Genomic DNA, 144,179 nt, shown 5'->3' with positions numbered 1-144,179 from the left:
GGCACAGGACCTTAGCGTATCCTCTAGGGTTTGAATCGCTCTCTGTTTGGCCATCAATTTGAGAGTGATAAGTGGTACTAAGAGTAATTTTCATTTTCAAGACTTCTTGAAAGCTTTTCCAAAAACGTGACACAAATTTTGGATCTCTATCTGACAAGATGCTTCGTGGAACTTAATGTAGCAGCAAAATGTTATACATGTTTAGAGTATCCATTTTTTCAAGATCGAAATTAATGTGGACGGGTGACAAGTGCGCATATTTTGGGAGTCTATTTATGATTATCCATCCCTTCGTGACTCTGTTTTGACTTTGGCAAACTTATTATGAAATCCATTATATTCTCATTTCCATATGGGATTTCTAGAGGTTGAAATAATCTTCTCGGTCATTGGTACTCAGATTTCACCTGTTGGCATACCTGGAATTTAGAGACAAACTCACTGAAATTTTCTTTCATTCCGCTACACCATAAACTTTCTTTCAAATCCTTATACATGCTTGTACAGCTAGGATGGTCTGTCCAGATTTCACAGTTCGCACCATAGAGTTAGTGTCTATAAATTTCCAAAGCAAAGACCATTGCTGCTAACTCGAGATCGTGAGTAGGGCATTTTTGCTCATGCAACTTCAGATATCTTGATGTGTGATAGGCTCGTAATAGTTAGTATTTTTATTTTCATATTTCCCATTATTCCAACCTCCGATATGTTTAATTGATACATCTTTTTTGTGTAATTTTATTGTAGGAGGAACTTTTACGGTCTTGGAGCAAATTTGAGTTAAAAAGGTGATGTTTATCACATTTGAAGTTTCAAGATAGAGTTTTGAAAGAGAATGATCAAACCAGAAGAGGTCCTGGAACAAGGCGTGTCCACGCTTTGTGACTATTCTTCAGCTGCCGGCATAACTAAATATGAAGTCCGAAAACTGCAAAGACAATATCATATTTAAGACTCCTAATTATGGTATTTGATTTGTGAAAAATAATTGAAGAGATATCTATTCTTATTGAGAGAAATAAAGATAAGATAGAGTTTTATTCCAAAAAAACTCTATCATATCTTTGATATGATTTTTAAGGGTTATTATTTGTATTAATGGGCTCCTCTCCTTGGCCCAATAACTACACAATATACACGTTCTACATAAGGCGGCACAATCAATTTCTCCCCAATCACCACAACTCACGTGAAGAACAAGGAGAAAAGAGGTCAAGGATTTTCTCTCCGATTTTCTCCACAACTCTAGGCTAAGTTTTATTTTTTATTCAAGGGATATTTTTACTGTTTAATTTATCACTGTGAGGTATTCGTTCTTAGATTTAATATGCTTGTTATTCCAAGTATTTGTCGATTTATAATTTAATTCTATGAAAGTTGTATCTCAATTAATCTGACAATTTAATTCGATATATAATTTTCTACTGCTATCCATGAATTCAATGATCCGTAATTATCATGAACGATTGGTATATGAGTAGCGATAGATTAGGTGTGTTGTACTATCATAGAATGTTTAATCTAAATAAATTAACAAAACTGGATTTTTGTCAATTGCAGCTATCTCGGTTGTAAGATTTCAGTATTAACTGTTTTCACAAATCTAAAAGCTATCTTTAATTAATATGGAACACTATTGTGGGGACCCGGACGCTAATCATCTTCTTAATCATCGTTGGGAATAAATAATCAAGTATAATAAACAGGGTCTAAATTTTTTTTTTTTTTTTTAAATTACACAGCGGAAACATAATGTAATTAAATTCAAATTACATGTTAAACATAACATACAATTATTGTATGATCTAAAATAATCCGACTAGGTTCAACTATAAGTCAGTGCTGAACCCTAAGTTGCTTCAAAGTTCGAATCTCCACGCTATCTAGTCCAGCCTCGTTCTCTTCTTGACCCTGATCCTAGCCCACCTGTTGCCATGCACACATACAAACAAGACAACAGCCGGATAACTCCGGTGAGATATAAATATCCCAGTATAAATCATGTATACATGCAATCATATAAATCATATAAGAGCATATAACAAAAATCATATCCTATATCAACATCATGATATAAATCAATATAAATCAATTACAAGAATAAATCATATTCTAAACATGTACCCTAATCAGGAACATAATTCAATATCAAGAATAAATCCTATTCTAGGCATGTACCAATATCAGGAACATAAATCAATATCAAGAATAATTCCTATTCTAAACCTGTACCAATATCAGGAACATAATCAATCTCAAGAATAACTTCTATTCTAAACATGGACCAACATCTGGAACATGATCAGTATCAAGAATAATTTCTATTCTAAATATGTACCAATATCAGGAACATAAAAGGACAGGAACCATATTCAGGAACATAAATCCGTATTAATCAATACCATAAGATATAACTGTCACTCAATCCCGTGACTCTACTTTTTAGACTAGACTCAATCCTAGTCTAGGGATCCCGTTTTCCAGATGTGGTATTCCTATATCGAATTTCGTAAAGGATGGAACCATAATCTCTATTGCTCGATATAACCAGTGCCCTGGTATTCCTATATCGAATTCCGTAATAGAAGAATTCCAATACCCTTTACTCGATATAACCAAATATGGTGTTCCTATATCGAATTCCGTAATAGATTCCATTACTCGATATAACCAAACATCCAGTGTCCTGACCTAACCGTCAAGGACTGTAGCTCTATCGCTAATATCCTATCTTGAGACATCGTGCCATGTGCCATGGCGATACCACCATGATCGAGCCAAACTTGTACAGTGAATAGTCCCGAAATTTGTTTTATAAATGAAAGCTCGATTTAAAATATCGCAAGTGCACGATAGTCAAGTTATAATAAACGTACGTGAATACGAGTATCGATCCACAAGGACTGCGTTACACTATTCTTATTTTCACTTAAATTTCTCTAGCAACGATAGATGGAGTTGGTGATTAAACTAAAGTGAATTTAATACTAAAATGATTAAAATGCAAGAACAAATAATCAAGAAATCAATGATTAAATTGGATGAAAATCAAATGAGAAACGAATTTGTTGGGAATTATCAGTTCACCTACCACTCGTGTTCAGATAATTAGACTCGACTTTTACTCGTGCATTCGACGGAATTCCCTAGACTAATCAATATACTCTGTCGAGCTATATTAATACTAATCATAAACATGCAGTAATCAAGTGTCCTCAATTATTTAACAGTTCACGATTGCATTACGTTCTATGGAATCCACTAGCTTTCATCCGGGTGAACTATTACTATCGACACGTACCCAATTCCGTATGTCTACTAAAATTGTAAGTCCGTGGTTTATACTATGCGATCCTATTGTTAATTAGTCTGTCGAAATCGTTAACAACATGCAATAATCAAAGGAAGATAGCTAGGCTTCGCTTGAAACAAGAAATAACAATAGCATAAACAAATCACTTGTAAAAATGTCAAGAAATAATGTTAAACAACGAGTATGGGTAGGATCCCCTCAAATCCCAACAAATTTAGAGTTTAGCCAACCAAATTCATACTAAAAATCAACAATCTATGCAAGAGAATAAAATACTGAATAATAAAATACTAAATATGACGATGGAAGATGGCTGCGACGCTTGGAATTCTCGAGTTCTTCGAAAGTCTTCCTTACTCCTAGCCTTCTCTCCCAGAAAAAATGATGAAAATATGATGTGTCAGTCTGAAAAACGGCGCCCAATCTCGTGTATTAGGTTAGTGGTCTTGGATAGAGTCCATGAAAATAGAAACAAATCTCGCAGAATCTTGCTGGATCGCGTAACTCGCTAGGGCGGTAGGTTTTGACCGCTGGGGCGAGTGACTCTCGAATAAAAACTTTGAGCCTTCTCTCTAGTCTCGCTGGGGCGGCCACTTTTGACCGCCCGAGCGAGAGATCTTCTGTTAAATTCTCTGGTCCAGGCTAGCAGTCTCGCTGGGGCGGTCAGTTTTAACCGCCCTAGCGAGAGGTCTTCTGTTCGATATCCTCGGTAAGACTAGAATGCTCGCTGGGGCGGTCAGTTTTGACCGCCCTAGCGAGGCTTCTTCGTTGTTGTGCCCATTTTCTGCTATATTTGGTTCCATTCCTACAAAATACCACAAAACACACGAAATCAGTCATATGCTAAATAATGCAAACAAAATGCAAGAATAAACTAGAACAAGCTAATATGATGTATGAATGCGACTCGAAACCAACACTAAAAACACGTAAAAACGAGTTCTATCAACCCCCTCATACTAACCTTTTGCTCGCCCTCGAGTAAAATAGGTTAAAGCACGAGATTCTAAACAGACAAAATAAATAAAAAAAACGAAATAACCAACACCAGAAAAAGTTAATGGTGAGTTAACAATTTTATGTTCGTGCCTCAGTAAATTTTTTCACATCATAATCAAGTCATTTCACAAATAAATACTCTTTTTCATCTACAAATAAGTCTTGGCACTAATTCGAACGTGTGTGTGTCATGGTGGGTCTAGTCATTCGTACGTCAAATAGATCAATCGTCAAGTTATGCAAGTCACTCAATTAACACTTCAATACAAATCTCACTAGCATGCATCCCCGTGTCCATTCATCACTAACCATCATTTTGAACTTTAGTCAATTTTTAAGTGCATAGAAGGGTGTCGAAAGGAAAGAAAATAAGCTCAAGTGGCGAAAAGTTGGGAGTACATCGATCATTTTCATTGTGCAATTGTCAAGACTGTGTGTCAGACTTCCTCGACTCCTTACATCTCCAACTTTTAGCCTAGGAATAGAATTTCATTCCTTTTATTTTCGGCTCCCCCTCACCTTACATCTCCTTTTTTCACAAAGTTCTTTTTACAAGAACTTTGTTATTTCAACATTTTGATGCACAATTTTCACACATGTACTCCCTAGGCTAAGAATATATCTTTTTGGATTACAGCTGGTTAGGAGTACTGTATTTGAATTCAGGATATTGACAAGGGGGCATATGTACGGTTCAAGGTCAGTCAAATGCTATCATGCACGATCTCAATTAGTGACTTATTTCCACGGGTTTTCATGCTAAATCAATTCATACGTGATGTCTTTCAAGTTAACCAACAAGAATTTCAAATTTCACCATTATTCCTACAAAATTCTAGGCCCCACACATATGTGCTCAAAAAGTTCAAAATTTGCACCAAAACTCATGTTTCAACAATCCAGAGTATCATTCATGCATTGACCCAATCAATATTTCTCAAAGCAACATCATCATCGGCTCATAAATCATGTCAACTCACCATAAACGACTCACAATCTAACAACGAAAATACACCGATTTAAAAACCCAACTAACAAACTAAATAACTGAACAAACAAACAAAACAAACTACCCGACCCCCTCATACTAGAGTTGTGCAATGCCCTCATCGCACAAAACGAAACAGACACGAAAAACAATAACAACTTATGAATTCAAATGCAACAATAGAAAATGCAAAAGAAAAAGAAAGGGGAAACAGTGAACTCCCCTGATCAAAACTCCTCCTCCTCATCATGCTCAGGTGGTGGACTGCCCTCGTCAGCTGCAGGCGGCATAGGATACGTGTACTGGAAGTGGAAAGGTGGCGGGTATGCTGGAACAGGCGGCCGGCCGGAAGTGTCTAAGCCCAAGTGAGTCGAGATGCCCTGCACCAAGTACTCGATGTTCAGAGTGTGGGCTTGGTCGATGGCCTGATAATGAGTCTGGTAGGTGGCCCAAGCGCCCAACTCGTCGACTCGGTCTCGAATGGCACGGCGGCGTGGCTGCGGTGGTGGTGGATGTCCGACGACCGGCGGTGGTGGAGCGGCTTGCACGTGACCGTAAAATACATCAGCGGGCAGCTCATCCCGTCTCTTCGCGTACTTGGAGGTATGCAGAGCCTCATCGATGGATCTCAGTGGCGGTAGCCACTCATCATCGTGCGCGAAAATCACACCCGCGCGGGCACATAGCTCAGTCACGATAGTGGGGAAATAAAAGGCTAAATTGTTGCAATTGATACAGATAGTCAGCTGCCCGAATATGAGTTTGCCCACATCAATAGGCATCCCGGTATAGATCGCATAAAGAACCACCGCCCTATCCCGCTGTACATCACTCGTATGCCCTACCGGCATCAATCTCTTCGATAGAAAGGCATACCAAAGTGCCGCCTCCACCTTCAAAAATTTCTCAAGAAACACCGTATACGTTCCCGGCTGCTTCCACGTAGTGCCCGAATAACACAATGTGTGAATGATCAGATCGTAATCCGGATTCAGCACCCAAGCCTGGAATACCGAATCATCCACTGCCGGTAAACCCAACAAATCATTTATCGTTTTAGGATCATATGGGACTTGACGTCCCCTCACCCTAGCCTTATTTTCAGTCCCTTCCGGGGCGTTAGCGTAAAACTCACGTACAACCGGCACCACAGCCGCATTCGGTTGTGCTAAAAAATTCGTCCACCCTCGTCCTTCGAGCGTTTGGAAGCCATGGTAAGAGTAGAGTGCACAAGTAATATGAAGTCGCCGGAAAATTTGGAAGCTCGCCGGAACGTGAAGAGGCGGCGGCGTGGGTGGTGGTCGGAGAGTGTAGATTTGGCCGGGAAAATCGCGTCTTGGGCTTTGCAACAATGGAGATTCACAAATATACCTGTAAATTGGCAAGAAACCACGTCAATCGCTTCAGATCTGGAGTGGAGGGGCGAAAATTTGAGAGAAAAGTGTAGGTTTTGCGAGTGGGAGAAGAGAGAAGGGAGGGCGCAGCTTTTAAACATTCGCGACTCGCTAGGGCGGTCAAAAGTGTCCGCCCTAGCGAGAGTCTGTCTGCCCGAAAATTACGAGTGCTCGCTGGGGCGGACAAAAGTGTCCGCCCTAGCGGGAGAACCTCGGTTTTAAAAATTTTAAAAAGACGCGAGTGTTCGTTAGGGCGGTCAGTTTAGACCGCCCGAGCGAGACATCCTCGACTAAAATAATTTTGAAAAGTTGTAACACTCGCGGGGGCGGTCAAGTTTGACCGCCCTAGCGAGGGATTTTCGGGAAAAAATGTTTTTGAAAATTTCGATTCCTCGCTGGGGCGGACAAAAGTGTCCGCCCTAGCGATGCATGCTCGGCCAAAAATCCATTACAAATTACAACCTCTCGCTGGGGCGGTTAAAATGAACCGCCCTAGTGAGGTATTTTCGAAATCATTTTGAAAAAAAAAATTTTAATGCAAATGCCATGCAATTATCTAAATGCAAATGATGCAATTAATTAACTAACGAAAAGAATAAAATAAGGAGTAGAAGTAGTTCTCAATTTATCGTCTAGAGCTCGACTTTTCACCCATGTCCTTAACGACTGTCTTGGAGCCGAGTGACTCCAATTTGTGGCTCAATCGTGCCACCAATATAGTGCTTTAATCTTTGGGCGTTCACAGTAAACGTCCCTTCCTTGCCGTCATGCAACACCACTGCACCTGATGGGAACACCTCGGCTATAACGAATGGTCCTGACCATCTTGACTTCAGCTTGCCCGGAAAGAGTCGTAAGCGAGAGTTGTATAACAACACCGCTTCACCCACTTTGAATTCTCTTCTTACAATGTGTTTATCATGGGCTCTTTTGGTGCGTTCCTTGTAAGATAGGGCAAGATCATACGCTGTACCTCGGAACTCATCCAACTGACTCAACTGCAACAGTCGTTTTTCACCTGCAAGAGCAAAATCAAAGTTCAGTGCCTTGGTCGCCCAATATGCTCTATGCTCTAATTCTACGGGTAGATGACATGCTTTACCAAAAAGTAACCTATATGGTGTAGTGCCTATAGGTGTTTTGAACGCAGTACGATAAGCCCACAAAGCATCATCTAACCGAATGGACCAGTCCTTTCGATTCACATTAACCGTCTTTTCTAAAATCCTCTTAATCTCTCGATTGGACACTTCAACTTGTCCACTAGTCTGAGGGTGGTATGGAGTGGAAACTTTGTGGGTGACACCATATTTGCCCATCAGTTTATCAAAAATTTTGTTGCAAAAATGGGTGCCACCATCACTTATGATTGCACGTGGTGTACCGAATCGATTAAAAATGTGTTTTTTCAAAAATTTTAACACCACTTGTGCATCATTCGTGGCACAAGCCTCCGCCTCCACCCATTTAGATACATACTCTACTGCCACCAAAATAAATTTCTTTGTAAAAGACGCAGGAAAAGGACCCATAAAATCAATCCCCCACACATCAAATATTTCACACTCAATAATGTTATTCAAAGGCATCTCATGACGGTTAGAAATATTACCTGTGCGTTGGCATCTATCACAATTGAGAACATACAAACGAGCATCCTTAAAAAGAGTTGGCCAATAGAAGCCACATTCGAGTACCTTAGATGCCGTCCGTATGGGTCCAAAGTGACCACCTACCTCACGGTCATGGCAGTGGTTCAGAATTTGACTGGTTTCCTCCTCCGCTACACATCTCCTTATCATGGCATCTGCACAGATTTTAAACAAAAACGGTTCCTCCCAAAAATAATATTTCACGTCAGAAAAGAATTTCTTTCTTTGGTGAAACGATAAATTTGGGGGAGGTGTGCCAGTGACAAGAAAATTTGCGAAATTGGCATACCAAGGGCACGCATTTACCTCAAACAATTGCTCATCAGGGAACCAGTCATCTATATCAGTGTTAAAGCCATTAATTCTAACATCCTCAAGCCTAGACAGATGATCAGCAACCACATTTTCTACACCTTTTTATCTCGAATCTCGAGATCAAATTCTTGCAATAGTAAAATCCACCTAATTAACCTAGGTTTCGCATCTTTCTTAGCAAGCAAGTATTTTAGGGCAGAATGATCTGTATACACAATCACTTTAGACAGAACAAGGTATGAATGAAATTTCTCAAAAGCAAATACTATAGCAAGTAGTTCCTTTTCAGTAGTAGCATAATTCAATTGAGCATCATTTAAGGTCTTACTTGCATAGTAGATGGTATGAAATACCTTGTTCTTCCTTTGACCCAGCACCGCACCAACAGCTGTATCACTAGCATCGCACATTACCTCAAACGGTAACTCCCAATCAGGGGCAGTCAGCACAGGTGCTGTCACCAAGCTCTTCTTGAGTACTTCGAATGCCTGCAGACAAGTAGAATCAAAATTAAACTCAACATCTTTCATCAACAAAGAGGATAAAGGTTTAGCAATTTTAGAAAAATCCTTAATAAAACGCCTATAAAAACCCGCATGGCCTAGGAAACTTCGAACTCCCTTTATCGATGAAGGTGGTGGTAGATTTTTGATCACTTCCACCTTGGCCTTGTCGACCTCGATTCCATTCTCCGATACTTTGTGTCCTAACACAATCCCCTCTTGCACCATGAAGTGACATTTCTCCCAATTTAACACCAAATTGCTCTCTTCACATCTAATGAGCACCAAATTCAAATTTTTTAAACATTCATCAAATGAAGAGCCAAAAATAGAGAAATCATCCATAAAAACTTCAAGAAAATTCTCAATCATGTCATGAAAAATAGCGGTCATGCATCTTTGAAATGTAGCAGGTGCATTGCATAGACCAAAGGGCATACGCCTAAACGCAAAAGTACCATAAGGGCAAGTGAAAGTAGTTTTCTCTTGGTCCTCGGGGGCAATTGTGATTTGGTTGTATCCCGAATATCCATCCAAAAAACAGTAAAATTCATGACCGGCTAATCGTTCAATCATTTGATCAATAAATGGCAAGGGGAAGTGATCTTTACGGGTTGCATCATTTAATTTCCTATAATCCATGCACACACGCCAACCCGTAACGATTCTAGTGGGAATCAACTCATTTTTTTCATTGGTAATAACAGTAATCCCACCCTTTTTAGGCACACATTGTACAGGACTTACCCACGCACTATCAGAGATAGGATAGATAATACCTGCGTCCAGAAGTTTGATCGTTTCAGCTTTTACTACCTCTTGCATCTTTGGATTGAGTCTCCTTTGTGGTTGTGCTAGAGGTGAGTACTTATCTTCCATTAGGATTTTGTGCATGCAGATCGAAGGACTTATCCCCTTGATGTCCGAAACTTTCCAAGCGAATGCTCCTCTATGCTCCTTAAGGACTCCCAAGAGCTTACTCTCCATATCGTCTGTCAAAGAAGAGGAAATAATAACAGGCAGTTTATTATTTTCTCCTAAATATACGTACTTGAGATGTGGAGGTAGTGGTTTGAGCTCCAAAGTGGGTGGCTCCTCTAGGCTTGACTTTTGAGGCACTAAATCTTTTCTATCCCCCAATTCCTCTAGTCGAAGCCTCACTTGCTTTCTCCAAGGTGGAATGGCATTCAAATGAGCTACCATCTCCATCCTTTCCTTGTCCAGCTCGTCCTCCTGTTTTTCAGTAGTGAGAGTAGCCTCCAATGGCTCTTGCAATCCATCCTGCACAAAATCACAAACAAGAGAATCTAAGACATCAACGCGAAAACAACTATCATCGTGCATTGTGTGCTTGAGAGTATTAAAGACATCAAAAATAATTTCTTCTTCTCCAACTCTCAGTCTCAATTTTCCCTCGTCAACATCGATCAGTGCTTTCCCTGTAGCCAGAAATGGTCTCCCTAGGATTAAAGGCATCTCCAAATCTTCCTCCATATCAAGTACTACAAAATCTGCAGGAAAAATAAACTTATCCACTTTCACCAAGACATCTTCGATAATCCCACGTGGATACTTGACAGATCTGTCAGCCAGCTGCAATGACATCCTAGTTGGCTTGGGTTCACCCAATCCCAGTCTCCTAAACACAGAATACGGCATCAAATTAATACTCGCACCAAGATCACATAGAGCTTTATGAAAATTAATATCACCAATAATGCAAGGTATAGAGAAACTCCCTGGATCTTTTTGCTTAGGAGGCATCCTGTTTTGAACTAAAGCGGAGCAATTTTCAGTCAAGTTCACAGTCATATGATCTTCTAGCTTCCGCTTGTTTGCTAAGATATCTTTCAAGAATTTTGCATAACTTGGCATATTCAGTAAAGCATCAGCAAAAGGAATGTTAATATGCAGTTTTTTGAATATCTCAAGAAATTTACCAAATTGTGCATCTAACTTAGCTTTTTTCAGTGCTGCAGGAAAAGGTGGGGGGATAACAATTTTACTCGGTGCAATAGGTGTAAAAGTAGAGTTAGAAGACTTACCTCCTTGCTGTTCCACCTCATCCTCACCTTGCTTGTTCTTTTCCTCCTTAGACTCAAGTGCCTTTCCACTGCGCAATTCCACAGCTTTCACATGCTCTCTCGGGTTAGTCTCCGTGTTGCTTGGCAAAGTTCCTTGCTCCCTATTAGCAATTAACTTAGCCAATTGTCCAATTTGATTCTCTAACCCTTTTATGGATGCATCCTGATTCTGAAATCTCGTCTCGGTTGCAGAAATAAATTTAGTCATCATTTGCTCTAAATTTGACTTCTCCTCCCTAGGCGGTTCTGGCTTGAATCCTTGGTGCATCCCATGTGGTGGCCCTCTTTGTTGGCGGTTTTGGTTGTTTTGACCTCCCCACGAAAAGTTTGGGTGATTCCTCCATCCCGGATTATAGGAGTTTGAATAAGGGTCATTTCTAGGACGGTTCTGGAATCCCACGTGTTTTGCTCCCTCAGGCACATAGAATGGATTGCCATCTTGGCAATCCTGCACGTCATGCTCACCTCCACACTTATCACAGAAAATCTCTTGCAGACGCATAACCGATCCACTCGCACTCATCCCATCAATCTTTCTGTTCAAAGCCTCCAACTGTGCTGACACCGCAGACAAATCAGTAACTTGATTAACCCCCGCACCTCGTTTCTGCCTATCAGAATGAGGATGATAGCTGCTAGCAGCCATCTCCTCCAATAATTCATATCCTTCCTCAGCCGTTTTTCTCAGCAAGTTACCACAGGCAGCAGCATCTATCATGGTACGGTTAGAAGTAAGCAGACCGTAGTAAAAAGTTTGAACAACTAACCCAAGAGGTAGCTCATGGTGTGGACATCTCCTCAATAAATCCTTGTATCGCTCCCACGCCTCGTAAAGTGACTCAAGCTCATATTGAGCAAAAGTAGTAATGTCGGCTCTCAGCTTCATAGTCTTCGACGGAGGAAAGTACTTGGTCAGGAATGCCTTCGCCATATCCTCCCATGTAGTGATAGACCCTACAGGCAAACAGTTTAACCACGCCTTAGCTTTATCTCTTAGTGAAAATGGAAATAAACGCAAACGAACAGCATCATCAGACACAGCATTAAACTTAAAAGTATCGCAAATTTCAAGAAAATCAGCTATATGAGAATTAGGGTCGTCAAGTGCACTTCCCCCAAATTGAACAGTGTTTTGAATCATCTGAATGATAGCTGGCTTGATCTCAAACTGGTTAGCTCGGATGACTGGTCTCACGATGCTTGGACGTGCTCCCTCAAGAGACGGTTGTGCATAATCCATCATCGGAATGCGACGTGGTATCTCAACTTGTCTATTGTCACGCTGTTCCTCTCCACGTTCTTGCTCGTGTCTTTCCATCTGTTCTTTGAGTCTTTGTTGCTGTCTTCGTCTGCGGAAAGTTCTTTCGATTTCAGGGTCAAATTCAAGCTCCACGTCGAGTGATCTTCGCATGCACGACAAGAAAAATCTGCAACAGAATAGGAGTATCAACTAACAATAAAATAAATAATACTAAAGAATTTAAATGAAAAATAAAAAATTGTGAATCAACAGTCCCCGGCAACGGCGCCAAAAACTTGATCGAGCCAAACTTGCACAGTGAATAGTCCCGAAATTTGTTTTATAAATGAAAGCTCGATTTAAAATATCGCAAGTGCACGATAGTCAAGTTATAATAAACGTACGTGAATACGAGTATCGATCCACAAGGACTGCGTTACACTATTCTTATTTTCACTTAAATTTCTCTAGCAACGATAGATGGAGTTGGTGATTAAACTAAAGTGAATTTAATACTAAAATGATTAAAATGCAAGAACAAATAATCAAGAAATCAATGATTAAATTGGATGAAAATCAAATGAGAAACGAATTTGTTGGGAATTATCAGTTCACCTACCACTCGTGTTCAGATAATTAGACTCGACTTTTACTCGTGCATTCGACGGAATTCCCTAGACTAATCAATATACTCTGTCGAGCTATATTAATACTAATCATAAACATGCAGTAATCAAGTGTCCTCAATTATTTAACAGTTCACGATTGCATTACGTTCTATGGAATCCACTAGCTTTCATCCGGGTGAACTATTACTATCGACACGTACCCAATTCCGTATGTCTACTAAAATTGTAAGTCCGTGGTTTATACTATGCGATCCTATTGTTAATTAGTCTGTCGAAATCGTTAACAACATGCAATAATCAAAGGAAGATAGCTAGGCTTCGCTTGAAACAAGAAATAACAATAGCATAAACAAATCACTTGTAAAAATGTCAAGAAATAATGTTAAACAACGAGTATGGGTAGGATCCCCTCAAATCCCAACAAATTTAGAGTTTAGCCAACCAAATTCATACTAAAAATCAACAATCTATGCAAGAGAATAAAATACTGAATAATAAAATACTAAATATGACGATGGAAGATGGCTGCGACGCTTGGAATTCTCGAGTTCTTCGAAAGTCTTCCTTACTCCTAGCCTTCTCTCCCAGAAAAAATGATGAAAATATGATGTGTCAGTCTGAAAAACGGCGCCCAATCTCGTGTATTAGGTTAGTGGTCTTGGATAGAGTCCATGAAAATAGAAACAAATCTCGCAGAATCTTGCTGGATCGCGTAACTCGCTAGGGCGGTAGGTTTTGACCGCTGGGGCGAGTGACTCTCGAATAAAAACTTTGAGCCTTCTCTCTAGTCTCGCTGGGGCGGCCACTTTTGACCGCCCGAGCGAGAGATCTTCTGTTAAATTCTCTGGTCCAGGCTAGCAGTCTCGCTGGGGCGGTCAGTTTTAACCGCCCTAGCGAGAGGTCTTCTGTTCGATATCCTCGGTAAGACTAGAATGCTCGCTGGGGCGGTCAGTTTTGACCGCCCTAGCGAGGCTTCTTCGTTGTTGTGCCCATTTTCTGCTATATTTGGTTCCATTCCTACAAAATACCACAAAACACACGAAATCAGTCATATGCTAAATAATGCAAACAAAATGCAAGAATAAACTAGAACAAGCTAATATGATGTATGAATGCGACTCGAAACCAACACTAAAAACACGTAAAAACGAGTTCTATCACACCACTATCCGGCACTTCTGTCACAAGATAACTCGTCTAATACCTGTCATCTAGTATCAAGAGAACAAGTACATCAATCAACTTAATGCAAATATCAATGCAATAAGGTAAAGTATGTGATTTAGGGAAACTCGAGTCAAACCTCACTCGAGTTGTGCAATCCCAACTCAACATTAATTTATACCTTTATCTTCTCGCTCAGAAGAAGAAGAAGTCCCGACTCTGTCTCGGTCCATTCCCAATCTGGTAAGAACAGTTGAATAGGTATAATATCAATACACAATTCAATTCAATACCTGTTCTGATTAATACTCAAATCAAAACACATAATCTGATTAATGTCAATCGACATACGGTATCACAATCCAATCCAAATCAATACCGAATCTGATCAATATCAACCAACTGATGTTTCGACGGCATAACAACACTGTCTCGATAACCCCGTCAGTCCAAACATCACAGATATAATACCAGAACTCATAATCAATATCGATATCAGTCATAATCTCAATAACCATACATATCTGATATGAATTCTCAGTCAAATCGACTCCAAAAATCATAACAATTACATACACAGTCCGTTCTTCAATCTGACTTCGATTCTATGATGTCTAACATGACAAGAACACCATACACGAATTATATCAAATTCCTACAACATCATATTTTCAAATGATACCAGAAATCAATAAAACTTACGTCCTGTAGTAGCTCTTAGCGAGAGGAGTACAGAACTGCGTTTGGATTCAAATTCTGATAATCGGATCGAACAAAATCTCAAATTAAACTCAAATAAAGCTTAAGGGAATTTGAAGGGAATTCTCGCTGATCTTGCTTCTGAATTCGTGAAGAATGAGTTGTATATATATCAAGTTATATGGTGGTGACAAGTGTCCCACTAAATCCAATAATGCACTTTAGCCCCTGAATTCTTCACTATTTACAATTTGGTCCTCAAAACTCTTTTTAATTCCATTTCAATCCTAATTAATCACAAAATTTATGGAATTTAATTCATACTTCCAAAATTCGTAATTAAATAATCTCGGATTAAAATGATATAATCTCGGGCCTTATAATTCTCCCCCTCTTAGATACGATTTCGTCCTCGAAATCACAGGTAATCAAGTCAGATATCAACACTAAACGTATACAAGAGGTAAATCAGAAAACTTATCTCAATGAATCAATTCTGAAATTTCAATCTCATATCAGATTCTGTCTTTCAGATATTCTCATTGACCTACTGACAATCTTACTATGTTTTCAACAACAGGATAATCTTCATTCTGAATTCTCTTACTTCTACTGATTCTGATTCCAATCTGGAATAAGAATTCACTAAGTACAATGTCATAATATTTCTCCAATCCTTCTGACAGAATCAATCTCGTATTACTGGCTATACAACGTCCGTATAACCCAATCTACAGCTCATCACATATCAGGACCATCAGCTATTATCAAATCTGTTTATCTCAATCAAAGACATATACTGTCTTCAGCTTCAAATACCAATCGTCATCATCCGACGTTGGTTTCTTAAATCTGTCCATTCTGAACTGTCTTAATAATTATTGTCATACAGGAATTCATACAGTGACAATAATTCATAACAACTAGTGCTAACATCCAGCACTAAAGCTGTATAGTGCTAATATCCAGCACAAAGCTGTACCAAAATCTTCCAATATTTGGTTAGTACATTCTGAATGTCTGTCAATCTGTAAAACAATCTAAAAGAAGCTCATGATATACTCTATTACAGGTACCAAATCAATCAAAAGTCACAATCTGATATAATCTGCTGTGGCATTCTGATCTTTCTGACCACTTTTCTGACATCGATCTATGTCAGTTGGTCATGTTTGTACGTTATCTGGTACAAACTAATAGATATAGATTGAACAATCTGTCAATCATAATCATATCATATCATATCTGGAAAGTATTGAAGTAATCTCATTATGAAATTCATCGAATTATACTCCCCATTTCTCGTCAGAACTATACAATTTCTGTAATAAATCTTCTGATTTCTATCTTTCTGTCTTCATCAGTCAACGATTTAGACATTTCAATATAAATTCTGACATGACTGATTTCCTCTGTTTATATCAAAACTGTCCATTCGAATTATCACACATTTCCTGTTATCAGAATAATACTGAATCTACTACTGTGCGCATTTGACAATACCTGTCATTCAAATTCGAATATCTGACCCAAACAAATCAGCTAATAATATAAAATAAAACATTACCTACCTGGTATTCGGCTCTGACACACTGTTCTAACTATCAAAATCAAGTTCTGAACAGTCTGATTCAATTTCTGAACTGCTTATCATCTCAACGGTTCATAACAATCGATATCAAACACAGACTTAGAATGATAATAATATCAGATCAGATTCAAAATATCAATACGCAATACTGATCTAATAACTGCAAAAGACGCAATCTCTGACATTTCTGACATCTCTGAAATTCTATCATATTCAATGCCATTCTCAGTCACTGATCCCTGTCTCAACAGTACTATAATTCAGTCAGTATACTATCTTCAGATATCATAGACTCTGAATACAATCTGTCACAATCGAGATTCATATCTGAACAATTCTGTATACCACAATCTCAGTTCCCAGAATATTCAATTCAATCATACGCTGCGAATATATCAAAATGTCATAGATAAAACGAGCATAATGTCTTCAGAATATTACTGAACACAGGATTCATCAACCCATCATTGGAACTGAAGTACTTTCCAGAGAAACATATAATCAAATGTAACTCTAACTTTTAGACAATAATTCTTTCAACTGATTTCTCACTTCTTTCAATTCAATCAGTATCGGTCTATAATAAATTATAAAATGAAACCAATACCTGGAATCAAATCAAAGCTGAAATCACTTTTCCTGATACAGAACCACCTGAAATCTCATCTGAAGGACTATAGCAAACTTCTTGCTATTAGTAAATCAATTCATGATAGGCTCAGCTTCAGTCATCAACTGAATACATAGGGAATTATTCCATTCCTTTCGATAGTCATCGAATCATACATAATACGGATATCAAGGAATTCAAAAATCAAGAATCCTTACCGTATATCATTTATTCCTTGGCCATTTCAGGTCCAAATCTTACCATCTCCTGGCAAGAATCTATCATAGCTCTGTACTTGTTCGATATATCAATATCCATTATGCAGTCATCATCAGACAATACAAGTACAATCTAGTCTAATTCAATCTTATTCTCAACTTACTGCAGTATATGACATATCACAGAATATCACTGATATTAAATTCTTTCCCCAAAAGGTATAAAAGTCAATACTACAGTAACACAGACTCAACAGGTAAAGCGTATATCAGTGCCACCCAATCCAGGATAATCATACTGATTGCATTAGTATATATCAATACATATGCATCATAATCCTAAAGGAACAATACCTGCCACTATATCATCAAGTGTGTCCTGGGTCTGTTCCTTGATCACCATATCCAGATGATCTAGCTCCCTGAAATCCTCGGGAACCTCTCAGTTCTAGTACTCCTTTGGTTGTAATCCACCAACTTCTGACAGCTTCTCGTAACTGAGGGAATACCAGTTTAACTCTCTGTTCATCTGTACAATCGAGTAAATCAAACAGTATTTCTATGTCATCAAACCAGTTTTCATACTCTTCAGACGTCCCGATACCACTCAGAATCGGCGGCTGAAATAACTGAAACTCTTTCAATTTAATTTACATCTAAATTTCTGATACATCTATCTGATCAGACGAAGTACTACCCCTTTCTGAAAATCTTCTACGAGGTATATCTGATGATCACAGGAATCAGTAATCACAAGAGATAATCAATCCCAATCCCTTTCTGATCAGCTTACCTTCTGATCAAGAATTGGTTCTGATTCATTTTCAAATCAGATATATTACCAAATCAATTCAGATATTCAGGTAACATACATTTAAACGCAATAAAACATGCTGGCATGCTAGCATACTCAATGTAAATCAACATGATACTATATCACATGCTAGCAATCAAAAGCAGGAAAGAAAACTCAGTCTACCCCGCTCACTCTTTTCTATCTCAGTGCTAAGGAACCTACAGTTCAAGGACCTACAGCTCTGATACCACCTGTTGTGGGGATCCGGACGCTAATCATCTTCTTAATCATCGTTGGGAATAAATAATCAAGTATAATAAACAGGGTCTACATTTTTTTTTTTTTTTTAAATTACACAGCGGAAACATAATGTAATTAAATTCAAATTACATATTAAACATAACATACAATTATTGTATGATCTACAATAATCCGACTAGGTTCAACTATAAGTCAGTGCTGAACCCTAAGTTGCTTCAAAGTCCGAATCTCCACGCTATCTAGTCCAGCCTCGTTCTCTTCTTGACCCTGATCCTAGCCCACCTGTTGCCATGCACACATACAAACAAGACAACAGCCAGATAACTCCGGTGAGATATAAATATCCCAGTATAAATCATGTATACATGCAATCATATAAATCATATAAGAGCATAATCATATCCTATATCAACATCATGATATAAATCAATATAAATCAATTACAAGAATAAATCATATTCTAAACATGTACCCTAATCAGGAACATAATTCAATATCAAGAATAAATCCTATTCTAGGCATGTACCAATATCAGGAACATAAATCAATATCAAGAATAATTCCTATTCTAAACATGTACCAATATCAGGAACATAATCAATCTCAAGAATAACTCTATTCTAAACATGGACCAACATCTGGAACATGATCAGTATCAAGAATAATTTCTATTCTAAATATGTACCAATATCAGGAACATAAAAGGACAGGAACCATATTCAGGAACATAAATCCGTATTAATCAATACCATAAGATATAACTGTCACTCAATCCCGTGACTCTACTTTTTAGACTAGACTCAATCCTAGTCTAGGGATCCCGGTTTCCAGATGTGGTATTCCTATATCGAATTCCGTAAAGGATGGAACCATAATCTCTATTGCTCGATATAACCAGTGCCCTGGTATTCCTATATCGAATTCCGTAATAGAAGAATTCCAATACCCTTTACTCGATATAACCAAATATGGTGTTCCTATATCGAATTCCGTAATAGATTCCATTACTCGATATAACCAAACATCCAGTGTCCTGACCTAACCGTCAAGGACTGTAGCTCTATCGCTAATATCCTATCTTGAGACATCGTGCAATGTGCCGTGGCGATACCACCACTATCCGGCACTTCTGTCACAAGATAACTTGTCTAATACCTGTCATCTAGTATCAAGAGAACAAGTACATCAATCAACTTAATGCAAATATCAATGCAATAAGGTAAAGTATGTGATTTAGGGAAACTCGAGTCAAACCTCACTCGAGTTGTGCAATCCCAACTCAACATTAATTTTGTAGTGACCCGTTCCAGAATCACCTACTAGGCAAGAACTAAGCATGCAATTAACCTAATTAACAATAATCAGAGATAACAGCGGAAATAGTCAACAAAATAATGGTTATACAACCCAATCGAAGTCTAGAATAACTCAAAATGAAATATCCAATACAACCATATCGAATCAAAACAATACCGATAAACTAAACCAACCAGCTACTCAACGTCCTCCTCCTGCTCCTCCTGAGCTGTCCAACCTGAGGCCTGCCCCGTGGGAATGGGGTGTCCAAGAATAAACAAAACCGAGGACGTGAGCGATAAGAACGCCCAGTACAAAAGTATGAGTATACAGACCTATATGAAATGCACATGCTATGATCATGATACCGGGGTAGTCAAGAAACAGGAGTCACAAAAGGATCTCAACAATGCTCAGTCTAGAGGCGCCAAGTGGATAGTGCCGCGCGGTCCAACCTCTGGGTCACTGCATCCACTACAAGACAGACGTGGACCTAAAATGTCCCGGACCACCGAAGCCCTCCCGACCCGTCGGCCACTGTGTACTCTCGGTGTCCATGCGTCCACAAGACAGGGCTGAGCGGCCCCAAGATATAGCTTATCTCGAAAGAGATACAGCTCAACAGTAAAGGCTATCTCGAAGAAGATACGGCTCAACATGAAATGCAACGTGCAGTAATAAACGTGACATAATAGCATGCATCATATGACATATATCAATGCACCACATAATCATGCAACACATATATGAATGTATACTCAACCAGGATATCTCGGATAGTACTTTCGTACCTCTATCACAGCAAGCCTAGCCTTACGCAACACCGCTAATCAGGTCTAGCACAAGCCTACGCATCAAAAGCACCCAATGAACAATACTACCATGCTAGACTAGCAAAACCAGCACTCCCTAGTACTACCAAAGGTTTAGGGTTTACCTTCGTCCGTCGACAGCCCTTTGATGTCGATTGCCTTGAAACTCAGGCGCCGCTACGCTACTACTCCTGGCAGCTCTTAGCTATCGCTCGACCAACAACTAACCCTAGAAACCTTCCAAACTCTCCAAAATGAGAGAAAACTCAAGAAATTGGCAAGTCAAAAATGAGAAATCCGAGCACTATTTATAGGCCATGTTCGGATCCTCCGAACAACACTTCGGAACGTCCGAACGCTACGTGTCCATTGGCTCTTGACAGCTCATGATCGGATCCTCCGATCATACACTTCGGACCGTCCGAACATGCACGTGTCCAGCTGCTCTTGACACCTCATGATCGGATCCACCGAACCTACACTTCGGAACGTCCGAACTCCCACGTGTCGATCAACTCTTGACACCTAATTATCGGATCCACCGAACTCACTTCGGACCTTACGAACTCTTCGGTGCTTCCGAACCATCTTCGGTCCGTCCGATCATGACTCGGTCAAAATTACACATTAAACCTTCTTAATCACCAATACTCCGTTAATTACCCAATTTGGAATTCAGGCTACTACATTCTCCCCCCCTTAAAAAGATTTCGTCCTCGAAATCTAGGCAAGAGAATAAAACACCATTGTAATACACTGCAAATATTCTTCATTACAACTGTATAACAATTACATCCCAGGCTGATCCTGGTTCAGCGCAAAAACCTGACCTTGGGCACGAGGTCGAAGATTCGAACTACCCACTGCCTGACCCTGTCTCCTCTGCTGAACAGTCGTCTGGGATCCAGAACCAGATCCTGCTCCACCTCGCAGCTGAGGACAATTCTTCTTGAGATGACCCATCTCTCCGCACTGAAAACAAGCTCCTGCTGCTAATCGGCATTGCTCCGATGGATGGTTCTTCCCACAATGCGCACAAGACTCCTTCTTCTCACCAAAGCGAACAACACCGCTAGACCTTGATCCAGATCCAGAAGAAGAAGAACCAGATTTCTTGAAAGACTGAGGTCGAGGGCTCAAAACACTCGGAGGTCTAGAAGAAAGAATAGCCCTACCACGCTGGAGACTGATCTCTGCTTGACGACACCGGTTCACCAACCCATCGTACGAAGTAGGATTATCACAGACAGTGACTCGATCAAAGATCTCCTGGTTAAGGCCCTGAAGGAAATGATCGTACTTGGCTTCAGAACTGCCACTGATATGAGGAGCGAAGGGTAACAACTCAAAGAATTTCTGCTGATACTCATCAACAGACATACTCCCCTGCTTCAGGTTCAAGAGCTCAATCGTCTTGGCCTGGCGAAGGGCTGGAGGAAAGTACAGCTGCATGAACGCTGCACGGAAATCGACCCAAGTCGCTCTACCCTGCGACTGAACTATCGGCGCAGAAGTTGATCGCCACCACCTGCGAGCACGGCCCTCGAGAAGAAAACTAAGGGTCTCCATCTTCTGCTCATCGGTGCACTGGAATGCGCGGAAACAACTCTCCATGCGCTCTAACCAATCCTCCGCATCATCGGGAGTCTCACCGCCAACTAAAGGCTTAGGCCCCATCTGCATGAAACGATGCATATCGAAACGCCTAGGACCATCCCGACGATGACGATGCTCACGATGACGTCTATGATCGTCCTGGTCACCCCATCGACCTACACTCCCCTGACTACTCCCGTCATCAAAATGGTCAGCCATCGCTACAAGATAGAATTGGGAAAACTAGTAAATTGGTCAACGGAATTCCCAAAACAGAAATCTATATCCCAAAATCGTATGCATGCTCTGATACCATAAACGTAGTGACCCGTTCCAGAATCACCTACTAGGCAAGAACTAAGCATGCAATTAACCTAATTAACAATAATCAGAGATAACAGCGGAAATAGTCAACAAAATAATGGTTATACAACCCAATCGAAGTCTAGAATAACTCAAAATGAAATATCCAATACAACCATATCGAATCAAAACAATACCGATAAACTAAACCAACCAGCTACTCAACGTCCTCCTCCTGCTCCTCCTGAGCTGTCCAACCTGAGGCCTGCCCCGTGGGAATGGGGTGTCCAAGAATAAACAAAACCGAGGACGTGAGCGATAAGAACGCCCAGTACAAAAGTATGAGTATACAGACCTATATGAAATGCACATGCTATGATCATGATACCGGGGTAGTCAAGAAACAGGAGTCACAAAAGGATCTCAACAATGCTCAGTCTAGAGGCGCCAAGTGGATAGTGCCGCGCGGTCCAACCTCTGGGTCACTGCATCCACTACAAGACAGACGTGGACCTAAAATGTCCCGGACCACCGAAGCCCTCCCGACCCGTCGGCCACTGTGTACTCTCGGTGTCCATGCGTCCACAAGACAGGGCTGAGCGGCCCCAAGATATAGCTTATCTCGAAAGAGATACAGCTCAACAGTAAAGGCTATCTCGAAGAAGATACGGCTCAACATGAAATGCAACGTGCAGTAATAAACGTGACATAATAGCATGCATCATATGACATATATCAATGCACCACATAATCATGCAACACATATATGAATGTATACTCAACCAGGATATCTCGGATAGTACTTTCGTACCTCTATCACAGCAAGCCTAGCCTTACGCAACACCGCTAATCAGGTCTAGCACAAGCCTACGCATCAAAAGCACCCAATGAACAATACTACCATGCTAGACTAGCAAAACCAGCACTCCCTAGTACTACCAAAGGTTTAGGGTTTACCTTCGTCCGTCGACAGCCCTTTGATGTCGATTGCCTTGAAACTCAGGCGCCGCTACGCTACTACTCCTGGCAGCTCTTAGCTATCGCTCGACCAACAACTAACCCTAGAAACCTTCCAAACTCTCCAAAATGAGAGAAAACTCAAGAAATTGGCAAGTCAAAAATGAGAAATCCGAGCACTATTTATAGGCCATGTTCGGATCCTCCGAACAACACTTCGGAACGTCCGAACGCTACGTGTCCATTGGCTCTTGACAGCTCATGATCGGATCCACCGAACCTACACTTCGGAACGTCCGAACTCCCACGTGTCGATCAACTCTTGACACCTAATTATCGGATCCACCGAACTCACTTCGGACCTTACGAACTCTTCGGTGCTTCCGAACCATCTTCGGTCCGTCCGATCATGACTCGGTCAAAATTACACATTAAACCTTCTTAATCACCAATACTCCGTTAATTACCCAATTTGGAATTCGGGCTACTACAAATTTATACCTTTATCTTCTCGCTCAGAAGAAGAAGAAGTCCCGACTCTGTCTCGGTCCATTCCCAATCTGGTAAGAACAGTTGAATAGGTATAATATCAATACACAATTCAATTCAATACCTGTTCTGATTAATACTCAAATCAAAACACATAATCTGATTAATGTCAATCGACATACGGTATCACAATCCAATCCAAATCAATACCGAATCTGATCAATATCAACCAACTGATGTTTCGACGGCATAACAACACTGTCTCGATAACCCCGTCAGTCCAAACATCACAGATATAATACCAGAACTCATAATCAATATCGATATCAGTCATAATCTCAATAACCATACATATCTGATATGAATTCTCAGTCAAATCGACTCCAAAAATCATAACAATTACATACACAGTCCGTTCTTCAATCTGACTTCGATTCTATGATGTCTAACATGACAAGAACACCATACACGAATTATATCAAATTCCTACAACATCATATTTTCAAATGATACCAGAAATCAATAAAACTTACGTCCTGTAGTAGCTCTTAGCGAGAGGAGTACAGAACTGCGTTTGGATTCAAATTCTGATAATCGGATCGAACAAAATCTCAAATTAAACTCAAATAAAGCTTAAGGGAATTTGAAGGGAATTCTCGCTGATCTTGCTTCTGAATTCGTGAAGAATGAGTTGTATATATATCAAGTTATATGGTGGTGACAAGTGTCCCACTAAATCCAATATTGCACTTTAGCCCCTGAATTCTTCACTATTTACAATTTGGTCCTCAAAACTCTTTTTAATTCCATTTCAATCCTAATTAATCACAAAATTTATGGAATTTAATTCATACTTCCAAAATTCGTAATTAAATAATCTCGGATTAAAATGATATAATCTCGGGCCTTACAACTATCATGCCCATTTAATTATTGATAATTTTTGACTGAATGTTGAGTTTGGTCAATTAAATTAGGAAAACACAAGGATTTTAGCAGCTATCCCTATAATTCTAAGGTTAATTACTTGTAACTGCATGAATAAATAATATGTTAGTCGATGAATAGTGACATAATTGAATAGTGAAAATCTCCTTGAATCAGAGTTTGGTAATTTAATTCTCGTTTAGATTTACTATTTTTTATTGCTTTCTAATTTTAGTTTTAATATTTTATTTTGTTCTTATCAATAAAACCCCCTTGTTATTTATTTTTCCTCGAAAGAAATTATCCTCCGTTCCCTATGGATTCGACCATGCTCACCAATACACTAGTTTTATTTAAAGAGTAAGCATTTAAGTTTGGTGGCACGACGACATCACACTAATGTGTAAGCAATGACTCTTCCTTCTTGTACGAGTAAGCATCTGAGATTTTTCTTTGATGTGTGGTTGTAGATGGTAAAATCCTTGTTCTAAATAGGCAATACCAACATTGATGTATATGCAAGTTTCTTTTTTAATAATTGAAAGCTCTTTTCACATCGATGAACTTTTGGTAATAGCATGCTAATCTAAGAAAGCTGCTAAATTCGGTCACATTCTTAGGTCTCATCCAATCTAGTTAGAATCACTTCTACCTAATTGGATCCACTAATACTCTTAATTCCGAGACAACGTGACATAAGAAAGATACTCCTCAGCCATAATTCGCATTCTGAACTTGGAATAGAGCTCTTACTCCGTTAATGTCCATAAAGCAAGGTGGAGGTGCTCTTCATGGCCTTTCTTGTAATAGATAAAGATGTCATCGATGAACACCACTATAAATGTGTCAAAGAATGACTTGAACACCTTGTTCATTAGAACCATGCAGGATGCTGGCACATTCATCAACCCAAACTGAGGATCTTCATGGAGGATAAAATTTGCTTAACAAGTGTGTATATAATTAATTTACGAAGTAATATTTTACAAAAAATTGCTAAAACATGTCATGGACAAAAAGTTAATTTGCTTGACATCTACCTTAATGTTTGTGTCAGTCTCACATGTCATTAGTTTTTTATATGTTGAAAAGAAATTACGGGATCTTGAACTCTAGATCCCGTCTTCTTAATAGAATGTGTTAGGTTATAAACTCAAGATATTTATCATCCTCAAAGACTTGCGTATTTGGTGGTATAACATCTTAGATTTATGACTTAACCTCTTGGAATTATCAGTCACTCTTTATTAATTTAATATATGTTGTGGGACATTAGTAAGATTGTCGATCTCTTGAGAAGTCGACGTCAGCGGCTATCTGCTCTAGACATCTTTCACTCAATTTTCATTATTAAGTGCATTTATTATGTACTTTAGTCCAATCGTCAATGATCAGATGATAGTCTTTTTCTAGATTGCTCATTTCACTATGTCGACTCTCAAAGATGACACAATGATATGGTGTAAATCTAAAAAAGATATCGTCTCAAAAAACTTATCCTCATATAATATAAACTCTTGGATTTATAAATCTTGATAATATAATATATACATTTACGACAAAATAGTGGTGTTAACGTGCATGGAAAACATCGGCCCCACACGCTAATTCTGCATTAAAAAATACCTCCCTGAAACTTTCACCACGGAGAATTGAGGAACCCAAAGACAATAAAAATAGAGAGTAGAATTAGACTCGCCAGCCAGCAGTGCCAGCAGAATTAATGAAGATCAATACAGACTACTAGGAGGTGGCCGGGTTTTGCGGATCCTGTCCAGTCTCCGAAGCTGGTAGAGTAACTCCAAGTGATACAAATGAGATCCTATGCTTCTTTATTAGTATTTGTTTAAATATTATTATCATCATATTTTTCAGTAAAAAAAAAAATTCAATCACGAGTCAACTTTGCTTGTTTTCGAGATGATCAAGACGCTACAATGAATCCTCATATCGAAAAAAACCATTTAATTAATGAACATGAAAATGAAGTTTCTTGAATTTCATGTCCCCATCGATCTCTCCTTTTCACTAGAGCAAAAACACAGACAAAATACTATATATCATCCTTGGATCTTTGCCAAAATCAATTGTAGCAACCAGATTGAATCAGCTCTAATAATGCAGCAGCAACAAAGTAATATTTCATACAACACAATGATAGTGCTCAAGAAGCCTGTTGGCTTCCCTTAGCCCACTATAGTAAGCCCCATGAGTGGTTGAGTAATGTGTTCTGTGTGTGGCCTCTCCAGCAAATAGGATTTGCAATGGCGGAGATTCAAGATTGGTGATTTGGGGCAATGGCTCAGCCAATGTATCTATGTCATCTATACTGGATCCGACCGCTACATAACTGTATGATCCCAAGAAGAGTGGATTTGTGCCCCATTGAGTTCTTAAAACTTTTGAATAATTGAAATGGTTGGGATTAGGATTCGTGTTCTTTTGGGATTGGGATTTTGTTGGTAAAAAGTTCGAAATGGTTGTGGAGAACCCGTCGAGGATTTGGTCGTCGGTGAGGGATTCGAGTGCGAGAGCCTCTTCTCCGGCAAACCATGACAAAAGGACCTTTGAATTGTTGTAAATTGGAGATATGAAGGATGTTTTTCTGATCCACTGAGGAATCTTGGGGTTCCTTAACTCGGAATCCGGGGGGTGGAACACCATTTCCAAGAAGGGGAATTTTGTTGGATTATTGGTCTCTTGATCATAATTTGAAGAGGGGCTGAGTTCCAAGAACACCTTGTTCACAACTCCATAACCGAGCTTCGAAATGGCTCTAGCCTTTGGACTAGGCAATGGCGGATTAAACAAATCAGAATCTTGACAAATCCCATGTTTAAGAACACCAAGTGAAACTGTGACAATAACATGATCGGCCAGAACGATCGACCCATCGCAAAAATGCAGCTTCACCGGTCTGTTTTCGAGGCCATTTTCCATGCGCAGAAGCTCTTTCTCGCTATGAGCAGATCGCCACTCGATTTTCGTAACTTTGCGGTTCAACTGAATCATTCCAACTGGCAACACGGAAGCTAAAGATTCGAGCACACTAGAGTAACCTTTAGCTATAGTAATCTCGTCCCCTGGAAACATTACATACTCTTTCTCCGCAACATAATCAAGATTGCGCAAATCCCCCGCGGATGTATAAGTTCTCTGTATCCCCTCGTGCATACGAAAAATGGATTCTTCAAGCGATTTTCTGCTCCAATTCCCAACTCCATTAACACCCTTCTGATCCTTCAGAAGCCCCCAGTAATATTCAAGACCATGCCTCAGAAAAGAACCCACACTCAGATTCTCAGACCCAAGTTTACAACGCTTCAACACTTCGCAACAAACCCGAACAGAATCTTCGTCCACGGGTTTCCCCTGAACGAAATCCATCAAATTCTTGAAAAAACCCGAAATGGGCTCGACGAGAGATTTGTTGAGCTCATACCCACCTTCTGCAATAGTGACGGGATCTTCAAGAATCACATCCATGCACTCCCACGGCTCCTGAGAGTGAAGTAAACCTTCTTCTTGCGCGATTTCATAAATCGGGCTGCCTCCAACTCCATGGATCCAGGTAGCCCCTTCCTCAATCCTGTCACCGCAGAAATTCGAAGTGTTGATTCTTCCGCCGATTCTGGCTCCACCCTCCACTACTGAAAGCTCGAAAAGCTGCTTCGAGTTTGCAGTTGTGTAGAACTTGTTAGCAGCTGCTAGGCCTGCCATTCCTGCACCAATTATCACTATTCTAGGCTTTTTGCTCACCATTTTTGTGTTCTTTTTGTATGGTTTGATCACACCGATCACAGTTTCAATAATGAGAGAGATTCTGTGGAGAGTGAACTGAAATTTGTGTGATTTTTTGTGAGGCGATGATGAGTTACTGGAGAGGATATATAAAGCTTTACTTAGGTCAAGTGTTTGCCTAGTTGAGCTTTTTCTTTAATTCCCTTTTCTTTTTCTTTTTCTTTTTTAAATTTTATTTATCTAATAAAGACATGGCACTACTTTTCTTGAACACTTCACTTCACTTACCACTCTTTAATACATAATTTTGTAGGAAAAAGAAAATCCATCCATCTCATTTATCTCGATTTTCGCGTCGTTACAATCTTCACTCTTTTCAACTTACAAGTTTTTCTGTGATAAATATGATAATCAAATCCATAAATCCAAACGCAGATATCATAAAAAAATATTTGTATTCACCGTGTGACAAATTTTACAACATATTTAGAGTAGCAAGAATTCTAATGGCATTCGTGATGTTTAGTTTTATTCATCAAGCGCATTTATGTGTCTCGGTGGAGCAATATTTGAAAATGAGAAGGCAGACACGGAAGATATAATTAGAAAGATTAAAATCACCATATTTCGATGTATTCCTAGTTCGATTGATGCATTAGTATAGATCATTGATTATCTCGGTAACATACGTTGTATTTATTGCCTTGTGCTGATGTTCAGTGTAGTTGTACATGTACCATCTTTTTATCTGATTTAAATGAAGTAATTTTTTTTAAAATGTACTATCTTTTTATCTTATTTTAAATGTAATAATTTTTTTTAAAAAAATATATAAGGTTTGATGAAGCCCTCCACCAACCTCACATGTGAATGAGTGAACGACGGCCCACCAAACTGAACATACTGAATGGTTCTCATTACTCAATCATCCCTCCAATCAATACCAGTTACCCTTCCTAAACACACACACAAGATTTCAACAACTTGATCTATACCAATTGTCTAGTCATGAATGTTATATTCCCTATTTTATATTTTAAACAATTACTTTTCTTTTAAATTCTTATATATTTGAAGACGTGACGGATTTTTCTATCCTACGCATGGAAAAATATTTCTCTGTTACGACATGGTGAAGTATCAGTCATAGAACATCAACACATGATGTCAACTTCCATTAAAATGTAATGATTATGTTATTTGATGGTGTTGAGATATGTTGAGAATTAACCTAACACAACATGCGGTAAAACGTGCCGTTCTTGTATATAAAAAACACAATTAAAAAAAAAAAGGAAAGTAGATCAAGATCTCCATAAATACATTGTGATTGTGAAAATAAGGTGAACCTAGTTTCTTAAATTTAGTCTATGCTTGCCTATCAATGTTTTGAAAAGAAGAAGCAAACATACATAGAACATGGAAAAGAAAATCAATGAGTTCTCTCAACGAGTTATTCTCGACATGAAACAAAAATTGTAATTTTCTTATGAATAAACCAGTTACAAATACCTTTGAAACCGATTAACCAAGAAAATTATATTTGAAAGTTATCTCTTAAGATAAATTTTTTTTTGAGTAGGTCTCTTAGAGACGGTCTCACGAATCTTTATCTGTGAGATGGGTTAATCTAACTGATATTCACAATAAAAAGTAACACTCTTAGTATAAAAAATTTTATTTTTTCATTAATAACTCAAATAAGAGATCCGTCTTATAAAATACGATCCGTGAGATTTTCTCACATAAATTTTATGTTGGAATATTGATAATCAGACATCTTTTCGCAACATTGGAATTAACTTTTAAAATTCTGACTGAATCCATAGCAGTGCAACCTGTCAAACTTTTATAGGGTTTATTTTCAGATTCTCTTCTCCAATAGATTCGTTCAACCTTTTCTTTTGAAGGGTACATCATTACATCTGCCCTACATATGCTTAATTTTATACATAATATTCTTCTTAAATTTTTTTCTTGAAATAATATATAATCTTTTTCCAGTAAATCGACTCGTTCCGATAACATATTACTATGGAACATGAAAAATATAATTTAAACATATATACCAAAACACACAAAAAAAAAAAAAAACTAGTGCTATTTGGTATCTTTATTTTTGAATGAACCGCCGAGAACTCGATGAGTGTTGGTTAACGTGCATGCATTAATCTTGAATTAATATTTAATAACAATAAATTATAATTTAATTAGTAGGTTTTTTGTGTGAGTTTTACGGATGACAGGTCAACTATGTCAATACTTACAATATAAGTAATATTTTTGGTATAAAAAGTAATATAATTTTTAATAGATCACCAAATAGGAGACTTCTCTCACAAAATTGACTCGTGATAATTTAAATACTGATTAAGACTACATGGCACCAATTATTTTGCAAGTCTCCATAGCATATAGGCATATATTTTATCAAGTTCAATCTCTCTCAAATCAGTGTTATTGATTAAATCTTCATTCTTTAATAATAATAATAATAATAATAAGAATAATCAAAAGCTTATCCTTTATGTAAATCTTCATAGAAGGCAGTGAAGATATTTTAAGCATAGTATATTGATTTAAAATGTTTTAAAAGGCATAATTAAATCCTAAAATAACTTGATGCTACGAAAATCTTATCTATTAATGTAATCTTGATAGTCTTTCACCATGGAGCCTACTATTCTTTAAAATTTAGAGTGAGTCTCATGTGAGACTGTCTCACGGATTATAATCTATGAGACGGGTCAACCTTATCCATATTCACAATAAAAAGTAATACTCTTAGCATAAAAAGTAATAATTTTTCATGGGTGACCCAAATAAAAGATCGTCTCACAAATACAACCCGTGAGATCGTCTCATACAAGTTTTTGCCTAAACTTTATGTGGTAAATTCATGCAACACTTTATTCTTTGTATCTTTATTAAACAATGTCACCTGTTGTTATAAGGGTGAAATACTGAATATTTAATAATAAATACATCAAAGTCCCAATTCAAATCATTCACTTTTATACCTAAATTTAATTTTTTTTAAAAAAAAAAACCCATGGGGTTAAAACTTTTGATTAATCCATGTTATTGTTATTGGAGAAATGGACTCAGTGGATATGAAACTTGTCCCCATTGCCAAAGAGGTGATCGATTTTTGAAATATCAAATATATCTTGCAAAATCATAATCTTCTTTTGTGAAGCAACCACTAGATGTTACTAGAAGTCTACACCTCACTCGTTTAAGTATCCGATGATTCTATCTATATGACTCAATCTAGAGTGTGACTCTGGTATCTTTGTTGTGCAATAGAACTCGCATATCACTACAATGATTTGATATTGTACACTTTAGAATTAAGCTTTCATGGATTTGTTTTTAAACTTTACCCAAAATGACTTATACCAATGGAATTATGTTTTATGTTATAAACTCGTGATTTACCTTATATATTTTTCTAATGTGAAATTTTGATTGTTTTTGAATTTATGTTTAAATAGATCTATCGAATTACAACTTAAGTCAGAGTATACACACACACACACATATATATATATATTATATATATATATATATATATATATATATATATATATATATATATATATATATATATATATATATAGATTAACACTTAACTCTGGACAAAAAAAATTCCAATTTGTAGAATTATACATTGATAATTAGAATAAAAAAAGATATTATCTTACTTAATGTATTTAAATAATGCTATATTAAATATCAATTATTAGTTTTGTCTTAAACGACATTGAAACATTTATGTTGTCAAATAATATTGTTGGTAAACTTCAATTTAACTTTATTATTTCAATTACTTATATTTTTTAGTCAAAATATTTCATTTATATTTGGGTATATTTATTTTAAATGTCTTATGTTTTAAATTTCTTAACTATTAAATTTGATTTGAAGTCATAATTAATATCTAATTCTGTAGTTTACATATTTCAACTAAGAAAATGTTAGGAATATCAATATCTCATTTACATGATCTCACAAATGGTATGATTTTTATAATTCAGTGAAGTGTTTTTCTTTTATTTTTGATAACTAATTACATAAAATAATATCTTCTGCATCGTACGAGTGAAATATTAATAAATATACAAACGAGTGTTTAAATGCGGATTGAGCGTGTTACCGTATTAGAGAACAAAATGTTCGAATTGGTGACATCTTAATATGGTTTGAAACAAAAACTAATAGCGTGCAAAACTTGATAGAGTAGGTCTCTTGTATGACGGTCTGACGAATCTTTATCTGTGAGACGGGTCAATCTTATCGATATTCACAATAAAAAGTAATACTCTTAGCATAAAAAGTAATAATTTTTCATGGATGACCCAAATAAGATATCTGTCTCACAAAATACGACCCGTGAGACCGTCTCACACAAATTTTTGATAATGTGATAATGCAATGCACGATAATTTTTGGACATAAAAAATCAATAATAACGTAAAATATTGTTCTTTATTGGAAATATCTATGTCCAGTAAATGAATCCGATAGCTAATTTAGCAAGTGCTAACGAAGGGCTTGAGTAAAGAAAAATCTATTTCACTTAATTAAAATATAATATTGTCTCGACCTAATCGAATATCGATCTCTTCCATGCAATGGTTGGTATTGTTTGTTTTATTCGGAATAAAAAGTTAAGTTCTTTGTAGGTAAAATATAATATCATAAAAAATATATTTTAAATTATATAGATTTTAAATATGTATATAAATAATAAATATTATATATTTATTTAAACATATATATGTAAGATGTAAAATATATAAAAAAAAAAATAGTTATCAAAGTTTAAAACCTAAATAACTATATACCTATACTCAAAATATCAATTATAATTATACATATTTTTTTATAAAAACAATAAATTAAATATAAGTTATATTATTACTAAAATAATAATTTTAACGAAGTTCGAACTTCGAATAATCATGTATATATATAACAAAATTTAAGCGTTAAAAAATTAATTTTTCAAAAAAACTAAAAAAAAAATAATAAAATAGTTTCCACCAATTGAAGCCGTTCATAGCCGAGCTGATCGATTTTGACCTTTAAAACTGTTTTTATGGAGTTTAGGACCGGATCCGTCACCGATTTTCGGTTGAACAGCAGGCCGGTCCGTTTCGGTTATGAAAACACTGATGATAGCATGGCATAAATTATAATAATTTAAATTATTATTAGTGGTTTTGATTCTCCAAAACATCCTGATTAATTTTGCATTAGATATATGACTTAAGTGGATGCATCATTATCAAGACTTGATCAAGAACAAGTCAAATTAATCCTTGATTTCTCCAAATACTTAATATTGATCACAATATTTTTTTTAAAATATTTTAATTCCTTGTATACTGTCCCAAATTTTCTTGAGCACCCAATCTATTTCCCTCTACCTTGATAGCTTCAATTTTTGTGTTTTTACCCACAAAAAATCGTATGGAAGATCGTGATGAATAGTTATCTATGGGATCTCGAGCATTTAACATCTAGGAAAATTATATACATGCTAGATATATTTACTCGAGAGGTAAAAAGGGTTGGAACTTGAGACAATTAATCATATATGATACCTCATGGATAGGCTCACTACTCTTGGCACATTCCTAGCTCAAATGGAAGACAAGTCCATCAAGGTACCAGATATTCTCTTATAAATAACAGGTTTGAATGTTCAGTTAAATATTCACTATATTATTTTTCAATAGCACCTCTAGCTGCTCTTGATTCATATCCTCAGTTTCTAACTTGAGCGTCGGAGAGGTTAAGCCAGGACACCCTCATAACCCTCTTTTAACGGTCTTATTCGTGATTTCAGGCTCAGGACAATTCCAAAACTTGCGTCTGGACTAGTGACACTTGCTGGAATCGGACCTTAAATTTCCATGAGTATCAATATATTTATATATTTTTTATAAAGATGAAAAAAATCATTACAAAAACAAAATTTATAAACAAAATTAGGATTTTATTCTTCCTCAATTAAATCAAGAAATTGTTGTTCGACTTCCAAGATTTGGTTAATAGTTATTTATTAGTAAAAACATGTTACTAAATGTAAAATTGGACTGTATATTTGAGACAACCGAAAAATAAAATACAACTAATATATTTAGGACATAGATACATATCTTTCTTGACTGAAAGGAATACAAATAGGTAGCATTTGCTAATTTTTATTTTGAAATAATTTTAAACTCTACAAAATGAAAAAAAATGGTTCCACCTTACGTTTCAACCTAATTTCCACGTTCACTTAAATTAATTATTATTATTATTTTGAACTCGAATTATTCACCAGCCAAAAATAATTCTATTATTAACATATGATTATATCTATATAGCTCGACCAAGACAGTTGTTGGAAATTTTAATCAACTTTAGAGATCGGATAAAAAATTATGTCTCATGAATGTGGCAGTGTCTTTTGGCTCTCCATATTCTTGAGTTAATTGAAGAGTTTTAGCTCTTCATATTCTTGAGTTAATGGGAAGATTAATTGAATTAATTGAATTTACATGACTCTTAGTGTGCATTTTGAGGCTTATAAATAATGTATTCATTTCCTCATTTCAAACATATGAAAATTTTATCTCTTTCAAGCACTCTCTTGCATTTTATATTATTATATTTTCATTTGGCCTCCGTTAAATCTCGGTGATAAAGTAAAGATACGTTTTCAGTTCGTCGTAGTAGTGTCTCGTGCTAAGTCACTGCTAGTTGTTCTGTTGTATCCTGGGAAACAGACGTCCGCGGAAACCTCAAAGCACATACCGGAGAGGGCGAATCTGTTTTAAGGAAATTGTATACACTACAGGCCTCGGTTTGGTTTTGCTTTCTTTTACACAATAGTCATACTGTAAACATCACACTTGTTTCGGTTATTGCTTTATCTCTACAAGTTCGTTTCTACGCTACTGTTGTTAGCAATTATTCTAACAAACTTAAAAAAGATTACTCATTACGTGGTTTGTTTCAGATATGTCTACTGAAACCAACGTGTAAAGGGAAACTAGTTATGTTGTCTCCACTGTGGCTCAAGTTGTCCCTCATGTTACCTCAAGTGCTGCTGCGGTTGCTGTCCTAGTCAGTCACGGTGAAAAGCCTAAAAAGTTCACTGGTGTGGACTTCAAAAAGTGGCAGCAGAAGATGTTGTTCTACTTGACAATGCTGAACCTGGTCATATTCCTATCTGAGGATGCTCCTTAACTCGAGGAGGGTGGGGGAGATGTTGAATTTGTTAGTGCTGTGGAGGCATGGAATCATTCTGATTTCTTATGCCGAAACTATGTGCTAAACGGATTGGCCGATTCACTCTACAACGTGTTTTGCGAAAAGAAAACGGAGAAAGAGCTATGGGAATCCCTTGACAGAAAGTACAAAACCGAGAATGTCGGAGCCAAGAAGTTTCTTGTTGGACGCTTTCTGGACTTTAAAATGGTGGATTCAAAGCCAATTATCTGCCAAGTTCAAGAGCTCCAAGTGATTCTTCACGAGATTCACGGTGAGAGGATGATTTTGAGCGAATCATTCCAAGTGGCTGCTATTGTTGAGAAACTGCCACCAGCTTGGAAGGATTTCCAAAATTACTTGAAGCACAAGCGCAAGGAGATGAATGTTGAAGAGCTCATTGTTCGACTTCGCATCGAAGAAGAAAACAGGAGTTCGGAAAGACGATTGTTCTCTCCTATTGTTGCTAAGGGAAATGTTGTCGAGTATGGTCAAAGCTCGAAAAAGAGAACTTTTTCCTCCTCCAACAAAAGGTTGAACATTGGACCAAAAGGAGGCATTTCAAAGAAGAAGTTCTCAAGAAAATGCTATAACTGTGATGGCATGGGTCACAAGGCATATGAATGCAAGAAGTCAAAGAGAAACTGAGAGGTGAATGTGGTTGTTAACTTATCTCAAGAGGTTTCTAACATGAATCTTTGTGTTGTAATATCTGAAGTTAATCTGGTGGGTTCAAACCCAAGGGAGTGGTGAATCGACACTGGTGCCACTCGACATGTTTGCCTGGACAAGGATATGTTTGCTACTCTTGAGGAATATGTGAATGGGGAAAAGCTATTCATGGGAAATTCCGCTACTTCTGAGATCAAGGGTCAAGGAAAAGTTGTTCTAAAGATGACATCTGAAAAAGAACTGACTTTGAACAATGTGTTGTATGTACCTGACATCGGCAAGAACTTGGTGTCCGGGTCGCTTCTTAACGAGCATGGTTTCCGCGTTGTCTTTGAGTAAGATAAGGCTGTTTTGTCGAAAATTGGAATGTTTGTTGGCAAAGATTATGTTTGTAATGAGTTATTCGAACTCAATGTAATGTCTATTAAGCTCGTGATGAATAAAGTTAATACTTTTGCTTACTTTCTTGAGTCTTCTTGTTTGTGGCATGGTAGACTTGGACACGTTAATTATGATATAATTCATAGACTAATTAACATGAAAAGTATTCTTACATTCCAAATTGATAAACTACACAAATGTGATACTTGTGTTGGCAAAACTAACGAGATCATCTTTTCGAACAATTGAATGAAATAGTGAACCAATTGATCTAATTCACAGTGATATATGTGATTTAAAAGATGTACAAACTGGTGGTGAAAATAAATACTTCATTACTTTTGTTGACGATAACACGAAATATTGTTATGTGTATCTTCTTAAAATTAAGGATGAAGCTATTGACAAATTTATCCAATATAAGAGTAAAGTTGTAAACCAACTTAGCAAGAAAATTAAGGTGCTAAGAAGTGATCGTGGGTGGAGGTGAATATGAATTACCATTTGCTGAGTTTTGTGCTCAACACGGTATCAAACATGAAAGAACTACACCTTATTCTCCTTTGCAAAATGGTATTGCAGAGAGAAAGAATCGCACCTTGAATGAAATGATGAATGCGCTGTTATTAAGTTCTGATTTATCACAGAACATGTGTGGGGAAGCTGTTCTAACAGCGAACTACCTTTTAAATAAGGTTCCCCGAAAGAAGCAAGATAAAATTCCATAAGAGTTATATAAGGTAGAAGACCTTCCTACCGATAATTGCGAGTGTGGGGGTGTCTTGCGAAGGTTGCAGTACCCACTCCGAAGAAATTAAAGATAGGACCAAAAACTGTTGATTGCATTTTCATTGGATATGCTCAAAACAATAGCGCGTATCATTTTCTTGTACATGAATCTCAAATAGCTTATATTCACAAGAATATGATAATGGAATCAAGAAATGATTCGTTCTTTGAACACATGTTAACATACAAATCTAAGGAAAAACCAAGTTCATCTAAAAGATTATATTAGAAAATTGATAAATAACAAGAGCTTGATCAAGATATTGAACCTAGACGTAGCAAGAGAGTTAGGACTGAGGAATCATTTGGTCTGGATTTCATCACTTTCATGATGAAAAGTGAACCTCAAAACTTCAAGGAAGCAATGAGTTCATCTGAGGGATCTCTATGGAAAGAGGCTATCAATTCAGAAATGGAATCCATTTTACAAAATCATATGTGAGAATTATTAAATCTTCCTCCAGGAAGCAAACCACTAGGCTGTAAATGGGATTTCAAAAGGAAAATGAAATTAGATGTAACCATAGATAAGTATAAAGCCAGATTGATAATCAAAGGTTACCATCAACGTGAAGGGTTTGATTACTTTGACACATATTCTCCTATATCGAGAATAACCTCCATTCGTGTGATACTCGCGATTGTCGTCTTGCGAAATCTTGAAGTACACCAAATGGACGTAACTTTTCTAAATGGAGATTTAGAAGAGGAAATTTACATGGAACAACCTGAAAGATTTTCTATGACTGGGCAAGAAAACAAGGTTTGTAAACTGGTGAAGTCTCGATATGGCTTAAAACAAGCACCAAAGCAATGACAAGAAAAATTTGACAAAGCCATGATAGAAAGTGGATTTAAATTCAGTGAATGTGACAAATATGAATACATAAAAACCACTGAAAATGGAAATGTCATTTATATCTTTACGTAGATGACATACTTATCATTGATAGTAATTGATAAGATGATCAAATCTACCAAGAAGTTATTGAACTCAAGATTTGACATGAAAGATTTGAGCTTAGTCGATGTAATCTTTGGAATTAAAATTAATAGAACATCAAAAGGGCTAGTTCTAAGTCAGTCAGATTATGTTGACAAAATACTTGAGAAATTAAATAGGGATGACTCTGCATTGGCTAGAACCTCGATGGATACCAGTCAACATCTATCAAAGAATCGAGGTGAGAGTATGTCTCAATTAGAATAATCTTGAGACATTGGAAGTCTAATATACTTAATGAGTTGTATAAGACCAGACATAGCTTATGCAGTAAAAAAATTGAGTAGATTCACGAGTAATCCAGGAGTTAAACACTGGAAAGGAATTATCATATTACTAAGATACTTAAGGTTCACTCGTGATCATGGGATGCACTATACTAGATATCCTGCTTTTATTGAAGAATACAGTGATGCAAATTGGATATCTGATATGAAACACTCAAAATCTACAAGTGGATTTGTATTCACTTTAGGATGTGCAACAATTGTGTGGAAATCTTCTAAACAAATTGTAATAGCCATATCCACGATGGAATCTGAGTTTATAGCTCTTGACATGTGTGCTTAAGAGCTGAATGGATGTGTCACTTCTTAGAAGATGTTCCAGGAGGGGAAAAACCATTGCCGACTATATGCATACATTGTGATAGCCAATCTGCAATTGGAAGGACGCAAAATAAAATATATAATGGTAAGTCTATGCATATACTTCGTAGACACAATACAATTAGACAACTACTCTCAACTGAAGTTATCTCTGTTGACTATGTAAAGTCAAAGGATAATATAGCGGATCCGCTAACCAAAAGATTAAACAGAGAGTTAGTTACGAAATAATCAAGAGGAATGGGGCTCAAGCATATAGAATAAATTGGTGCGAAGGAAAACCCAACCTACGCTGACTAGAGATCCTAAGAACTGGGTTTAATGGGACAACCTAATCGCATTAATTTGGTATATCACTGTGGGGGTTATCCCTAGTCCATTCTTTATGAAACAATGAATGTTGAGGATAAGCCTACGACTTTTAATGATTTTGATGAGAAGAATATAGAATCACATATGTGAGAGAGAAACGGGGCCGCTTCGAATGAATTGTAAGGCTCAATTCTAGACCCTCTCGCAGAACCAGGCGTATGTTCATGGCCAAAACGAACACAATCATGAGAACTGAATAGTACCAGGGAGTCTTGTGTGAAGTATATCTTAATTTACATAAACGGCAGAACAGTTCAAGGACATCATGTCTACTGGTCAGCTAGTGAAGCAAATATATATCATGAGGGAAGGTTCAAAGAATAACACCTACCTATCCTATGCAGGATTCAAATATAGAAATTTGTCACCAAGATCTGTATCAATTTTCATTCATGTGGGGGATTGTTGAAAATTTTAATCAAATTTAGAGGTTGAATAAAAATTATCTCATGAATATGGGAGTGTCTTTTGGCTATACACATTATTGAGTTAATTGAATATTTTTTGCTCTTCATATTCTTGAGTTAATGGAAGATTAATTGAGTTAATTAATCTTGCATGACTCTTGGTATGCATTTTAGGTCTTATAAATAATGTGTTCATTTCCTCATTTCAAACATATGAAAATTTTATCTCTTTCAAGCACTCTTGCATTTTATATCATTATATTTTCATTTGGCCTCCGTTAAATCTCGGTGATAAAGTAAAGATACGTTTTCAGTTCGCCGTAGTAGTGTCTCGTGCTAAGTCACTGCTAGTTGTTCTGTTGTATCCTGGGAAACAGACGTCCGCTGAAACCTCAAAGCACATACCGGAGAGGGCGAATCTGTTTTAAGGAAATTGTATACACTACAGGCCTCGGTTTGGTTTTGCTTTCTTTTACACAATAGTCATACTGTAAACATCACACTTGTTTCGGTTATTGCTTTATCTCTACAAGTTCGTTTCTACGCTACTGTTGTTAGCATTTATTCTAACAACAGTTTTTTGGAGTCCAGAGTTAAATTCGACTTAATTATAATAATGAGAATCATACTTTTTTTGTTGTTGTAATTTTATACTCCATCTATCACAAATATAAATTAGACATTATCTTTTTCACATGTCTCAAATATATAATTCAATCTCCATACTTAGTATTAATTTTCTCTATTTTTTTTTTATAAATATACATGTTAGGTTAAGTGTGCATGTGTGAGAGTAGTATTGAGATGAGTGAACTCTTGAGAAATTATCGTGCGTTAATTAGCTGATGTTGAGTCACTTGATTTGGTTGGCTAAGTGAGCCATAAAATAGTGACACTTGATATTAATTTGTAATATTGTCTCTGCTAGGGACATGAACGGAGATAGGAAAATGCAAAAAATTAATAGCTTGACACATTAGCACCCAAATACGTACACTCTGAGCTGCAACAGGTATAATGATATAAAGTTGTGTCTTGACTAACAACCAGAGCTTTTGACCTAATGATAAGCGTTTGATCTTAAAATTATCTCAATCCTTAAATATATTAAACATTTTCAACAATTTTTTTATCATATTAAAACAATCACTAAACACGAGTAAAATAAAAACTTTATTTGTAAAAATTGATGTGTCAATACATTTTCTTAATATATGTGAAAACTGTCATAAATCCAAATATATGAAACGGATAAACTAAATACCTTACATAATATTGAAAACTATATATATTGCATTACATGATATAGACTATGATAGCGTCTGATAATATCTGTGGAAATCGAGCCGAACAAAAACGATTGGATGGGGATAATCTATCCGTTTTCTTTTCTGTATTATTTTATATTTATAATAATTATTTTTTGCCCCTATTTTATTATATTTCTCTTGTAAAATAATAAGTGTCAGAGCTAGAAAATCAATTATAGGGGTGAAAAATGGTTTTTTTTAAAAAATTATAAATAATTATCAGAAATTATATATCTATATATATATATATATATATTATTATTTTAATTATCATAGTTCTATTATTAACATAAAAATTAGAGCAGCCATCTCGAAAAGATCGACTCAACAATGTATACTTTGGATATTCATTATGAGTGAGTCTCATGTGAGACCGTCTCACGGATTATAATCTGTGAGACGGGTCAACCCTACCCATATTCACAATAAAAAGTAATACTCTTAGCATAAAAAGTGATACTTTTTCATGGGTGACCCAAATAAGAGATCCGTCTCACAAATAATACCCGTGAGACCGTCTCATACAAGTTTTTGCCATTCATTATATTCAAACATAAGTGTCATACAAATTTCAGATAAGATGCAGCAAGCCGTAGTTCTCATATACAAATACACTTTCTTGAATTTCCATTATCTGTACTGCTCTCCGGAGAATGGCTCCTTAACTGCACAAATTTCATCCTCCATGTCCATCAAACCGGCTCGTAAAACTTGATCTAGCTCGAAGTAACACGTAAAATTCTGTATTCAACTATTAATCATTTATCCAGTAGGTATTGAGAAAATACACCAACTGATGTTTTCTGCATACTTTTTTTACACCGTTCTTCTAACTAGAGAAACTTTACTGGTGTCGCCTCCCCATTCTTCGAAAACTACCAACAGATTCCCGCTCGACTTCAGCCAAGAACGTGGTATATGATACCTGTTATTTAAACTTAATCAGAAATATATGCAGCATGTTGATTTCTATAGCGTTTTCCGATCAAAATCAGTATAATGTCTCACCATCTTTGAGACGGCTGTCCACAACCACTTTGGCATTTCTTCTCTGTGAATGTGCCTGCATAATTACAGCCACCACAGTTGCCTTTTGCAATGTATCCAGGCCAGTGCCTTCCTAGGCTTACACCGTTTACCCATATCTCGCCTTTTCCCATTCCTAACATGTCTAAAGCCAAAGGGTCGTTCCCTTCTGGTGCGTTAAACGTGGTCTAGAAAGAACAAACCAAAAACATCAGTACATGTAAAGAAATTATGTTTTATCGCTTCTTGGAGTGATCAAATGTTTGCTTACCTTGTACCATGTCAGAGGTTGCTTTTGAACCAAGAGGGATTCCTCGTTCCATTCGACAGAAGAACTTCCACTAATGGTATCGAGGCTGAGTGACTCGCCTTTTAGACCGACCTATTTAAGTAGAATCAACAAACATTACTCCAAGAATCATGCCTAGAATATTTACTACTTAAAGCTTCTGTTTTCCATGATATTGAGTGAAAAGAAAAAGAAATGAACTTAAAAATGGAGAAGTAGCAAGAACAGAACGAACCTTGTACGACCATCTCTGCTTTGTTAAATCTCTTGTCCCTTCGTTTAAACCGTTTAGAATGACCGGACCAAGAACTCCAGTATTCCACGTTTCGTAATGAACACCAACATTCTGAGACGATTAAAAAATAACTGATGTGAAATTTTAATCATGGATTCGAGTATCATTTATGCAAAATAAGAATGGAATAGGAAAACTAACCGGCAGACCAACCGCGACACTAAGTAAAGAGATTTTGTTGATCCCAACTTTTAAATTCACATTCCTGCTGAACGTTAGTTTAGGTTGATCCAGGCTCCCGTACACAGTTCCTATCACCGAACAAGAAATTTTACACAAATTTGTTGGACGCACAAGTAAGAAAATGCATATAGTACCTGATAATTGGCCGTTGATAAAAACGTGCAAGGCGTGGCCTGCTGACATGACCGTGAGAAGAGGCAACCGTCCATTCTTTAAGAAGGCTTCATCAGAAGCTATGTTAACTCTGTATTTATCACCAAGTTTTGCACAAAAACGTAAGAAAAGGAAAAATAGTTATAAATGGTACTATTTCCATAAAAACTTCGAACCAAAGATGCTAGTTATGTATATTGTAGATATACTTACTGAGCCAGGTACCACAGATAATCAGATGAATCTCTAGTGACATTTACTTGCTCCCACAAACCTTCCATAGCGAGAGTGTCACTGTTATCAGCAGAAGGCGTCTCTTCATTGTAAGACTGCCAAGATAGTCCACCATTCACAGGTATCATCTTTGCATCTGAACCTTTGGAGCTTATCTGCAACCACACAATACAATCATTTTCTTTCGAAGAAACGACTGAGTTTTGGAACTACAAAACCAATCAATTGTTGTCACACAAAAAAAGTATAGCTAATGATAACCGTGTTACTTAAATCTTTAAATTGTACAGCTATTTAAATGTTACATTCCATTCATTGTACAACACTGTCTAAGAGAAATAATGTCGATTTCTAGTCGATTGAATTAGAAACGAGGCAAAAGCACAACAAAACACAAGGGCGAAGGAAAATCTCATTACTCTTGCAGTGTTGTAAACAGCAGTTTTGCAGTCCGGAAGAATGCTGATAGACCAAGGTGGCAAATCATATTGGGTATTTCCAAAAGTTAGTTTTGCAGAATATGTAGGGTCGTAGTTGGAAAGAAACGCAGAACAATCCCCGGATTTTGTTCTAAAGACATGAACCTAAAAATGTACCAAGGAGCAACATTAGTATACGGATATAATTTGCCGAATATAGTTTAGTTTCAGCCTCCACTATATATGCGCAGCTGAATCTAAAATAGTGTTCAATTTTACCTCTTGATTTTTACCAGGCCATGACACAGTTGGATATGATGAAACTAAAGCCGGCTCACATTGCTTAATTGCTTTATGTAAATCCCTCAAGTGCCCATATTTTGGCTCGTTGACAAGTCCTAATACATACGGGATAATTTCAAATTATATAGTATCTGTAACCTATGATATTTAAGAGTGACAATAAAATGTGATATATTAGCATAAGATTAGGCATTTTTTGGGTTACCATATTCATCGATTGGAGCATCATAATCATAGCTGGTGGTAACAAAAAGGCCAGCTGCAGTTCGACCAAAGTTCGTCCCTCCATGATACTAAATCATAGAGATAAGATATAAATATGTAAGAAACATAATTCTTACACATTCAAGACTCAAAAAGCTTGTCTTCGCAAAGGACTGGAGGTTAAACTCACCATGTAATAATTGAAGTATGAACCATTGTTTTGGACAAACCTGGCTATCGAAAAAGCCAAGTCCTCAACTGGTCTGTGAGGAACCGCGCCACCATATTGTGCATACCTACAGAAAAATACATTGAAAAATATATATTTCATCAAAATAAGAAAATTTAGGATCAGAGTTTCTCACCAGCCTGTCCAGACTTCAGTCCACATTTTTGGTTTGTAAGGCCTGTTAGGACGGAAGCCTTCGCAATAGAAACCATTGCATGTATCTATCTGCAATACAACAAATTATCATTTTTCTTAACACGAAGTATAACAGCCCAACTATCTATTCCTATCAAAACTTCAAGAAATTGACTGATATTTTTAGGCATGTCTGAGCATATGAAAGGTTCAAAGCCAATAAACATAAAGACACGCGGGTCCCACATAACCGAATTGTGTCATGATCATGGATGTTATTATCAAGAACCAACATCAACTCATAACAGTAGAACAAATGTCCATCAAAAATGGAGAAAAGACGTGAAAGGCTCTCTTACAATGGGATCGGGGGCGGTTTCTTGTTTGCACATTATCCATGGAACACCTGTATTGAGTCCCACGGCCATTTTTGCAGCCCATGCTGTATAAGCTTTACCAGGAGCACCAATCTCCCACTCCACTGGTCCATACTCGTTTTCAATCTATAACATTTCAATATTAAAAAAAAAAATTAATGAAAAGAAATTAAAACACCACGACAAAAATCGAAAGCATCGACAAGCTAAGAGCATGATTGTTTCTACCTGCGACATAATTATTGGTCCTCCCTGAGGCTCAAACAAACTTTCCGACTTCATTAAGCTGACAATTTTTGTAACAAATCCTTGCATTGCCACCTTTATCATATTCAACCAATTAGTAAAACAATAACTGGTTATTTAAACGAATGATAAAAATTATCTTCATCTAAATTATTAAACCTTGAAAGGCTGATTATCCGTTCTGAAACGGATTCCTGGCACATATTTTAGCCAAACAGGAAATCCCCTGCATCAAAACAGGGGATGTAAATAGAGCATATAAAATAAAAAAATAACTCCCCCATCTTATACAAGTTCAACAAATTCAATATCCATTTGCATTGTAATATCCTAGAACCATGTTCAGTTCAAACCGTGAACCGAAACTGGAACCATCTCCTGAAAATCGAGACCAAGCGTCGCACTTTCATCTATAAAGCTTAAGCTCCAGTATGCATCGACAACTAAACTCATATAACAAAAACTTGCTGATAATTTTTTTTTATCTGTACAAATTAACTAAATCCTATTTTTATATTTTACCAAGAAAATGAAAGGATCTGTAGGAATATTTTGTAATATATATATATTTTAAAATATTTCATCTTAATTAGTTTACTAGTTTGATGATATCATACATACACTATTATTTGTCGATAGCTAAAATCTTAACTACGTATATGTAACATGATCAAACCGAAAACGAAACCGAAACCGAAACCGGATGTCTATATCATTTTGGTGAAAGAACATCAAAGCCCGTCGTGGACGGGCCCGACCTACGGGCTATGAGGCAAACCCTTTACTAGGAAGTGATCAAGAATCATATTTTTATCTAAATAATCCCAACATGGAATCATTATTTTCCAAAAAAAATCCAAACATAATTTAATACTAAAATTCTCATGATACCCAAAATTCCATTCTGCACAAACATAAGGTCCAATGCGAAGGTGAACGTATAGGCCGGCCTGCTGCACCAGTTTGATGAACTTGACAAGATCAAACCTCCCCTCGAAATTATACTGGACAAAACACAAAACAACAGATTGATTTACTCCAAGGAAACACTCATTTCTTCATGTAAATATGCTTAAAAAATAGAAGAAATACACAAAAATCAAAAGCATTTTTGGCCTTACATTTCCAGGAGATGGCTCATGCCCATTCCAAAACACGTAAGTCTGTATAACATCTAAACCTCCATCTTTGGCCTTCTGAATAAGATCAGGCCACATCTGTACAAAACAAACCAGCTCAAAATCAACAGCTAAAGACATTAAAGCTACAATTTTAGATGTTATTCAATAAGTTTTGCAATTTTTTTCGAATTTTTCGGTTGAGTTGGGCAATGCGGGTCACTTGGAAATTGGAATCCACCCAAATCAAGAAACTCATATATATAATTACACACACACACATATATTAGAAATGGTACCTCCGCAGTGCTTCTTGGGTAATGAATAGAACCAGAAACGAGAATTCTTCTCTTCCCATTAATAATAAAGGATTTATCATCATAAGAAACAGTGGCTGTTACTGAAGAACAAGCCAAAGAAAGCAAGAAAATATACACATAAATCTTGACTCTCGACATTATCCACATAGAACCCATTTCTCTCATTCAATCACAAAGCATAGTAAAAAAAATGGCCTTCTATTTCGTGTTTTTTTAAATCACCTTTTTGGTTCAAAATTTTCCCTCTTCAAACAGAAGAAACGAAGGAAAATATTAAAACGAAAACTTGCGTATCGTCCACCTCTGCTTTTTTGCTTCTTTCGAGAGTAATGATGCAGTTGTGACAACAACAATAATTTTAAAAAGAAGAGTTTTTTTTTTTTTTTCGAAATCTAAAAAGAAGAGTTATTTGCATGAGAAAATGGGAAACATACAACTGCTTTTATAATCATATAAAGCATTAAAAAAAATCAACTGTTTCTGGGAAGGAGGGTCTGCTGAGCGTTTCTGACAAGGAATTTAGTCTCATCCATAGAGTAATAGGTATATTTTCACTTTCTTCTTCGTGACATAAAAGTTTCGGTGGCATAATGAAAGAAGAGTGAATCTTTTATAAAATTTGAGTTGAATTCTATATCATTTGTAAAGCAGAATGTGTTTAATCTCACCATTGTTATTAGAAATATTCCATTTTCATGGGCGATAGAAATTCTACTAAGAGAACTATAATACATAACACTCAAGCTATATTTAAAATAAATTTATAATAGCTTACGATGGACTTCTAGAGCAACTTGAGTTAATCATTTTCGTAAAGCGAATATGAATACTTATAGTTCTTATAAGGGCCCATTCTGCAGTCACGCAGTCGCAGGCCCGGGCTCGGGGCGTGACAGAATGGTATCAGAGCCGGTCACGGGCATAGAACACCGAGAAATAAGTGTTATACGGGGCAAAGTGTTTCGTGTATGTGAGCCACCTCTTGAACTTGTGGGTCAAAGTTCTATATGACAGGAGCCACCTCTTGAACCTGTAGGAGCCACCTCTAAATTCTCAGCACTGGTGGATCGAGAAGTCAGGGCGTGACGAGGACGTCGCGTTATGAAGAAGGGGTGATTGTGATACCCTTGTCCCATATCTTAATGGCTTAAAATGGACTTCTAATGGCTTACCATTGTTCATGAGTTTATAATGGCTTATAATGGACTTCTATAGCAACTTGGGTTAATCATTTTCGTAAAGCGATGTCGAATACGAACTAGTTGTTATAAGGGCGTATTGTGCAGACACGCAACCGCCGACCCGAGCTCGAGATGTGACACAAGCTGTAGTACTATTTATAAGATTTGAGATACCTGACTATCATTTGTTATAATTTTAGTAAAACGCCAAACATTTGATACTCCAACTTTTAAATCTTACATAATTTTATTATTTGAGTTATTTTACTCTCCAATTTAACTATTTTTTTCTTAATATAATATGTATAAATTCTATAGTTTTACTTTTAAACTTCATCATTTACTACTTTTATTTTGGTATTCAAATAAAATACTACTTCTTCATATCCATTTGATATATTACAATCCATTTGATATATTACAACAATGAAATATTATTTTTCTTCATTCCTTTTTAGCATACACATTTCATTTCTCTAACTTGAACTATTTTTAGTTCCCCTTTTTTCAATTTTTTGAAATAAAAAAATATTTCTACATAAATAACTAAAAGAAAGGCATTTAGTATGTTATATTACATTTATTTTTCTTTTATTGAGAATTCGAATCTTTCTTGCCATCTTGCTTAACTTAAGAATCATTGGATTATTACAACGCATGCCTAACAACGTTCGGTCATACACTTTTGTTGTTTGGATTGGATTTTCTAAATTTAAAATTGTAATATAATAAATAACCCCCATTGACATAAACACAGAAATTTAGACAAAAAAACAAAAGTCCCCCAATTTCTAATTAGAGGTAAGTGGCAAATGGTCAACCAATACAATGAATCGAAAAACAAATTTGATTTAATTTCTTGATGTTCAATATTTTAATAATCGAACTATTATAATTCAACGATTATCCTCTCATCAACCAGAAAACCAGTTTTTAAAGAAATTGTATAGTATTTCATATTTGTGACTATAAAATCCAACTCGATTTGATTTTTAATCAATTTAAACTTAACACACCACAAAAATATTGTAGGACCGAGTGCTTACCGTTTTACCAAAAGCTATAGCTAGTGGTAATGGTGCAACTCAAATCTTTTTTTTAAACCGCACAGCAGCACAAGCATCATGGTTCGATCGCTCTGCCAAGCAAGGACAATTATTGCACCCAACAATCTCCCTCCCAATAATTGCACTCCTTGCAATCAATGGGAACGAACCCATGACCTTTGCTCTGATACCAATTGTAGGACCGAGTGCTTACCGCTTTACCAAAATCTATAGCTAGTGGTAATGGTGCAACTCAAATCTTTTTTTTTTAAACCGCACAGCAGCACAAGTACCATGGTTCGATCGCTCTGCCAAACAAGGACAATTATTGCACCCAACAAATATAGAGTCAAAATGATAATATTTTTTTAAAAAAAATATTATCTTATCCTTATTTAATGAGTATTTTAAATACAAAATATTAATTCTGTTGTTTACCTGGATAATTATTAATTCATAGAGTGGGGATGGTGTAACTAAAGAAAATTTGATTTAAAATTGACAAACAAACTAATAATAAATATGATACTTTGGAAAAAGTGATCATAATGCTTTAATTAGCTGTGGATATGAAATTTAATTGCTGATATTATGGTTTACCTAATTATTCGTTCTATGTTTGTGTCTAAACTCAAAAGAATTCAAGACATATTTAATATATTTACACAATACAATATAAATAAATTTATTTTTAATTCATAAATATACAAATTTATCGTTCCAATATATTTTAAATTTTGAAAAAACACAAATAAATTCTCCAAATGTGAACTCGATTTTTTGGGATATTAGAATTAATAATTAAAATTCTTGTTTAAAAGATTAATTTCTGTTGGCGATCTCATCACTGACTATGATAGGAGAGTTATCGACACAAGACGTTTGAAATATTGTACAGTTTAAAATATTGGAGTTGCATTGTTACCATCAACTATAAATTTCGGCAAAGTGCAAAACGCTCGTTCCTACAATTTCTTGAATTTTTTCTTTTCAAGAATCATATTTTTAATTAAATCATCAGCTCTCGAGAATTTCGATAATGAATTTTCTCGATTTAATGAATTTTCCAAGATGTTCATATATATATATATATATATATATATATATATCCCAAACATTAAAGTTCATTATTAATAACCATTATTTTTAATACAAAATTTGTCGTCGTGCCATCTTATTAGAATTTTTTTCTGCACTAAATTTTATTATTCAGATTATATTTAAATTTTAATAAAAAATTACACTTTTAGGATTAAAATATTTTTATGAACGGATGAATATTTATTTGGCAGGAGGAATCGAGCTAATAAACAAATTAATTAATTAGTTTCTATATTTGAGCTAATTATCAATTATTAATTACAATTTGGGTGAGTGGGCATTTCAAATTGTCATTTTCAGCTATCTAATTTTACTCCTCCAAGGCATTCTTTCAAACAGAAGCAAACACATAATTCAATAATTGATTTGCTTTAATTGTTTATGCATGCGAATGTCTTTCCATGGACCATGCCATCATTTTTAAACCACAATTTTAAATTTATTGCAAATTAAAATTTTAATATTCTCGTTTATGAGTCATAATGTTTTCGAGTTTGTCGCATAGAGTTTGCTTAAAATAATTTATCGGGTTAACATAATTTATGAGTTATTGTGTTAAAGCTCGAAAATTTAACCAATATACATTCGAATTGGAGAGCATGTGTGTGTTCCTATCACCAATATTTAAATTAATATTTTTCATTGTCTCTTGCTTTCTAAATTAATAATTAATTTGACAAAAATATTGTCATATGTGATGGATAGTTGATATTATACAAATGAGTGGGTCTTATGTAAGACCGTCTCACGGATCATAATCTGTGAGACGGGTTAACCCTATCTATAATTCAAAATAAAAAGTAATACTCTTAGCATAAAAAGTGATACTATTTCATGAGTGACCCAAATAAGAGATCCGTCTCACAAATACGACCCGTAAGACCGTCTCATACAAGTTTTTGCCTATACAAATTGTTAGTAATTTTATATTTTGGTCGTCAATTCTATCCTATATTATATATATAAATTAATATGTTTTTATAAATTATATGAATGTTTCGAAATAAATTTTATTTTTTATATTATTTTTAAGAGTAGGTTTCTTGTTAGACGATCTTACGAATCTTTATCTGATAGACGATCAATTCTACCAATATTTACAATAAAAAATAATACTCTTAGCATAAAAAATAATATTTTTCATGGATGACTCAAATACGATATATGTCTCACAAAATACGATCCGTGAGACCGTTTTACACAAGTTTTTACTTATTTTAATTATAGTTCCTTCCCAACACGAAATTATTGCTCCATTAATGGATATATAATGCAAATTACTTTGTTTTCAAACAAAAGTAAATAGTGATAAAAAGTCGTACCTAATCTGTTTAGTTTCAACTTTCAACACATCTTGTTTACGGCTATTTAATGCTCTCATGCAACATCATTATGACATATTTAAAAGAAAATATCTCATAATCATATCATATAATACCGATACGTGTAATAATGTTGATAATAGTGTATTTAATCGAATATTTTTCGTTTTATCAAAATTCATAAATAGTAATAATAGTACAAGAGTATGTGTCTTGTAAGACGGTCTCACGAATCTTTATCTGTGTGACGGGTCAACCATATGGATATTAACAATAAAAAGTAATACTCTTAGCATAAAAAGTGATAATTTTTCATGGATGACCCAAATAAAAGATATGTCTCACAAAATACGACCCATGAGACCGTCTCACACAAGTTTTTGTCATAATACAATTTAAATATATTTTATATAAAGCAATAAGTACTCGGATGATATAATTGGTATCAAAGCCAATTCATTTGTTTGATTTCCAAATTCCAGGAGAGTCATTGGTTTATTTATCACATAGAGATTTTCCATGAGCCATAATTGTTTTTGTTGAAATCTATTGTTTGAACTGTTTTTCGATTTTAAACCTTTGAGTTATATAATTTACATTATATATAATTTTTGATAAAATAACGAATGTAGGATCGCGTTATAAAAAATTAATTAAATAACAGTACAACTTCAATAATTCAAAAATATGTCTTTTGTGAGATGAACTCACTGATATATATATATAGATTGACTCGATTCATATTTGCGATGAAAAATAACATTTTTAACATAAAATAATATTTTTCACGAGATAGGTCGGTTTGAAGATCCATATCACAAAATTGACTTGTAAAACCGTCTCATAAGAGTTTATGTGATCATTCAAACAGTTCAACAACCCAAGTGCAACAATTCAATCATATTAGAGACAATTACTGCATCTCAACATATATGATTTGATTCGATGAAATCCAAATCTATAAATTCGAACAAAGACTGCATAAACTATTTTCTCTATTAAAAAACATCATTAAAAATTATATTTTTGTAAAATTTTTTTTAAATATAAACTCTTTATACATACTTTAATTTTGATATCAGTTTCGAATTCGATTCGAAATTTACAAACAAAATAAGACAAGTCCTATTAGATAATGTTAGTTGTAGGAAATAATGAAGATGCATGCACCTAATTACAATCTAATTAGGATTATACTTGCAAGTCAATTGGTTTGCTTGAGATTTATATTGGTTCAATTATTAAACAAGTATATCTTGAATAGAGAAATACTAGGGATATCATAATAATAATGCTGCCCCTTTTGATTATTATTATTTTTATAAAAAAATAAAAATGTTCGCAAAAATTATGTATTTTTATATGTTTTTGGACCACATGTGACGTCCATTTTCAAACATTTTGGCTAAGGTCAAATTATTTATATTTAAAATAGAAAAATAATATTTTTGATATGAAAATAATATTTTTTAATAGATGAATCGAATAGAATATCTGTCTCAGAAAATTGACCCGTGAGACCGTTAATGAATTTTTGTATTAGGAACAAGTGAAAACTTGTGCGAGTTTTTCAAACTTTTATTGTTTAATATTGACTAGACAATTGAAAATTTATAGAAATAAATGAAAAGTAATTTATTTGTTATTTTAAGGTGAATTTGCTAATTGTTTAATAACCTTTGCAATTATTGGATACAAATTTTTCTTTCAATTATGTAAAGAGTAAAAACATATTAATTGGGAAGTATGGTTTTTCAACTAATTTTGGTTGTAGTTGGTCACCACTTTACCCCTCATCATTGTCAAACAAAAACTATCGTGGGATTGTTTCACGAGTCAATTTTGTGTGACATATTTCAAATCCGATCTAACAAAATGAAAATTATCATTTTTTTTATGTCAAAAATATTACTTTTCACTGGTAGATATGATTCCGGTCGATCGATCTCATAAATATAAACGTGTAAGACAATCTCACAAGAGACTTGTTCTCGTCGTCAAGGATAATAAGCAGGTACACCTAAATGTGTTGTTACATAATGCAAACCGGCCCAGGCTCTTTGTTGGGCTGGATCAATAAAAATGTGATATTCGGGCCAGTTTTTAAAATTGTTTTCCAAAACCCATTGGGCTCAATTCTCAATGCATTGAAATGATAATCTCGAGAATTCCATAAATGGACAATTACCGACGCCTCTTGCCTTTTTGTTCCTACTTTCAAATTTATATCTTCGGTCCAAAATCAGGGGAACAAATACTATGCTGAACCACTGAACTCTTTGTCGATTTATTGAAAAATATAATTGATTACAACGATATAACTTAAATATTTTAAAAATATACAAAACTCAAATATCATATTGGCAAAAACTTATATGAGACGGTCTCACGGGTCGTATTTGTGAGACAAATCTCTTATTTGAGTCATCAATGAAAAATTATTATTTTTTATGCTAAGAGTATTATTTTTTATTGTGAATATGGATAGAGTTGACCCGTCTCACAGATTAAGATCCGTGAGACGGTCTCACATTAGACTCACTCTATCATATTTCGATTTCTTTACTCACCATGAACATTCATTTCACCCGATATATATCAACAGAAAAAAAAAGACATCGATTTTCCGTAGCCGATTTTCCGTAGCGTTATCTAGATATTTTACCATTCTCGAATAATCGAGACACCATTATTAAAATTGTTGACGACAACTCGTGTAATATGGATATTTAGTCATTCGATGGTACGTTTTGTTCCAATCTCCGAAAGACACTGGTTCGGGAAGTTTTTAGAGATCTCTCCATGAAAAAGAGGCAACAAAGATATTTTTGTCGTTAATAAATAATAACTATTTATGGTGAAATTTTTTTTTTTTTTTTAAAATTCCAAAACTATCATCTTTCACCCGTCTAACTCTGATATATAAATATTTAATTCTGTATAATATGCTTGAATTTTCATATTTTATGATTGTCAAAGAAAACATTTTACTAAATCTCGTGTCATATTTAATTTTGCAAAATATTGTAAATAAATCAATTCTGGGACATTTGTTAAGTTTGGAGAAGTTAACAAGTTAATCTTTAACTAGCTTGATGAAGTATTGTATAGAACTTCAACAATTTTTTAAGATGTCACAGTGTTTGGCAAAACTGAATGGTTTATTCTAAAATACTTATTTTACCTATAAGATTTTGTTAATTATCCTAGTAACAGTTGCATAAGTAGAAAAAAGTTTATTGAAGTTGAATTTAATAAACACTTATCTCCGATCAATAATTTCACAAAATAGACTAAATGAGCTAGCTATATTGTTAATTGACAAAGAAATAATCCAAAAATAGATTATACAAATTTGATATATATTTTTCATCTAAAATAGCTAGACAGTTATTATTTATGTAATTAATTTAAATATTTATTGACTTTTTTTATGTAACCTGTTGTTTCTTGTGTATTTATCATTTGCTAGCTGAATTTTAGCATTATTTATAGCAACAAGAGAATTCATTTTTAAATTTTCGCTTCAGGTACATTGAACATAGGTATGACTCTGTATGTATGTGTGTGTGTATATATATAAAAGGTGGTGGACCATATAATATATATATTGATTATTACTACTCATTTACTTTATTTTTGTGTAGAGAATCGTTACAAAAAGGAATTGAAGGAATTTTGGTTTTCTGCGTTTGAGGACAAAGGGGAAAAATTAAATATAAGATTGATGTAATTGACAAGACGAAGACTGTTAAAAGTTTTTTTTATCTTTTCATGAATTTCTTCTCAGCTAACAAATTCAATTATGCAAAAAATAAATAGAACAAAACAAATTCTATGACTAAAACAATTTTTTATGCCTCACGTCTCCGAAAGTTACATTATTATCAATCTCTACGATATGACATTTATTTCTTCTCAACAATTCCAATCCAAAGAATTAAACCGACTATCAACTTATAAAAATGAAACACATGATATCTGTTTGAGCAGGTCTCTTGTGAGACGGTTTCACGAATATTTATCTGTGAGACGGGTCAACACTACCGATATCCACGATAAAAAATAATACTCTTAGCATAAAAAATAGTAATTTTTCATGGATGAACCAAATAAGAGATCCGTCTTACAAAATAAGATCCATGAGACCGTCTCATACAAGTTTTTGCCTATTCGTTTATAGTCAATATACCAAAAATTATTGTCGGTAATAATGAGAAATTCAACTTTTTTTTAATCTCTCCCTCGACATAAAAAAAAAATTTACGGGGTCGGAGGTGATTTACCTGTCACGGGCCACCAATGCGCTTTGGCAATACTAAGGTGACCTGAATACAACGCAGCGCAGTATCATTCAGAAATCAGCAATTTCCATTCCAAATACTAATAGCAATTTCCATTGTATTAAAGAAGAAATGATTTGTGTATGGAACAAGCTAAAATGGTGTATAAATTTTTTATTTTTGAATTGGCCAACATTTGATTTTAGTGTAATAAATTGAATTTATATATATATATATATATATATATATATATAAATTCAATATATATATATATATATATCCGATTTCAAAGAAATGTTGATCATATAAAATCAATATATTAATAATATCTGATGTCATGTATACAAAGATGCCCAAAATCTATATCTTGCGATTGTTACATTAAAAAATATCCAAGATATCGTCTCAAACTTGAGATATTATAATGTCTAATATCGAAATATCTAAATTTTTTTTAAATGATTTGTAACTATTTTCAGATGTCGCATGGCGCAAATGAAGCGGTTTTTTCACGAAACAAATTGAATATATTTAAAATCAAATCAAGGTTGATTGAGGGTCCTTTTGGACAAATATTCTAAAAATATTTTTATGAAAAACTACAAATATGTGTTTGGATAAGATTTTTGTAAACGCTTTAAAAAATACTTTTTAAACAATGTCCTCCAAATATAGTTTTTAAAGAACAACTGACAGATGTTTTTTGATATTTTTAGGAAAAAACACTATTTTTAAATGAGAATTAAAATATTTTAATAGAATAATTATTCAAACATATTCTAGTATGGTCATAATATAGGCAGCAACTTACACTGGGCTCAAGAAAATATTAGAGTAGATGTCCTGCAAACCAATTGTTGGCTAGGGATTTTATTGATTCAGTTGTAATAAACAATATTTATTTTAATATAATTCATTATATCATGGTTTATTGTTTCTTTATCTGTATATCCATGTGGCAAATATAGATAAAGACCTTGATTATACTTTAATACAAATGAATCGTAATTCGATGTTGAAACTTATTTGTAAACACTGTATAATCTAAATTCATTCCTAGTCGATTCAACCACCTAAAACATGGATAAAGGTCGCTTGAGTTTGAGACTAGCATCTGTGATGTTGTGTACTGCGTTTCTTGGTAAGGGCATAGAGATGTCCAAACATGCAGATGGTTATTTATATGATGATTATACCAAACTACCCTCCCTCGAACTTTCTAAGTAGGTATCATTGAGAGGATAAGTCCGTGGTTATGATTGTACACCATTAGTCCTTACCACCCGGGACAACACTGAGGCTCTATATGCTAGGGCTGTAGTTTGACTCGTTTACCGGCTCCATGACAGTCATCAGGTGGCGAGGTTGGATATAGTTGCGACACATATAGGAGCCAGTGCACTGTAGTCGAGGTTCACCGTTGACCTACATGTGTGGATATCCTATGTGATCTGATGTAATTAATAATGCATGAAATCTCTGGCCAGAGTATGAGATGTACGTTGGAGAAGGAGTTATCCAATAGTACATGCGATGCCACTATTATAGTTATCACATAGTTATCGAATTAATATGCAACCCTCGATGAACCAATGGTTGCAGATTCGATCGGGATATATGAGATGAAGGGACCGTACTGTACGTTAATCATAATCGACTGGTTCTTGCAGGCACTATCAGTGATACCTAGGGTATCATGGGGCGATGCTACTAGACGCTCTTACCATGATCCGATGGATGCAATCAGAAATGAGTTCTGACATTCTTGATCAAGGTGTTGATGAAAAGAATGAGGCTAATTAGGGTAAGCCCGAATAAAGGATCAAGTCCTGAATCACAAGGAGTTGTGAACCCACAGCTAGCTGTATCCCTGAACCATTGAAGGTCACACAAGCACTGAATCATTTGTTCCCGTTGAGAGAATAAATTCAAGGAATTAAATTTATATCATGATATAGTAAATTCAAGGAGTTGAATTTATGATAATTAAATTTTGAGAAAATAAATTCAAGGAGTTGAATTTATGAGATAGTAAATTCAAGACGTTGAATTTATGAAATTTGGAGAGAATAAATTCAAGGAGTTGCATTTATAAAATTTGAGGATTTAATTTATTAAATTCAAAAGTTGAGTTTATTAAATATTAAATTTTGGAGGTGATAAATTCAAGGAGTTGAATTTATAATTTAAATATTAAATTCAAATGTTGAATTTATAAGGGATTTAAATTAAATGTAATCGGTATATGTATAATGGGCTTGTAGAACTACAAGACCAAGATACATATTATTATTAAGGTTCTTAATTGGACTTTAAAAGATTAATTAATTATACTAGTTGGACTAGAATTAGTTGGACTAGAATAATTAATTGATTAAGCTCATTAAATATTTAATTTAACTAGGTAAAGACACATGCGACGCACGTGAAAATACATTTCTATTATCAATAATTGTTGTTAAAGAAATGAGATCGGAAGAGATTAATTTACAAAAAAATTATATATTAATGATTTTATGCTATATTAGTCGATAGAAAATGAGTAATGCTAAATGTGCAACCAAATTTGTATAATAATTCTTACAATTCAAAAAAATCAATACAGAAATTTCATTTATAAAAATCTCATGATAAATTAAATATAAAATCACATTAGATAATAACAAAATCTCGCGATATAATTGTTATAAATATCGCATTACGATATATTGATTGTACCTTTAGTATTATCCGTAGGAAATTCAATGTAATATAATTTGTACTACATGTATTATAAAATGAGTGCAAAAATATTTGTTTAAAATTTTATGTGTTATAAATCTAAGATTATTCTTGAATGGATGGATTTCAATAAATTCAAATGTTTTTTTGTTATTTAGAAAAGTAACATCATAAACTTCAAATCCACTCATTTCATGTTTATATAGTAGTAATTCATGTTAATTATGATATTTCTCAAGTCCACCCAATAATAATGTTAATTATTTGAAATTTATTCTACTTTATATAAATAATAATATGTAAATAAGTAATGTGTATATTCAAGATTTGATATATTGTTTCATTGTTAACAAGAAAATTATAATTCTAATCCATAAATTTGAAATCAATTTATCCAAGTGCAATCTAAATAAATTAATAATTGTTGAAAAACATAGTAGTAATAAATATTATAATTTTGTATAAATTAGACATTGGAGAAAATATAATATAAAATTGATATCACAATAGCTATTAAAATTAAATTTGAGAGAAGCAAAAAAGATAATACATATCGTTGACCACTTATTTTACCATGTGTTATCGATTTATGAAAAATAAAAATATAATATAAATAATATATTCTAAACCTTAAATTAAATTATTGCGTCAAATGTTTTCTTATTTCATATTTTCAATTTATATTGCTTTCATGATTTTTTGTTGTCATCAGTTTTTCTTCTCTGTGAAAAACAATATTCTCGCCATCTTCATTAGCAAATCTTATGAGAAGAAATGTATATTCTTCTCTAGTTGATTCCTCTACAAATCTCCCCACAAATTAAGTGTTTTGTAAAAAAAAAAAAGTTTGTTTCATCAAGCAAATAAAACCAAAGAATTTTGTTATTTCAGTATTCTACAAATTATATTTATTTTTTGTAAATATTTTAACTTAATCTACAAGCAAATAAAATCAAGGAATTTTGGTTATTCTATCTTCTAGACAACTGACAAAATACGATTTAATTAATATTTTATTATATTTATAAAAAAATGTTCAACTCTTAATGATATAACATATCTATGCAATATGTTATTTAAATACAAAAATTCAAAATTACGATAACATATATTTTTTTATATTTCATACTATATTATTGGAAGTATTAAATTTGTATATATTAATTTTTTCTAAGAAACTTCTTGCATATATAACTCATTCAAAAGATTATAGATTTACAAAATAAAACAAATCATATTCAATTCAATATTTTGTGAAAAATACATGTTCACTTCATCTACAAGCAAATAAAAACAAATAAATTTGACTTTTCTTATTTTCAGTCATAACTCATAATGAGAAATATTGAGCAATAATGAAGAATTTTTGTAAAGATTTATTCATAATAATTTTAAAAATTTACCTTAAAAGATATGTCATTTCAAATTACATAAATCTATAATTGCTTTACTTATATCCATCCTTCATAAAAATACATCTTCGTCAATTGCAAGATCATCAAATAAGTAATTGTTATAGTTTATGATCTTTACAAAGACGAAAAATAGTTAAAATTAGTAAAACTGTATGTATTCAATCATATATTGTTAAATTTTAATAATAAAATAAGGCTTTGAAAAATATTAGTTGGATTTTTTTAAAGAAAAATAGATAGAATAATTAATACTCACGAAATATTTATAAGGTCATCTTCCTTCTATATCCAATAATGCTTTGTATCATTTTTGTAAAATGTAATTAACCGTCGAACATTCTTCATAACACCAACCCACATGATTTAATTATTTGGCTTCATTATTTTAATTCGTCGTTTTAAATTAATTATTCTCAGTTAATTCAAAATAGAGGATATTTAATATCATGTCCTTACACAAATTATGTTTTTTTGTGGAAAAAATTCACTATATTTACAACCAAATACAACAAAAGAATTTTGGTATTTCAATATTGTACAAACTAATTTTTTTGGGAAAAAAATTATTTTGGCTTCATCTAGAAACAAATAAAACCAATGATTTTTTGTATTTCAATATTCTCAAATTAATATTTTGCGGAAAAAAATATGTTCAATTCATCTACAAGAAAACAAAAACCAAAGAATTTTTGAGTTTCCATCTTCTTGGCAACTTGATCCTTGCCTAGTATACGTAGATTGATAATCTTGACATCATCATAATAATTGATTTTACAAAAACATCCTCACCAAATTAAAGATAAACTTCTTGCATATATAAAATCATTCAAAAGATTATAAATCTACAAAATAAAATAAATCACATTCAAATAAATATTTTTGTGAAAAACATTTGTTCACTTCATCTACAAGTAAATAAAACCAAACAACTTTGACTTTGTCTATGGAGAAGCAGTGAGTATTGCTAATGAATAAATTTTATAGAAAATTTATTTATTATAATTTTAAAAATTTAGATTTGTCAATATATATCTCTTATAAAAATAACATTCGTTAATTGCAAGAATCTCTCATAAAATAATTGTTATAGTTTCTAGCCTTTAAAAAGAGGAAAATATAGTTAAAATTGTAGGACCGAACGCTTACCTCTTTACCAAAAGCTATAGCTAGTAGTAATGGTGGAACTCAAATCTTTTAAACCGCACAGCAGCTCAAGCAGCACGGTTCGATCGATCTACCAAGCAGGGACAATTATTGTACCCAACAATCTCCCTCCCAATAATTGCACTCCTTGCAATCAATGAGAATCGAACTCGTGACCTTGGCTCTGATATCAAATTGTAGGACCGAACGCTTGCCGCTTTACCAAAAGCTATAGCTAGTAGTAATTGTGCAACTCAAATCTTTTAAACCACACAGGAGCTCAAGTATCATGGTTCGATCGCTCTACCAAGTAGGGACAATTGTTGCACCCAACAAAAATTAATACGAATATATTATTCAATCTTATATCGTTGAATTTTCATAATAAACCAATGCTTTGAACAATATTAGTTAACTTTCTTTTTCATAAAGAAATATAGATAAAATAAATATCAATGAAATATTTATTAGGATTATATCTGATAATTCTTGTATAATTTTGTAAATGTAAATAAATATCGAACTTTCTTCATGACACTAACCTTGTTAAAACAAAAAACAAAATTAGTTTAATTATTTGGCTTCATTAATTTAATTCTTCATTTAAAAAAAATTAATCTTAATGAACATAAACTAAAAGATATTTAACATCATATCGTTATACAAATTAAGTTTTTGTGGAAAAAATATTTTCACTTTATTTACGAAAAAATAAAACAAAAGACTTTTGTAATTTTAATCTTCTAAAAAATAACTTTTAGTGAAAAAATTCTTTCACACTTTATCTATAAATAAATAAATAAAACTAATATATTTTTGTATTTCATTCTTTTTAAATTAATATTTTTTTATGAAAAAAGTTTGTTCAACTCATCTATAAGAAAATAAAAATAAAAGAATTTTAAAGTTTCAGCTTTTTTGGCAACTTGATCATTATCTAGCATAAATGTAGTTTGCCAATTTTGTCCTTATCATGATAACTGATTTGACAAAAACATCCTCACTAAATTTTTCCTGTATGTACAAACTAAGGACAAAGTTGACAATACACAATAGAAAACTTTGACCTTGATTCACACTTTTATAATATGTATAGACTTGATCATTATCTAGCATAAATGTAGTTTGCCAATTTTGTCCTTATCATGATAACTGATTTGACAAAAACATCCTCACTAAATTTTTCCTGTGTGTACAAACTAAGGACAAAGTTGACAACACACAATAGAAAACTTTGACCTTGATTCACACTTTTATAATATGTATAGATTAACGAGCCCTAAGCTTATATATATGTGTATTAGGCTTAGGGTTAAATACAATTTATTCACAAATTTGAAAAACCCTAGCCTCCACCACCTTGATTCTTATTTAGAAACTTGCATCCAAGAGTTTCATAATTTGGCATGAAAATATTTGTAGAATCTTTAATTGATTTAATTATCTAATTAATTAAGTAACTTGAAGATTAGACATAATGATAAGGATTTTTTATCCTTGTTTTACGTGAAGGGCATCCAAAAATCTTTTGGCAAGTTTTTAATAAACTTTCAGCTCTTCCAATTTCAAGGGGTGCTCTCTCGAAAATTTTTTCCTTGTTGCAAGAAAAATTCGGATTAAGTCGATTTCTTCTTCGTATTCAATCTCTACGCAAAAGTTCTTCTAAATTTCTAGTGCAATTTAGAAGATGAACAAATCATCTAGTCGTGGACCTTATTAGAAGAATACACAAAGGAGAAAAAAAAAAGTTCGTAGGGAATTCATCAAAAGCTATATCCGCTAATCCCGGAATAGTTGGAGCCTAGTAATCTATGGTATATCGATTTACTTCCTATGAATATTTAATTGTTAAAACCATACAAGTGCCCAAACATATATACATCTTGAATGTCAAGATCTAAAATTTTTAAGACTTCCGCTGCGTTTAGACACGAGAAAACCGAGATCCAACATAAACAACATATGTATATATGCAAAATTATATATATTTTATAATTTTTAGACCTAAATTTTTATCTGCTAATACTACATGTCTAGTTTCACATACTAAACCCAAAAAACAACAGATTTTGTTTCCCTTTATAATTTTCAGACCCAAATTTTAGGATCAAATTTTTACCTGCTATACAGTAATACCCAGATAAATAGTCTATAAACTTTTGTACAATGCTTTCTCCTCACGAGATCATTAAGAGTCATTTCAATCTATATTACTTACCGTTTCATCTTCCATATTCTCTAATAAATCCATAATTTCACCAAATATTAGATTCGTTTTCTCTTTCAATGTTCGTCGATCAATATATTGTTTTTAAATTTTGTGTCATTTTTGCGATCGATGATGAATTCATGCTTATTTTTCGGCTGTAGATTTTATATTTTATATCAGATTTTGTTTTGATTGCTGGTTTAGTACGTGTTCTTCATCATTTTTACGACGTTTTCCCATCAATTAGCATGTGCTTCTTGCCGTGTGTAGCTTGTGTTTGAACATTGGAACACATTATTTATGGCTCTAATTAACCGATGTACTTTTTTTTTTTTGCTTTGTTAATTATAAATGTTGTTATCTACACTGAACCAAGATCCTGGCTTTGCAGTTGCTCTTAATTATTCTTAACTATAAAATCAATTTTTTTCAAATATTTGTCAAACATATTTTCAGTTCTAAAAACATTTCTATTGAATAGTTGTCCAAACACATATTTATTTCTAAAGAGTATGTCTCTTGAGAAACGATTTTACGGATCTATATCCATTAAACGAATCGACGAGGTCCATGCCTAGAGTAAAAGAATAATATTTTTGCATAAAAATAATATTTTTCATGGGTCAGATCAAAAATAATATTTGTCTCATAAAATTGACCGATGAGACGAATTAATATGAGTTTTTGTGATTCTTAAAACAACTTTTCAAACATTTTATAAATTTTTTGTGAAAAACAAGAGTATTTGTGTGTGAATCAGATTATTAAGATATGGTGTTGTGAGAACAATCATTGATTGACAAATCAATCAAATTTGCCAAGAAAGAAATAAGAGATAGGGCTGTGTCATTTGATGGTGTGGTAGCCATTCATTCCATACCTTAAATTCGTTTGTCTTTTTTAAGGTGAAAATCTGGTTGGTTGTCTTCAAGTCACGTGAATGGCTAACCCTTTGAGCCACTTGGAGATAATCGTTTCATTCTTCTTAGAACACAAATATTTTTATTTATAAAATAGAAAGATCAGAAAAAACAAATGTGATCTCATAAATTGGATTATGGTCCTCATATTAATTAGTCAAAATTAGATCTAATTAAGTATAATAGCTAGGCTTCTTTTGTATTTTTAATCTCTTTTTTTCTTAAGTATAAATATGGTGCATAATCTTGTTGACGTGGAATCGGACATTGCTAAAATATCCGTTGTCATGTTTGTACTACTGCGAGGAAAAAAAAAAAAAAGAAAGACAAAGTGTAAAAGATGGTTAAAACCTAATTTAGACCAACTTAGGGGATGCAATTTTTTTCCTCACTAAAAATACAAGTTTTATCGATGAAAATACGTATCGATCAACGACAAAATTCTTGAACACACTGCTCCTAATATACTTACATTCTCTTAACCTATTGAATGATCGCATTTCCTCCTTTTAAAGAGTTTGCCTGAGAACACTAGTCATTCAAGAAAGTTGCCTCCCTTTCCATTCATATGGTAATGGACCTAAACGCCTATCCTTCGCCTCCTCCTATTGTGCCAATTAAATATGATGATCAAGATCAAGAAACTCATCCTTTTGTGCCAAACAATCAAGCTTCTTCTTCTTCTTCTTCTTCTTCTTCTTCATCATCTTGTGTATTCTTCCATACAATTCAAGATCCAACGGGACGCCGTTACCGACAGCAGTTATGCCCACTTCAGCATCACCAGGTAAATGATCTACTTATCTAAAAGTTTTAACATGTCAACACTAAAGAAAATGGAAACAAAATTTTATATATGCATGTGATCATTGGTTTTGATCTCAGGACCACAACTATGGTTACAATGGAGGACCTTCAACGGCATACGAGGTCAAGTGGAAGAAAGAAGATCATGGAGTTCCACCGGAGATCGAATGGAGGGACGATATTAATCCAGTGAAGTGGATGTCATCTTCAATGCAGAAGATGAAGAAGAACCATGGTGGATTAGGCCTAAACCTAAGTAGCAATGGAACAATAAAGAAATCCTCTTTGGACACAGATTTAAGCAACAATAATTCCTCATATGACAGTATCCCAATTAGGGTTTGTTCAGATTGCAACACAACCAAGACTCCTCTTTGGAGAACTGGTCCTAAAGGCCCCAAGGTATTCATATTTATATTATTCTTTTAGGATGCATACATTTCATACAAAAAATAAAATTGGTTAAAACAATCCAATAAAAAAAAAACTTTACTTAATTTTGTTTGCAAATGAACATGGTATCTGTTAATAATGATACGAAGTTTCAACTATAAATTTTGTGGCTGTTTCATGTTCACAGTCACTTTGTAACGCGTGCGGGATCAAGCAAAGGAAGGCAAGACGGGCGGCCATGGCTGCAGCATCCGCCAACTGTGGTGTCGTTGCCACCGATAAGTCGCCGGTACTTGCTAAAATCAAGATGCAACACAAAGAGAAGGCAACAGGCAAATATCCGAAGGCTTCACTGCTCATGAAACGCAGCGAAATGGAGCAATGTGAGGCTGATATTGCCGGTGGATCTAAATCTAATATTGGACAGAAGAAGCTCGGTAATTTCGAGGAGTTGTTGATGAAGTTGAGCAAGAACTTGACATTTCACAGGGCGTTTCCTGAAGATGAAAAGGATGCAGCTATTCTTCTCATGGCTCTATCTTCTGGCCTGCTTCACGGTTGATCACAAGCAAGCAGGCACGGCCGGAACCAGGATTTCGCATTCATCCGTGGTATCAAATTTTTTAATCCAACTCTTCCCTGAAAATCGAAAGATAATCTAAATTTGACGTCCGATCAAATATAATAAGTTCGTAGATGTTAATAGCTCCAATAAAGCATAAGTTTCTAAATTTCTGGGTTGATTTTCATCTTTTTTTCCTTTAAATTTCTTGATTTAGAGAGTAATAAAGTCGATGAAATGAGCTAAATTTCTTTTGCTGTTCGAGTGAACGAGGTTTTTGTGTGGTGGCACGTAATTTAAGTTGTTCAGCTTGTCCCTTTTATTACATCAGATAATATTGGAGGAAAACACAAAATTAGCATCTAAGCCGCAAGTTTTTCATTTTTAGTTTTATTATCGGTCGATTTACAATAACAATGTCCGACTTCACATCAGTAATTTCTAACGATTTACAGTAATCGATATCCAAATGGGTAAATTATAATCGACATATTCGAAACTAGATTCAGATTTAATGGCTTCCTGATCTAGATGGTGGGCCACTTCGCTTATCGTTCTCCGCAATATGAAGTAACAATAGAAACTCCGGACTTTGCAACATGCATGGTCTGGATTTCAGTTATAAGATTTTTCTTCCAACGAAAATCCTCCACCGGTTGATTTATCGTATCTAAATAATTTTGAAATACTAAAACAGTAAGGGAGGTGAAAGGAAACCATTTTTAAAAAAGACTGTGTGTGTATCTTTTAAAATTACATCTCGTATGAGACGGTCTTATAAGTCTATATCAACGGAATAGTTGACATGGTCTATACTTAAAATAAAAGATAATATTTTTGACATAGAAAAGTCGTGAGACGGTCTCATCCTAGGAGTTGTGCATAAGATTTTTAGTAAACTTTTAATAGCAAATCAGTTGGGTAATGTAATGAGCTAAGGCAAAAACTTGTGTGAGACGGTATCACGGGTCGTATTTGTGAGACGAATTTCTTATTTGGGTCATTCATGAAAAATATTATTTTTTATGCTAAGAGTATTATTTTTTATTGTGAATATGAGTAGGTTTGACTCGTCTCACAGATTAAGATCCGTGAAACAATCTCAAATTAGACACACTCAATGACTAAACTCGTCATTCCAATGAGTGCCAACAAGCCTCTTTACTTCCTAAAGAAACGACGAAACTGAAATGAATTTGGGCCTCATGAGGTTGTTGGGCTTCACGAGAAAATTGTAAATCCAATATTATTTACAATTTGTAAAGTGTAAATAACATTATTCTTCGTATAATTACTAAAAAAATTCTTTTATGTTGTATTCAGATGGATGATGAATTTCAAATGATTAACTTGGGGAATGAATTTGAAATTGAAACAAAAATATATATTTGAGCAGAGTATAATTTCAAATCCTTCGTCATAATGTTGTGGTAAGTTTAATGTCTGTTTATATTGAATGCAATCTTTTGAGTTTAAATATAAATGATTGTGATCACACAGCGTGCATGCTCATATTTTATAGAGTGATGCTATTTGTACGTCAATATTTGTACATTAAATCTCACATCACGAAAAAAATAAAAAATTTAATTTCTTAAAATCTCATGATATATTGAATAAAATTCTCTTAATAATTCTAATAAAATATCACGATATAATTTATATAAATATCGATGTAGGATATATATAATGTATCTTTAGCGTTATCCTATTTTATATTTGGGGAAGGGAAATGATTTATTTTATTACTGAAATTGTAATTTTGGAAATTATTTTTGGAAACAAGAACGAGACTCTTTATTTTACGGTAAAACTAGTAATTTTATTGCAAAGAATCATCAATTACAAGATTAACCAACCAAGATGGAAATTCTCCATTCATCCATACAAATGATGGGGGAGAAGAAAAAACAAAAAGAGCCAAAGAATGAGCTACTTTATTAGCCGATCGTCAAACATGACTTAATTCAGAGATATTAGGTGCCTGAATACGAGCTATGATATCTGTCACACAAGCACCAATGTAGCTGGGATCCTCCTGATAGGTTGTGACTACTTGCACTGCTAATAGAGAGTCTCACTCCACTTGAACATCTTGAAAATCTTTTTCATAGAGGAGCTTGATTCCTTCCCATATTGCTAAAAGCTCACCATGTAAAACCGATAATGGTTGATTGATTTGTTTTCCAAATGCTAGCAACAAACGGCCTTGTAAGTCCCTAATCACCCCAGCGCTGTAATGTTGCTTATCCTCATTGAATAATGCATCCACATTCATCTTTAGGGTGGATCTACCTGGCGGTGTCCACTTTCTTTAAGAATTAGCACCCACCGACTGATTAGCAATTTTTACTAATTTCCGAGTCTTTCGGAACTCACAAAGCATTGTGGAACTCCAGCATATATTTTCAGCCATCGGTTTGCGCCTATCTCCATGGATAAAATTTTGTTTTTCTTTCCAGATGCCCCACGTGTTTAGCGCAAGATTCTCAAACTCCTCCTTGGATAATTGTTGTTTCAACCACATGCATATATCAAGGGTGCTGGTTTGAGTAGCTCCTCTAAGAAGATATGCAAAAGGCGATTTCTTCCACAAGTGTTTAATTGCAGCACAGAAGAATAGTGCGTGGCAGGTCGAGTCCATGGGAAAACTACACAGGGAACAAGATTCGCTAACCAAGACATGGTGCCGCAATAGATTTTGGTTAGTAGGAATACAATCATGAGAAATACTCTACCAGAATAGTCGCACCTTAGGTGAAACTGAAAGACTCCATATAAACTCCCACCAAGATTCGATGGGATGCTCCGATTGATGCTCCGGCGGGGAGAACAGCCCACGTTGAAGTCGACACCCATCACGCACCATATACTTGCCCTTGGCATCAAACCTCCAAAAAACAGAGTCACTTACCCATGCCGCTAGGATAGGAATCTTAAGAATTTCACCTGCTATATATGAGTTGAAACTGGTATAGATTAAATCGGCATCCCACGCTCCTTGATTTATTAATGCATTCACCGAAACCTCATTGTCCCTCATATCCAACGGTTCGTCAATCGTAGACTGCATGGTGGGGATCCATTTATCCTTAAAAACCTTAATAGATTTGCCATCGCCAACTCTCCATATCAGTCCACTAGCCAAAAGTTCTTTACTCCAGATGATAGATCTCCATATGTAAGACGGATTATTACCCAGCCTCGCGTCCAACACTGACTCGTGCCTGAAATATCGGCCTTTAAGCACACGGGCCACCAGGGATTCTGGGAATCGAATGAGCCGCCAAAGCTGTTTGGCCAGCAAGGCTTTTTCCACTTATATTTATCTGTGAGACGGGTCAACCCTACCGATATTCACAATAAAAAGTAATACTCTTAGCATAAAAAGAATATTTTTTCATGGATCACCCAAATAAGATATTTATCTCACAAAATACGACTCGTGAGACCATCTCACACAAGTTTTGTAAAATATAATTAGCAATTGACATTGTTTTGGGGATATATATTAATTTTAATCTGCAAATTCTATTGAATTGTTCCATGCCAAATAATGAGGGCATTTTTAATTATGGCAAAAAATTATCTGAGACGATCTTACGGGTCGTATTTTGTGAGACAGATCTCTTATTTGGATCATTCATGAAAAAATATTATTTTTTTTATGCTAAGAATATTACTTTTTATTGTAAATATCGGTATGGTTGACACGTCTCACGAATAAAGATTCATAAAACCGTCTCACAAGAGACCTACTATTTAATTTTCGTGGATCCAAAGATTCGGACTCGATAATTATTATTATAGATTTAAAATATCTAACTTCAAATTCATTTATCCAAACAGAACCGAAAGATCAAATGCTGAACAGTGGCATTGAATTTATACAGCCAGTTAAAAGAACTTTACGTAGAAAAGGCTACAAAATCTAACACTGTAAGTGACCCCTTTGGAGTCATTATTCATTACTCTGGCACATGATCCAATTTTCCACCACTCTCGAAAACTATATGATCCCCATCTCTTATCAGCTCTATATCTTCAATCGTCGCCCCATCTTGGGTCGAAACTTTAGACGGGGAAAAACCATACTTTTTCATGCAAATTTCGAGTAGTTCTTTGAAGCTCTGTGGTAGCAGCACGAGCTTACCCGAAAAATCTCCTTTTTCGGGGCAACTGATAGTCACTCTGGCTGAGTAGGCTACGGTAGTCACGGCATCTGCAGTATTCTCTGTAGATAAAAGCAAGTTATTCCCCCCAGCTTGTGCTGCTGACATGATCCCAAATAAAGAATTGTAGAAATTATTCATCCTTCGTCTGGGACGAGAGCTGCCCCAGGATCCATCATGTCCTGGAGACGTGCCACCATGAATTATTGGTAGAATAGTTGGCTCGCTTCTATGTCTTCCAACAAAACGAACCCCATGACGTCCTTCTGGAACCGAGGGGGTTGATTTGTCGTTGGATGATTTATAGGATTCAAAAAGTTGCTTAATATCATCATGACCTTGTTGATCAGCCAGATCCCTCGGCGACCAGCCATTCTCGTCCTGTTTATCGATATCTGCACCATGTTCGAGCAGAAATTTGACTATTTCTACGTTGCCTTCACCAACAGAAACATGGAGAGCCGTGTTTCCATTACTCCTTGGTTTAGTCACGTCGCCACCACAACGAATGATTTCCTTGATCAAGTCTAAATTATTTTGTTCGGCAGCTAAACATGAATATAGACCTATGTCACCAGATGTTAGTTTAGCACCGTTATCTGAGAGTAGCTTAATAACCGGTTTGTGCATGCCGACCATGGCTTCCCATAGCGGTACAATTCCGTCGGAGTCTGCAAACGAGATATTATGACATGTCAATCTAATACCATCTCCATTGGGGGAAAAAAGTACAAAATAAGTCAACTCACAAGTGAGACATGTTCAACAAATAAGTTAACACGTCCCTTTGAAGTGTGGGGTCAAATGATCTACAATTATGATACCATAGTTGTATATTTCTGCAAAGTGTCCATTTTAGGTAAAGTCGACGATAATAAAACTAATACAATTATTCGACAAAATGACAGATGATAATATTTAATCACAAAGCAGACTCCAGAAGTCAGCTTATTTGAAACCAAATGGAAAAAAATAATTGTGTTATACTATTCACTCCAACCATATATTAATGAAAAAACAAAATTATCTATGTGTATTTGTAGACGTGTGTATTAATAGAATAAGGAGGTTCATTGTCATGTATTCACCACATCAAGTCAGCTGATAATAATTCTGATCATGACATGAGGATAAGTATGGAAAGGTCAACCCAGAGATTTTAAGGAAATATAAACAAAAAAATAAAGTATGAAACTATTGGTAAGTGATTAAGTAAACTATTGCCCAATGTAGCATAATAAAAACCAAAACAGAGAAACTTTGTGGAATATGCATAAACGAAGGGGTGGTTCTTTTTAACGAAATACTAAAGTATCCGAATGATGTTCCTCGGAAAGGGTCAACCACGTGATTGATCACGTCTAAAAGTTATGAAATTTAGTTCGATGTTAAATGAACAAACAAATAATTGTGCACTAATGGTGGGGTAATTCGTAAAAGATCAGTAAGCCAAATGAATTTGATATAACAGGATTGACAATGATTTACTTCTAATTGTTGCAGTAGAAGGTGGCCTCAAATTAGCTATACCTGATGCTCAAGAACGAAAAGCCCCACATATGCTTGTATTGATTTATCTTGTAAGAGTAAGAAATTAAAGCTTGTTGTAATCATTAAAAAAACTTCGACAATTACCTCGGCAATTGGGATCGGCCCCAAAGTCTAGCAAAAGAAGCGCACAGTTTTCATTTCCTGTCGATGCTGCTATGTGCTGAACATACATACAATGCAAATTAATTAAGCAAATGTTCCAAGAGTTCTTAAGAAATATAAACTCATACTCACAAGTGCTGTTCTTCCATTATTATCTGATTCATTCGGATCTAGACCTCTCTTTAACAAGTGATGCAGCAGCAAGTCGTCTCCTCTAAGTGCAGCGAAACATAAAGTGAGAGGTAGGTCCATTCTTCCTCGAGCGAGCATGTTCTCAGTCTCTAGCAAAACCCCCTCCATCATGGGGTCCTTAAGTTCCTTCAAATGCTGATAAAAGAGAAAAATCAAATCTCATTGTGAATTTTTAACATCAAAATTTAATTTACCTGGTTTAATCTAAGCCACGACATAAAAAAAAAGTCAAATTTGTCAGAAACCTGTAGAAGATTGTTCATAATAATGGTCCCATCTCCAACATTGGCTTGAATAATGTTTAAAAATGTGGTACGATTCAACCGCAATAGCTGGCTCAATCTTTTGGTTCGCACTGTGAAGAGTTGAGGCCTATAACACAGTACACCTATCTCTCCACAAAGATCGCCATTTTTTGCCTCCCCATAAGCCTGAAATAATTTGCTTCAATTTTAATATGATTTTTTTTTAGTAAAAACATAAACATCTTAGATTAACGAACCTGTTCAACTCCGTTTTTCTGAACCATTAGATCCTGCAAAACGATAGATAGGTAATAAAAAAACGCATTAAAAGGTTGGATCAAGAAGCTAGCCCAAATGATTTTTGCTAGCCACAGCCATTCAAGTTTGATTTCAAGAAAATGTGAGAAAGGGAAAAGCAAAAGAAAAAGAAAAAAACAAAACAAAACTTTACCACTGCCCCAGTGACGAGAATATAAAAGTCGGTAGGAGCTTCATTCTGCAGGATTACGTCCTCTTTGGGAGGGAAATATTCAGCTTTCATCTCAGAGACCTTTTAGTTCAAAGAAGTATAAGGAGTGGTATTGATAACATATGAATGCAAAAAGGGAATCTGAGTTATGGAAAATCACCAGCTGGAAGATTAGATCATTGGACACTCCACGAAACAAGTATACCTTGTCTACTAAAGAGTAGAATAGGAAATGGGAAATACTCGACCGAATCGCCTTTGGGAGCGAATCGAGAGTCTCTTGCTGCTGCAGGCCCTCCGAATCAGTTCGGAACTTTAAGCACAAATGTGAAAGCATCTGATCCTGGAGGCGAACCGGCAGATGATTCCTTTGTGCGAAACTTGAGGCAGCTTGAATGGTATCTCTCTACTTAAACAAACCAAATTATTAAAGAACCATACCACATTAATCGTGTGCCTGTTAAGAAATTAGAGTAGCAAAATTTACTTACAAATTGTCGAGTCTTACTGGTCCCATGGACAACCAAATTTGTCATGTTCCCAATCAAATATGCGGTAAGTCCCAAGTTAAAAAGCATGTAGAAAATGTCGAATATCATCTCCCTCATATTTTCGGCATGCAAGTCTCCATAGCCAACAGTAGTAAGAGTCGTGATGGACCAGTATATCGAAGTGACATAACGAATCCACAGGCTTTCTTGAAGGAAATTTTCCATCGCTGCTCCGATCCATGTTTTTCTCGGATCATGGTGACGAGCGTAATTAGAGGCTAGTAGATAATAGAAACAACCAGCACAATGAACTGCAAAAAGAGTAACCTACACCGAGAAATGATAAAAGTTCAACAATACGAATCTCCATTTCGTTCACCCAAAATTTCCAAATGCATCTTGTTTGTGCTTACGCATATAAGCTTCGCGCACCGGACCCAAAAGTAGTTGAAATGTCTATCCTTCTCCAATCTGTTTAGACATGAAAATTAAATAGCTACACATAAAAAAGACACCACAGTCATTAATTCTTCACAATAGAACATAAATATTTTTTACCGTTTAAACAAGGCACCAACTCTTCTGAGACGCCATAGTCGAAGCATGTTGAATAAGCCATACGCCCGTAAAGGTTTTGGGGAGATTTTTTGTGCAAGTTCGGAAGGGATTGTAGATATGACATCGAAAACCAACCAAGAAGTCGTGTACTTCCAAGCAATCTGTTTCCGGTCATCAACCAGGAGATACGTAGATTTATCAAGGTAAGCTACAAAGAATGTAAGCACGATATCTATAGCAAAGAATCCATTAACAACGTTATCAATGATGGAGAGCGGTGCACGTGGTTTATCAAGAAAACCAAATTCAAAGGGAGAGACCCAAGCAGTGTAGACAACCAGAATAACGAGATAGGTCTCCCATGCTCTGCAAAACAATTAAAACAAAAAGGCCCGCTTTTTAGGGAAAAATGGGAGTGGAGGAATTTAATCATAAAACACATTTTGAAATGGGAATATAATACAAAAAGATTATCATAGGGCCAAACCAGAGTTGCTCCCTGTTTTACCATCATTCATTATGGCGAAAAGTCAACTAAATAAAAGAATACAATCGGTGGAATATCCGTTAATGGGTGCAGTAAAATCTTGCAAGATTCACAAAGAAGTTAAAAAAGAAAATGGCAAGATATTCAACCATAGAAAAACTTTTAGAGTTCTGTATCTGGGAGCTTACTAATTGCATCCGCATGAATTAGGTGAAAAAGCTAACTTTTAACGATGCAACACACCACCTACATCTGCCAAAACAGCCTAACTTCAAGAATATTCAACCACTGACATAAACCAAGAGAGAAAAACAAGAATGTCACGGTCCAAAACGAAGACCATTGACCAGTAAAACACACGATACTAGAATCACAAAAAAAATACACTCACACGAAGAGGGAAAAAAAAAGAATTGCGTCGCATGAAAGGCCATAGTGTCAAGAAAAGGCACACAACCCGAACAACAGAACACATCCAAATTCACACAGAAAGGACCAAAGAGAAGAGATCTCCACCGCGTGAGATATCATAGTCTCAAAGAATACATCAAAATACACACTCAAACACACATGTATCTGGGTATCTCAATAAGAGTGCACGAAAACAAAGAGGGTTCTCGAAAAAGACAAAGATAAACCTGTAATGGCGATCATATGGCGAAATAATGAAAGAACGAAGCTTTACTCTACGGTTGCTTCTAGCGCCAAGAGAAGGAAGAATCCCAGTTGAGATGCTGTAGTGGCTTCCTTCTCTCGACAACTGTTCGATCTCTTGTAATTCTGCACCACCGCCGCCGCACATTGAGACCCTAAACAATCCTCCTCCGGCTTCGCCCCGGTTGCCATAGACCTCCCCCATTAACTGTGGCAGAGATTTTGGAAGCTTTCCCTTGTAACTTCGGTTCAATCTTGGTTGTATCTATATATATAGCGCAGTTTGGGTACCAAGGAGCCCAAGAAAATATTCAAAGCTACAATCTTGGCTCGTGTCCCCACACAAATTCACTCCCTACAAAAGTCTTCGTTTGACACCCACACAGCTCTTGGCATTGTATTATTATTATTATTATTATTATTATTATTATTATTTTGAATCATTATTAGAAGTAGTATGCACCAATTTGGTTACAATAATTGGTTTAAATATATATTTCACTTATTAATAATTTGTTCGTCGGTCGAATCGATTCGATTTTATACAATTTTATTTCAATTTTTGGTTTTAAAATATATAATCTGATATCTAAACCATTTAATTCGTTTTGATTCAGTTTCTTATTAAAAAAGTTTGGTTCTCTCGATTAGGCTTAGACATATAATTAAAATATATTTTAAAATATAAACATGTTTTTTTGGTTAATTTTTCTGCTAAAACTTGTACACTTAAAGTCTAAATGAAGTAAACAAATAATAATCAACTAAAATATTCTTAATTCACTAAATATTACTTTATAAATATATAATATATAATATAAATATAAATAAATTTAATAATTTAATTAAATTTCAGTTTTAACATTTTTATCCAAAATAAAAAAATCCTTTATTTATTTATTTCCAAATTCTTTCGTTTTAAACAAAAATTTAAGAGTAGGTCTCATGTGAGACCGTCTCACGAATCACAATCTGTGATACGGGTCAACCCTACCCATATTCACAATAAAAAGTAATACTCTTAGCATAAAAAGTAATACTTTTTCATGGATGATCCAAATAAATATCCGTCTCACAAAATACGACCCGTAAGACCGTCTCACATAAGTTTTTGCCAAAATTTAAACATCCTATTCTAAATATATATATATATATATATATATATATATATATATATATATATATATATTTATATACCATTAATGTTTGGATTTTTTTAGTGAAAAAAATATTCATTTTGGGAAAAACTTGTGTGAGACGGCTCACGAATCGTATTTTGTGAGATAGATATCTTATTTGAGTTATCCATGAGAAATATGATGTTTTATATTAAGAGTATTACTTTTTATTGTGAATATCGATAGAGTTGATTCGTCTCACAGATTCTCATAAGAGATCTACTCATTTATTTTTAGTTTTAAAGAAATATTATTGCTGAAGGTCAGGAGACATGTTTTCTGATTTACTGAATTTTTAAAAATATTACTTCACAAAATTATTTCGTGTTAAAAATCCTATGTTGGAAGATAATTAATTATGTCTTCTCCATAAATATAAAGAGAATCTAATCAGCATAAATTATTTATCTTGTATTAGGCAAAAACTTGTGTGAGACGATCTCACAAGTCGTATTTGTGAGACAGATCTCTTATTTGGATCACCCATGAAAATTTATTATTTTTTATGCTAAGAGTATTACTTTTTATTGTGAATATGAGATCTGTGAGACGGCCTCACATGAGATCTACTAATTGTATTATTAGGTATGAGATCTCTATTTTAATTAGTTTTGATCTCCAAAACACATTACCCTTTTAAAAAAAACCAAACATTATTTTCGAATTTGCTATCCAACTATGTTTCTCGAATTAGTATCAAATTTTATTGTGAAAGAAAGAAGTGAATTTTTTTAAAACCTAAAAAAGATTTTAATTCTAAAAAAAGTTGATAACTGATGAAGAAAGAGTGGGTTTAATCTATTTAATGAAATTATTGATTTATTTAATAATGGAAATAATTATTTTAAAGTATTCTTGCTTAGGGAAGTCAAAAGTAAGTAAAAGTAAACAAATCATTTAATTTTGCTAATAATATCTCTTTAATTCTTAATGAGATGATATAAGGCCGGTAACAATAATTTATGATTTATCTGTTAAAAAGGTCAATATTTGACTTTTAATATTTATATTGCTATAATATATTATGTTATTATTAGATAAGTGATAAAATTTAAAATTAATATAAGGTGAAGTGGTTATACTTTTATCGGACAAAAAGGCAAATGTCCTTCGGAATACTAAGTGGGTATATTATGTTTTTCCGTACAAGTCGAATATCTTCGAAAAAAAGTAAGTTTTTTGTGAGACGGTCTCATAAATCTTTATCTGTGATATGGATCAATTCTACCGATATTCACAACAAAAGTAATACTCTTAGCATAAAAAGTAATATTTTTAAATGGATGACCCAAATAAAATATTCGACCAACGAAATTGAACTGTGAGACCGTCTCACAAGAGTTTTTGTGTCTTTTGAGATAATTTTGATATTGTTGAACGCTCTTTATTTAAAAAAATCAACTTATTAATTCTATGTGATTCAAATATTGAACACACATCTTTGCTCCAAAAGGTGAAATCGCTCACCTTAGGCGCCCCTCATCCCCGGCCCGACAGGAATGTGAGAGGAGGTAAATCATGGTGACTCAGTCAACCAGCAGCAGCTAGACCTTATGTTACGCCGCGCACAAGGAGCTCCCCCTCATTGGAGGGAATTTAACTCCCACACTGCCGCTTGCGAGACTCGATCCCTGGTCATTGCTCCAAGATTTACTGCTGCTGACCAACTGAGCTAAGCCCATGCGGGCATTGAACACACATCTTTGCTAATATGTTTTGTGACCCACACATTGATTATTAAGAATCGTCGTACTTTAAATTAACGAGTGTAATTATCTGAATGCCCTGAAATACCAGTATAGAGATGTCATCGTCCTCTTAATTTGATAAATTCTTATTTCTTGGCTTGAAACCATGTGTTGAAGCACCATGATTTGCAGAAAAACCAGATGTTGCAAGTCACGAAGCTGAGGAATTTTGACTTTATGTAAACTAGTATTTCCCCGTGCGATGCACGGGATGATATTATTAAAAATTAGTGAAAAATGAGAACAATAATTGTTTCATCAATATATTGTTTAAAAGCAATTTTGTGATATGACACGTGTTCGACACATTTGAATGAGAACAATAATTGTTTCATCAATATATTTATCCAAATGGGTTGTGATTTTATTTACAAAATATCTTCATAATATACAAAACAACCTATTATTTCGAAAGAAAAATGAAACATGTAATCATAAGTAAATTATGTATAAATCAGAAAAGTTATTTTATTAACATTTACTATGTGTATTCCAAAACAATGTCGATAAATTTTATAATGTATCTTCTAATAAGATGTTTACTTTCTTTAGAATTGGTTTAATCATTTCCATTACGGGACATTTTATACTATCATATATACATGAACTTTATAATATAGAAGAAAATTATCACATTAGTAATACGTAATAATTAAAATTTTGTACAAATATAAGAATAATATTTTTTACTTCTCGATCATGAAAGATATATTTCAAACTTAATATCTGTTTTCTCGTTGTTTCCATATGTAGGTAGTTCATAACAACGAACAAATCTAAATTCAAATAAGACATCCCAAAAGAAAAAAATTATACATTGGCTGCTTTTGACAGAATTATGCCATACATTAACTCTTTCAAATTATGAAATCTCGAATGACATGCATTGGGTGTCAAATATTTCTGATTATTGAGGGTAATATACATGTTTATTGAGACTAGTATACATGTTTATTGAGAGTAGTTTAATGTTAAACATTTTAGACACCTGAAGAGTTGGCTAAAAGCCCTTTCTCATCATTCTGCCCATCCTGAGCAGGAACAAGAGCAAGGGCGGGAAGATCAGGAGAAATAAAGGAGGGAGGAAGAGCGAGAGTCGAGTGTTGGTTCTAAATCTCCTATTGTGGTAGAAGAGTTAGAGGAGTTGAGAAGGAAAGTAAAAGTGTTGGAAGGACAAGTCGGTTCTAAGAGCAGCACTTGAGTTGCGGTCAAGGGTTGCCCATTCTTTGATATCATCATCTGGGAGCCACTTGTCGGGCACTTCAAGTCGACGAGGATTAAGGATTATGACGGGAGTTCTGACCCTGAAGAACCTCTCGCCAGATTCGAAAATATAGTCATGCTACATTGTTATGGAGACCAGATTAAGTGTAAATTGTTTCTAACAACCCTGGTCGACTCGTTCCAGAGATAGTTCGAGGGGTTGGCACCTCGAAGCATCCAATCTTTTGAAGATTTCCAAAAGATATTCTTGCACCAGTTCAGCAGTAACAAGAAATATAAAAAGACTGTTTTTAGTTTGTTTGAAGTGAAGCAGGGCCCGGAAGAGACCTTGAGAACGTAGATCAGAAGGTTCAACCGAGTGGCTTTGGATAGACTTGTCAAATTGGGCCAGGCCCATCGGGGCGGCCCGCCCCCCTATAAAAATTGACCAGGTGGGGTTGATAAAATAACAGTTCGTTTGGAGGTGGGCTAAATGGGCGTCCGTTTGGATTGCAGGTCAAGACGGGTCGGGTCTAATGGGGCCCGCCAGATTAGCGTAAAATTTTATATTTTTAAGTTTTAATATTAAAATTATGCTATTTATATGTTAGTTTTTTTTTATGTTTTTTATATCAATTTAAATCAGTCTAGAAATTATTTATATGCTAGTTAAGTACCAGTCATGTTCCCTTTACATACACATGCATCTTTACACATGATTTATTTTTCTATAATAAAAATAAAATAATAATAATTAAATCAATATGATATATTTTTCAAGTAATTTTTTGCAAATTGCGATTGCACATTAATTTTTTAAAACATAAATAAGTTGTTTCATGAAATATAATTTAATTGTTATAATAATAATAATTATTATTAATTTAGATTTAAAAAATATTTATTAAGATGTTGTGGATATTTCAACAGAACTTACACGTTTCTTCTCATAAAGATACTTCTTTTATATATTTTAAATATAATGATATACTAAATTTATTAGCATTTTTTCTTAAAAAAAATAAGCGGGTCGGCTCACTTAACCCGCGGCCCAAGGTGGGTTGACCATTTAGAGGCCTGCTCCGCCAGCCTGTTTTGACATGTCTAGCTTTGGATGTCCCTGTCTCTGCCCCCGAGACAAAAACTACCGCCTTCACACATGGGTTGTAGGAGGAGATTTCTTTCAATCTCTAACAAAGAAGTTGCCTGGGCCCCGGAGACTTTGAAGATATCTTATCCTGAGCAGAAAAATACATCAACATGGAAGAAGCCCAAAATCAGAAGAGAGAAGCTTTGAAGAGAGCCAGGAGAGACTGGGTTGTCAGGCCCGAGGAGAGAGCTCATAAGAAGGGCGGTTCGGAGCATTTTTCTCATATCCCCTTGAGAATTGTCCGGGATCGGGAAATTCAAGAGTGTAGCTCAGACATGGCCCAACACCCAAGTTCAATGGCGCGATTGCCAAGACCAGAGAAACTGCACTCTTCATAAAGAATGCTCTCACGACATTATTGAATGTCGAACTTTGAGGAAAGAGTCCAATCGGCGTTCTATGCCAGAATCTAACACACAACGGGATATGCCAAGACAACCACCCTGGTTAGCCCGGCATCCCGGCCTAGTACCATTAGAAGACCGACAAGTGCCCCGAGTGGGAGTAAGAGGGAAGAAGGAAGCTTGCGGGAAAAAAAGAAGTAAGCAACTAGAAAAGAAAGCCTCCTCCCAGATTCGAGGAGTAATAAAGATGATTTCAGGAGGATCCACGGATGATGATTCCAACCGGACCCGGAAGACAAGGGGCAGAAGAGAGTGTCTGGAAGTTGATGGGAGGAGGAAGAACGAGCCGGTCATAAGCTTCGGTCCGGAAGATCTTAGGGGAGTCAACCTATCCCATAACGATGCTCTTGTTATTCAATTCAGGGTTGCCAATTATGATGTATTGAGAATTTTCATCGATAATGATAGCTCTGTCAATGTCATTTTCAAAGAACCTTTAGTGCAGATGGATCTGCAGGAGTACCAGCTGGAGGCAGTTGAGACAACTTTGTTTGGCTTCGCGGGCCATGCTGTTTACCCTGAAGGAGAAATAACACTGCCATTAACTTTGGGTATTGGATATTTACGAAAGACAGTCATGGCAGTCTTTACAGTAGTAGACGCCCTGTCTTCATATAACATCATCCTCGGACGACCAGCTATGAAAGAAATGAGGGTTGTGGCTTCCACTTGCCATCAGAAAATCAAATTCTCATTGCGAGCTCAGGTCGGGGAAGTCAGGGGAGATCAGCCTTCTTCTCGGAAGTGTCATGGGGAAACAGTCCAAGTAGATCAGAAGAAGGCAAGGAAGGAAGACAAGGGAAAGATGGTGATCCGAGCAGAGGAGGTGTCTGAGGAAAGGGAGGTGCATTTTGTTGCCGATGAGGAGCAGGAAATGGTAAATATTGACCCAGGGAAGCATGTTCGGGTGGCCCGAGATCTTAATATGTCACATGGGTAAGTCTCTTGGCCTGTTTAAAAGCTAGCATATGTGTTTTCGTTTGGTCTCATGAGGAACTAGTTGGGATCTCACCTCAAGTGGCTGATCATAAATTGAATATTATCCCTTGATCTTGGCATGTAAAGCAAAAGAAAGACATTTTGGCCCTGAAATAGATAAAGTCATCGATGAACATGTGCGGGAGTTGTTGTGGGCCTGCCACATTAGAGAAGTACAATTCCCAACCTGGCTTTCAAATGTGGTTCTTGTCCCGTAAACTACGGGAAAATGGAGAATGTGTGTGGACTTCCAGGATGTGTACAAAGCTTGTCCCAAGGATTGCTATCCGCTTCCCCGGATTGATCAATTGGTAGATTCAACTTCTGGTTTCGAGTTGTTGAGCTTTATGGATGCTTATCAAAGATATCACCAGAGGCCATCAACATTCAGTTGAATTTCAAGAAACAAAGACTGCCTTATCACCTCCGAAGGACAAAGAGCCGCCACCAATCTCTTTGTATAGCCCTTTCTCGATTGGTGCTGCCTGGGGGGTGTAATCAGAAACTCAAACGGGAATGTTGAGGCTTGCTTCATTATCCAGTCTCCCCTTTCCGGTAGATGAGATCCTACCTATGTGGGCACTACCATCACTTCATTTCAACTGGTAAGATCTTGTCACACATACAATTTCAAAAAAAAAAAATGGGTCCTATATATCATGGGCAAATCTTGGCCATCCATCCTATCATGGGAACAATACCCACATGAGTACGATGAAATAAACACCCCCTTTCCACGCTAAATGTCAGGCTTTGGAAACTGGCCTACAAGTTGCCCATGAGAAAGGATTCAAAATTTCTAGGGTGGAAACAGACGCATTGTTCCTAGGCAGCCTAAACGAAGACACCTAAAATTTAATCCCATTTTCATGGATTTGGAAGCTGGCCCTGCATTTATTTTTCTTTTTCTCTAACAACCATCCTAAAATAGTATCCTTTTTCCTCTAGAAAACCAACCATCATTTAATACCTGCGCAGGGCCCGGTGTCTCTCCCATCTCCTTCCTCAAAAAGACCGAGCATATGGAAAGCTTAACGCCCCGTCATTTTGCTTCTAACTCGTAAGACTCGAGAAAATTTCAAGCAACCTGCAGCTTTGATTTTTTTAAATAATTTTCTGATGCATGCACCAATGTCCATAATACACTTCACAAGTTCATGTTTTTGAATTCTTTACATATGAATAATGCACACACAGACTGACACAGGCTGGATCGAGGACTCAAAATCAAAAGAAGGAACAAGTACTCGAAATTAATATTTTGTGTACCTCTTATTCTTCATTGGTATTGGTTACTTTCCGAAGTGTTTGTTATATATGACATTTATCATGTTGGTGTAATTAGCTGCCAACCAGGTCAGATCGTCTGTTTGTTAGCAAGGAAAAAATCAAGAAAATCAGGCCGCTTAAGAAATTTATAATCCCAGTGCAACCAGCGGTTTGATTCGGTTTCCTTTTTCGCTTCCTGCGAGTTTTTATACATATTTAGCCACCCATTGCAGGGATGGATCGAAGCTTCGAGGATAAGGGCAACGTATGGTCATGGAAGATGAACATTAGGCGCAAAAACATCGGGTGATATCTGCGAGCACGTCAAGTCCAAGGAAATATAGAGTAAATAAGTACTGTATAAGATCATATCTATTTATATATTTTACGATACTGTAATTCATGAAAATTTTGGTCTTAGTTCAGAAAATGATCATACTCTTTGCATGTTTAGCTCAAATTCTCAACCGTTTTGCCGTTGTCTAGTTTCAACCACCGGATAGCAATGGAAGAACCCAAAACATTCTCTTTGCATGTTTAGCTCAAATTCTCAACCGTTTTGCTCGAGTTCTAGTCATTTTCATTGAGTGAGTCTCATGTGAGTCCGTCTCACAGATTAAGTCAACCATACTCATATTTACAATAAAAAGTAATACTTTTAACATAAAAAATAATATTTTTTCATGGATAATCCAAATAAGAGATCCGTCTCACAAATATGACCCGTGAGACCGTCTCATACAAGTTTTTGTTATTTTCATTTTATCCCTTCTATCCTGAATATCCCCCACTAGTATCACTATATTTATATATATAAATCAAATATTGACCAGTTAACATGAGTAAAACTCAAAACAAAGCAAGTTACAAGACTCAAATTATAATTTTCTCACATGGATTAGGGTCAGAGTGGATTCCAAATCCACACAACAAAAATTCATACAAACGAACAAATGAATTTGGAATTCATAGTTTCAAATACTTCCATCCAATCATCATTTTAAAATTTCCTACTACATTGTCCCCGATGGCCTCTGGAACGAATAAGGTCTCTGATTGGTACTGAGCTTGAACTAGATCGTTCGGATCGGTTAAATTCGGTTTTAGTTTTAAAAAATTTCATTTTTTTTTGGCTCGGTTAATTGAACCGTACGGAAAACTGATTTTTATTTATTTTAAAATCATTATATTTATTTATATATTTTTATTAATAAATATAAATAAAGACACTGAAAAAATAGAAATTCAGTTAAACTGCAGAGTCAAAAACTTGTTTGAGACGGTTTCACGGGTCATATTTTGTGAGACGAATCTCTTATTTAGGTCATTCATGAAAAAATATTACTTTTTATTGTGAATATCGGTAGTGTTGACCCGTCTCACAGATAAATATTCGTGAGATCGTTTTTCAAGAGACCTACTCAACCGCAAATATTTTGGCTTTTAACAAAACTAAACAGCAAAATTTGGTTCTGTTTTCGGTTCAGATTTTTGGTGAAATTATTTCCAGTCCGAATTAGGGAAGGCAACTTTCCCCCTGGGTTTGGGGCCCCGCGGGAAAAACCTGAAACGGGGATGGGGATCCCCGATTTTTTCGGGTTTGGGTTCGGGGATGGAGATTTTTTTAAATCCTCTCGCCCCGGAAATAATATCAATAATAAAATAATAGTATTATTAACATTAACAATATAATAATATTATTATTTTTTAAAATATTAATAATCTTATTATTATTAATATTGATATTAATATTAATATTATCTCTAATAATTATAGATAATAATAACTTTTGGTTTGAGAAAAAATCTTCGAATTCGTCATTGTCTTGTCATATTAATATTATTGAAACGGGGATGGGGAAGGGGATGTGAAGTTGACCCCGAAGTTTCGGGTTTGGGGATTCCCCGAACCCGAAAAAGCGGGGATCGGGGCGGGGATGGGGGTGGGGATGGAATTCGAGGATGGGGATGGTAACGACAAACCCGCCCCCATCCCGACACATTGCCATCCCTAGTCCGAATTAACATCCCTAGCCTCAACTTGCTTCGTACGTAGTAGTATACCAGCAACAAATGAAAAATAAATCATGCGAGCATATTATAACATGATGTCTACAAAGAATAGTAACAACAATATGAAAAGACGGTTAATGAGATGCTACTCTTAGGGAATATGATAATGTCTTAAAAATATATTCGAAAATTTCGTTTATCAATATATGTGAGGTCCACTATTTTTGAGTGGGTCTCATGTGAGACAGTGAGAGCGTCTCACATATCTTAATTTGTGAGACGGGTCTACCCTACCCATATTCGCAATAAAAAGTAAAATTTTTAGCATAAAAAATAATACTTCTTCGTGGATGACCCAAATAAGAGATCTGTCTCACAAATACAACCCGTAAGACCGTCTCACACAAGTTTTTGCCACTATTTTTTCAATAGACGCTACATGTGGAAATAAGCGTTCACGTGGTACTATCTAGGGGTGATCACGGTGCGGTTTTGCGGTTATTTTGAAAAAATTCAAACCGAATTGCCATATGCGGTCGGTTAGTATTTTGAAAAATTAATTGCGATTTTACATGAAAAATTAGCCTTGCGATTTTGAGCGGTTTCAAGCGGTTGCGGTCGGTTTACGGTTTTTTAAATGAAAATTAAAATATTAGAACATATATTCTAATTTATTTGAAAATAACAACAATATATTGTCTTCAAATATAAAATATAGTACAAAACATATAAAAATCAAAATAGATAAAACAATAATCAAGATTCAAAACCAAGGTAATAATTTAACAACACAACACATTCACAACAAAAATGACATTTATAATATTTTATCTTTTTTTTTACTTTCAAACTTCAAACAAAATATTGTAACAAAAGAAATAAATATTTAATAAAAGACTAATTTGAAGAATAATTAAGAAAAAGATAAGTTTTATTTGTAAAAATAATAATTTTGAATAGAGTTGTGATATAATGAATGATGACTTATTTATAAAAATATGTTATTTACAAATTATTATAATTTTAGGCCTAATATTATGACAAACGATTTCGGCGGTGCGGTTTGGTGCGGTTTTTGACCAAAAAAATAACCGAACCGCGTATGCGGTGCGGTTTATGATTAATATTTTTAATCGCGGTTTTTATAAAATATTATGAAACACGGTGCGGTACAATTCGGTTCGGGCGGTTCGGACGGTTAGTAAAAAAATTTGATCACCCCTAGTACTATCCTTAACCTAATTGATATGTAGGGCACAACTTCAAAGGCCAGACCAAACCATGAACAAGGATCAGTTCAACTATTTCCATCATACGGTGGCTTTGACAAATATTTGATGTGCACCATCAAAAGATGTTTAAAAAAATTCCACTTTGTTTGGCCAATACCGAATCTTACAAACTGCGGGAAAAGAGATCTCCAATCCACTCGAAAACGACGACTTAAACTCATATTTTCATCATGTTTATGCATAAGATCGAATCGACATTACATATATGTAGACATTTGACTTTAAAACAGGGTGGAAATCCAACTCAGAAAGCTCAATCTCCACCAACAATAACAACAATAATTGAAGAATTATTAGAGACAATGATGGTAACTCCTTTTTGAAATGTATCTCTCCAATAAGAAACAGCTGGATAGTGCAAGAGAAAAAACGAGATCAAGCATCAATGAACATCGATTGAATGGAAGCTCACTTACAGTACAAGAATTAAAGGATCTTTTTCGAAGATGGATCATTCTTCGTGTTCGAGTCCGCACTGACCTTCATGGTTCGCAAGAATGGTCTCGGCAGCCTTTGTGAGGAGCATCAGTACTTCCATTTCGTTAAATGCTAGTCTTTTTCCCCCTTTCATTATAACAAAAGGATTGAAACTAATCGAATGCATGTAAAATTGATCTTTCCATGCCGGTCAATAAGGTGGCTCTATCCACGGCCAATCCCGGCACCACATACATCCCTTTATTCGAGGTCTAACCCCCATATTTCTAGCTATGTTGATATCTTCACGGCTTACAGGGAACCTGATCCAACGGGGATACATGGGGGCAATCGGCTACACTCAAGCGAAAAAATTTTGAAACTTAGAATGTTATCTTTTCAAAACTACTAGTTTTGTTTCCTCAGATGTATTGAGCCGCCCCCTCGATATAATTTTTGGGTGCGTCTCGGACTTCCGATCCCCTCTGCGGCTGCTCCACCACAAATTCACACTGCAAACCATCGGCCTCAACAACTTCTCGAGATAGCCCTTCATCCCCAGAACAAACAATCATTTTCAGCATGGCTAGAAAAGTTTCACCAGAACTCTTGGTTGATAAGAACAGTAGAATAAATGCACAATTGTAGAAAAAAAAAAACTGGTACACAGATAGATACAAGTTGCAAAAGAAAAGTAAAGAAAACATGGATTCAAATAGGAGAAGTGTAATTATTCATTCATGAACTCATCATAGAGAAGTATTTGTACATATTCGTTCACAAATTTCACTTCATTCGTTAACTTAGCGTTGAGATCAATCATTTTGCAGGTTGAAATCTACAGTAGCAAAATCATAACCTCGAGTGACTAAAGATGAATTTGTTGGATAGCAAGGAATCTTTTTACATCAATTCTTGGCCGAGTGGCAATAGAATACCTTGAGCTCACACTTGGGCGAAATCGCCTTCAAGATCATTCTCGCGGTATCCTCCTGCCTCACTTTAGCCACCTCCTTCTCCACTAATACCGCCGCCACAATCCTCTCATAGCCACCGACACCTCCCGCCACATATGCCACCAATGCCGCCTGCACCGGACCTAGACTCGGATTATACGCTGCAGACTCGATGTAAGAACCCCTGTACACTTTCCCTTCACAATCCATCAGCGCCACCCCAGACGGGCAACCGCTGTAGGGAGCATATGCACTGTTAGCAGCTTCCAACGCCGATTTTCTCAACCGGGCTTCGTGAAGATCGTGTTTTTCACCATTGTCATTACTCAATTTTCCCACATTCGAATTCCCATCGCAACGATTTCTCGGGTTTGACGCATCATTTATTGTTGACAGATCCAACCGATTGTGATGGGATTCAAGGAGAAGAGGAGTTTCTTGATCCAGCAAATCATGCGGGCCGAACGGATTCGGTAGAATTTCTGGCAAGGGCTTGAAGGTGAGATCTTTAAGCCCACCGTTCAATTCAAGATTTTCTGTACAATCTTCCGAATCGGCGGTGATGTGGATTTTCAAGGAGGAGGAGAGGCGGAGCTCCTGCAAGAATTGCCGGCAGTGGCCACAGGGTGCCGCAGAGACGGCAAGCGAGAGGAGACGAGGGCAGCGGTGGACCGCAAGATTGGTGATAAGAAACTGCTCCGCGTGCACGGAGTGATGCAACGGCACCCCAGGAAATTCAAGATTGACGCCGAAGAACACACGGCCGTCGGAACCGAGTCCTACGGCGCCGACATGGAAGTTGGAGATGGGTGGGCGAGCTAATGACTGGGCAGAGTTGACGAGGTGGGGAAGAAGGTGCTGCACAGATGGAAGGCTCAAGGATTTGGCCATGGATTCTGCTTCTGAAGCATCTGTAACGAATTGGGATACCTTGGAATCCATGGACAATTGCTTGCAATGATTTTCTGAATAAATTTTGGAGGATTCGGGGAGAAAGATTGGGTCTTGAAGAATTGTTGGAGTGGGGGAGTAGCCATGGTGTGAAGGTGGTGGTATTTATAGGATTTTCCATTTTCAGCTGGTGGAGTTCTTTTACAATTGGAATTGGTGTTCATACATCACGTAATTTGGTCCCCTTTTTTAAAATTTTTATTTCATTATTATTTTTTTAGATTTCAATATATGAAATAATATTATTTTTTATGATAAATATAGATTTGATCGACATATCTCACGTATATATTTAGAAGGTTGGATGAAAAACATTATCTTGTTAAATAATTTTTGGCCTTCATTTTCATAGTAACTCTTCTCTGAAACGGTCTCATAGATCTATATTCGTGAGACAGAATCAATTCATAAAACTAATAATTTTGATATAAAAAATATTTTTTATTGATAGAACATATGTCTCATAAAACTAAATCGTGAGATAATTTTATAAGAGTTTTTATATTATTTGTAATAGACTATCAATTTAAACACAATTTGTAAGTACTTCGATTTCTTTTATTATCGATATAAAATATTTTAATTGAAATCCAAAAGCCAAGGTTTGCCAACTTTCTCATGCATTTCTGTATCCTCTCTCGTTTTTACGTAGGAAACACAAGTAATAACTTGATATTATTGCTATTAATTCCAATAGAAAATTCTAGTTTGGGTTATTTATATTAGTCTCTTTTTCATTTTAATATTTTATGTTGTTAAATTTAAGTTTTAACCTTTTTAATTTTTTTTTTAAATATTTTTATGACTTGGGGTGGTGTAGAGCCTAGGTGAAGTTAATTTGATACTAACGTAATAGTGGAGTGTATAGTGTCACGTTAGTATTTTAAATTTAAAAAAAATTAAAATTATCAAAAATTGAAATATATATGATCGAAACTCAATTTCGATAACATAGAAAACAAAAATTATGAAGACATAAATTTATATGAGATGTAAAGTAAAATTTTGAAATATTTTTAAATATCAAAAGAGAAAATATAGTTACATCTCAATTTGATAAAAATTAAATCACAAAAATTTTTACGATAATGTTTCATGGGTCAATTTTGTGAGATAAATCTCTCACTCGAGTCGGTTCATTAAAAGTATATTTTGTATTCCAAAAATATTTCTTTTATTTGTATATATGAACCAAGTCAACCGTTTCACAGATATAAATCCTTGAGACCGTCTAACATATATAAATCTTTGAGATCGTTTCACATGAACTTTACTCAAAAAAATATTATACAAACTTATTTGTGCCAAATTTATATCTCATTCATAACAATCATATTTCAATAAAATATTTTTTGTACTTATTTATACTTTTGATATTTGTAAGGATCATCTCACTTGTAATATAAATAATTTATTATAAAAACTAGTTTTAAATTTTAATATAATATCTATATTTTTTATAAAAAAAGTTATTCTACATAAAAAAAAAATTTTATCCAACAACTCATGTGAGACGGTTTCACATGTCAATTTTATTAAATATATCTTTAACCCGACCAAATTCATGAAAAATATTAGTTTTATACTAAAATTATTATTTTTCACTTTAAATATGAATCAAATTTACCTATCTCACGGAAATATATATATATATATATATATATATATATATATATATATATATATATATATATATATATTGTTTTGAGTTATATTAAATATGTTTAATCCAAAATAAAACCAAACCAACGGGAGTGAAGCAAAATCAATTCCTTGATATTGTGTAATTTCTCATGAAAATAATATTATATTTCATTAAAACAGAAATAGTAAATTTCGTAAGAAATTACACTCAATATATTATGAATTTTTAAATTTGTTTATGATAGCAAACAACATTGACTATCCAAGTTCTTTTGTCGGATTACCTCTAACTAACTTTTATTATCATTTTCGATAATAGAATGTTTTATCTGATTTTCTTTAAATATTTTAATGACTTAGGAAGATTCTTAGTAATGAAAGCTAGCTTTATGATATTTATTTATTATCTTTATTTTCTATCTTGTTTAGTATTTCCCCATAAACAATGATGACAAAAATTCGTGTGAGACGATCTCACGGATCGTAGTTGTGAGATGGATCTCTTATTTGAGATATCCGTGAAAAAATATTATTTTTTATGCTAAGGGTATTACTTTTATTGTGAATATCGGTAGGATTGACTCGTCTCACATATTAAGATCCGTGAGACGGTCTCACATTATACTCACTCAACAATGATAATATGAGTAAGATTTTTGTAAGATGATATACATATCTTTATCCATAATACGGGTTGATTAGGTCTATATCTAGAGTGAAATATAATTTTTTTCATAAAAAATAATATTTTTTAATTAATCAAATCGGATAAGATATCTGTATCACGAAATTGAATCGTGCCGTGATTAGTTTTTTGTGTAAAAATATTTGATGTTTGTGACATATATATAATTAGTTTATTTGAACTAAATTCAAATGTGGAATCAAAGTATAGGAAATATGTTTAACTCTATGTTTGGGGATCCAAATTTGTGAATGAATCGAACCAAATCATGTCTTTTTGTCGGGTGCAATATTGTTCTTGCTTGGCAGAGCGATCGAACTATAGTGCTTGAACTGTTGTGCGGTTTAAAAGATTTGAGTTGCACCATTACCAATAACTATAGTTTTTGGTAAAACAGTAAGCACTCGGTGCAGTTTTGTATATTTGATTTCAAGTTCGAATGTTACTAAATTTTCAATTAGGACAACGTAGAGAAAATGGCATTCATAAATTTTTTCCAGAAGGGAAAATTTGGCCTGAGCACGTCAATGAATCTGGTCAACAAATTGCAAGAAATAAAAAATATATATTTAAAACTTGTTAAATTACAAAATTTGGTTCCGTTTATTATTATTATTATTATTATTATTATTATTATTATTATTATTATTATTATTATTTAAGTAATACTAAAAATAAATTATTATAAAATAAAAACTTCAAAATATTTAATACATATAATAACAAAATAGAAAATTAAAACAAAAAATAATTGAATAAAAGATATAAAATGGAATAACAGAGGAGATAAGCTTCCACGTCATGGGAAACCTTTGTTTATTGTCAATAAGATGCGTATTGGCAACATAACCAAGCAATTCAATTCGAGGGAACTATGCTACTGCAAAAACTTATGTGAGACGATCTTACGGATCATATCTGTAAGACGAGTCTCTTATTTGGGTCATCAATGAAAAAATATTACTTTTCATGCTAAGAGTATTACTTTCTATTGTGAATATGAGTAGGGTTGACCCGTTTCACAGATTAAGATCCGTGAGACGGTCTCACATGAAACTCACTCGCTATGCTATTGCAAATGACATATATTTATAATTTAAATAAATATTTGTTGAATTATAAAATACCAAAATCATACATATTACGTACGGAAAATTAGGAAAATCGTTCGAAGAAAAACTCAATCCCAGTACAAAAAAATTGGGTTTTCGCTCATTTAATCCGGTTTTCTCCATCACGCCGATATGTTGCTAGATTTTTTACACTAAGGTGTAATTTTGAATGATTATATGACGATTTTTTAAATTTTCTTAGTATATAGTATGGAATTCTTATATGATTTTTATGTAATTATGTAAAAAAAAATGTATGAAATTTATGTGGCCTATTACATCCCAATAATTGATTGATGTTGACGAGCTATGTTGTAATTATTCCAGATAGAATTGAAGCAAGCTTTAGCAAGGAACTGATTCTTTTTTGTGGTTATCGTCAATATACAATTAGAGACACTTGTGTTGAATTAAATTTAATATAATTAAGTTAATGATAAGATGTTCGAGTCAGTAAAGTTGATGAACATTTTAATTAATGATCAGATTAGCAAGGAACTGATTCTTTTTAGAGGTTATTATCAATATGCAATTAGAGACACTTGTGTTGAATTAAATTTGTAGTACCGAGCGCTTGTCGCTTTACCAAAAGCTATAGCTAGTGATAATGGTGCAACTCAAATCTTTTAAACCGCACAACAACTCAAACACCACGGTTCGATCGCTCTATCAAGTAAGGACAATTATTATACCCAATAAAATTTAATATATTTAAGTTCATGACAGGATGTCCGAGTCAGTGAAATTGGTGAGAGTTTAATCAATGATCAGATTAGCAAGGAACTGATTCTTTTCAGAGGTTATTATCAATATGCAATCAGAGACTTGTCTTGAATTAAATTTAATATATTTAAGTTCATGACATGATGTCCAAGTCAATGAACTTGGTCAGGGTTTAATCAATGATCTCTTACCGACATTTTCTTGAGTCAGCATGTTGCATGGAGTTTGCTCTGTACGGTTTGTCTGACTAACGTGATTTACATTTTACGAACTTTCGTCCACGAGTTTATCAGTACACACACGAAAATAACGATTTTTGATTCCATGATCATGACTTATAATTTTTGAGTGGGTCTCATGTGAGACCGTCTCACGGATCTTAATCCGTGAGACGGATCAACCCTATCCATATTCACAATAAAAAGTAATACTCTGAGCTTAAAAAGTAATACCTTTTCATGGATGATCCAAATAAGAGATCCGTCTCACAAATACAACCCGTGAGACCGTCTCACACAAGTTTTTGCCATAATTTTTATAGCATTTGCTTTGCCTTGTAAAACTCAATTAGAAAAAGACTTCTGGTGGAACCCTCACTTTACCTGCCCTCGTGTTCGTTTTAGGTGTTGAATACTTGGATTTTGTACAAATTCCATTTGAGTATAATTCTTCAAATTTACTTGACAAGTACACGTGATTCTCTCACCTAACGGGGTTATTGATAAATAAACACGTGAAATATGTTGGAGGATCGACTTCTTGTTACTCTTTATCCGATAGTAATAATAATAATAATAATAATAATAATAATAATAATAATAATAATAATAATAATACAACTCAAAACTTTTAAATTAAAAAATAGATCGAACATTACGTATGCTTTACAAATCTATAAATAAAATATCAAATATGAGTATGTATTTTGAGAGACGGATAATAATAAATATTTTTTTTTCATGAGTGACCTAAATAGAATTTTTATCTCACAAAATTAATCCGTGAGATCGTTTCACATGAGTTTTTGTGTGTGTATATATATATATATTACTGAAACCGGTGCATATATTAATAAAATTTTACTAAGAAATATTTTAATTTTTTTTTAAAAATGAGAAATTTTAATTTTATGCAAGAAAAATTTTGGGCTTAACCCTGTGATTCGGAGGTGGATAGGGAAGATGGGGGCTATTATCGTCTAATTTAGGAGTTGAAAATTTTTTTTAAAAGAAAAAATAGTTCTCTAAATTTCAAATATTTTTCTTTCCTAAAATTGTTTAGTGGTTTTTTTTAATCATACTTGCTTACTGAATGGGCTCTTAAATGAGAGGCAACTGAAATTTGAGACCAACTATCCACTTGTTAGCAAAAACAATATTGGTTATTTCGGTAAAATCGATTCGGTTTCGGTTTCGGTTTCGGATTATCGGTTAAACAGAATTATTTTTTATTTTAATTTTTGTAAAAATATTTTTAGGGCCTGAATTATAAAATTTGTTTGGGCCTTGCCTTTTTATTTTGGTATGATCCAGATTTAATAAGGAAATTGTCACATTCATATGTTATATTTTTCAAGAAATAGTATATATTATATAATAAAAAAAATAGAAATCTTGATTTAAAAAACAATAACTTGGAAAGCAAAATATTTTTTTTACCCAAAAAACCGGTTATTTCAGTTACCGATGGAGATAACCGTTTTTTTACTTTTTCGTTTTCGTTTGTTCAATTTCAATAGTGAAAATCGACCTATTTGGTTGAGCGGAAGAATTTTTTCTCACCCCTGTTTGTTCACTGAAACTCGGAAGAAATAAATTGACATGAATTTTTAAGGTGGTGGTATACAAGCCCAATTTGAGTTAAAATTTTCATTTTTTTTCCATACAATTTTCATTTAAATTCGAACTTGAAATGTTAATTGGATTAGTTTGTTGTTGATTTTTGTATAAATATAAAAAATAGAGTATAAATAAAGATATTATGTATAGTATTTTGAAGAGATGCTACGTGATTATTTACATTGAAGCGATATGGTAGATTTCGATCTAGAAATGATAGTTTAGAGGATATTATTTGAAACAGACGTATAGAGCAAGTCTCATGTGAGACCGTCTCACGAATCATAATTTGTAAGACGAGTCAACTCTATCCATATTCACAATAAAAAGTAATACTCTTAGTATAAAAAGTAATACTTTTTCATGGATGACCCAAATAAGAGATCCGTCTCACAAATACGACCCGTGAGACCGTCTCACACAAATTTTTACCAATAACAGTGTAACAAAAAAAAAAGAGATATATATCTCCATTGGCAATGAAGTCAACATATATTTAAATGTTGGCAAAAACTTGTGTGAGACGATCTTACGAGTCGTATTTTGTGAGATATATATCTTATTTGGGTCATCCATGCAAAATTATTACTTTTTATACTAAGGGGGCGTTTGGTTCATGAGATTAGGTGGGTTTATGATTGTTAAACCCACCTAGTCAAGCGTTTGGTACGATTTTTTTTAATTAACTCAATCCCTCCTATAAATGATTAGGTTGTATAAGGTGTGATAAAATAATCACTCCCCATCCCCTAAAATTATTTATCCAACTCTTAATTCATCATATTTTTCCAATTTTACCATTCTCTTATATCCAAATTCACCGCCACGACCGACCACCGCCCGACCGTCGTCGCTGCCTACAGCCGGCCGACCGCAGGAATACCGTAGCCGCCGCCGTCGGTCGACCACCTCCGGCCGACCGCCGCCTACTGATGGCCGACCACCGCCGCAGCCGGCCGCCCGACCACCGTCTCTGCCGACCAACACACCGTCGCCGCCGCCGCCGGAGTAAAGAAGGAAAAAAAAGGCAATTTTGTCATTTCATCAAAAAATTCAACATTATCTAACTTAAAAATCATACCAAACATAATACAATTTTACATTATATATTACATTTCTATCACAATAATTTCTTTTATCATTTATATACTAATCATTAGTTTATTTTATCCTCCAAACCAAATGTAGAGAGTATTTTTTTTGTAAATATCGGTAAAATTGATCTGTTTCATAAATAAAGATTCGTAAGATCATCTTACAAAAACTCACTATTAAATGTTTTGATCCGACACAACGTTGATATGAATGTTCTAGGAACATTCTCATTTAAAATTATCAAAAACTAGAAAGAAAATATAATAGTTATGACAATACATATGAAATTTTCCAACTAAATATTAAATGTAGGATTTTAAACTTTGTAATATTTAAAAATTTTAATAAATGAAAGGAAGATGGCCACGTAACAGCATTCTTACCACCAAAAAGACCCGAAAAATTCCCAAAATCTCATGTGAAATCAGCTGTAAAAAACGAAGATGATTGGTATTTTACGTTCCCATGTGTTGTTTCAGGTAATCGTAAGTCTTATCCACAGACTTCACTGAGAAGATGAAGCGTGGGCTTTAATTTGCATGTGACTATAATAATAATAGTGATAATACTGTAGTAAAACAGAGAGATGGCTAGTATGTTGGGCATCAGACTGCAGTATAGGCCAAGAAATTTAGCGGGCGTTAATTTTTCTTGCCTACCCGCATTTACTTTCATCTCTGTTCCTCAATTTTCAGCGAGAATTAATGGATTTAAAGCATCTCGTAGGGTTTTGATTACTGCTGGATTGCCATTTTTTTCGCAGCTCATGAACATGGCTGGGAATCTTGCCTCTAAATCTTTCATTGCTTCGGCCAGGCAGAAGGGTGCTATCGAAAAGGTCAGATTTTTTAAAACAATTTCTTTAGATTTCGAAGTCTTTCTTGGTTTAAGAAGTTGGGTTTTTCTTGAATTGGGTTTCTCATTTGTTTGGTTTTTGAGTTATTGAGTCTTGATTTTTCTTTGCATTTTGTGTGAAGATGCTGGTTGAGATGTTCCCTTTTCTAATTCATTGGTGATGGCTTCATGTTTGTGAATATTGATCATGGTGTATCGCTTTCTTCCAACTTAGGTGTTGGAGAATGTGGAATGGCCAGAGAAATTTCCCTTCAAGGAAGAGGATTTTCTGCGTTTTGATGAGTAAAGTCTCGAGGAATCCGTTTGTTTTCTTGTATCACACTTCGAACACCATTTCGGGTTCATATGCTCTGTTTTATTTTACATGATTCGTACAAATATTTGATGAAGAAAATTTGTGTTTTCCAGGTCACCAGATACTGTGTTCTATGATAATCCACGTTTTGTGACTCATATTGACGATCCGGCCATTGCTGCTCTCACCAAGTACTACTCGACGAATTTTCCGCCAAGTGATACTCCGGGAGTAGCTGTTCTTGACATGTGCAGCAGTTGGGTGAGTCTTATCTTGCCTTAAACTTCATTCTCTTTGCTAAAACCATTGCACCACCGTAACACGATTCTTATATTTAATCTAGGTCAGTCATTATCCTAAAGGATATAAGCAATCCAGGATAGTGGGAATGGGATTGAATGAACAAGAGCTAAAGAAAAATCCAGTGAGCTCCATATCATAGATTCTTGCAGTTGAATTTATACTGTTCATCTAATTATATACTGATTAAACGCATCTTCGCTTGATCTGTTTCATACCAAACGCTTGCCATTAATCAAAGAATTCATTTGCTTCCATCGGTATCTCTGTAGGTCTTGACAGAGTATGTTGTGCAAGATTTAAATGTCAATCCTAAACTCCCCTTTGAAGACAACGCCTTCGATGTTATTACAAATGTGGTATGTTTCATCAACAGATTAACCGGTTATGGCAACATGATTCGATCCATTTTACATCGGAAGAAACAGTGTTTTAGAGTTTAATCATTGGATGTATCATGCATCCATATGTGTGTGAGTAGAGCGAGTACTTTATGAAACATACATGGTACCTATACCTTTAAGGTTACTTACTCTACATAAAGTGATTCGTGTAGTATGGCATACAAAGCTCATTCCATTCATTTTTTTTTATATTGCAAGCTTTTTTGATAGCTTTTGATTTACAGTAACGTTTAGGATGTCAATTTGTGTCACAGGTTAGTGTCGACTACCTTACGAAGCCTCTCGACGTTTTCAAGGAGATGTCCCGGATCCTTAAACCAGGCGGACTTGCCATTATGAGGTGAGAGTAAATTGATTTATGAAAGTATAAACTGCACCAGAACGTAAGTAGCAAGAAATTCTTGATGATATTAAGCTCCGAGCTTTATAGTGCTGTTATTGTTTGTGGTTGTTTAAATGTGTCTTATAATTTCAAATACATTTAGCTTGCAACCTTCTCTTTGTAGATTCCATCTAAGTTTGTGTATTATTCTTGCACCATAAGCTTCTCGAATCGCTGTTTCTGGACAAAGGCAATCTCAATATGGACATCAACTGGAGATGCTGATCATGCAATGATAGTTGGTGCTTATTTCCATTATGCCGGAGGTTTTGAGCCACCTAAGGTAATGTTCCATTGATTTCTGGTCTCACTGATTCAAGAATACATCAATTTCCGGTGATTTTTAGGATTTAACGCTATAGTCTATATTCAGGACATTATGATATCTTTACCACTGACATGGTTTCGATGGTCATTATGTTCAGGTAAACAATGATAACATCATTTTAATGTAATTCTTTTCAGGCTGTGGATATATCTCCAAACCCTGGTCGAACTGATCCAATGTACGTCGTGTACTCAAGAAAACTAGCAATCGCCTGACGTTGTAAACCAAATAAGTTTTGAGTAAGCTGGCTGGTGAGTATATGTAAACATCTTACACATAAAATTGCAATAAGAAGATCATTTTTCGACTTCGATTGTAGCCATGGAGTAGTTACTGCAACAACTTTTATAGAATATGAACATGTGATGGAGGCTCCACCTTTACATTTTACTTTTCCTTTTATGGTTTCCATTAAAGTTTTATACTTCACAGCACAAAACAAACCACAAAGAATACATACAATGCCCATAAAGAAAAAAAGGTACTGAAAAGCTACTACAAAACACAAGTTCTAAAGAGCGGAAATCTTAGTTTGGACACACCTTTTATTAAGCCCAGCCCTGTTTGTATCGGCGAAAAAGTTCTTCGGTTTGAGCATTCTTGTATGCGCTGCAAGCTATGAGATAAACCCATATCAGAACCACCACTGTGATAATTAGTATAATGTTCACTTTCCTCCATGTATGTCTCAAGCTCCCTAGTAAACCAGCTTTGCAAGAATCGCAGTTGTAGCACAACTGGCTGGGATCATTGTTCCAAATAATGCAGTCAGATGCTGCTGCAGCATTCGATGGCCCGATCCACGTTATGGGGTTCGAGTATTGGAATCCGCAAACCATTGGAGGCTTACAGCACCCTGACTGTAGTAAGAAAGAAAATATGCACAAGTTATGTGTGTGGATCTACTTCTCTTGTTCGTGGTAATTAAAGTGAAATCAAGAAATATGATGTCGGATTTACATCATTAGCGCATATGGGACACCTTTTTATGTAAAATGTAGAAGATTTTACGTCATTTCTTATTAACAAATTGCACTTATAGCCCAACATTTGTCAGTCGCTAATCAGAAATGGAAATAAGATTAGTGTCGTAGATGGCAGTATTACTGAACTAAAAAATGACGAAAAACAAACAAGATTACAGGCTGGAATTCGATCCCATAATCAAACTCCAATCAAACTAAGAAGGGACAGGAAAAAGGGATTCCATTAAGAGAATGTGGCCCCCAAAAAACAGAGTAAATACAGACAATTATGGAATACTTGAACAGCCTATATTTCAAATTTTCTTCTCGTGTAATCCTTAAAAAGTTAATATTTTACAGATTTTGCATTTGAATAAACTCCAAGAAAAATCAAAAACTTTTTTTTTCACCTGAATAGGAGAGAGATGAGCAGCAAAGAAATCAGCAGCAGAAACATACTCCTGGGCTAGCTTAGGGCATGTTTGGGTATCCTGCAAACAAGCCCTTATCTTCCCCCAGCTATCACTCCCCGTAACATGATCCCTCAGCCAAGACGAGAAGCCCTCCAGCCTGTACTCCCGGAACCCCACCCCAGGCACGGAGTACGCGCCATCGGGGCGCGTGACGATGAAAGCAAGCACAATCAGCACGAGAAGCCCCACGATAAGTATAGCCATGCACACCAAGTACACGCCCAGAAGCCCCTCCTTCTTCCAGTACGCCCCCACGAACCCAGTAAGGGACACCAGCAAGAACGCGATCCCGATGAAGATCAGCGGCCACCGGAGCCAGTGGATGCACTCGTTGTCCGTCTTGGAAGCCAGCCATATGCCGGAGGCCATTATCGGGATCGAGCACATCAAGGCCACGAAGTTCAGGATTGCTGTAATGTTGTTGCTCAATGCCATGATTTTCTTGGCGCTGAGTGTGAGGGAAAGTGGGCTTGGATTGCTTCGGATTTACTGTCGAAAAGATGAAAATCTTTCTTGTTTCGGGAGATTCTGATGTTCCCGACAAAGGTCGGCGAGTGGCAGGTTCAGAATACGCACTCTTAAGTGTGAGAGTTTTCGAGAAAGATATTTCGTGTACTGAAAGTCAAATATATTAATTATTCGTTTCTTTCGTCATAATTATATATACGAATTTTTTTTTTCGACTCGAATATAATATATATATATATATATATATATATATATATATATATATATTATCGATAGATCTGTAATTTTATTGACTGGAATAGTTTATTACAAAACTTGTCAAAACTCATCATTCATCCACACAAAAAATGAACGCCAGGGAAAAATAACATGTGCTACAAAATGAGCTACGTTATTAGTTAATCTATGTTCATGAACATCTGTAATTATTGGAGTCTTCAAACGATCACTCCAAGTATCTAAAATTTTGATGATGGACCGTGACCGCATGTATTGTCAATAAAGAATATGATGAAACTTAGATAAATTTCTTTTATTTTTTTTAGTATATCTTTATTTAATTTGAAAATTTTAATTAACAAAACATTAAAGATAACAAATTATTTATATAAATATTTATAATGTAAAATTAGAAAGTTATTTATATAATTTTTTATTTTTTAAAAAGATTGTTTGACATATTTTTCGATCAATTTATATTAGATAAATGATAAAGATGATGATATATCATTGATTTTGAGTTAAAATCTTATATAGAGAAATTAAATATGAAAATAGAAAAGAAAAGTTAGATATTTAGGTGAAAAAAAAAACCGCCTAAGCATCATCTAGCCAGTCTTCTAAGCACTAGATGGCTGGTGGCCGCCCGACTACCGCTTACCGTTTTTCAGAAAACTGAAATTTAGAGATATTAAATAACACATCATGAAAGAAGAAACATTATTATTTTGAGTTTTGATACTGCTATTTGACGAGGTCTTGAGTGAAACAAATTTAGCCTTGCAAAATCGAAAAATGGGAAAAGTCTGAAATTTTGATATATTTATTTGCAATTTTATTGTGTTTAAAAAAATAATGGTTGAATACTAAAACATTAAAATTTCAATTTCTTTTATCACTGAAGAAACACGAGATGTAGTTATCAATACTTATAAAGCAGGTGTTGAGATGGTCTAATGGAATTTTATTTGTAAGACGGGTCAACCCTAACGATATTCACAATAAAAAGTAATACTCTTAGCATAAAAATAATACTTTTTCATTGATGATCTAAATAGGAGTTCCGTCTCACGAAATTGATCCGTGAGACCGTCTCACGAAAGTTTTTGTGATACTTATATCATAATGAGATAAGGTAATCAATTTCATCACATTATTGTACATGCTCTTAAGCCTCGACTATTATTTGGTTTTGTGCAAATTCAAAGTGATTCTTGTACTATCTAAGCACACACATCACACACATGTGGTTGCCACAAAACAAAAACACAAATTTTCAATTTTAGTGATTTTATTCAAATTAAATATTCCATCCAAACAAAATTAATTGCGAGAGAATGTGCTCCACTCGCGGTAGGTAATACCTTTTTGATAAATGGATCCTATTATGAAAACATGTAGGGGCCACGTTGATCCAACGGATGTGTTTGAGTAAATCTCCAGGTGTGTTACTTCAGGCCAACAGGAACTAATTTTTCTGTTTCTTCTACTCCAAATCAAGAGAAAAGGTAAGCCAGATGGGTTTTTTTTTTACCGTTTTCTGTGGATGTTGCGTTTAGATTTTGTGAAGTTTTGCATTTTCTTTAGTGCGTGTGTGTGTGTTTGTTGAAAGTGTTGATTTTTATTGGTTCATGAGCAGGGTTATGTTGATACGAACACTGCTTGATTTAGTTCAGGCCCGAATCTTGTCATTTCTTGCGTGTGATTATCAGAGGTTCTGCAGTAAGGACTTGTGTAGAATTGTCAGAATTATGTTGGACGAGGGAAAAGATCTTGATTTTTGAGTGAAGAAAGCTGCAGAAAAGCTTCTTGACTTGGTGTCTGTGTCTAATTATCGATGGATTTCTCATTTGAATTTGGATTCTGTAGAAGAACATGTGGAGGACGAGTTTCAAAGGGTGCCGGATTGGCTTAGGGATGTTGCTAGAGACAATAAGCCATTGTTTTCTTGGCTTCCTATTTCGCTGGATGAATTAAATCTTGAAACACCCTCTAGCGTGTGAGGTGGTCGTGAAGATGAATCATACTTTGGTCTGAACGAGGAGAAGAAAGAGGGATTTGGATGAAGTGGCAGAAGAATATGATGTGGAGGGAATGGCCACTGATGAGCCTTTAGATGCTAATGTTGAGATTTGAAAATGTGGCAAAATCTCTTGAACACCGACTTTTATATGTGGATTCTGCTACAAACTGTGGAATTGGCCAAGGAAATTCGTCAACTTTGCGTCAGATACGAATGAAACTCTTTGGCAGTTCTAAATTTGATTGCACCATGGAATACAGATGATGAGACTTCTTCAGTTTTAATTTCCCATTTGCCTTATGGAAATGAAGGAGATGTACTTGATCCTAGTCAAATTTTATGCTCAGTTATTCTTCCTAAGTTTCTTGCTCTTCGTGAACCTTTGGCTCGTGTGCTAATGGATTCCACAATAGAATACTGCTAGGTGCATCAGAGATCTGCTGAGTATTCCCTTTTATTTCTATTGATTCCATGGAACGATTGAGTCAACAATCTGATTTGTGATGTAATTTCGTATTTCCTCATTGTGACAAAAAGTGCTTTGCAGATATAAAGGAGCCTTGAAGTTCATATGCCTTCCCAAATCCCAATCACCGATGCCTAATTAAAGATGAACTGGTGTGGACGGAATTTTTGTTTTGCTTATTTCAGAACATCTTGAATCTTAATGTTAAGTTGACTCTAGATTCAGTCGATTTCCGAGTATGTGAAATTGCAGAGAAGTATTCAAAGTTTTTGAAATTTGGCAATTTCCTTTTATGCTTTGTCAAGAAATGTGCTCCCTTGTAGGGGCCTCCCAAGCTTTTGGTAACTGCAGTTGTCGCGAATATTAGTACCCTCGTAACCAAATCTGTATTATCAAAATTGTCTGGCATGTAGCCTTTCTTGGCATTAATAAAAGTTTCTGCATGTGCTTTGTGATCCCATCATGCTTATCTGGAGAGCTCTAGATTGAGTTCTGTATGGTCCAACATGTTTATCTTGCTAAACTTTTGTGATGAATACCCTCCTGTAAGGTTTATTTTTGAGAGGCCATATTTCTCCTCTTAAGATGTATCTTGACCTAGAAATCTATGGCTGTAATGATTAGGCTTTATGGAAAATAACATAGGATTGATATTATGATTGAAATAAATACCAGTTTTGATTCCATGTGCGAAATGAAACAATGAAGAGTATGATTTCTGTTGCAGTACAGGCTTCATGAATTGCCATCAGCATTAGTTCTACACACTCAAAGTAAGAGACTAACGTATTATGATCCCATGTCAGCTCCATCAGAAATTGTTGAGTGACCAACACCCAGTGTTTTCGAGTTTGAACTTCTCTTGGGTCTATGATGTACTGTTGGTAGATTCATTGATAGGGAACACAAAGGAAGGGGTGGCCGTTGTGGATAACGTGGTTCCTATTCACATTATAGGTTGGATTAAAGTGTGTACGTGTTGAATAAGTGAAAACCGTTGAGAGTGGGCTGCCATGAACATTGGTTTGTGAAGGAGTGTCCAATATTATAAATAACATCTGCTAAGTTTGGAAGGCTCTTTGATTTTTTTTTTTAATGAAGTGAATTCATTAAAAGATGTAAAAAGTTTTATAGTACAAATACGCTGGGCATCCCCAGGAGATAACCACAATTCATAAAACCACAATAGTCATACAAACGCAATTCAAACTCTACTAATCAGTAGCCAATAAAATCATATACGCTTCGGGTACACTTCGGTAGGTGTGAATTTTAATCTTGGTGAGGATAGCTTCAATGTTTATCTTCTCTTTTTCGAACAAGACATTATTTCTGAGATTCCAGACATGGTAAACTGTAGCTGAGAGTGCCGTAATTCTCATCTTTGTCAATACTGAGTTTCCTTTGTAATTATTCCTGAATGCATTAAGAACTGTGTTGCGTGAACCCATAATCTTTCTCATGTCCCACCATCTTCGCACATTGTCCCATATAAGCTTTGAAATCCTGCATTTGAAGAATAAATGTACTACGGACTCATCTTCTTCCATGCAGAGTTCGCACCTACGATCAGAGAGAAATGGCATTCTATCTCGAGTCATGAGCTTCGAGTGTGCAAACAACCAAAGCATAAAACGATGCTTAGGAAGAATGTAACTCTTAGCCAATATAGGTTTCCACGGCCATGATCCCTTAGAATGGACAAAATAATTATATGCTCTAGAAAGCCCTCCACTCGTACCAAACCAGCTTTGTAACCGAGCAATGGCAGCGCCTGTGGATCCATTGAATTTGATAATCTCATCTCTAATGCACAGAATATTTTTGATTAACGGCGAGTCATCCTGCTTTGAACACCAATTCCACACATCTCCAAAACAACTATACACATGGTTCACCCATCTAATCCACAGACTATCTTTCTTTGAATGAATATTCCATAGAGTTTAGCTAACAATGCATGGTTCCAAGCTTTCAAATCTTTCAACCCCAAGCCCCCATCCACAAGTGGTTTACATAACATTGACCAAGCAATAGGTGGGTGATTCATTGGCCAAACAAATTTGCGACATATTGATTGTATCGAATGCAGAACACAATTGGGAATGGGTAAAATGGATAGCCAGAAGCAATCAATTCCTTGAATAATAGATCTAATCAACTCAATTTTCCCAGCATATGATAAAGAGTTTCTAGGCCAAGAACTCACCTTCAAATTCACATTGTTCACGAGATCACTGTAATCCGCCGCACAAAGCCTCTTCGCTGCAATTGGAATCCCTAAATATCTGAATGGTAAAGCCCCAATGGTAAAACCCGTGAAGTTCAATATATCCTGCTTGACATACTCATCAATGCTAGCCATGTAAATGTTCGATTTCGACGAGTTCATGCGAAGACCCGCCATGTTTCCGAAATTTTCAAGGCATTGCATAGTCATGAAAACACTTTGTCTATCCCCATATGAAAACAATAGTAAATCATCGGCATAAGCTAAATGGGTTATCCTCAAGTTGGCACATTTAGGGTGAAAAGTGTAGTTCGGTGATCGGGTCATTTTCTTCAGCATACGTGACAGTACTTCAATACATAATGTAAAAAGAAGAGGGGAAAGTGGGTCACCTTGGCGAAGACCACGCTGACCTTGAAAGTGTCCATGGTAATGGCCATTAATGACAATGGAGTAAGATGTCGTAGTAACACACTCCATAATCCACTTAACAAATCTGATGGGGAAGTTTAATGAAATTAGAGAATCGTGCAAAAAACCCCAGTCAACAGTGTCATAAGCTTTTTCCAAGTCGACCTTCAAAATACATCTCGGAGAACCCGCTTACGGGCGTACTCGCGAATCAATTCTTGGGCCAAATGAATATTATCAACAATAGATCGCCCTTTGATAAATGCTGCTTGAGCCCCATCAACAAGATCACCCAAACACCCTGTCAACCTATTCACAAGAATTTTAGAAATAAGCTTATAAAATACCGTGCAACAAGAGATTGGTCGATAGTCTTTAACCGTAGTAGGTGCAACTTTCTTTGGCACGAGAGCTATGATGGAATGGTTCCACTGCTTTAGCAATTTTCCACTGGAGAAGAATTCTGAAACTGCATTACAAACATCCTCCTTAATAATAGTCCAACAACTCTTAAAGAATTTTGCTCCAAACCCATCTGAGCCCGGCGCTTTATCATCATCTATATCATACAAAGCTAATTCAATCTCAGAGCTATGATGGAAGGCTCTTTGATTAAAAGGCTACTCTTTGGGTTTGGACTCTGGTCTAATAAAATCTCTCTTCAGTTTCATGTACACCATACCTGGACTTTTACTCTTATCAGCTAAGATATGTGGAGTACATACGGGAATTGGAAATCATTATTTAAGCGCAGTGCTGTTAGTTCATGTTGAAATGACTCTGGTGACGTTTTTCAGTGTTCTACAGAATTGGTTTACAAATATTTGCCTCTGACACCTCAAGGAGAAAAATGTTCAACAGTTCTGGAGACACTTGGATAAAAAAATTAAGCATTGAATGCTGTTAAACGAAGATCTTAAGACACTTAAAGAGTTCAAACATGCTCATACTTTACACCTTAAACACCCAAACATTGACTTTATTAAGGTTAAAGTTAAGGAAGCAGAGTACAGCAGCTTCACTTGAACTTTGAGCCACAAAAGAGAAAAAAGAAAAAAAAGAGGTAACTGAGAGAAAGAGTGACACAGCACACACGGGGTGACATGACAATTACATTGATGGACATAAGAAATTTTATCAGTCCTCTGTGGAAAGAATGCTTTGATGTCCATTGACCGAATCCTTCAGGGACTGAAACCGAAGACCCTTGTCTCCAAACTTGGTTTTCATATAAAGATTAAGATAATCTTGGAAGCAGATGCAATTGGGAAGTAATAGCTTTGGTGCCGGAGATATTATCGCATCTCCTGCAGGGTTGTAGAAGGTGGCAATGGAGAGCCGGTTACCATCCTTCATGGCCATAACTCGGTGTGTAACACTCTTGTACACTCCATTGCTTAATATTTCGATCTGATCACCAATATTAACAAATATCTTGTTCTGCTTGGAAGGCGGGATTTTTACCCATTTCCCATCTTTGAAGAACTCGAGACCCGGGACTTGGTCATCTTGGAGCAAGAGAATTATACCCCCAGCATCTGTATGCTCTCGAAGGCCTCTAATAAGTTCAGGGCGTGGGCATTGAGGGTATATTGCCACTTTTGTTCCCACATAATTTCCCTGACTTCCTGAAAATGCCTTCATAATGTGATTCTTCTCTATTCCCAGGTTCTCACACATCAACTCTGAAAGCTTTTCCGCCAGCTTAATTAGCTGATCGATGTATTCTTCCATTGTTTTTCTGCATATAAATTGCAATAATTTTCCAGATGACACTCGAGATGGTAGTAAAATTTCAATAAAGTTAGATGTTATCTATCTTGTTTGTTCTTTGAGAGAATCTTGAATGTTCATTTGCTAATTTAATGACTCACATGAGGTCTATCGAGAGGCCGGTAAGTTCATGGATGTTAGAACTCGGGCGATGCTTTATGAAGAAGGTGCTTTCCCAATCTTTTTCCTTGATAAATCCATTGCTTTCCAATCTCTTTGCCATTTCTGAGCTCTCAAACTCATCTTTCATATTGTTTTTATAACGCAGATTCATCAAGTGCTTCACTCTCTCCATGAGATCTTTCTCAACTCCATGGTTATCAACCTGCAGGTAGCAAACACCTCAAATTTGAAAGAAATGCATGAATACCCAATGAAGATAATATGTAAATCATTTTCATTACCATAAAGAAACCCCATTTCTCACAAGCCTCGTGGAGAAGTGCCATCATTTCACTTCTCTTCTCACCGTCGAGGCCGTTGAGGTCAATCACAGGGATATCCATCTCCTTTCTTCTTCTTCTTTTAAAATCAGAGAAAGGATGTCTTATTTTAACTGTGATTCTGAATGAGTTAGATGTTCTAACTTGGAGGAATATATATAGGGCATCGACGAAGGAGTAGTAGGCATTTTTTTGTAGGTCGATATCTAAAGGTAATCTATGTAATCAGTGTACATATCTCGATGTAATGGAGAAATAAACCATTTTTATATTAGAACAGTTGATTCTAAGGAATGGTAGTTAAAACCTTGCTGAAAGGAGAGTTATTTGTTGCATTGGGAAGATCACAACAGTTAAAAATAAGTCCATGTTCAGATCACCACCCCCTCCATGTGGTTTTAGTTGATTTTCAATTATTTGACTTGCAAACAAATCTATCGTGTGCCTGCCATAGATCTTTGCTTGTGGGATGTCTTTGCTTTCAGAAGTGGCGAACAACAAGTCCGGACGGCATGAAGTACAAGTGCAAAATCTTATTATTCGAAAAACATAAGTTCCATCTTATAGGATACGCAGCGCATGAGTCAGGGTAGCAGTATAACGTGCTTGGACAATACGCCCTCGATGCATAATAACTGTTGAATGGCTTCGAAATACATTGGCTCGATCCAACGACGAAGACCATTCAGTCATAATCTTACTGGATGTACTCCTGTGATTGTATTTATTATCCCTACTCAAGTCATATTGTTTGATTGGATTCTACACTCATGTGATTCCTTCCCACCCGGCATATTTTTACATGTAAACTGGGATTATTATATGCTTTCTGTTGAGTATTATTTACTGTAGTTGATGGCTTCTTGCATTTTAATTCATTAGTTTGGGATAAACTAGGTGCAGTGTGCCATTGAATGAGGTGCAACAGCTAAGGGGAAATGAATCCAAGTTGTTTTTCCAATGGGCGCTTGGGGATTGAATTTAAGAATAATGTCGTTTATTTCCCCATACATCGAGAAATGTATGTGACTGTAGGACCTCGCATAAGACATAATATGGAGCATGATAGGTTTGGAATCCTGAAGCACCACCACCAACGCAACCGCGCGTCTGTCTGTGGTGTGGTAAGGCACCACCATCTTGTTCCTACAGCCAACTCCGACTTGTCAGCTTAGTTATTTTAAGGAAAATCCATAAATCACATAATCTACGATAGACAAAATCTGTTTTTTAATATATTTCTTTTGGTTTCTAATATATATAATTTTTAATCTAATATACATATGTCAAACAAAGTATTAAAAAGCCTGAAGTATGAAAAAGATTCAACAAGAAAATGTGTAGGTCTTTAACTATAATTTTAATTATATCACATAAACATATAAAATTTAAGAATAAAAACGATAAATCTTAGAATTAAATTTTTTAAATTATTTAATATTTAAAATATAGAAGTTAACTTTTATTAAAAAAATATATCAAAATTTAATTTGAAATAAAAAATTACAATTTATATATTTATTCGCATTTACTATTGTCAACCTTATATTTAACCGTTTATCTAACATATGAAGTATTATGAAAAATCGTTCGATTTATTCCATGAAAAGAGATTCCTCAGATTCCTCAATCATCAGGATGTAAACCTCAATAGTAGATTTATTCCCATGAAAAGCATATGATTCCTTATTCATATCGAGAATCATAAATCTTGGTACGATGATTTTTTTTGTCATATTTGATATAAAAGGTCGAATAGCGGCTAGAGTTTGGAGTGATCAAATGTTGTGTTAGCTCGGAAAATACATGAAGATGACCAAATAAGTTTTCTTGTAAGACGTTTGAAAAATGAAAGTACAAATAAACAGGCGAGAAACCACCGGAAATTTTCCGATGAGACAAATAAACAGGCGAGAAACCACCGGAAATTCAATCTAGGCGATTTTTTAAAATTGATTTTTATAATATGTAGTAACATTATATATTAATATCTTTAAATTATTTTTTATTTTATGATAATAAATCATTGTTTGATACAAATGAAGAGAACATGATTTAAAAAAATTAGATAAAGTTTTTTATTTTAGGATATTAAACCAATGTTTAATTTAACTTAATATCATTATAGCGAACTTCCTCTTTTTCGGATATAAAATCATTGTCGTGAAGTTTTTCCACTCTAGATCGTAAAAGAAGATGAAATTTGATTTGGTAGAACAAGCCAATAAATCACATTTCTAGTTAAACTTTGATTTAGAGCATTTACAAAATATTAACTTTCAATTTTTTAATTTAAATAAAGAAAACCAAAATAAACACATAAAAAACCCTAACCACCCGGGCAACCTCCCACCTTACCCACCTCCTTGCCACTTAATTGTGGGTTGTGGCGGGTTACTGGCCACTCCGTTCAACTCCTCTAATTACACATAAAATTGACTGCTCAATATATTCATTCTAATATTACAGAGCCCGTAGCCTATTAATACCCTTCATCGTGTGGGCTTTATAATTTATATTTTCTCTCTCAAATAGAAAATCAAAACCCAAAAATTATCATAAATTATATTACGAATATTTATTTAATTTATATTTTCTCTCTCAAATAGAAAATCAAAACCCAAAAATTATCATAAATTATATTACGAATATTTATTTAATAAAAAGCACCAAAATAACAATTTATACTTCAAATACGAAAGGGCATTTTAGACAACTTAGTCAATACTTTTTTTCTTTAATATTTAATTCACATCTTGGCCATTAAAAAAAATAAAAATCCAAACATATATAATATATTAAATCAACCTCAAATCATTAATAAATTATGTCTAATTTTTATCATGATTTAACATTAAAAAATTGTAATGATAATTCATAAGGTTCTGAACACTGAATACTTATGGACAGTGTTCTAAAAAGCCCGATTAAGCTTGAAGCTCGACAAAAACGCCCCGTTTCGGAGAAAAGCGGTTAAACTATAATTTGATTGAATTAAGTGTAAATAAAGCGTTTAATTAAGTGTGCTTAAACACAATTAATCGCATATATTTTTTTTTAAATTTTTTTTACTTTGAAGGTTTGTCTTTTTATTTTAATATAATAAATTAGATTTATAATTTAGATGTTTATTTTTTTAATTTTAATTATGATTAAGCATGTATGATAATGATTTGACAAATATTTAGTATTTTTTAATGTGGTCTAGTTGTAAAAACAATTAGAGATTGTAACTTTGAGATTTTTATGCTTTTATAAATATGAGAATTAATGCATCAGACTTAAATTTATCATATTTATGTATTATTTTATCTATTTATTGGTTTGAGATAATTACGATTATACTAAAGATAAAAAACGTTTTTTTCACGAAAAAGCCAGTGCTAATCTCGCTTAAACTTGAAAAGCTTGGAGCTTCATATCCGTTTTTTGGGATGCTTCACACTTTTTAGAACCTTGTTTATGGACCTTTTACTAATTTTTAATAAAGGAGAAATAATAATACATAAAATACAAAACATAGAATAGACAAGAGAAAGAAGAATATGTGGATATAATTTAAAATGAAGGATATAAATTAATTTGATTTATAAGATAAAAATATCAAACATAGAGTGGCCCATAAGAAGATTGCAACTTGTTTTCTTCCGCAATAAATAAATTTTAATATTTTTGTTTCTTTTTATCATTAAATGAAAGGAACAATATATGATGAAATTTATGGGGTGTGTGTCACCACACAAACCACACCAAATCATATTTTTGTACAATTCTGATTACTTTTTAAATAATTTTCTTTAGTTAGAGAGAAATTTGTTATAATTAAGTTTCGAATCTGAAACTTTGTCATAAATTTGAGACTTTCACATCAAATGAGATACAAATTAAACAATCGGCCATCTCTATGGATTTGAAATGATAATAAATTGAAAATTTATACGCGATGAAACTTCATCTCACGGGAACAGATTCATCTTTATCAAAATTTTTGAAATCTTTCATAATCCTAAGATAGATATTTTTCGCGAATATTAATATCACGAGTCAGGAAAAATAAACAAGTACAAAAAAAAAATCCTAAAACTAAAAAAAAAATCACCATAAATTCTTGATTACAACCACTAGGTTGTTTCCTCTATATTACTCATAGTTCATAATTATATTTTAAAAAGAAAACCAATATTCATGGGATGATATATGCAATATTAATAATTGTGGGGATATCAATTATAATAAGGTGGTTGGTTGAGGAGGGGTGAAACTGAGATTTTCTTTATACTGAAGAGTCGCTGTATCTCAAAAAGTTGCTATTAATATTAATAATAATATATTAAGAAAAGTGCACATAAAATTTGGAAACATGGACCATTTTTTTAAAAAATTAAATCCCAATTATTGGATTTTTTTTTTTAAATGGTATCAAATATAATAAAATGGTAAAACGAATTTTAATGTCTTACAATAAATGTTGTAATGTTAAAAAATAATTTAAAACAAAACTCTAATTATAAGAAATTTCTTACTCAACTCATGTGGGAAAGAACAAACAAAAACTTAACAAGGTTTATTAAAATTTTAACTATTCATGTTTTTGAAAAGATTTAAATATTTCTTATATTAAAAGTTTAAATCGTAAATGACTACCCAATATGATTAAATAAAATTAAAAGAAGCTATTTCAAAACATATTTAAAACAAACATATTTCACTTTACATATTCAAATTTTTCTTACATTGAACGAAGAAATTTTTATAATTGAATTTCAAACGTGAGACCTCGTTAAACTTGAAAGTCAGGTAAGTCCATAGCCTACAAATCAATAGTATATATAAATAATTTTTCGATTTAGATCCGATGTTGTGCACAAAACAACTGTTGGATCAACAGTAGACCTCATGTGAGATCTATATGATCTAACGACTGTACAGTACACAACATCATGTTAAACACAGTAAAAAAACATGGAGTGGGTCTCATGTGAGACCGTCTCACGGATCTTAATCTGTGAGACGAGTCAACCCTACCGATATTCACAATAAAAAGTAATATTCTTAGCATAAAAAATAATACTTTTTCATGGATGACCTAAATAAGATATCCGTCTTACAAATATAATCTTTGAGACCATCTAACACAAGTTTTTGCCAAAAACATATTACAATATCATGTTGTGCACATAGATTATCCAAATCGTTAATTTTTAGGGTAGCCTTGATGTCCAAAGAATGGCCAAGTGCATGAATATCCATTAGATGACAAAATTAACGTCCTTTTTTTGTAAATTTTTTTTTTGTACTGTCCATTTCTTTAAAAGCCATCAATTAATGAGATCTTCTAGTTTCACCAGTGGTCCTATTTTTTGGTGGTCCAACTGTCAAATTTGCCAGAACGAATGTCCTTTATATATCATATGAAAACAAATCCTTGACCAATATCCAATAATCTTATTCATGAGGGAATTACATTTTTGTATGGTAACATTCTAGTTTTCGTTTTTAGACTTATCATAGATACATTCACAATTTTAGTCTACTAACTTAGATTTTTTTTTCCTTCCAATTTTTACGCTTTTTGAAATAGAGAGCAGAAGAGGTTTCAGACATGTACCACGATTTGAAACAACACTTTTTGTAGAAGGGAATGAAAAGAGACATTTTCGATTTTGTAAAACAGTGCCTCCCATGCTAAATGATATAAGCCGAACATCAGAGACCATCAGGGCTTCTATAATAGGCCTATTAAGATTTAGGAACTTAGTATCATTAACCCTCAATTTTCAATATGATCGTTTATCTTCTTTCTCGTCACTCATCAGTCGATGTTTTCTTTTCTTTTCTGTATATATTTCTTTAATACGTTTTCTTTTCTTTTCTTTTCTGTATATATTTCTTTATTTTTTTTTGAAGATGATTGGTGTTTCATTCGAGCTGGTTGACACCTTGTTATCATTCTTATTACTGAATATTCCGTTGGTCGGTTCGGTTATTAGATCTTTTGGATGATTAAAACCGAAAACCGAACCGAAAAACCAAATTTCATAAATTTTAAAACCATAGTCGACCGAAAAATCGATAAAACCGAACCATTTAAACCGAATTATTCGGTTCGGTCGGTTTTTTTCGGTTTTTCGGGTTTTATGACCACCCTTACTTGAGTGGAAATGAGATAACATCACCATTGATTTTATAAGTGGATTTTCAGCACTTCCAAGAGACCATAACATCATTTGGGTAATAATAGACCGTTTTACCAAATCAACACATTTTATACATGTCCATAAAAAATATTGAGTAGAAAAGTTTGTTAGTAATTCCAGTCGTCATTCCGTCATTTTCTAGTTTCAAAACAAGACTATGATGAAAAAAAATACTAAAATCGAAGAAGTTCAAATTAATTTACTAATATTATAAATTGACTATCGTGACAAAAAATTTAAAAAAAAAACATACAAACTATATGATGAAAAATATAAATTTTTATATATTTTTTATGCGGAATATTTTCACCCATTTTCACAATCAATATTATTACAAAAACCCAATTTTTTTGAAAAGGTAAAAATCCCATTTCCATAATCGACATTGTCATAAAAATGAACTTTTATTTTATTTCACATATGGAATCTAAATTTTTTGACACTTTATTATTATTATTTTGTCATATGTGTGACTTGTCGGGAGAAAATATTTAGTCTGCCACTTTTTCAGAAAAAGAAAATAAAAACGTTACTGCAAATACTTATTGAGATTTATTACATGCACATGTGTGCAATAATTAATTTTACAAAATATCGTACGAGTTCACATGCCAATCCTAGATCTTGCCGTCAATCAATATATATGGATTCCAAATTGTAACACATTTGGTATAAAAATAAAAAATTTAAAATGAATTTATATTGATATATAAATGGTTTTTATAAAAATTTGAATTAAAAATTTTTGTAAAACGAACACGAACACAAAATAGTTGATATAGAAGTCCATCCTACAATTGCGTTTACATTGGTTTGGGATCGAGACTTGACACAAATACCAAATAGTAAAGAGAATAATTTTTTCAATAATTAAAATTTGAGACATATATTATTCTATGAAATTGGGGTTTATTTGTTCACATTTACATATAAAATATTCCAAACATGATGTAAAAATTTATCCATTCTAATAATTTGAAATCTAAGTTTTAACACAAAACTTGCATGTGACCGTCTCACAAATCATTTCTGTCATACAAATCTTCAACTCGACACAGTACATAAAGAAATATTACTTTTTCATTATTGATATGGACATAGTCAATCCATCTCACGAATCTCACATAAAACCTACTCAAGTTTTAAATTAAAAATATCGACTCAAAAACAATATAAGGTGTCCCCGTCTATGACATTATAAGCAATACTACCATGATGATGATAGACTCACGCAAGACAATTAAATTCATCAATCAATAAAATCTATACACATGATTCATTGTATCTAGACCGTGGTCCATATGTTGTTTGTCGTTTCATCGAAAATTATGGCATATGCAAGACCGGTCTTGTAGCTCAGTTAGTTTCATCCGTCGCCCCTTATCTCTATACCAGGGTTCGAATTTTTTCGGGCATGATTGAACTTGGTGTTTTGTAGTCGTGGCTAAGACAAAAAGTCCCGCAGCCCCTCTAAGCTGGTGGCATGCAATTTTTCACATCAATTTGTGTGATCCTTATATGGCCTACGTTAGTTATCATATATTATGGATTATATTTAGCCAGTCATTAGAAAATCTCCTAACTTTTTTAGGGTGTATTTACATGACCATGGAGATGATTTTTTTAGAATTAGACGCAGACAATATAACTGTCTTCGACTAGATTAATCCTATCGATCGAACAATTAAGTCATAATTCATTGGTTGATTGTATCATTAACGATTTCTTTTGTTGGTACGAGGAACTTATTATGAATCCATGATTTCTGCTACTTCCGTTATTGCTGGTGGATTAGCCGTAGGGCTTGCTTCTATCGGACCTGGAGTTGGTCAAGGACTGCTGCTGGTCACTACTGGTCACTAAGAAAAAAAATTAAATTTCGACGTAATTATCTTCAGATATTATCATTTTTCTTGTTGAAAGGTGGTCAGAGTTCAAATCACTTGGCAGAAATTAAAGTTTGGACGTATTTATCTTTTGATACTGTTATTTTCTTGTTTATAGAGTTGAGTTTCCGGAGCAAGATTAACCTGGAGGAACCCTATATGCTATCCGAGTAAATGATCGTCAACAAGAACGTTATAGTGCGTCATAGATTCTTATCCAAAACTCGTATCATTTGAATTTTGATGATGCCATGTGAAATGCCAGAGCTCAAATGACTTGAGCCCGAGCTCGAGTGGCTCAGACAACAAAAAAAAAAATAGTACTCGAACTCCATGGAGTGTGATTTTCTGGGGTTGAATGGTAAATTTTATTCAGAAAGAAGCTCTCAAATGTTTCGAATTTGAAAGCAAATTTATATGGATAAAATGTATTCCATAAACTGCTTGAATGGTCAAGGCTCAAAGTTCATTAAACTGAAAAGCCAAAAAAAGCAAGTACTTGTCATGGAAGTAATTAAGCACATATATTTTCCATTTTTTGGAAAATTATTCCTCCATTGATCATGCTGTAACATCATGAACTTTCAAATAAGAAATCAGATAACCCGAATAGATTCCATTAAAAGAGAAGAAGGCGGAGATCCATTCTGCCCCATTGAAGTAGTTGGAGCTGTGCCTGAAAGTGAAAGATCCAATTCAAGATGATCAGTTGCATCTGGAGAGTTCGAACTTTTCGACATACCCGAAAGCTCATCGGTGTTGAAGTTCATAGATTCATAAGCCCAAATGACATTTTTCTGGGAAGCATTGTGAAATGGATTCATGCAGTCCTCGTGAAATCCTCGACTCAATTTGGAGGAAGTTGCCTCCAAACCGGGCATCATGTTCAGTCTGATGCACTAAACTGATATCTCCAACCTACATCAATGTATGCAACATTAGAACTAATAATACGACAGAAGATGTAGAACAAAGAGAAGTCATATATAATATACGGGCTGTTTTGCGCTCGTTTTACCATATCGAAAAGGCTAGAGCGTCGTTTTTTCTGGTTGATGCTGCCCTGTCTGAGAAAATACTTCTGAGCATGGCTAGCAACTTGAGTTGGAGTCCTGGAAGTCACAAAGTTTCTTGAAATCCCTCTCCAATCTCCTTTCCCGAGCTTCTCGAGTCCGAGTAGGAACATGCGATGTTCCTCTTCTGTCCATGGAACTCCTAACAAACCAAAATCAACAACCAAACATCAATGAAACATGAAAAAAGTCGAAAATTACCATACAATGTGATCTGAACCATCACTACGTACCTTTCTTTCTTTCGGGTGCTCGATCTAACGGGCCATCGGATTGGTAGCCAGTGGATGTCTTATCAGAATTCTCACTGATGGAAAACATCGACGAAGATAAGGAGGTTGAAGGAGATAAGGGAGATATAGAGGATAAGCAATCCAAACTAAGGCTTTTCTTGATACGAGTTGAAGAGACGGAGGAGATGTCAATTTGCACACCAAAAAGCCTAACTCCACCATTAGGCTCTTTGGAAGAGTTGTTGCAAGTTCTTGAATTGTGGCCAATATTCCCACAATGTGAGCATTTTCTGCCCATTTTCACCCGCATAACTTCAAAACTTTCGCTGTCGAAACACCGAAAACACTCGTCCAATGCACCCTAGGTGTTTATTTTGTGAGATAGAGAAGGAGGGAGGAAGGATACTACACTAGCTAGTGTGTGTGTGTGTGTATATATATATATATATAAGTTTACATGATTGGATAGATATTGTTTTATATTGGATATTTTTTTTTACCCAACTTGGATCCCACAATTTATAGCAACTAGAACCAAATCTCATCTCACTCTTTTATTGGTAAAAAAAGGTGTTGTATTCTTGCAAGGAAAAAAAATCATCTTTGACCTCGCATGTGATATAGTATTGGGTCATGTAGGTCATCAATGTTTAGTTGTAATCGAATAAAATCGGAGTATAAACATGACATCGATAATATCGATATTTTTTTTATGACGTGTGTCGACATCATCTAACGTAAGGCCAGCAATGACAAGTGCCGATATCATCAATGTTTGATACCTCAACGAAGAAAAGACGATGATGAAAAGAAAAACACATTTATTGGGCTAAGATTAAATTTAATTTTGACGAATTACATTAGCCATTAACAAAATAGACAAAATTAATTACTAAATTAATATTCAATTTTCACAATGTAAAATTCATCAAATAAATTAATGTGGATATAATGAGATTTTTAAGGTGTGATCAGTATCAGGTGCTTGTATCAAATATAAGAATGTAAGACAATTTAAAGCATTAGAAAATTCTCACATGATATATTGTTCTCTCGTCGTGTCCACTTTTGTATCTACCAATGAGTTGACACTCATCTATATATATGTTGTTATCTCACGGTGTCCACTTTTGTATCCACCAATAAGGTGACATTCACCTATTTTATACATATATATATATGTGTGTGTATATATATATATATATATATATATATATATATATATATATATATATATATATATATATATATATATAATCTAATCTAACATACATATATATATACATATAAATATACCACTTCAATTGTGAATTTCCTTATATGTCCTTGTTCATTTAAGTTGGCCAATTAAATTATTAGGTTATCTTAAGGTTTTTTTTTTTTGTAATTCATTGTTCATCTTAAATATTTGGATATTAATACACATTCCTCTTTATTTCTTAAAATTAAGGTTTTTTTTTTTGTAATTCATTGTTCATCTTAAATATTTGGACATTAATACACATTCCTCTTTATTTCTTAAAATTTATGCCAAAAAAATTATTTTTTTACATTTCCTTGTTCATTTAAGTTAGCACATTAAACTAATATGTCTTTTTAAGGGTTTTTTGTGATTCATTGTCCATCTTAGATAGATTTGGATATTAATTCACATTCTTCTTTATTTTCTAAATTTTATGTAAAAAAATTATTTATTTACATTTCTAAGTCAATTTTTGTGATTCATTGTCTATCTTAGATATATTTAGATATTAATGCACATTCTACTTCTTTTTTCTCTCTCTAAATTTTAAACTAAATTTATGATATAATCTTTAAAAAAAATTAATCAAAATAATACTTATAATAAATATGAATTATATTGATAGTTTATTATCATTTTTTAACTGAGTATTACATATTATTTTATTTATATATATATATTTTTACTATACATATTTATTTGAGTGGTATTATGTTAAAATTTTATTTTTCTTAAATTATTAATCACCAATATTAATTTATAAATGATTGATTCTGATATAAAATTAATTATATATAATATGTATTCTAAAAAAACATAGAAATTAAATAAAATCAACAATGTGTTAAAAGTTAGCAAAGCAACAGTGATATTTACCTTAATAACAAGTTTAATGATTTTATTTTAACATTATTATGATAATTTAGTAAATTAAGAGAATTTTATTTGATGTTTGTCTTAAATAAATTTAAGAGAATTTTATTTGATGTTTGTCTATGTGGCCAATTCTATCCTACTCCAGGTGAGTTACTCCCTTTTACTTTTTTTCTTACACATGTCTTTTTTTTTTTAAATTTTTATTATTACATTTCACACTACTTTAACAAAAAATCAACCAAACTAATTTTGTTTCATGTATATAACATGTGTTATATTATTATTCTCAAATTTTAAAACTTAATATTTTATATTTAAAAATTACGTGAAATTTTTATTTGATAGTAAAATTTTTACGTTTGAGGTTTGAGATTTTATTTCTATTATTTTTATTTTTGTGCTAGAATCATATAAATTGTAAAAAATCAATATTTTAAAATTTAATTATTATAAGAAATTCTATGTTCTACCCATTTATAAACACTAATAAAATTATTGTAGCTATTTTAAATGCTAGACATATATATATATTATTTAGTGACAGGGAGTAAATCTCTCGGAGTAGGATAGAATTGGCATTGTCTATGTATACTCTATTTAAGTAAATTTTAGTTTTGATTTTGGTAAAATTCACTATTCTTTTAATTTTATTTTTATTATTTTTTTAATTTTGAATGATATATGAATGAAAAATAGTTTTGCTGATTTATCATTTAAGAGAGCTGTATTATGTCGCGGATTGAAAAATGTCATATAAATAAGTGAATATATATGATTTATTGTCATGATATATTTTTATGTATTGTGTTTCGATATATTTAGATTGATAAATACTTATAAACATGATGTTATTCAAACGACTTTAAACATTATCTAATTCTCGTTATTATATTTTTTCATTATTAGTCACCTACGTGCATCGCACGTGTACATTCCTAGTATATATATATATATATTGTTATACAAAATGTATGGAATAAACAGAAAGGTATACTAAAACCAACGAACTAGTAGTATGAACAAAACAGTAGCACAATGCTTAAAATAAAGCAAACCGAGGCCTGTATGAAAATACAGTGTCCTTAAAACAGATTCGTCCCCTCCGGGATGTGCTTCGAGGATGAACTTGGACGTCTGTTTCCCAGGATACAACGGAACAACCAGCAGTGACTTAGCACGAGACACTACTACGACGAACTGAAAGCGTACCTTTACTTTATCACCGAGATTTAACGGAGGCCAAAAGAAAAGCTAACAATATGAAATGCAAGAGAATACTTGAAAGAGAAAAGATTTTCATGCACTTGAAATGATGAAATGAGCACACTATTTATAAGCCCCCAAAAAGCATACCAAGAGTCATGCAAGATTAATTAACTCAATTAATCTTCCCATTAACTCAAGAATATGAAGAGCCACAAGTTTTCAAGTAACTCAAGAATGTGGAAAGTCAAAAGACACTCCACAATAATGAGCCACAACCAACTCAAGAATGTGGAGAACCAAAAGGCATTCCCACATTCAAGACATGTAATTTTTATTCAAATTTCCAACAATCCCCCACATGAATGAAAATTGATATACATCTCGGTGACAAAGTTCTACAGTCGAATCCTGCATAGGATAGGTAGGTGTATTCCTTTGAACCTTCCCTCATGAAATATATTTGCTTTACTAGCTGACCAGTAGACATGATGTCCTTGAACTGTTCTGCCGTTTATGTAAATTAAGATATATTTCACACAAGACTCTCCCTGATACTATTCAGTTCTCATGATTGTGTTCGTTTTGGCCATGAACACACGCCTGGTTCTGCGAGAGGGTCTAGAATTGAGCCTTGCAATTCCTTCGAAGCGGCCCCACTTCTCTCTCACATAGGTGATTCTATATTCTTCTCATCAGAATCATTAAAAGCCGTAAGCTTATCCTCAACATTCATTGTTTCATAATAGGAATGGACTAGGGATAACCCCCACAGTGATTCTCCAAATTAATGCGATTCGGTTGTCCCATTGAACCTAGTTCTTGGGATCTCCAGTCAGCGTAGGTTGGGTTTTCCTTCGCACCAATTTATTTTATAGGCTTGAGCCCCATTCCCCTTGACGATTTTGCAACTAACTCTCTGTTTAACCCTTTGGTTAGCGGATCCGCTATATTATCCTTTGACTTTACATAGTCAACAGAGATAACTCCGGTTGAGAGTAGTTGTCTAATGGTATTGTGTCTACGACGTATATGCCTAGACTTACCATTATACATTGTATTTTGTGCCCTTCCAATTGCAGATTGACTATCACAATGTATGCATATAGCCGGCACTGGTTTTTCCCATCCTGAAACATCTTCTAAAAAATGACGCAGCCATTCAGCCTCTTCACCACACTTGTCAAGAGCTATAAACTCAGATTCCATCGTGGATCTGGCTATTACTGTTTGTTTAGAAGATTTCCACGCAATTGCTGCACCTCCTAAAGTGAATACAAATCCACTTGTAGATTTTGAGTCTTTCATATCAGATATCCAATTTGCATCACTGTATCCTTCGATAACAGCAGGATATCTGGTATAGTGCAGCCCATGATCACGAGTGTACCTTAAGTATCTTAGCAATCTGATAATTGCTTTCCAGTGTTCAACTCCTGGATTACTCGTGAATCTACTCAATTTGCTCACTGCATAGGCTATGTCTGGTCTTGTACAACTCATTAGGTACATCAGACTTCCAATGACTCGAGAGTATTCTAATTGAGACATACTCTCACCTCGATTCTTTGATAGATGTTGACTGGTATCTATCGGGGTTCTAGCCAATGCAGAGTCATCGTTATTGAATTTCTCAAGTATTTTGTCAAAATAATGTGACTGACTTAGGACTATCCCTTCTGATGTTCTATGGATTTTAATTCCAAGGATCACATCGGCTAAGCCTAAATCTTTCATGTCAAATCTTGAGTTCAATAACTTCTTAGTGGATTTGATCATCTTATCATTACTACCAATGATAAGTATGTCATCTACGTAAAGACATAAAATGACATATCCATTTTCAGTGTTTTTTATGTATACACATTTGTCACATTCACTGAATTTAAATCCACTTTCCATCATGGCTTTATCAAATTTTTCGTGCCATTGCTTTGGTGCTTGTTTTAAGCCATACAGAGACTTCACCAGTTTACATACCTTATTTTCTTGTCCGGTCGCAGAAAATCCCTCAGGTTGTTCCATGTAAATTTCCTCTTCTAAATCTCCATTTAGAAAAGCAGTCTTTACGTCCATTTGGTGTACTTCAAGATTCCGCAAGGCGGCAATCGCAAGTATCACACGGATAGAGGTTATTCTCGATACAGGAGAATATGTGTCAAAGTAATCAAACCCCTCACGTTGATGGTAACCTTTAATTACCAATCTGGCTTTATACTTATCTATTGTTCCATCTGATTTCTTTTTCCTTTTGAAAGCCCATTTACAGCCTAGTGGTTTGCTTCCCGGAGGAAGATTTACTAATTCCCACGTATGGTTTTGTAAAATGGATTCCATTTCGGAATTGATAGCCTCTTTCCATAGAGGTCCCTCAGATGAACTAATTGCTTCCTTGAAGCTTTGAGGTTCACTTTCCATCATGAAAGTGATGAAATCCGGACCAAAGGATTTCCCAGTCCTAGCTCTCTTGCTACGTCTAGGTTCAATGTCTTGATCAAGCTCTTGTTCTTCATCAATTGTTTCATATAATCTTTTGGATGAACTTGGTTCTTCCTTAGATTTACATGGAAACATGTGTTCAAAGAACGAAGCATTTCTTGATTCCATTACCGTATTCTTGTGAATATCAGGTATTTGAGATTCATATACAAGAAAACGATACGCACTACTGTTTTGAACATATCCAATGAAAATGCAATCCACAGTTTTTGGTCCTATCTTTACTTTCTTTGGAGTGGGTACTGCTACCTTGGCAAGGCACCCCCACACTCGCAAATATTGGTAGGAAGGACTTCTACCTTTCCATAACTCATATGGACTTTTATCTTGCTTCTTTCGGGGCACCTTATTTAAAAGGTAATTTGCTGTTAGAACAGCTTCCCCCCACATGTTCTGTGGTAAACCAGAACTTAATAGCAACGCATTCATCATTTCTTTCAATGTGCGATTCTTTCTCTCTGCAATGCCATTTTGCTGAGGAGAATAAGGTGCAGTTCTTTCGTGTTTAATACCGTGTTGAGCACAAAACTCAGCAAATGGTGATTCATATTCACCTCCACGATCACTTCTTAGCACCTTAATTTTCTTGCTAAGTTGGTTTTCAACTTCACTCTTATATTGGACAAATTTGTCAATAGCTTCATCCTTACTTTTAAGGAGATACACATAACAAAATTTTGTGCTATCGTCAACAAAAGTAATGAAGTATTTATTTCCACCACGAGTTTGTACACTTTTTAAATCACATACATCACTGTGAATTAGATCAAGTGGTTCACTATTTCTTTCAATAGTTCGAAAAGATGATCTCGTTAGTTTTGCCTCAACACAAGTTTCACATTTGTGTTGTTTGTCAATTTGGAATGCAGGAATGCTTTTCATGTTAATTAATCTTCGAATTGTATCATAATTAACGTGTCCAAGTCTACCATGCCATAAACAAGAAGACTCAAGCAAGTAAGCAAAAGTGTTAACTTTATTCATCACGGGCTTAATAGCCATTACATTTAGTTTGAATAAACCATTACAAACATAACCTTTGCCAACAAACATTCCACTCTTTGACAAAACCACCTTATCTGACTCGAAGACAATGCGGAAACCGTGCTTGTTAAGAAGCGACCCGGACACCAAGTTCTTGCGAATGTCCGGTACATACAACACATTGTTTAGAGTCAGTTCTTTTCCAGATGTCATCTTCAGAACAACTTTCCCTTGACCCTTGATTTCAGAAGTGGCGGAATTTCCCATGAATAGTTTTTCACCATTCTCAGATTCCTCAAGAGTAGCAAACATCTCCTTGTCGGAGCAAACATGGCGAGTGGCACCAGTGTCGATCCACCACTCCCTGGTGTTCGAACCCACCAGATTAACCTCTGATATTACAGCACAGAGATTCATGTTCGAAACCTCATGAGCAATGTTCTCTACCACATTCGCCTCTCGGTTTCTCTTCGGCTTCTTACATTCAGATGCCTTGTGACCCATACCATCACAGTTGTAGCATTTTCCGGAGAACTTTTTCATTGACACGCCTCCTTTGGGTCCCATGTTCAACCTTTTGCTGGAGGAGGAAAATGTTCTCTTTTTCGAGCTTTGGCCATGCTCGACAACATTTGCCTTAGCAACAACAGGAGAAAATAATCGTCTTTCCGAACTCTTGTTGTCTTCCTCGATGCGAAGTCGAACAATGAGCTCTTCCACATTCATCTCCTTTCGCTTGTGCTTCAAGTAGTTTTTGAAATCCTTCCAAGCTGGTGGTAGCTTCTCAACAATAGCAGCCACTTGGAATGATTCGCTCAAAGTCATCCCCTCACCGTGAATCTCGTGAAGAATCACTTGGAGTTCTTGAACTTGGCTGATAACCGGCTTTGAATCCACCATTTTAAAGTCCAGAAAGCGACCAACAAGAAACTTCTTGGCCCCGGCATCCTCGGTTTTGTACTTTCTGTCAAGGGATTCCCACAGCTCTTTAGCCGTTTTCTTTTCGCAAAACACGTTGTAGAGCGAATCTGCCAATCCGTTTAGTACATAGTTTCGGCACAAGAAATCAGAATGATTCCATGCCTCAACCGCACTAACAGATTCAACATCTCCCTCACCCTCGTTGAGTTTAGGAGCATCCTCCGTGAGGAATCTAGCCAGGTTCAGCATCGTCAAGTAAAACAGCATCTTCTGCTGCCACCTTTTGAAGTTCACACCAGTAAACTTCTCGGGTTTTTCACCGTGACTTGCTGGAACAGCAACCGCAGCAGCACGTGGGGTACCATGAGGGACAACTTGAGGAGGGACAACATGAACAGTTTCCCTTTGCACGTTAGTTTCAGTAGCCATATCGAAACAAAACTCGTTATAAGTAATCTGTTTTAAGATTGTTATACAAAATGTATGGAATAAACAGAAAGGTATACTAAAACCAACGAACTAGTAGTATGAACAAAACAGTAGCACAATGCTTAAAATAAAGCAAACCGAGGCCTGTATGAAAATACAGTGTCCTTAAAACAGATTCGTCCCCTCCGGGATGTGCTTCGAGGATGAACTTGGACGTCTGTTTCCCAGGATACAACGGAACAACCAGCAGTGACTTAGCACGAGACACTACTACGACGAACTGAAAGCGTACCTTTACTTTATCACCGAGATTTAACGGAGGTCAAAAGAAAAGCTAACAATATGAAATGCAAGAGAATACTTGAAAGAGAAAAGATTTTCATGCACTTGAAATGATGAAATGAGCACACTATTTATAAGCCCCCAAAATATATATATATATATATATATATATATATATATATTATGCCTAAAAATTATTAATTTAAATTTCTAAAATAAATTTAATGATTAATTAATTTTTAAATTTTAAAATTTCGTATTTGAAAAAAATATAAAATTAAATAAATTTGACGAGTCCACGAGTCCAATATAATATGAAACATATACTTACACAAATTTTTAAGAATTATTAATTGAATAAAAAATTGATAATTGATTTTTAATTGAATAAAGATTGTTAGATTTTAAATTGTGAAAAATATTTTTTTCTTAAACATTATTAATATAGATTTTGAAAAGATTAATCAATTTTAAACTTTTTAATTTTGTATTTAAAAAAATATAAAAAATAATTTTGGGGTTCACGGGCCGGAGCCAATGCTTGGAGGGTCGGGTCTCTTATTATACGAGTATACGATTTTTTATTATAAATTATATAACAATAGTTCGTTGAAAAATTTAATGCAATATTGTATACTTTTGTTTAAAATATGGCCGATTATAATTAAAACTTTTGGTGGAGCTTTCAATCACTTTGAACTCGAAAATTTTAGATTTGTTAAAGTATATTTATTTGTTATTACAATAAAATATTTTTTTTGATGATTTCTAAATTGTAATGAAGAAGGATAGACTTTTCCTCTGAAATAACGTGATATTTACAGAACAACAATCATGGATATGTTTCACAAGACAAGACACCGCTCCACCCTTTAATTTTCTACATTAATTGATTAGTTATTTTAGTTCATCCAATGTTTGACTCTCGATACAAAAACTTATGTAAGACTATCTCATATGTTGTATTTCATGAGACATATATTTTATTTGAATCATCCATGAAAAAATATAACTTTTTATGCTATGAGTATTACTTTTTATTGTGAATATTGGTATATAGTTGACCTGTCTCACAGATAAAAATTCATAAGATCGTCTCACAATGACTTACTTCTGATTCAAATTTTACCAATAATTAAAGTCGTAAATTATTATATTACGCATGTATATTAATTTATCATCCTACCTCATTTATCATCGTATCCCAAAGTTAAACGCTGTTAATGAGTCCCGATTAATAAATCGAATATGATACACCAAATTAGATGTTACATTTGGACTGAATGAACTTTCTCGTATAATTTGACTTGGAGAAACCAATTTAGCAACATGGATTTCAAAGTTTAACAAAATAAAAAATGTTCATAATTCTATTGATACAACTCATACCCAATGCACCTAGTCCGAGCTAAACCTCGAGTCTTGAGAGAGACATGTCCTATAGTCGACATTTGAGTAGTGATACGTTAACCGCCAGAGATACGAGGAAGACGCCTCAAAAAAGCCATGCACCTTTCTCAAAGGAGATCGAAAAATGGACTACATGAGGATCGAGTCTGCAGGAAAACCGAAGTTGTTTTGAGCAAAAGCACAAAGAGAAACAGCACTAGATGTGAATTGAGGTAGTATTTGTACTTGTCAATGGAAAAGAATGGAAAGAAAGAACCTGTCATGTAGTATCAAGATCCATTCCAGGACCTATATTTGCAGATGCCACGTCGCTCTTCTGAGAAGGAGTCTCGAATGGATTTTACCATATAACAAACTGCTGAGACTTGCTTCAATTCAGCATCCTTCTCCTGAGATAAATTTTTGAGATAAAAATTGTTCTTGCAAGAAGATCATAGCAGAGAAAGTGGGAAAATATTAAAATAATACATTTCTAGCAAGTCCAAATACCAATTCAGTCAGACGGTGTTCGAAGCTCCTCATATTTCCATCACTTGGCATAAATATTTTTCTATAAGCCGCTCGCAAGCTCTTTATCTTGAAGAGAACAGGTTGTGAGATAAGGTATTAAACAAATATATATGCCGTTGATTGATTGAGAAAGTAGATGTGAGATGCTACTTACCTTCATTTCTCAACTGTACCGATCAGGCGATTAACAAAAACCGGAACAAAAGTGACGGCCATTTTATTCTGATGGGTGACCGTGGACATGAAAGAATTTTGCTAGATTGGAAATGACAGAATTTGGTTTTCATTTTCATAATTGTTTTTACCACGTGTAACTTAAAATCAAAGAGAATTAATCTTTATTATTATGAAGAAAAAAGCAGCTCCGGAGTCAAAGGTGGCAAAAGGAACTACATGTGAAGGAAAGTTCCATCTAATTTTAGTTTGAAGAAGGTATGAAAAGTCAAATGCAGGTAAAAATTTACAGATACTGAGACTGAAACTGTAATGGAGAAACAATCGAAGCATAATACATATACATTCATCCAGTGCACAAGGAAAAATGATTATTGATTACTTAAACCAACCTCTAGAACTGAAAACCCACGACGGCGCAGACCTTCTAGATTTAATCCACGCAGTTCAGCTCTTTCACCAGAGACCATTGTGTACCTTGGTACATCTTGAGAAACCTTCAAAATCCATGAACAAGCACTGGTTAAAAACCAACTTTTTGTCATCAAAACAGCAAGTCTGAGACAAATTCAAATGAACTAGGTGGAGAAGACGATGCGTTCATTTAAAGCTCGAGTTCTAAATGAGCCATTTTGGAATGTTGGTGCAGATTTTGCATTTTTAGGCTCAAGCTATCGAAATGACTATTTCTTCAATTATCAAGCTTGCAGGTTAAAAATCAAATATATTGATATTGCAATCAGTGGTGTGATGTACACTGCAATACAGTAATATCGCAATTTTCTGTTCTCGACTAGGACTAAATATGCAGGCACGAGTAGTGTTGGCTGGATTAGCAGGTGTTACAGTCCAAAATATTCATGGGGTCACAGAAAATATTGGAATGTAAATCTAGAAAATATTAATTTATAAATATGACGGTTCTTGAATAATTGTAAAGATAAAATATTTGGAGAGGGGTGAGATGTAGATCCTCTTTGACTATCAGTTTATGGTTGTGCTGAGTAGAATATGGGATTTCAATTATTGTAGATATGCATAAAGGATTGGATTAAGGATCATCCATGCACTGCCCAACTTTATGCTGTTTTTTTTTTTAAATCGTGAGACGCAATTCTGTGATATTTATAACTCGTACATAGGTGTTAGTGGGCAGTATGGAGTGATACACAATATGTCTTTTTCTAGTCGAGTTTTGCTCAGCGTAGTGGTTATCAGCTCCATATAAGATACTTTAGTTCAAGTTGAACTCCTCAATTCATTTCTCTGTGTTCAATTTCAGACAGCTTGTTGGAGATCAGTCTTCAGTCACTACATTAACATTCAAAAGTATTCAACTTAAGATAACTCTTATTACTTACTTGATTGTGATTAGCTAGATCAATTTCATTCATCATTTAATCTCTCAGTATATCTTCCAAATTAAAGAATAATGATTGCATTCAAAATCACGGAGATCCATAAGAGTTTCATGCCCTTCAGAAATGGGTTCTTGGACAGGGACTTTATGTTCAAATTACTTAATTGCTTGTCATTATCAGTTTATCTATTATAACATCTAACTCCCGATGTGTCAAAACACTATATGAAACAGACCAAATCCCTCAGCGTCCCCAAGTCAAATGAAATAAGAGAAGATGATGTGACAAAATTGACAAGATTAGAGAACGATACTCACCACAGAACCACCACCTATGAAAGAAAAAGAACCAATATGACAAAACTGATGGATGACACTTGCCCCAGCTGTATGAGTGTAGTCCTACAAATAAATCATTCATACCACCTTGCAATCCCATGAACAAGCTAATTCTGTCTGAGAATATTGAGACAAATGCAATGACAAAGGGGAAAAAGACAAAAAAACTAACCTCCACGGTAACATGTCCAGCCAGTAGAGTATTATTTGCAAAAATATTGTTATTACCCACTTTGCAGTCATGAGCTATGTGACAAGATCCCATAATAAGATTGTTATCGCCAATCACCTGTTCATGAGATTATTATGATAGTTGCTGCAGCAACTAGAAGAAGGGCTCTTTCACATTTCAAAGCAAGGTATGAACAAGCAAGAGTAGCAAGTATGACATACTGTTCTGTCACTAGGCCTTGAAGATCGATGGATTGATGCATGTTCTCTGATCTCATTGTTGTCACCAATTTCAAGGAAGCACTCAGTCCCTAGCTAAGATGATCAATTAAACTACTTTAGAGACTGGCGAACAAAAAAAAGCAACCATGAACCCCGTCCCAACCAAAAATGGCAATTCAATCATACAGTAAGAGCAAGAGCAAGAGCAAGAGCAAGCGCATGAGATCATCAAGCACGACTAGGTCAAACTTAGAAAAATCATAAAGGCAGCAAGTGCGACTAACCACATTCCACCAACCTTGTATTTCATATCTTGGCATTTAATCCCCAACACAGCATGATGACCAATAATATTGTTACATCCAATAAATGTTCTACCTGGAAGATCATCCCCGACTATTGCACCCCTGCCACACACAGCGGACACTAGAGTTAAAATAGAATGAAGGATATAACCATCACCCAGTTTAATGCCACAATGACAGCTTACATCATCAAAATACAGTCATCCCCTAGTTCTGTATGTCCAGAGACATGGCTCCCAGGGCATAACTTACAAGCATTCCCCAACTTCACCGAAGGGCCAACTGTACAAAAAGGGCCAATTGAAACACCCTACATTATGACAAAGATTCAGCAAACTTCACTCTCCTCCAAATGTATCGAAGACAAAGTTAAAATTGCACTTTTAAGGATTCTCAAATCTTTGCCAAACCCTGATTTCAAAGGGATGAACTACCAGACATCTAAGCCACCACCTCTCGAAAACAATCGAAATGACGAATTACAACACCCAGAAAGCGAATTTCATACCTGGCCCAGAACCGCTTCCGGATGAACAACCGCAGAGGGGTGTACGAAACTTGGTTTTGTTCCTATCCCAGTGCAGCTCAATCCCTCTTCTTCCTTAGCATCTGCGAGCAAAAACAACTACGTAAATCAGTGATACACTAAACCCACAAAAAAGCTTCGTGTGCGCGTTGGATGAATGCGAGCGAGTAGCCGAATATACGAAACTGGAGAGTGAAGTGCAGAAGAATCGGAGCTTGCTGACACCAAAAGAAAATGGTCTGCGAATTCTTAGGAGTGAATTCATATGGCCTCAATTTTGAGCAGGTTTCCAATCGTATACGCAGGTGGAGTGACGAATCGAGCTCAATAACTTGTGATGTTGGGAATACTTCAATACACCTATTTCTTTCCCCATTTCTCGAGGCTCGTTCGATCAAGATATCTTTTTGTTGCAATTCTCGATTACTTCATCCGAATATCAAATTGATCAAGAGCTTTGAACATCAGATAAAACAGTTCTAACATTTCAACCAAAAATATCAGAATCTAAGGGAGAGTGTCCAATGAGGGTTTAAATTTATGAATTACTAAACGGCAAAAACACGGGTCGTATATGTGATACATATTTTATTTGAGTTATCTATGAAAAAATATTATTTTTTATGCAAATTGTATTATTTTTTATTGTGAATATCGGTAGAGTTGACCCGTCTCACAGATTAAGATCCGTGAGACGGTCTCAAATGAGATCTACTTACTAAAAATGGTTGGTCTTTTATAAGACGATCTCCGTTTCACAAAATTGATTCGTTAGGCCGCGTCACATGAATTTTTGTCCACTAAGAATGTGAAAAAAATAAAAGTAAGTAGTTATTAAAATAAAAAGACAAAGATAATTGAAAAGTTGATAATATTTGATAAATAATTTATTCTAATTAGAACTAAAATCATTTTAGTAGAATAAAAACCACAAATTTTTAAATTTCAATTAAATTAACAAGAAATTAACGCCTTTAGTAGAATAAAAATCATCATACCACAATTTTTTAAATTTCAATTAAATTCACAAGAAATTAACGCTTAATCTGAGTTTAAGAACCTCACAAAACCGATTTTTTTAAGTCAAAAGTCAATAATCAATTTTTCAGTGATTACAAGTGGAAACCGAGTTTATAAAAACTAAAGAGTGAATCTCATGGATCTTAATTCGTGAGACGGGTCAACCCTACGGATATTCACAATAAAAAGTAATACTCTTAGCATAGAAAGTAATATTTTTTTATGAATGACCCAAATAAGAGATTCGTCTTACAAATATAACACGTGAGACCGTTTCACACAAGTTTTTGTCAAAAATTAATTTGAAAATAATCGATATCGTGTATTAACCGTGACATATCTAATATCATGTATATAGGACAACATGGCACCGACATTACCATTTGTGTAAACTTACTATATATATATTTTTATAAATAAAAAATACCATTTTTCTCAAATTATAAAATATTTTATTTTTGTTTAGTAAAAAATTTCATTAGACTTATTTTTATAAATTTACATCTTAGATACCATCTGAGGCTTGGAATCAAAGAGGAATCTGATACGTGGCATTGTTTTACCAAACTTTTCCTTAGTGGCTTTCGCACACATGGAGGTTATTGGTTTCCAGCCTATATACCATCTTCAACTCAAATTGAGCTAAGAAAAGGAGAAATTTAAACTCCAGAATAATAATGAATATAAGATTCTTATTTGGAATTTTACGAAACATAAAAGGATTTACGAAAGATATACCAAAGAAATTAAACAACAGAGGATTTATCGAGGGCCCAAAGAATCATAAATTCATAAAAAATCACCCATAAACGCCTTAAACGCCATTTCTCGGCTAAGCAGGCTGAAGGGCTACAACATGAATTTACTTTTCCCGGATAAACTCGAACCTTGTGTTAATCATTTCCTGGTTCATCTTCTTACCTTATGTTCTAACCAAAGACTCTTATATTACATTAGATTCCAGAAATTTAAATAAATCTTTTATTATATCAATCTGATTCCAAGTTACAAATAAATATAGATCATGTCATAGTAAGGAAAATAATTTAGCACGAATACTTTAGCCTGTCATTCAGGCTAATCACTGAAATATTTAAATTAAAAACAAAAATAAAACAAAAATAAAAGCAATAAACTTACAAGGTTGTAAGCAGAAACTTCAAACTTTTATTGATTACTTCAGAAGGGTTGTATACAAGAGAGAGTAGAGAGGGGAGCAAACTCGACCGTGTCCTCTAAGAACACAGAAATAGCCTATATATAGATAGAAGAGCCGGACATCAAACCCCGGATTCCATCTCCAAATAAAAATAGTAAATGCTTTATTAAAGCAAAAGTAACATGGTTACAAAATTCAAAAAGTAAATAGTGATATGCCACCCACTTTTTGTCATGATATGCCATGATGATGTGTTATTCCACCAACTCTTGAATAGTGAGATTCCACTTTCAACGATTCTAGTCATCTTTGGTATTATCTTTGAGAGATTTCTTCAAACTTTCAAATATATCCTCAATTTGAGATAATTGAGGAATATCCTCATCTGGATCCTGTGCATCATGCATCTTCATTAGATGTATGAATTGATTATTACTGGAATTCTGAAGCCATTGATTTCTGATCATGATTGTCTGATTTTGAATCGGAGCATCCCATATTCTTATAAAGATCTTTTTTCATTTCATCAATGTAGATTTCTACCATCTTCTCTTTAGAATAGATCTCTGAATATTTTTGAGTCAAAATTTTAAATGGACTCATTGCATCTTTCTCTTTTTGTTGTTGATTCAACAAATCTTTCTGATATGAAGAAATTTTTTCTTCCATTTGAAGTAAGGTGTCATGACCATGAAGTTTTCCAGATACTGGATCTTCTCGTAACATTTTATCCCAAAATTTTGTAGAGCTAGTTCTCCATAGACAAGGGATACCTTCATCTGTATAACCAAATTCTGGCTGCCATTTCCAGATCCATGGAATACCGAATTCCATGAAGAATAGACATAAAGTCTTTCCATCAATCCAATGTTCAGAAAAACTTTTTGTAATAATTGGTGCAACATTCAACCAAGTATCGAATGGTTTTATAAAAACCTCTGGCAAAATCTTTGCTGATGGACCAAATATTTTCCACCAAATAAAAAACCAATTTGGAATAGGATAATGGAAAACATTTTCACAAATCTTAAGAAACCATGTATGTTTCCTTTTTTCATTTTCATATAATAAAGTTTTATTAAAACTTTCAATATAATCCCAGAAATTGAATTTAAAACTGGTTTTATGATTTTCTGAGTAAAATTCTTTTTCAACCAATGGAGATATACCCCATTCTTCAATAGATATAATCTTTTTGATAATAAACTTAGAGAAGTTATAACTTCCTTTTTGTTGAGTATTACTGAAAAAGTGAGTAATATCAACACTTTTTGTGGATATGAGAAGATTCTCATAATATCCTCTTTGCTTATAAGCACCATATACATATGATGTATTGGTAAAATATCTTTCCATAATAATCCAAGGAGTTTTTTCCCATTGGATATCTTTTTCTTCTATAAGAAGAATTAATTCTTTATGTTTTGACTCTGTATAAAGAGCTGTATCATTATCATCTTCTTTGATGATATTAGCATATGATGCTGAAGACTGAGAATCAGAATTATTTTTCTGCTTTTGTTTCAAGAATTCTTGAAATTCATTGTATAACTCATTCTGCTCAGTATTACTGGCTGATGAACTTGATAAGTTTTGGGCTATTAGCCTCTGTTTTCCATGTTGTGCTATAATATTAGGGGGTTTTCCCCTACCACCTCGCCCTCTATAAGAGGACTCTCCTCTGCCTCGAGAGTACATATCTGTAGATGAAAACATTAAGATAAATATTCTCGAGTTAAGAAATCTGGTAGATGATTATCTTCACCTTTTTTATAAATGATCTCAAAATCAAAAGGAGCTAAATGAGCCTGCCATCTAGCAAACATTTGCTTAGACACATCATGTTTAAAATCTTTATTAAACATAAATTTTGCAGATTTGCAATCAGTTTTTATAATAAACTTTTGATTATATAAATCATCTTGAAATTTTAAAATACATCTAACAATAGCTAAGATTTCTTTTGCTACTGTGGAGTAATTTTTCTGAGCATTATTCCACTTCCCAGAATAAAATCTTATAAGATATTCTTGTTTTGTTTGAGGATCTTTTTGTTTTAAAATTCCTCCAAAACCTATATCTAGAAGCATCAGTTTCTACAATTTTATCCCATAAGGGATTTGCCAACATAAGACAAGGAAGATTTTTAACTTTATCTTTAATAATTTGAACAGCTTTAGTATGCTTATCTGTCCAAGGTAAAGGATTTTTCTTTAGTCTATCATATAAGATAGCAGAATCTTTAGTAAGATTTTGAATATAAGGAGAAATATAATTTAAACTCCCTAAGAATCTTTGTAACTGAGTTTTATCAGTTATTATATCTGGAAATTTTGAACCAAATTCAATACTTCTTTGAATAGGAATTATTTTTCCTTTTTCAATCATATGACCAAGAAATCTAATATTAGTTTGAAATAAAATCATTTTAGATTTTGAAATAACAAGACCATTTTGAATAACAATATTTTTAAACATTTCTAAATGTTTAAAATGTGTTTCAATATCATTAGAAAACACTAAGATATCATCTATATAAACAATTATAAAATTGCTATAGTTATAAAAAATGTCATTCATAATTTGTTGAAATTCTGAAGGGGCATTTTTAAGGCCAAATGGCATTACTGTCCATTCATAATGTCCTATTGGAACATTAAAAGCAGTTTTATACCTATCAGATTCTTTTACCTGAATCTGCCAAAATCCTGATTTTAAATCAAATTTGGAAAATATAATTGCATGAACTAATCTAGTCTAATAGATCTTTTTTATTAGGAATAGGATGCCTAATCCATTTCAAAACCTTATTAAGAGGTTTATAATTTATTACTAATCTAGGAACTCCTCTTTCCTGTTCAGAGTGTTTATTAACATAGAAAGCAGTACATGACCAAGGAGATTGAGAAGGTTTTATTAAACCTTTGTCTAACAAAGAATGAATTTCATTCTTACATAATTCTAAATATTCAGAATTCATTTGACAAGGACGAGCCTTGGTTGGAATATTTTTTTCATTAAAATTCTCTTCATATGGTAGAGAGATAATATGCTTCTTACGATTCCAAAAAGCATTTGGTAAATCATTACATATTTCTAAAGAAAATTTATTATAAATAATTTTTATTTTTTCCTGTAATTTAGGATTCTGTAATTTTTCATCAATTGTAAGAAATTTTATTTCTTCTTTTAAAGAGTTTATTTGAAAGATTTTTCTTTCAATCTGTTCTTGTAGTTCATTTAAAATTCTATGAACAGGTTTAGTTATAAACTGAAAAGAAATAGGATTACCTTGATAAGTTCCTATTATACCTGTTTCATCAACATGAGTTAAAGGATAAATTTGATAAATAAAAGGAAGACCAAGTATTAGTTGGCTTGAAATATCTTTTGCTAATAAAAAACTGGTTTGAATACAGTTTTTATCTTTGCAAATATAAGCTTTAGGTAATTTATAATTTATTTCTAAAGGTTCTCCTCCTGCATGAGAGAGAGAATGAGTAGTTTTATGAAAATATTTTGTAGGAATTAATCCTTCTTGTATAACATTTAAATCTGCACCACTATCTATCATAGCAATGAAATTCTTTTTATAAGAATTATCAATTAATAAAGTAATATTAGTATACCATTTTTGAGATATTATCATACTCAAAACAGATAAATGTTTCTGATTATTATCAGGAAATGAAATATCTTGAATATTTTCAAAACTTTCAGAAATTGAATTATTATGATTTTCAATGACTGAAATACGATAATTTAAACTATTATTATTATCATGTAAAAATTTTATTTGTTGTTTAAGATTATCAATCTCTTTAACTAAATCCTGTATAGTAACTGGATTTTGTTGACTATATTTTTTCTGTAAAAGATATTTAACTTCTTTCATAGAATATGCTTGTTCTTGTTTAACAAGAATATTATTTTCATTATTACTTGTTGAAGCAGTATTCTCCATTTGATCTATAATAGTAGATTTTAATATTGGATCCTTAATCATCTTAAGGAATTCTAGAATATTATTGTTAGTTAAAACATTAATATTTAAATCTTGAAATTGAGACATAAGTTTATAAAACTCATCATTTTATTATTATTATCCTCTATAGGATTTATACAATATTTTCCTTGAATACAATTATTGCATTCTTCTAAATCAGAAATATCTGATTCATTATCCAGAATTTCTTCTGAATTATAGGATTCTGAAGAATTCTCAGTTTCACTATCAGAATTATTATTTGAATCCATTATTATTTTAAATAATGTTTCTTTTAGATTATCATCTATATCTAAATTATTAATTTTGTTTTTAGCCCAACATTGATTAGCATAATGTCCTGGCTTTTTACATTTTCTACAAATTATTAATTTATTTTTGTATTTATCTTTTTTCCTATCAGCTTTAGCTGATTCACGAATTTCTTTTCTTTTCTTTTTTCTTTCTTTTTGTCTTTCAGACAAATGTCTTTTCTTATAAATTTTATCATCCTTATCTTTAATTTTCTTCTTACCTTTATTAGGTAAGTCCATACCAAATTGATCACAAAATTTACCTAATTGTTTTTTCTCTAGTAAATTCTGTCTCTTAATTTGATTATTTAATTTTAATTCATTACAGAGAGCTAAACCCTCTTGAATACAAGTATTAATCAAATTACCATAAGTATAATTATCATAGGATATATTTATATCATCCTTTCTTAATACTTTTCTAACTCTCTCAGCAAATAAGAAAGGTAAGCCATCTATGAATTTAGCTTTCCACAAACTATTATTACAGTCTGGAATCTCATAAATTCGAGATAAGAAAGTATCTTTATACCATCTAAAATCAGTAAGTGTTTTACATTTTAGATTACTTAATAAAGTTCTAATTTGTTCACTATTATCAGTGAATTTACCTGTGAAATGTTCAATCATAGTTAGTATTAATGTATATACTACATTTTCTAATTGAATATTATTTTCCATTTTTATGGAATTAAAGATTTCATCTTTTTGAGAATAATTTAAATAATTATCCCACCAACCTTTAAGTTGGCCAGTAAATCCTGCTGTTATCATTTTAGCAATATTCTTATCAGTATTACCTGATGATTTACACACAGTACTATACATTAGCATTCTGTGAGCAGTATTATAAATTTGCCTATCACTATAACCATCAATATTCCATTCATAAATATTTTTCCCATTATAACTATTAGAATAAATATATTCATTTTCTTCAATGAGAACATCCATGGGAGTAGGTTTATTATAGTAATATTTGGATGTAGTGGGTCTATCAGCCCATTTGATTTTATTAATTTCATCTTCAGAATGATTATTATCTTATCTAATTCTTCAAATTCTTCATTAAGAGTATTTAAATTAAGATTTCTAAATTTTTCTTCTAATAATTTTTCTATATCAGAAACAGAAGATTTAAATTTAAAATCCTTATATCAGGAGGGGATTGAATAGATGAAGTAGCAACAGAAACAATATTATTTTCTGGTTCTTCTATATGAACATCTGGTTTAATTTTATTAATAGCTAAAATAATTTTATCAATACGATCTTTAAGAGAATTTATTTCTTCTCCTATAATCGTGAGATATAAATTTGTATAATTTTGTTTTTCAATTATCTGATTAATATGTTTAACAGTAATTTGTAACATATCATTCTCAAATAATTTTGAAAAAGCAGTAAAATTTAAAATTTTATTATTCTTTTCTATTATAAAAGATTGTTGAGGAGGATAAACAGATTTTTGAATCTGTCCTGAAGAAATTTTATAATTTCTTTCAAGAATAGAAATATAATCTATAATAAATGTTTTAAAAAACCAAGGAACAAAATGTATTAATTTATTCTGGTTTTCACAATATTTATAAAATGTCGAAACAATATATTCAAAATCTTCTTCAGAAAAACTTTTAAAGTACCAATTTCTGAAAGATTCCCATTTGGGTAAATAAAATTCTGCATTGATCTTTGCTCTAGCAGAAGATCCTTTAGTAAAATCAATTTTTGATTTACTATCCATTAAATACTAAAATTCATTTCTGAAACTGTATCAGTTTCTCTAACTTTTTGAAAGTTACTTTTATGAACTATATTATTTTGATTTATAATTAAATCATCTACTGTATTAGTAGATTCTAATTCTTCTCTAACTTGAGAAGTAGAAGCTCTAGAAGTTTGTGGTATATCTACCATATAATTTTTTTGGTATATCTTTCGTAAATCCTTTTATGTTTCGTAAAATTCCAAATAAGAATCTTATATTCATTATTATTCTGGAGTTTAAATTTCTCCTTTTCTTAGCTCAATTTGAGTTGAAGATGGTATATAGGCTGGAAACCAATAACCTCCATGTGTGCGAAAGCCACTAAGGAAAAGTTTGGTAAAACAATGCCACGTATCAGATTCCTCTTTGATTCCAAGCCTCAGATGGTATCAGAGCCATGGAAATAGTCTGGTTAATAATTTAGCACTTTTTATTCAAATGAATATTTTCAGTATGAAAGAAACTGTTCATAACAGTTTAAATGAAGAATATGATTATTCTGAAAATTTAGATTTATTGAATAAATGGACTATTCCTAAGATAGATTCTAAAATGATCTATAAGTTAGGAACCTTTGAAAGAATTGGTTTTAAACAAGTAGTTAAAACTACAGAATCATCTGTACCTCTTCATAATAATGAAATGGTAATAAGATTATTAAATAATAAAGATATTATGCCTTATATGAAAAATTATAAATTTATTCATATAGGATTAATTCAAATTGCTTTTAGACCTTTAACATTAGAAGGTTTACCAGAAAGCTTCATAGCAGCTTTAAGAGATGGAAGAAATTTGAATTGGAAACAATCCCTTATGGGAATAATTCAATCTAGTCTGGCTCATGGTCCAGTTTATTTTGATGTCTATCCAAATTTATCTTTATCTTTGTCTGATCATAATATATTAGATTCTTTAACATTAAATGTTAAAACTCATGGTTATAATTATACTCCTGGAACAGAAGTTATATGTATCTGTTATCGTATTTATTATAAACCATTATTTACACTAAATCCTATGTGTAAAAGAATAGATAAAAAATTAAATGAAACTATTCTTATAGAAACTAATTTTAATAGATCTAATATTACAACTCGTAGATCTATAAAATGGGAAGAAATAGAATTTCCAGAAAACTGGATAATTGAACAAGCTGTTCCTAGAAATCCTATAATAAATAGAGATTTAGAACAAGTTATACAAACTAATGAAGGATCTGTTCAAATACAGTTTAATAATGAACAAAGAAGATTATTACCCTCTTCTGTTTATGCTAGATCAAGATCTAGTCACTCTTTTATTTCTCCTCTAGATTATATGGTAGATATACCACAAACTTCTAGAGCATCTACTTCTCAAGTTAGAGAAGAATTAGAATCTACTAATACAGTAGATGATTTAATCATAAATCAAAACAATATAGTTCATAAAAGTAACTTTCAAAAAGTTAGAGAAACTGATACAGTTTCAGAAATGAATTTTAGTATTTAATGGATAGTAAATCAAAGATTGATTTTACTAAAGGATCTTTTGCTAGAGCAAAGATCAATGCAGAATTTTATTTACCCAAATGGGAATCTTTCAGAAATTGGTACTTTAAAAGTTTTTCTGAAGAAGAGTTTGAATATATTGTTTCAACATTTTATAAATATTGTGAAAACCAGAATAAATTGATACATTTTGTTCCTTGGTTTTTTAAAACATTTATTATAGATTATATTTCTATTCTTGAAAGAAATTATAAACTTTCTTCAGGACAGATTCAAAAATCTGTTTATCCTCCTCAACAATCTTTTATAATTGAAAAAAATAATAAAATTTTAAATTTTACTGCTTTTTCAAAATTATTTGAGAATGATATGTTACAAATTACTGTTAAACATATTAATCAGATAATTGAAAAACAAAATTATACAAATTTATATCTCACGATTATAGGAGAAGAAATAAATTCTCTTAAAGATCGTATTGATAAAATTATTTTAGCTATTAATAAAATTAAACCAGATGTTCATATAGAAGAACCAGAAAATAATATTGTTTCTGTTGCTACTTCATCTATTCAATCCCCTCCTGATATAAAGGATTTTAAATTTAAATCTTCTGTTTCTGATATAGAAAAATTATTAGAAGAAAAATTTAGAAATCTTAATTTAAACACTCTTAATGAAGAATTTGAGGAATTAGATAAATAATAATAATTCTGAAGATGAGATTAATAAAATCAAATGGGCTGATAGACCCACTACATCCAAATATTACTATAATAAACCTACTCCCATGGATGTTCTCATTGAAGAAAATGAATATATTTATTCTAATAGTTATAATGGGAAAAATATTTATGAATGGAATATTGATGGTTATAGTGATAGGCAAATTTATAATACTGCTCACAGAATGCTAATGTATAGTACTGTGTGTAAATCATCAGGTAATACTGATAAGAATATTGCTAAAATGATAACAGCAGGATTTACTGGCCAACTTAAAGGTTGGTGGGATAATTATTTAAATTATTCTCAAAAAGATGAAATCTTTAATTCCATAAAAATGGAAAATAATATTCAATTAGAAAATGTAGTATATACATTGATACTAACTATGATTGAACATTTCACAGGAAAATTCACTGATAACTAGTGAACAAATTAGAACTTTATTAAGTAATCTAAAATGTAAAACACTTACTGATTTTAGATGGTATAAAGATACTTTCTTATCTCGAATTTATGAGATTCCAGACTGTAATAATAGTTTGTGGAAAGCTAAATTCATAGATGGCTTACCTTTCTTATTTGCTGAGAGAGTTAGAAAAGTATTAAGAAAGGATGATATAAATATATCCTATGATAATTATACTTATGGTAATTTGATTAATACTTGTATTCAAGAGGGTTTAGCTCTCTGTAATGAATTAAAATTAAATAATCAAATTAAGAGACAGAATTTACTAGAGAAAAAACAATTAGGTAAATTTTGTGATCAATTTGGTATGGACTTACCTAATAAAGGTAAGAAGAAAATTAAAGATAAGGATGATAAAATTTATAAGAAAAGACATTTGTCTGAAAGACAAAAAGAAAGAAAAAAGAAAAGAAAAGAAATTCGTGAATCAGCTAAAGCTGATAGGAAAAAAGATAAATACAAAAATAAATTAATAATTTGTAGAAAATGTAAAAAGCCAGGACATTATGCTAATCAATGTTGGGCTAAAAACAAAATTAATAATTTAGATATAGATGATAATCTAAAAGAAACATTATTTAAAATAATAATGGATTCAAATAATAATTCTGATAGTGAAACTGAGAATTCTTCAGAATCCTATAATTCAGAAGAAATTCTGGATAATGAATCAGATATTTCTGATTTAGAAGAATGCAATAATTGTATTCAAGGAAAATATTGTATAAATCCTATAGAGGATAATAATAATAAAATGATGAGTTTTATAAACTTATGTCTCAATTTCAAGATTTAAATATTAATGTTTTAACTAACAATAATATTTTAGAATTCCTTAAGATGATTAAGGATCCAATATTAAAATCTACTATTATAGATCAAATGGAGAATACTGCTTCAACAAGTAATAATGAAAATAATATTCTTGTTAAACAAGAACAAGCATATTCTATGAAAGAAGTTAAATATCTTTTACAGAAAAAATATAGTCAACAAAATCCAGTTACTATACAGGATTTAGTTAAAGAGATTGATAATCTTAAACAACAAATAAAATTTTTACAGGATAATAATAATAGTTTAAATTATCGTATTTCAGTCATTGAAAATCATAATAATTCAATTTCTGAAAGTTTTGAAAATATTCAAGATATTTCATTTCCTGATAATAATCAGAAACATTTATCTGTTTTGAGTATGATAATATCTCAAAAATGGTATACTAATATTACTTTATTAATTGATAATTCTTATAAAAAGAATTTCATTGCTATGATAGATAGTGGTGCAGATTTAAATGTATACAAGAAGGATTAATTCCTACAAAATATTTTCATAAAACTACTCATTCCTCTTCTCATGCAGGAGGAGAACCATTAGAAATAAATTATAAATTACCTAAAGCTTATATTTGCAAAGATAAAAACTGTATTCAAACCAGTTTTTTATTAGCAAAAGATATTTCAAGCCAACTAATACTTGGTCTTCCTTTTATTTATCAAATTTATCCTTTAACCTATGTTGATGAAACAGGTATAATAGGAACTTATCAAGGTAATCCTATTTCTTTTCAGTTTATAACTAAACCTGTTCATAGAATTTTAAATGAACTACAAGAACAGATTGAAAGAAAAACCTTTCAAATAAATTCTTTAAAAGAAGAAATAAAATTTCTTACAATTGATGAAAAATTACAGAATCCTAAATTACAGGAAAAAATAAAAATTATTTATAATAAATTTTCTTTAGAAATATGTAATGATTTACCAAATGCTTTTTGGAATCGTAAGAAGCATATTATCTCTCTTCCATATGAAGAGAATTTTAATGAAAAAAATATTCCAACCAAGGCTCGTCCTTGTCAAATGAATTCTGAATATTTAGAATTATGTAAGAATGAAATTCATTCTTTGTTAGACAAAGGTTTAATAAAACCTTCTCAATCTCCTTGGTCATGTACTGCTTTCTATGTTAATAAACACTCTGAACAAGAAAGAGGAGTTCCTAGATTAGTAATAAATTATAAACCTCTTAATAAGGTTTTGAAATGGATTAGGCATCCTATTCCTAATAAAAAAGATTTATTAGATAGATTAGTTCATGCAATTATATTTTCCAAATTTGATTTAAAATCAGGATTTTGGCAGATTCAGGTAAAAGAATCTGATAGGTATAAAACTGCTTTTAATGTTCCAATAGGACATTATGAATGGACAGTAATGCCATTTGGCCTTAAAAATGCCCCTTCAGAATTTCAACAAATTATGAATGATATTTTTTATAACTATAGCAATTTTATAATTGTTTATATAGATGATATCTTAGTGTTTTCTAATGATATTGAAACACATTTTAAACATTTAGAAATGTTTAAAAATATTGTTATTCAAAATGGTCTTGTTATTTCAAAATCTAAAATGATTTTATTTCAAACTAATATTAGATTTCTTGGTCATATGATTGAAAAAGGAAAAATAATTCCTATTCAAAGAAGTATTGAATTTGGTTCAAAATTTCCAGATATAATAACTGATAAAACTCAGTTACAAAGATTCTTAGGAAGTTTAAATTATATTTCTCCTTATATTCAAAATCTTACTAAAGATTCTGCTATCTTATATGATAGACTAAAGAAAAATCCTTTACCTTGGACAGATAAGCATACTAAAGCTGTTCAAATTATTAAAGATAAAGTTAAAAATCTTCCTTGTCTTATGTTGGCAAATCCCTTATGGGATAAAATTGTAGAAACTGATGCCTCATGAT

General features: G+C 33.9%; 10 protein-coding genes, 1 long non-coding RNA gene and 1 other non-coding gene across 21 annotated transcripts; 4 read left to right on the top strand and 8 right to left on the bottom strand.

Annotated features, from left to right (window-relative positions):
- Window positions 1–12,024: 12,024 nt before the first annotated feature.
- LOC140818910 (small nucleolar RNA R71) lies at window positions 12,025–12,131 on the top strand. The gene has a single exon (XR_012115139.1). It is a non-coding gene; the product is annotated as a small nucleolar RNA R71 (small nucleolar RNA).
- Window positions 12,132–26,808: 14,677 nt separating this feature from the next.
- On the bottom strand, window positions 26,809–28,757 carry LOC140818544 (probable polyamine oxidase 5). The gene has a single exon (XM_073178538.1). It carries the CDS (start codon window positions 28,596–28,598, stop codon window positions 26,979–26,981), a length of 1,620 nt encoding a protein of 539 aa, XP_073034639.1. The 5' UTR covers window positions 28,599–28,757; the 3' UTR covers window positions 26,809–26,978.
- Window positions 28,758–41,859: 13,102 nt separating this feature from the next.
- Window positions 41,860–47,402, bottom strand: LOC140818069 (beta-galactosidase-like). Of its 2 annotated transcripts, XM_073177896.1 has the most exons (18): window positions 46,899–47,394; window positions 46,603–46,698; window positions 46,373–46,485; window positions 45,641–45,707; window positions 45,464–45,556; window positions 45,218–45,361; window positions 44,860–44,948; window positions 44,685–44,790; window positions 44,496–44,583; window positions 44,267–44,385; window positions 43,988–44,152; window positions 43,548–43,723; window positions 43,316–43,425; window positions 43,140–43,249; window positions 42,939–43,049; window positions 42,686–42,796; window positions 42,397–42,602; window positions 41,860–42,313 (listed from the first exon to the last, which is right to left on the bottom strand). In XM_073177896.1, the coding sequence occupies exons 1-18, from the start codon at window positions 47,082–47,084 to the stop codon at window positions 42,205–42,207; spliced, it is 2,199 nt and encodes a 732-aa protein (XP_073033997.1). In that variant the 5' UTR covers window positions 47,085–47,394; the 3' UTR covers window positions 41,860–42,204. The 2 variants fall into 2 exon arrangements, with proteins under 2 accessions (XP_073033997.1, XP_073033996.1); XM_073177895.1 differs by having other exon boundaries at window positions 43,140–43,425; window positions 46,899–47,402.
- Window positions 47,403–64,828: 17,426 nt separating this feature from the next.
- LOC140818185 (putative GATA transcription factor 22) lies at window positions 64,829–66,318 on the top strand. The gene is made up of 3 exons (XM_073178071.1): window positions 64,829–65,047; window positions 65,146–65,469; window positions 65,648–66,318. The coding sequence occupies exons 1-3, from the start codon at window positions 64,829–64,831 to the stop codon at window positions 66,020–66,022; spliced, it is 918 nt and encodes a 305-aa protein (XP_073034172.1). The 3' UTR covers window positions 66,023–66,318.
- A 3,508-nt stretch (window positions 66,319–69,826) lies between these two features.
- On the bottom strand, window positions 69,827–75,315 carry LOC140818200 (potassium channel AKT1-like). Of its 3 annotated transcripts, XM_073178084.1 has the most exons (12): window positions 74,928–75,315; window positions 74,060–74,168; window positions 73,803–73,963; window positions 73,658–73,715; window positions 73,245–73,571; window positions 72,914–73,159; window positions 72,736–72,834; window positions 72,542–72,574; window positions 72,285–72,470; window positions 71,980–72,174; window positions 71,830–71,905; window positions 69,827–70,865 (listed from the first exon to the last, which is right to left on the bottom strand). In XM_073178084.1, the coding sequence occupies exons 1-12, from the start codon at window positions 75,146–75,148 to the stop codon at window positions 69,991–69,993; spliced, it is 2,586 nt and encodes an 861-aa protein (XP_073034185.1). In that variant the 5' UTR covers window positions 75,149–75,315; the 3' UTR covers window positions 69,827–69,990. The 3 variants fall into 3 exon arrangements, with proteins under 3 accessions (XP_073034185.1, XP_073034184.1, XP_073034186.1); XM_073178083.1 differs by having other exon boundaries at window positions 73,803–74,168; window positions 74,928–75,314; XM_073178085.1 differs by lacking the exon at window positions 74,060–74,168 and having other exon boundaries at window positions 74,928–75,065.
- Window positions 75,316–86,443: 11,128 nt separating this feature from the next.
- LOC140818540 (cytidine deaminase 1-like) lies at window positions 86,444–88,653 on the bottom strand. Of its 2 annotated transcripts, none has more exons than XM_073178531.1 (2): window positions 87,533–88,653; window positions 86,444–87,144 (listed from the first exon to the last, which is right to left on the bottom strand). In XM_073178531.1, exons 1-2 carry the CDS (start codon window positions 88,490–88,492, stop codon window positions 86,986–86,988), a joined length of 1,119 nt encoding a protein of 372 aa, XP_073034632.1. In that variant the 5' UTR covers window positions 88,493–88,653; the 3' UTR covers window positions 86,444–86,985. The 2 variants fall into 2 exon arrangements, with proteins under 2 accessions (XP_073034632.1, XP_073034633.1); XM_073178532.1 differs by lacking the exon at window positions 86,444–87,144 and adding an exon at window positions 87,157–87,180 and having other exon boundaries at window positions 87,533–88,649.
- Window positions 88,654–95,952: 7,299 nt separating this feature from the next.
- LOC140817685 (uncharacterized) lies at window positions 95,953–98,471 on the top strand. 3 transcript variants are annotated; one of them, XM_073177402.1, is made up of 9 exons: window positions 95,953–96,077; window positions 96,362–96,436; window positions 96,668–96,735; window positions 96,862–97,009; window positions 97,092–97,172; window positions 97,321–97,407; window positions 97,707–97,792; window positions 97,997–98,117; window positions 98,300–98,471. In XM_073177402.1, the coding sequence occupies exons 1-9, from the start codon at window positions 96,042–96,044 to the stop codon at window positions 98,375–98,377; spliced, it is 780 nt and encodes a 259-aa protein (XP_073033503.1). In that variant the 5' UTR covers window positions 95,953–96,041; the 3' UTR covers window positions 98,378–98,471. The 3 variants fall into 3 exon arrangements, with proteins under 3 accessions (XP_073033503.1, XP_073033502.1, XP_073033501.1); XM_073177401.1 differs by having other exon boundaries at window positions 96,027–96,083; XM_073177400.1 differs by lacking the exon at window positions 95,953–96,077 and having other exon boundaries at window positions 96,146–96,436.
- Window positions 98,472–98,487: 16 nt separating this feature from the next.
- Window positions 98,488–100,196, bottom strand: LOC140817687 (tetraspanin-2-like). The gene is made up of 2 exons (XM_073177403.1): window positions 99,538–100,196; window positions 98,488–99,022 (listed from the first exon to the last, which is right to left on the bottom strand). The coding sequence occupies exons 1-2, from the start codon at window positions 100,033–100,035 to the stop codon at window positions 98,711–98,713; spliced, it is 810 nt and encodes a 269-aa protein (XP_073033504.1). The 5' UTR covers window positions 100,036–100,196; the 3' UTR covers window positions 98,488–98,710.
- A 1,472-nt stretch (window positions 100,197–101,668) lies between these two features.
- On the top strand, window positions 101,669–108,247 carry LOC140817688 (uncharacterized). The gene is made up of 7 exons (XR_012114866.1): window positions 101,669–101,795; window positions 106,606–106,785; window positions 106,869–107,004; window positions 107,086–107,201; window positions 107,297–107,357; window positions 107,459–107,521; window positions 108,088–108,247. It is a non-coding gene; the product is annotated as an uncharacterized lncRNA (long non-coding RNA).
- LOC140817684 (1-aminocyclopropane-1-carboxylate oxidase 1-like) lies at window positions 106,021–108,090 on the bottom strand. Its single transcript, XM_073177398.1, has 3 exons — window positions 107,595–108,090; window positions 107,292–107,515; window positions 106,021–107,158 (listed from the first exon to the last, which is right to left on the bottom strand). The coding sequence occupies exons 1-3, from the start codon at window positions 107,694–107,696 to the stop codon at window positions 106,555–106,557; spliced, it is 930 nt and encodes a 309-aa protein (XP_073033499.1). The 5' UTR covers window positions 107,697–108,090; the 3' UTR covers window positions 106,021–106,554.
- A 7,895-nt stretch (window positions 108,248–116,142) lies between the features above and the next one.
- On the bottom strand, window positions 116,143–117,513 carry LOC140818233 (transcription factor MYBS3-like). 2 transcript variants are annotated; one of them, XM_073178136.1, is made up of 4 exons: window positions 117,023–117,513; window positions 116,735–116,931; window positions 116,459–116,634; window positions 116,143–116,392 (listed from the first exon to the last, which is right to left on the bottom strand). In XM_073178136.1, the coding sequence occupies exons 1-3, from the start codon at window positions 117,330–117,332 to the stop codon at window positions 116,491–116,493; spliced, it is 651 nt and encodes a 216-aa protein (XP_073034237.1). In that variant the 5' UTR covers window positions 117,333–117,513; the 3' UTR covers window positions 116,143–116,392; window positions 116,459–116,490. The 2 variants fall into 2 exon arrangements, with proteins under 2 accessions (XP_073034237.1, XP_073034235.1); XM_073178134.1 differs by having other exon boundaries at window positions 116,149–116,634; window positions 117,023–117,504.
- Window positions 117,514–126,695: 9,182 nt separating this feature from the next.
- LOC140818607 (probable acyl-[acyl-carrier-protein]--UDP-N-acetylglucosamine O-acyltransferase, mitochondrial) lies at window positions 126,696–131,022 on the bottom strand. Of its 3 annotated transcripts, none has more exons than XM_073178621.1 (11): window positions 130,663–131,022; window positions 130,459–130,559; window positions 130,136–130,260; window positions 129,944–130,052; window positions 129,646–129,738; window positions 129,425–129,541; window positions 129,232–129,315; window positions 127,946–128,050; window positions 127,359–127,445; window positions 127,126–127,258; window positions 126,696–127,015 (listed from the first exon to the last, which is right to left on the bottom strand). In XM_073178621.1, the coding sequence occupies exons 1-10, from the start codon at window positions 130,739–130,741 to the stop codon at window positions 127,139–127,141; spliced, it is 1,020 nt and encodes a 339-aa protein (XP_073034722.1). In that variant the 5' UTR covers window positions 130,742–131,022; the 3' UTR covers window positions 126,696–127,015; window positions 127,126–127,138. The 3 variants fall into 3 exon arrangements, with proteins under 3 accessions (XP_073034722.1, XP_073034724.1, XP_073034723.1); XM_073178623.1 differs by having other exon boundaries at window positions 130,136–130,232; window positions 130,663–130,700; XM_073178622.1 differs by having other exon boundaries at window positions 130,136–130,361; window positions 130,663–130,678.
- Window positions 131,023–144,179: the final 13,157 nt, after the last annotated feature.

Source organism: Primulina eburnea, chromosome 17 (assembly GCF_022965805.1).
Source record: "Primulina eburnea isolate SZY01 chromosome 17, ASM2296580v1, whole genome shotgun sequence".
Taxonomy (NCBI): domain Eukaryota; kingdom Viridiplantae; phylum Streptophyta; class Magnoliopsida; order Lamiales; family Gesneriaceae; genus Primulina; species Primulina eburnea.
Note: the sequence above shows the minus strand (reverse complement) of the source record. Positions and strands in the feature narration are given on the sequence as shown.

Coding starts and splice junctions, on each gene's coding strand:
- LOC140818233 (XM_073178136.1), bottom strand. CDS start 117,332: ATGCGGGTGAAAATGGGCAGAAAATGCTCACATTGTGGGAATATTGGC. Junction 116,932..117,022: donor AGCACCCGAAAGAAAGAAAG/GTACGTAGTGAT, acceptor TTGGTTTGTTAG/GAGTTCCATGGACAGAAGAG. Junction 116,635..116,734: donor GCTCTAGCCTTTTCGATATG/GTAAAACGAGCG, acceptor ACATTGATGTAG/GTTGGAGATATCAGTTTAGT.
- LOC140818544 (XM_073178538.1), bottom strand. CDS start 28,598: ATGGTGAGCAAAAAGCCTAGAATAGTGATAATTGGTGCAGGAATGGCA.
- LOC140818200 (XM_073178083.1), bottom strand. CDS start 75,148: ATGGGGGAGGTCTATGGCAACCGGGGCGAAGCCGGAGGAGGATTGTTT. Junction 74,169..74,927: donor CCATATGATCGCCATTACAG/GTTTATCTTTGT, acceptor ATTGTTTTGCAG/AGCATGGGAGACCTATCTCG. Junction 72,175..72,284: donor TTATGAACAATCTTCTACAG/GTTTCTGACAAA, acceptor CTCTTTTATCAG/CATTTGAAGGAACTTAAGGA.
- LOC140818185 (XM_073178071.1), top strand. CDS start 64,829: ATGGTAATGGACCTAAACGCCTATCCTTCGCCTCCTCCTATTGTGCCA. Junction 65,048..65,145: donor GCCCACTTCAGCATCACCAG/GTAAATGATCTA, acceptor TTTTGATCTCAG/GACCACAACTATGGTTACAA. Junction 65,470..65,647: donor CTGGTCCTAAAGGCCCCAAG/GTATTCATATTT, acceptor TCATGTTCACAG/TCACTTTGTAACGCGTGCGG.
- LOC140818540 (XM_073178531.1), bottom strand. CDS start 88,492: ATGGATTCCAAGGTATCCCAATTCGTTACAGATGCTTCAGAAGCAGAA. Junction 87,145..87,532: donor CGCCCAAGTGTGAGCTCAAG/GTATTCTATTGC, acceptor CTGGGGATGAAG/GGCTATCTCGAGAAGTTGTT.
- LOC140817687 (XM_073177403.1), bottom strand. CDS start 100,035: ATGGCATTGAGCAACAACATTACAGCAATCCTGAACTTCGTGGCCTTG. Junction 99,023..99,537: donor CTCATCTCTCTCCTATTCAG/GTGAAAAAAAAA, acceptor TTCTTACTACAG/TCAGGGTGCTGTAAGCCTCC.
- LOC140818607 (XM_073178621.1), bottom strand. CDS start 130,741: ATGAATTCACTCCTAAGAATTCGCAGACCATTTTCTTTTGGTGTCAGC. Junction 129,542..129,645: donor CAAGGCCTAGTGACAGAACA/GTATGTCATACT, acceptor TCTCATGAACAG/GTGATTGGCGATAACAATCT. Junction 129,316..129,424: donor CTGGACATGTTACCGTGGAG/GTTAGTTTTTTT, acceptor ATTTATTTGTAG/GACTACACTCATACAGCTGG.
- LOC140817684 (XM_073177398.1), bottom strand. CDS start 107,696: ATGGATATCCCTGTGATTGACCTCAACGGCCTCGACGGTGAGAAGAGA. Junction 107,516..107,594: donor AGAAATGGGGTTTCTTTATG/GTAATGAAAATG, acceptor TGCTACCTGCAG/GTTGATAACCATGGAGTTGA. Junction 107,159..107,291: donor GGCCTCTCGATAGACCTCAT/GTGAGTCATTAA, acceptor ATTTATATGCAG/AAAAACAATGGAAGAATACA.
- LOC140817685 (XM_073177400.1), top strand. CDS start 96,185: ATGGCTAGTATGTTGGGCATCAGACTGCAGTATAGGCCAAGAAATTTA. Junction 97,010..97,091: donor TTGACATGTGCAGCAGTTGG/GTGAGTCTTATC, acceptor TATTTAATCTAG/GTCAGTCATTATCCTAAAGG. Junction 97,408..97,706: donor TCGATGTTATTACAAATGTG/GTATGTTTCATC, acceptor TTTGTGTCACAG/GTTAGTGTCGACTACCTTAC.
- LOC140818069 (XM_073177895.1), bottom strand. CDS start 47,084: ATGAGAGAAATGGGTTCTATGTGGATAATGTCGAGAGTCAAGATTTAT. Junction 45,362..45,463: donor GACCAATAATTATGTCGCAG/GTAGAAACAATC, acceptor GAAATGTTATAG/ATTGAAAACGAGTATGGACC. Junction 44,153..44,266: donor GGCCTGGTAAAAATCAAGAG/GTAAAATTGAAC, acceptor GTACATTTTTAG/GTTCATGTCTTTAGAACAAA.